The sequence below is a fragment of the Triturus cristatus genome, chromosome 5_2, assembly GCF_964204655.1.
Source record: "Triturus cristatus chromosome 5_2, aTriCri1.1, whole genome shotgun sequence".
Classification (NCBI taxonomy): domain Eukaryota; kingdom Metazoa; phylum Chordata; class Amphibia; order Caudata; family Salamandridae; genus Triturus; species Triturus cristatus.
Genome location: NC_140588.1, coordinates 624,231,456 through 624,375,634, shown reverse-complemented (window position 1 = coordinate 624,375,634; position 144,179 = coordinate 624,231,456). Strand labels below are relative to the sequence as shown.

At 46.5% G+C, this 144,179-nt stretch overlaps 1 long non-coding RNA gene across 1 annotated transcript; it reads right to left on the bottom strand.

The window, feature by feature from the left end:
• Nucleotides 1-28,311: 28,311 nt before the first annotated feature.
• LOC146829100 (uncharacterized) lies at nucleotides 28,312-142,884 on the bottom strand. The gene is made up of 4 exons (XR_014961908.1): nucleotides 142,755-142,884; nucleotides 86,848-86,940; nucleotides 44,137-44,280; nucleotides 28,312-29,270 (listed from the first exon to the last, which is right to left on the bottom strand). It is a non-coding gene; the product is annotated as an uncharacterized LOC146829100 (long non-coding RNA).
• Between the last annotated feature and the right edge of the window lie 1,295 nt (nucleotides 142,885-144,179).

Genomic DNA, 144,179 nt, shown 5'->3' with positions numbered 1-144,179 from the left:
TTGTCCAACGCCTCTGTTAAGTTAGAGCAGGTTATCTTGTTCCATCGCCTAAACATAATCTTAGTCGGTTTATGGGGGGCACCCGTTGACCTTATCTTTACCCCTACCCTGAAGAACACAGCACTGTGATCAGTCCAAGGGAGGGGTTCTGCCCTGCAGTAAAGTAGATCTGGGTGGCTAGAAAACAAACCATCTAGAGTGTGGCCAACACTATGAGTCGGGGCCGAAACCAGTTGTTGCAGTCCAAAAGCTTCCAGGTTGTCTAAAAGTGAACTTGTTACTTGACTTGGGGCCTGATTTAGAAATCGGTGTAAGGGTTACTTTGTCAAAACGGGGACTGATATCCCATCTGCCAAAATCTAAATCCCATAATATCCTATGGGATTTAAAATTCAGTGGTGATATATCCATCTCCGGTTGTGATGGAGTAACCCATCTGCTAATATCTAAATTAGGCCCTAAATCTATTGGCCTATAATTTAGATACTCTCTTGTAGTCTAAATTCAACCGACTAATTGATCTATAAGAGTTTACATCTTCTGGGTCTTTATTATTTTTAAGAAAACTTACAACAATCCCTGTATTCAAAGATGAAGGAATGCTTCATCTCCGTGAAACATGGCTCACTAGTCTCACACAGGTCTGGATTTAATATTCTTGCAAATCTTTACAAAGCTTGATGGGAAAGCCATCTTCTCCACATGCCTTTTCATTTGATAAAGATTTGATCATGTAATTCACTTCCTCTCGCATGACCATTTTAACCCAAATTGTGGTGTCACTGGCAAAGTCTGAAAACAACTCCGGCATGACACTCAGAACTTGCATGAGCAATGTTAGTAAGTGGATGGATTACAACTACCTCAAATTAAATGCCACTAAAACTGAGGTCATCCTTTTTGGTATCAACCCTTCACTCTGGATGCCACCCGAACTGGACTCACTTCCTGAACCCGTAAAAAATCTAGGCGTCCTGATAGATAAAGAACTGAAGTTTAGGGACCAAGTTAATAAAATTAAATTTGCCCCTGATCTTCTGAGAACGGCTATCAGTGCATTGGTTCTTACTAAGATAGATTATTGTAACAGCCTCTATCTCACTCTCACAGTGGGTCTTGAAAAGAGGCTCCAGGCTTTGCAAAACGCTGCTGTCCGGTTCCTCTTCAAAATTCCCAAACATGAATCGACAAGAGGAGCCATCAGGAAACTGCACTGGTTGCCGGTTAAACAACTCTGCTGGTTTAGGGCTCTCTGCCTAGCCTATAAAGCACTGCATAGACTAGAGCCAGCCCATTTCAGAGAGAAACTCAAGTGGTACATGCCAGTTAGGACACTACGTTCAGGCTCAGCCATGAACCTGATTGTTCCTTCTTTCAGGAGAACCAACTGGGGTGGAAAGAGCTTCTTCAGGGCCACAGCAGTGCTCTGGAACAGCCTCCCAGTGACACTGAAAGCTGCTCCCTCCCTACTACCTTTCAGAAAAGCCTTAAAGACCTGGTTGTTCCCATAGGAGACATAAAGGCACCCGGCCCTGGCCTAACTCGCTGCAGACATCTAATTCAGCAACTTTATCTGTTCCTACAGCGCCAAGACGCCTATCGGCAGTAGCTGCACTTTATAAATTATATAAAATAAATAAATAAACTGAGGCATCCACTGCATGTCGACCTATCACTGTAAGAGAAATATTTGTTTTAAACGTAGAATTTATTATGATAGAAGAAAAGGACGGTGCACCAGAATAAAGTCAGGTTGCTTCATATGTAATCCAAAATAGACTCTTTAATGTTTTTTCTCAATTTAAAATCTTGGACATCAGCCAACGCGTTTCGTTCCTAATGGAACTTCGTAAGGGCGAATATATCTTTACGTGTCCGAGAGTCAAGTGGTCGCATGGATAGGACAAGATTGTAAAAGGCCAGGGTTCCGGAACTAAAGATTAATAATAAAATTTCACAGTATTCCACGGTCAATCAATTTGTAATAATTGTAAGGCCCAGGTCCTTAGCAGGGGCCTAAGTAATGGCCAATATTCCTTAAAGCATATTGAATATCGCGGTCCAAGTACCAATGCCTTATTCCGGCGTGTGGTTTAGCTTTTGTCAATTATCATAAATATTTTTATAAAGTTGGAATACTCTATCCTCAATGTACTTGGTATCAGTAATCTGCATATTGGTCTCCCTATCAAAAAGTACTCAATTATATTTTAAGATGCTCTTTCACACTTTTGCCAGGCTAAAAACTGGCCGAAATATTCACTTTCTTCATATGCCTTGTGCATATAGCCTCTGGTGTTTTAATTAACTCACTTAGAATGATAATCTTACATTTCTCCTTTCGCCCACTTGAGATGCTGCTGGTTGGCACTGTTTGTATGCTGCAAGTAATTATCCTGGGTCTGAATTAATTAATCTCCCAGATTCTTCCTGTCCTCTCAGGACTTTTTCTTCTTTCCAATGTCTTTAGATATTACAATAGCCATGATGTTTGCCCTAAATTCATCTCATACTATATCTAGGCTAGCTGAGTGCTCACTCTTGAGAAAGTACTGAGTAATTTCTGCTTCCATTCCTACAAGCCAGACTTTCTTCTCCAGATATGGTGGATCAATTGCCCACCTTTAAAGAGCCAGATGCTTTCAGATGCCGGTAGTATGCATATCTGGCAAAGAATGATCAAAGAAACCATCTGAATGAAGCATGTAGTGTTTGAGAGCAAAATCAGCAGATACCAGAAAAAAATTGAGACTCGTAGCAGGCTTAAATCTGGCGAAAAGGCATGTATCCTCCCCTTGACAAGAAAATGTAGTTCTCCAGGAGTCGACTAAATTGAACGTTTTCTGATATTGTGCCAATACCTCCACAGTGTTGCCATTATATTGTTTACAATTCATAGTAGAGTAATCTAAAGTCGGTACTAGAGGAAATTAAAGTCCCCTCCTAATATCATTGTCCCTAGGAAAACCATCATTGACTGAAACAGTTTAATGAATGGTTCAGGTTGGTCTTTTTATAGATGCATTAATTGTAGCTAACTTGAGAGGTGAACCATCTACAGAGCCATTTATCCAAGCCCATCTACCCTCTTTCTCCACTTGGGTGACTTGGATCGTCATCTGTAAATGCTTATTGTTAAATATTCCCACACCCCCTATGGGCTGAGATGAAGGAAGAAATACAATCATATCCTGTCCCTTTCTGAAACATATACGAAAATCTGATTATTTAGAATCCTTAATGCAAGTCTCTCGAATGAAAATTATATCAGGAACATATCCCAAGAGTGACTTTTCTATGGCTTGTCTTTTGCATTTATTATTCAAACGGTTAGCATTGCATAGGAGGACCTTCAATTTGTCCCTCCCTATACTCATCTGAATTCAGAAGGTGCTGCCCGGCTCGACTGGGATAGAAATCACATTACAATTGGCCATATAAACCTCTTATCAGTATTTAGAACAAAAAACGCATACATAACTACTGCTCCGCCGGATTGAGTACGAAGGTGACAAATACAACAAAACACTAAAGTACCTGTGCGATAAAGTGCAAAATGTGACAAAGTACTTACTTCATCTTGGTCTCTAAATAGAAATGCTAAATTTAAAAGACAAGTTATAGTTCCATTTCAGCGGTACCACACCTCCAGCAGCCCCCCTCAATTTCATCCCTCCTTTGCAATGCAAGGTTAGGGTTGTGGGGCAGAATCGTAACCTTTCTGACTGATACCTTGTAAACAGTTTATCTAATATCTTGCCTAAAGTGCAAACATGCATGAAAATACTGAAGTGCATGTTATCCCCTTGTCAATAAACAGAGAGCTGATTGGGTGCTCACGATCTCACTGTAGTCAATCCAAAAAGAAAAGACTCCACTTTGAGACTATGATTGATCTCTCCTTTTTCCCATCAGCAATTTCCCACCGCCCTGCCTCTCCTCCCTCCCCCACTGCCTCCCAGGAGCCCAGCCCCAATCCCTTCACCCACCCCCATACTTCCCCCATTACTGAAACTCTTCCAGGTGTAGTGCCTGCTCTTCCTCCTAGGGGCTATGAGGCCTTCCTTTCTAGTTTGAGAACCTGCACCCAAGCATTCATTGGTGAGAGGCAGGCCCATCACCTCTTAAAAGGGATTCATAAATAAGGATAAAGAGTGTAGAGGGAATGTAAAGAGGAAGATCTCTGTTAATACATAGTCCACACAGGGACACTAGCTGAAATGACACTACTAATTTTGACCAAATGAAGAACTGCTTAATGATTTTAAGACAGACTGTGCCTGCTCAACCACAGTAAAGACCTGGAAACAACCCTTACATAAGACTTTCAGTTTAGACTGCTGAAGAAGAAAGCCTGCACACCAGCAGCTATAAAAGGGTCCAATATGCTTATAAAGTATTTCCTTTTCCTGGCCACTGCCAGTATCATATCTGAGAAAACATTCTTCTGAAGAACTGAATGACTTCTGTTGGATTACCTTGGACAATAGGTGTTCTTTTATTCATAATCTGGACAGTTCAGCAGAACTGTTAATGGACATTTCAAGTGCAGGTAACAAAGTTGCCCAGGAACCCATGGGCTTTCATAATTACGAGATCAGCTGTGAAATTGGTTATATTATTGTTTTCTATAAGTCTTTCAATTAGCAGAATCATCACACTTGAACTTTCGTCACTCTCTGTAATCTCAGTAAACCTCAGATTGGCACAGCAAGAATGATTTTCCATTTCTCCTTGCTTTTTCTTGAGGACACTGATTTGCTTCTTAAACTGTTCAGAACATTTCTGAAGCACTCACTGCTGATTCTTAAGATCCAATATACTTCACTCCACCTCACCCAGTCTTTCAGTAATGAGTGAGAGTTTGTGATCAATACTAGATGACTGGATTTGCAAAAGTGACATTTATTGATTCTGCAAGCACTTAAATACTTGGACCTCCTGCGAGATAGACGCAAATCACTGATGGACTGGTGATGAAACAGGACTGGAATTCTTGAGGAGCTGGGATCATACTGATGGCTCCCGGAGGCTAATGAGATTCATCCAGAACCCGATAGGGACAGAGGTAGCTTGGGAAGTTTGACAAACTGGAAGCTGGGATGGTTCCACATTAGCCATCTCAGAAGTTGCTACATGTAAGGTAGTGGCAAGGGATTTAAGTGTATCCTGGATCTCAGCGTTCTTGAGCTTCTCAAAGAGAGGATATGCTTGAGAATTCTCTGACAGTGCTTCCTGGCTGTCTTGATAGCCCCACTCTAATTCTTGAGCTCCTTCAATATGAGGACAGTCCTTAGTATATTGTAAATTGCAAAAGTTTGGGGATGTCTCCCTGCATTTGCAAATAATATACATTGGCAGAGTTTACCTGATCTGGTGATTATGTGTTTTGCCACAGAAGGCTTTTGGGTAAGTTCTTAGCAGCCATGGTCTTAGGAGCCATATTTGGACAAGCTTCCACCCAGCTAGGCAACCCTGCAGCCCTCCCAGTATCAGTATTAGGAGGTGATTGCTTGATTTTCCATGGTGAGCTATGCCAGCTGTGAGTTTTCATTGCTTACAACAATGGCTTGAGTTGTCAATAACTGCACTTGTATTGTTGCTCCCAGAAAAATGCACTAATGATGCTTAATAATGCCTGCAACAGGAAGGCGAATGGCGCAGGGATGTATTACCCTGAGTGCTCAGTAAAGGTCCCTGAAAACAGTAAAGCTAGTGGAGGGCATCATTTCTTGCTGGTAAGCAAACAAACCCTAGCAATGTACCCCCAACCACAGCCCGCACCCACTGCCAGCCTCCAGAAAAAAACTGAAACATCAGAGTCTCACCACATCCAACAGCAGTGTAAAAAGACAACAGAATCTCACATATATACCAGAGCATGTCAACCATCAGCACCAGAGCTATGGCTTTTCCAGATACTGCCCCTGCCTCCACCATGGATCCAGGATCCACGTCTTTGAAGTCCTCAAGTTCTTGCATTGTGAGGACATTACAAGCAATCACTCGGCCAATATGAACCAATATGAGGTAACGCCACGAAAAAAGTGCCTCCCTGACTGATCTTCTACTACCTTCCAATAATGAAGATGTACAGAAGGAAATCAATAATTTGTCATAGGAATAGTGTGGTGCATGTTAGGATATCTGTTCCTTCTTGGTTACCCTTTATCTATTTAGATCAAGCTTAGTTTATGTGGTTGTGGTGCTAGAATTTAGGACGCACTCCCAGGTAAATTTATGAACTTGCATTATATACAATTAATCTTCACACCACTATAGCTTACTCAACTTCTTTTTAGTTATTGGACTTGCTTGAGTTTAATGAATCTTGTAACCTGACAATATAGTCAGAGTATAGTTCTTGAAAGCAGAATGTATTATTGGGTATGATTCATTAAGTACTTTGTGTTCCACAAATGCACTGATCGCACATGTTTATGCACATACATGCACAGGCATGCACACATGTGCGCACATACACAAACACAGCAATTGGTAACAACAGTTTCATATTGGTGCATTTCAAACTAGAATACATATGGAGGTTTCTTGCATTGTGAATAATACTGATGTGTCACCAGTGTGCAATGTACATCCTCGTCAGCTACTGGGTAGAATTCGTAAGTACGTGATCTATTTATATCTGTAATATATTTACCTAAAATGAGTTGAATTTTGCTTGTTTTTATACCAATAAATAAACATAAAACACAGACTGTCCTCAAATATCTGGGTGTGACTTTTAATTACTTGACTACATGCACTATTATCAGGGGGTTGGCTCTAGCGTGCATTTATTCTTGGACTACCCCATGCCTAGGCATGTTTACCTTTCCTCCCAGAAATGCGGGGACGCCGATATGTGTGAGACACTCTTCTGTTTGTAGCTTGGTATCATCATGGTCATAGGAGGCAAATCCTCACCGAGTTGAGAGAGTTAATCCTCAGTTTCCTACCCACCATATTCGATATTTTATGTAAGGAAATCTTCCCAAGAAGGTCATAAAGGCAATGCAAACGCTAAATAATTAACGATATTACAATTACTTTTGCTTGAGAACCTTATATTTCTAATGCACAGCCCTCCTCCTAAGGTAATCTCCATTGTGGGGGAGATTCAATCGCATCTTATTGGGTTTTGCAAACTATGCATGAAAAAGAAATTAGAAGACGGATCGTTAAAAAAGGTCATGTTCAAATCACATATTTGTGTCTATTAGCGATGAAACCTATTTCTTTTTATGGCTAAAGCTAATGAAGAAAAATACATTTTAAAGTATGTTTCTTATGGATTTACATACTTGAGTACTTGCCCTGGATGCTGCCTTTGACACTCTACTGGAAATAGGTTATGTCAATGAACCTAAAGCATCATAGTCAGAGAACATTGATCAATAACAACGATTCAAATGGCACTGCAGAAAAGAACATTGTTGCATAGACCCCCTCAACAATTTATAAAGATGAGCATTGCTCAGGAAGGTAGGAGGAAGAGTGGAACATAATACTGACGGTTCATCAGTATTTTGGTATGAATGCAAAGGAGCATTACGTGGTGGCACCGGAGAGGGCAAAGAGGCAGTGGGTACCTGACGAAAGTGCGGGGAGCGAAAGAGAACCAAGAGAAGGAGAGATAGACATGTGAGCAGAGGGAGGGTATGGAGTGACCTTCCTGACCTCTGTATGGCTTAAAACTTCTATAAAACAAAATGATTCTCCAGTACATAAAAAATTGTGATTTTACAAGTTAATGTGACTGAATTATTAATGATTAGGTTGTCATTTGGTGCAGTAAGGGACACCTTCCTGCACAAAAACAATCCTGGGAGGCATATTCCACTATCTATGGTTGCTGAATATTGCAGCACACATAGAAAGAGGAAGAACTAGAAGAAAATAGAGATATTTCTTCTCTTTATGCCTTCCCTGGGAAGGTGTAAGATTTGGACTCATTCCCAAGTTTACAACGCCCATCAAATTCCCTTCCAGGGCAGAGTAACGCAATGCAGCGATTTGTGCTGCATTGAGTTACTCATCACCACGCAAAGTGGCTTTGCACGGCTTTAAAAATCTTTCTTAAGGTTTATGTCACACTTGCACCACGTTGTATGGTGCAAAATTGATGCAAACGGACTCATAAAGAGGCCCCTAAATCCATTTATGGGCAGGACAAACTGGGAAACAATCTGTAGACTGCGGGGATGTGACTGCATCTCAGCTTCAAAACTCATTTTAAATCCCTTTCAATATGGGATAATATTGATGCATACATGCCAACATTTTAGAGTAGGCAAGTGGGAAATTTTAAAAAATAGCTGGGAGAATGTATTTTCCCCATTGACTTAAATTGAAGCAGAGATGATCTGCCTGAATCGGGTTTATTGGCATGTATGATGACAGACAATCAGCATTTAATATTTGGCAGTTCAATGACATAATTCGAGCAAAAATGGAGTTCTAAAACCTGGTTTTGTACGCACTACGTAAAATTGCCGCAATTAAAATGTCCAGACCTGTCACACGTTCTAATCTCTCCCTCCAAGAATTAAGGAAAAAGCGTTAAACTTTGATTTCGGAGGTAATTCTTGGCAGGGTAGTTGGGAGCATGCGTGACTTGCATCAACATTTCACTTTTGCCTTGTTTCCAGCAGATCATGATTCAGAAGTCTGAATTGGGTTTCTGCATGCAGGAATCAGGAGGTGGAAGACTAGCCTTGAAATCTGAAACGGGAAAGTTGGCATGTATATTGATGCCACACTGAACGCGGTGTCACCATGTAAGAATCAGTAACTTGTTTTTTTCTGTAATCATAGTTCTATTACTCAGGTATATTTCATTGTAAGCATTGTTCCATACATATGTGGTCAGATATGAACACTGTACTGTCCTGGATACTGCCAGCTCTGTACACTGGATGCCCTGCACACGGACCTCTTCATGCCTTAGCTTCCTGAATGAATGTCAGCCATCCTGTCAATATGAGGGGTTCTGAAGTCCTTGGAGATGGCCAGAATTAAGGGGGTGATTACGATGGCAGAAGGCCCACCACCACCAGCCGTGCGGTGGCGGGCTCTCCGCCATCGTACAGCAATTCCCCTCCCCAAATTAGGATGGTGGGGGAATCGGACAGCAACCCATCACTGATCCGCCACAGGCAATTGTTCCAATTGCCTGGCGGAGTGGTCAGCATCTGTAAAATGGTGGCGGTGCCTAGCAGGCACCGTCTGCCAAATTACAATGCTGGTCGCAGCCAGCCTTTCTGTGGCGGGTAAACCTCCATTGAAAATCTGGCAGAGAATACATTTGGGGCCCGTTGCAGTCCCCCCGTGTGTTGGGGGCATGGTGCACTGTGGGGGTACCAATGGTCCCTCCCTAACTTCATATAAAGTGCCAGCGCTATCTTCAGGAGTAGTCCCTCATTTGCATGGGAGTGTGCATGGGGGTGTGCCCATTCAAATGATGGAATCCCTGTGCCTCTGCACTGTGCCATATTACAAACGTGGGCACAGAGGCAAAGAAGCTATCAGGGGGCACTGACAGTGTGCTAAGTGCACCCCATGATGGCAGCCCTCGGCGGCGGAAAGGAGGTCCCATGGACCCCCCCAGACATCCCCTTGCAGGTGGATGCAGTCACCGACAGCACCCGCCTGCAAGGGTATTCCTAATCCCCTTTAAAAGTGCAGGCAGGTCGCCGTCTGCACAGTGAAAACACAGGGCAGCTTTAAACCAGCTGTTCCATTTTTCACCTAAATGCACTGCCCCGAAAGCAGCGTGAATTCGCAGCTGCCCTGGGGGCAGTGGATTCACCATAATGCGGTACACTTTCCTGGATTGCGGTGGATGCACTTTTTGAAAGGTGCGCCCAGTGCAATCCAGGAAAAAGAGCTGCAAATATAATATGGCCCTGACAGACAAGGACTGTCAAAAAATGATAAACCTCTAATATGACCCCGGAAGAATGATAGAGTAAAGCCCAAAAGGACACAAAGGGGTATAGTTGCTTAAAAAGCATCTGACCCAACAGTATAGGCATCAAATCTATCACATGATAATCAAACATCTAGGTGAAGGGTGGGTCTTTAGTGAATATAGGCATGTCAAAAATAACGTTAACAGGAATTTCGAAGGTAAAATATTATCTTAAGGGGTGTTTTTTAATATTGTTGTAAAAAGTATCGATATAGAAATATTGTTGTATGTAATATTGTTTGTAAGTGCCATTTTGTATGTAATATGTTGCACTGTTTAATTGACATGTTTATGACATTTTCCTTATTTGTGCTCTAAGTAAGTTCATTGATTAATTATGAAATTGTTGAAATTTGTGTTTTTAGTTTCATGTATACAAATAATGGATGTATCACTGTTTTTAGCAGAAAAATATTGGGTGTTTCGGGGATAAGGGTGGGTGAATTTTTAAAATGAGGATATTTTAATGCATATATAGGTGCCGATTCCGATCCTGTAAAACCCGGGTGCGATTTGTCGTACGGAGCGTATTCTCCATACGACTCGTACCCGGGAAATCCACCGTACAATCCAGCAAGTACGATTCGTACAGAAATACCATTTCCGTACGAATCGTACAAAACACCGTACGGCAAAAAAATACCTACGAGTCTGATCCTGGACAGCACGTACGCGACGTCCGTACGGAGTCAGGCAGCGTTTTACGGACCAGCAAGTACGATTCGTCTCTACGTCACTCCGCACAGCTATTTTTTTACGGCAGCCAAAAAAAGCCGGAAAACTGAATCCGACGCGAAAACAGAGCCCCAGTACGCGACGGACAGCCATGGACCCCATCGTACGTGTCATCATAGCCCTCTTAGCCTACGACCTGGTGCACCGAACCCGACGCACACGCCGCAGAAGGTGAGAACAACACCCAGGGGCCAAGGGGGGGTGAGGGGCAGGAAACATACCCCCTACCCAAATTAAAACCTACAATATTGAGGACATACATTACCTCAAGGGTCTGGTCACTCCGGGTGGTGTGTCCACCAATCCCTGCGTCACGCAACAACGGAAGTGGACGTGTATGCCTACCCCTACGACAACACTACAATAGTGATACGCACCGTACTCACACATACATAGCGTGGGTACGGTCTGTAGCACTATATCAGTGGTGCCGCGGGGGTATGCGTGGTACGGACCGTACACACGCCCCCAGAGCGGTGTACGGTCCATATCACCATTGTAGTGGTGCCATAGGGGTACGCGTGGTACGGACCGTACACACGCCCTCAGAGCGTGTGTACGGTCCGTATCACAATTGCAGTGGTGCCGTAGGGGTACGCGTGGTACGGACCGTACACACGCCCTCAGAGCGTGTGTACGGTCCATATCACCATTGTAGTGGTGCCGTAGGGGTACGCGTGGTACGGACCATACACACGCCCTCAGAGCGTGTGTACGGTCCATGACACCATTGGAGTGGTGCCGTAGGGGTACGCGTGGAACAGACCGTACACACGCTCACATGGCGTGTGTACAGGCCGTACCACGCGTACCCCTACGGCACCACTACTATAGTGATACGGACCGCACCCACGCATACATAGCGTGGGTACGGGCCGTATCACCATTGTATTTGTGCCGTAGGGGTACGGGTGGTACGGACCGTACACACCCCATGAATGCGGGGGTACGGTCCGTATCACACGTACCCCTACGGCACCAGTACATTTGGGATACAAGGTGTACACACGACACGAATGTTGGCCTACGGCCTGGTGCAGCATATTACCACTATATTGGTGTGTGTGTAGGCCCAGGACAGCAGTGTACTGCAGCAAGGGGGTGGGTGGCTGCATAGGATTCCCAGCAGTGGACAGACATGTGAGGGGTGGGTACAGAGGACTCCCAGCAGTGGACAGAGACATGGGGGTGGGTGCATATCACTCTCAGCAGTGGGCAGACATGTGAGGGGTGGGTGCAGAGGACTCCCAGCAGTGGCCTGCAACATGAGGGGTGGGTGCATATCACTCCCAGCAGTGGACAGACATGTGAGGGGTGGGTGCAGAGGACTCCCAGCGTGGACAGAGACATGGGGGTGGGTGCATATCACTCTCGGCAGTGATAATAATAATAATAATATGAAATTTATAATGCGCTCAGCTTACCCGGGGGCATCCCGGCGCAAAAGATCAGAAGGAGAGACACAGCTAATCACTGCTAAGGAAACAAGTGGGTCTTAAGGAGTTTCCTAAAAGGTAGGATCTCAGGCTCTGAGCGAATCTTGAGGGGCAGAGAGTTCCAAAGGGAGGCCACTTGCACAGAGAAGCGCCTGCCCCCAGAACGAGCTCTTCTTACTCTCGCTGACTGCAGAAGGTGTTTTTGGTCCGAGCGTAGCAGACGTGGGGGTTTGTAAGGACGGGCCATATTAGCAAGGATGGGGGGGCCTTTGCCATGTAGAATTTTGTGGGCTGTACATAGCGCTTTAAATCTCACCCGCTCCTTCACGGGGAGCCAGTGAAGCGCTTTGAGGGACGGGGCAGCAGACTGCCTTCTGGAAACATCCATAAGGACTCTCGCAGCTGCGTTTTGCACCTGTTGGAGGATTTTGAAGGTCGCTTCAGGAGCACCGAGAAACAGCGCATTCCCATAATCGAGCCTCGATAGAATCAGGCCACGTATCAATAGCTTCCTTGCTGAATCAGGAAGCAGAGGTAGCACCTTTCGGGCTGATCTCAATAAGCCAAAGCAAACCCCTGCGGTCTTCCTGGCATGAGTCCTGAAGGACAGGTCTTCTTCCAACCATACTCCCAAGGACTTGATCTCCTTCTTGGGGGATGGTGGGTCGCCAAGAGACCGGGGCCAGCAGCTAGCAATAATGGAGGGGCTGGAATTACCCAGGAGCATCAGCTCGGTTTTACCTCCATTAAGCTTAAGAGCGGAGATAGACATCCAACGAAAAACATTGGCAAGGCAGTCGTGTAACACCTCAGGTTGTTCCGCCAGCTGAGTGAGGCCCACCACCAGCTGAGTATCATCAGCGTAGCTTCTGATCTTCACCCCCGAAGGGGCGACCATTCTTTCAAGTGGAGTCATATATATATTAAATAGGGTAGGGCTCAGCGATGAGCCCTGCGGGACTCCACATTGAAGAGGGATTAGGGCAGATTGCTCTGACCCTTCCCAGACTTGGTAGAAACAGTCAGAAAGAAAGGATTCCAACCATTTCAGGGCCGTCCCTGAGACACCTACCTCTGACAGACGTTGGAGGAGCACCTGATGACTCACGGTGTCAAAGGCAGCACTCAAGTCCAAGAGGATCACTGCCACTGACCCTCCTGTATCTAGAGTGCTCCTTGCCTCCTCCACTACTGCCAGCAGGGCAGTGTCTGTTCCATGGCCGGGGCGGAAACCAGTCTGGGAGTCTCCTAGCAGGTGGTTAGACTCAAGATGGTGAGAGAGCTGACGGTTGACCAACTTTTCTGCAATTTTCGAAAATCCAGGCAGAAGTGAAATAGGCCTGAAGTTGGTCAAATTGGATGGATCCAGTCCTGGTTTTTTCAATAGGGCTTTCACCACAGCCTTTTTCCAGACAGACATGTGAGGGGTGTGTGCAGAGGACTCACAGCAGTGGCCTGCAATATGAGGGGTGGGTGCATATCAATCCCAGCAGTGGACAGACATGTAAGGGGTTGGTGCAGAGGACTTCCCAACAGTGGACAGACATGTGAGGGGTGGGTGCAGATGACTCCCAGCAGTGGACAGACATGTGAGGGGTGGATGCAGAGGACTCCCAGCAGTGGCCTGCAACATGAGGGGTGGGTGCAGAGGACTCCCAGCAGTGGACAGACATGTGAGGGGTGGGTGCAGAGGACTCCCAGCAGTGGCCTGCAACATGAGTGGTGGGTGCATATCACTCCCAGCAGTGGACAGACATGTGAGGGGTGGGTGCATAGGACTCCCAGCAGTGGCCTGCAACATGAGGGGTGGGCGCATATCACTCCCATTAGTGGATAGACATGTGAGGGGTGGGTGCAGAGGACTCACTGCAGTGGACAGACATGTGAGGGGTGGGTGCAGAGGACTCCCAGCAGTGGGCTGCAACATGAGGGGTGGGTACATACCACTCCCAGCAGTGGACAGACATGTGAGGGGTGGGTGCAGAGGACTCCCAGCAGTGGCCTGCAACATGAGGGGTGGGTGCATATCACTCCCAGCAGTGGACAAACATATGAGGGGTGGGTGCAGAGGACTCTCAGCAGTGGGCAGAGACATGGGGGTGGGTGCATATCACTCAGCAGTGGACAGACATGTGAGGGGTGGGTGCAGAGGACTCCCAGCAGTGGCCTGCAATATGAGGGGTGGGTGCATATCACTCCCAGCAGTGGACAGACATATGAGGGGTGGGTGCAGAGGACTCCCAGCAGTGGACAGACATGTGAGGGGTGGGTGCAGAGGACTCCCAGCAGTGGACAGAGACATGGGGGTGGGTGCATATCACTCTCAGCAGTGGACAGACATGTGAGGGGTGGGTGCAGAGAACTCCCAGCAGTGGACAGACATGTGAGGGGTGGGTGCAGAGAACTCCCAGCAGTGGACAGACATGTGAGGGGTGGGTGCAGAGGACTCCCATTAGTGGACAGACATATGTGGGTGGATGCAGAGGACACCCAGCATTGGACAGACATGGTGGTGAGTGCAGAGGACTCCCAGCAGTGGCCTGCAATATGAGGGGTGGGTGCATATCACTCCCAGCAGTGGACAGACATGTGAGGGGTGGGTACAGAGGACTACCAGCAGTGGCCTGCAACATGAGGGGTGGGTGCATATCACTCCCAGCAGTGGACAGACATGTGAGGGTGGGTGCAGAGGACTCCCAGCAGTGGACAGAGACATGGGGGGGTGTACATCATTATCAGATGACCACAACTCCATGGATGTATGTACGCATCCCTAACTGTGGACAATGATGATAGTGCCATAACAACACATCACTGACAGCAGTGTCCCACTCCCAGGAGGATGGATGTCACTCCCCCACTGCATGATACACCACATGTGGGTGTGAGGACAAATAACACATGCATACCCACCCCTGGCGGATGCAGCACAATACACACACTGAGATCATGCCACAAGACTGTATAGTCATGTCACTGCTTACTAAACTAAGAGAGCCAAAGGGAACACACACTGTCACGCACATCTCAGGACTGATAGGAATGTTCAGGTGCTGGGCCAGCCACCAAGATGTTGTCTCTCATGGAAGGACTAGGGTGGACTTCCCACAGATACAATGCCCACAATTGTGAGTCAGGTGCCCAAATACCCGGCAGAAAAAGTACCATATGTGTGCTAGGCCGGGAGTACACACATGCATAGTGCTGAAAAGGGAGAATTTCTCCATGAAGGCATTTCAACATACTCAATACACAAGTACAGTGACTAGCAAGGATGGCACAGACGATGCAGCCGGAGACATTGCTGAGCAGGCATGGCCATAGTTGAAGGGATCCGTCACCAACAAAGGAAATGTAGACACAGGTCAGCACAACAATTGTGCAACTCTTTGCAGGGAAGATGTCAGGTGCCACAGAGGAAGGAACACTCCTTGGGACAATGTCTCAAAACCAAAATAACACACACTAACAATGATTCTTTGCAGAGACCTTGTGATGGCACGCAGAAACCATGGTCCACCTCATGACCATCAGAGTAGAACATTTCTCAGAACCATAACACATTACCACTACACCAACTCCAGGAGCCTCAGCACCAACATCAATACCTGAAATACAATAGTGTGCAAAGTAAAAATAAATGCTTTATTCAGCATAAAAAAAACATGAAATGACACTATATACAAAGGCCAATGGCCAGTCCACAATAGAACTCCTTGGGGGGACACATGGGCACGTGTCTCCCCTAGCTTGCCTGCACATTGGAACCCTCAGGTCCGTCGACCGGGGGGGGGGGCATTATGTGGGGAAGGACAAGGCACCGCAGGGACAGGAGGGGGAAGGGCAGGTGTGGTGGGTGAAGGGGTGGACGTCTCCAACGCAGGGGGTGGGGCAGCATCAAAGGTGGATGTTTGCACATCGCTGCACACTGCTGCCAGGGCGTCCAGGGTAAGACCTGCACTGGAAGAAACCCCAGGGCCAACGGAGGGGGGAGTTGCTGAGGGATGGGGTGTAGCGCTCGTGGGGGAGGGGGTGGACAGGTGGGGGACTTGACTACCCTGGCCGGGGACTTCCTCACCCGCTTGCGGGGTGGTGTCACAGTGTGGGTAATGGCCAGCTCTTCGGGTGTCAGTTTGGCAGGGGAGCCAAGGGGAGTGCTTTTGGAGGGACTGGGTTGTGAGGCCTGCGGACTCAGACTGTGGCTGTGTGTATGTCTTTTTGCCCCAGACCCAGTGGGTGTGCCTACATCCCCCTCAGTGTGCGTGACAGGAGGTGTGCGCTTGCCCTTACTTGGTGGTGTGCTGCCTGTGTCTGGTGGGGTGCGTGCTTGGGAATGTCTGGGTGTGCATGGGACAGGTATGGGAGAGGGAAGTGTGGATGGGGCTGAGGTAGGGGGGACGAAGCGCTGCAGGAGACTCACTGCTGCCATCAGTGAAGAGTCCATGGACCGCAGAAATCTGCGTTGTTCAGACTTCGATGCTGACATGCCCTCCATGAACTACACCATCTGTGTTGGCAGTGTGGTGTGGCCATGAAGGACAGTCAGCACCGATGCCTGCCCAACATGCAACTGCCGCAGTATGTCCACAGACTCTGCACTGAGGGCAGCAGGGGTGATAGGGGCAGGTGGTGTGGTGCCTGTCCCGAAGGAGACATGGTGGTGCCCTGAATGGACAGAAGGGACCGGAGCAACTGGGAGGGCGGTGCTGGGAATGGAGGAGGCGGGGACAGATGTTGGGCTGCTGCCAGGTGTTGTAGCAGCCTCCACCCTCTCGATGAGGTCAGCCTCGGACCCATCTGGGTCGTAGTTGGATTCGCCACCAGACAGGTCCTCTGACTGACTCCCCTCGCCCTCCGTGCCACTGGCTCCCGCAGACTCGCCAGCACTGGTGGCACTGGTGCTGGGTCCCTCATCCAGTTCCGTGCCGGTGTCTCCCTCGGTTTCCAATGATGATGCTGTGGGCAAGGTGAAGATACAGAAAAACATCAGTCACCTGTATACATTTGACACATGAGTACAAAAACAATAGGTCACAGTGCATATCAGGCAATGCATCATGAGTAACAGCTAGATTACTCGGCACATATGTAAGCCCTGTACTCCCCAGTTGGTAGACCCACCATGCCACTTGGACACAAGGAACAATAGGACACACCAGCCCAAAACTTGAATGAGAAAACACTGAGGAGCTACTGTCTGAGAACAGGTGAGCACAGCAATACAATGAAGTCATGCCATCTCTTGTTTACCCTGAAAGAAACAGTAGTGGTGCCCCCAAGGCAAAGTAACACACCTCAATACCAAAGGTGTCCCCACACTCAGAGACCTGTAAGTACTTTGGAACACAAAATGAAAAAAAGTTGGTCCCTTGGGAATCACAATAATTGACACAATCGACATGGTCAGAATGTGGGAATGTGCCATTTTGTGAACAGAACACACATGTGCCTTCATAAGAGATGGCTCCCAAGGAGGTGCACACAACTACATTTACCCAGTCATTGAAGAAGCTGGCAGCCTTCTTTAAAGAAGCCACTGTTAGAAAGAAATGTAGTCGCAGAAAGTACATATACATGGGCCCACGGAGGGCTTGATGAATTGACACTCGTAAGTTGGTATCACCAACAACCAAGGACCTACCCAATTTCCACAACACTGGGGGAACATGTATATGTATAATCAGAAAAACAGTCTTATTAGAGCAGTGCCTTCTTTAAAATTGTGCCAGTGTGTTCCCTGAAAGTGTAAAGGTGGTTTGGTGTGCACTTCCTTGGGAGACATCTGTCATACAGGCACATTATTGTTCTTAACAACAAAACATCAAACTAAAGCATAGAAAACATGAAGACATGTTGACAAGAGTTGTGAGTGCCAAGGTACAACACCTTGTGACTAACAACTTGAATTATGTCAGTTGTCACATGGCCATCCGTTACCTGATGACACAGTTGCCAACACATCTGACCCACTGCCTGACATGTGGAGTGGCACACATGTCCAAACCCAGGACAATGCATGAGCTAATGGGCCTGCTATTGTGTTGTAAAAAGGCATACCTGCACTGACGAGTCACCCCCATGGCAAGCCAGAATGTCCACACAGATGTCAGTACACAAAGACCAAACTACGTAGCATCTTGCACACACACTGGTGCAAAAAATGAATGAGCAGGAATCATGTATCTAAACAATTGTCACATGCTGCAAAGCACAAACATTAAACCCTGCACAACATCACTGGGACACTGCACGTTGAGTCTCTGTCCAGCCAATTATCACACACAGGTCAGACCTGGCAAGGAGACATAAGGTCTGGCCATGTAGGCCTCGCCCGCACAAATCCCCCATACCTGAGACAATGTGATAGAGACAGATCAAGAAGTGACACCTCTTAATCAGGCTTTACTAAAATGTGCAGCAAGACTTCCCAAATGTACTCCACATCACCTTGTGAGGCTGCCAACACATATTTGTGACAAACAACCATCGACAGATAGTTGTGAATAGACACACAGGCACTGCCCAGTGTGAGTATGCACAAGCCAAATGGGGTCTCCCTGTCCATTCGACACATGTAGCACACTTTGGATAAATACAAATGAGGCCAGGGAACAATGCCACAGAGGCAAGCATATGCTGAATACACTGAGAATGGACACAGTGTTGGATGACACACATGATTACGAGGCAAGGGTGTCTTAGGGGACTGTAGTGGGCACACTGCTCCTTGTTCCTTTAATGATCTGACTGTAACATGAGCAACCGTCCTGGCACTATGCATATCTCCCACTCATGCACATCATGTCTGAGGCCACAACATTGGTCATGCATGCTGCAAGGGTGTTCATTTGAAACCTCACACTCCCATGTTGAGACTCATCATCAGTGCCAACAAATATGTACCCCCAACAGAGTGAACAGGACAGGGCACAGGCAAGGTAACAACACATGTCACAGACCACCCTCCCACATGATGCTGAAAGCAATGTGCACTGTGCTAGATGACCATGTGCAATTGTGATTACACACAGACCAGGTGGCACATGTCAAGCTGGGGAAGGGACGAATAAGAGCACCGGTTGACTTTGGGGAACAGAATATGCACTGCACATATAAACCCTGGCAGTGTATCCAGGCTACAGAGCACTTCCAAAAGCTGGGGACACACAACACAACAAGCAGACAGGTACCTACCCCCTCCTTGCTGCTGTCCCTCCTGTAACTGCCTATCCAGGTCAGGGAACACCACCGCCAGGACACGCATCACGTTGGTGGTCAGGCGTCGGCGCCCGCTGTGGGGACGTGGAGGTGAGAGCCCCAGCTGGACCCGGGCGATTCGCCCGGTCCAGCACCGGATGTCCTGCCACCGTTTTCGGACTTGGGCTAGGCGCCGACTGCGACCACCTGCCACTCTCACAGCCCTGACGATCTGCTTCCAGATTCCCCCCTTCTCGTAGGCAGTTACCTGTGAGGATGACAAAGTGAGACAACATCACTACACCTGCTCCATGTCACAGAGACATACATTTGAACATCGACGATATGTTGAACAGGGCATAGGATGCTGCCAAGGAATCCCATCTTACTCTTATCGATATTGGCCTCTGTGGAAGCCCCAATGCACTACATGGCATTGAAACTACACAGGTGGCAGGAGTGGTGCGACACACTCCCTGATCATGGCACACACTGTGCATCACATGCAACACCAGGCTGATGGACAGCACCTCAAAGCAGTTACATGCCCCAGCCCACTGACGCAACCTCAGCAGAGTACACAGACACACACAGGCACAGATCAATCACCTGCCATTGGCAACAGCGGATATATACCTCACTCTGCACATGTGCCACTTGCCTATGGGGTGTCACAGGTGTTGGGCTAGCCCAGCAAGTCAGACACACAGCACGGCTTACTCCTCACATCAGATGGGTAGAGCTGTTGCCTCCTTCATGCAGCTGTGGTGCAACACTTCACATAGACACTCACCCACATGACAAGGAACCTTCACACACATCAATGTCCAGGATGGTGTACACATCACTTGGACACTCTCACCACAGCTCCCCTCAACTCATACACATCTGTGGGTACAGTCACCTGTCACACCGGGGGGACCACTGAATCACCTCAGGACAATAGCCAAAAAATGCCACCAAGGATTTGCCAGGCTGAATTGTGTCATGCACTATGCAGGGAATGTCACAGTAAGCACAATGCAAGTGAGGAGTACCCACAGGAATTACTTCATGCTCTGCATGACAGACATAAGACTTTCCCCCCCGGGACCCACTCTAAACCTCATTGCATGTCTGTCACACCTGGACACAATGCCAGAAGTGACAGCCACGAAACAGGTGCACAGTCAAAGGTAGTGGGGTCAGCACTCACCTGCTCCCCTGGTCTCCCATACAGGCTGGGGTACTGTGGGAGGAGGACATTCAGCAAGGCCTCATTCTCCTCCATGGTGAATGGCTGGGCCCTCTTCACAGTCCGCGACATGGTGCCAGAGGAAACACAGACAGCAGTAGTGTGGTCGACAGGAAAGTTGTGCAGGCAAGTGCCCTCTTATGGGTTCTGGCTGACTTATATCTGTCTTGCTTGGGGCTTTCTTTTACAGGAGTAGAGTGATTGGTCAGACTCATTTGCATCCTACGTTTCCTCCAATCCCTTTAAACATACACCAATGACACAAATTTGCATGGTTCAAATTTTGAGCATCATAGCAAGGCAAACACCACTTTGCAATATTGTAATTTTTGGGCCAACTGACTTTTCATGCCCACATGATGGCCACATTGCAACTGAAATCTCTGTATCCATGACAACCAGCATGCATTTTGGGCCTAATACTTGTCCCCTATGTAATTTTTTATTCAAAAAAACATGTACGGTGCGTTTCACACGTACCCGTACACGTACGGCACCACTACAATAGTGATACGGACCGTACACACGCTCTGAGAGCATGTGTACGGTCCGTATCACTATAGTAGTGGTGCCGTAGGAGTACGCGTGTGTGTACGGTCCGTACCACGCGTACTCCTACGGCACCACTACTATAGTGATACAGACCGTACATACGTTCTCAGAGCATGTGTATGGTCCATACCACGCGTACTCCTACAGCACCACTACTATAGTGATACGGACCGTACATACGCTCTGAGAGCGTGTTTACGGTCTGTAACACATGTACTCCTACAGCACCACTACTATAGTGATACAGACCGTATATACGCTCTAAAAGCGTGTGCATGGTCCGTATCACCATAGTAGTGGTGCCGTAGGAGTACGCATGTGTGTACGGTCCGTAACACGCGTACTCCTACGGCACCACTACAATAGTGATAAGGACCGTACATGCGCTCTGAGAGCGTGTGTACGGTCCGTACCACGCGTACTCCTACAGCACCACTACTATAGTGATAAGGATAGTACATACGCTCTGAGAGCGTGTGTACGGTCCATACCACGCGTACTCGTACGGCACCACTACTATAGTGATACGGACCGTACACACAACGTGTGTACAGTCCGTAACACGCGTATTCCTACGGCACCACTACTATAGTGATACGGACCGTACACATGACGTGTGTACGGTCCGTACCATGCGTACTCCTACAGCACCACTACTATAGTGATGCGGACCGTACATACGCTCTGAGAGCGTGTGTACGGTCCGTACCACGCGTACTCCTACGGCACCACTACAATAGAGATACGGACCATGCACACGCTCTCAGAGCGTGTGTATGGTGCGTTTCACAGGCTTACACTGGTGATAGGAGGCGCACACGAAAGGAATGGAGGTCTCCGACTCGCACAAGGCTGTACATCAAGTCTTTGTCATTGCAGACTTTCATGTGCAGGGCCTAGGTGTGTCAGGCAGTGATATTGCACATGTCTCCTCATGTAGTTGCACAATTGATGTGTGATGACCTGTGTACACATGTCATGTGTGATGGGGCACTATGTGGCACACTCACCTTTCACACTTTGCACATGTGTGCCTGTAGTACAAACGTGTCAAGCACAGCATCACTATTATGGCACAGTCACCACCACCCGCAACTGTCCCCTGATGCCAGGGACAGGGACACTAACAACTGACATTTCACAATCAGCGTGCCCCGATGTGACTATTTCATGTGTGTGTCATGTGTTCCCATGAGCTTGCTGTTACTGTTCTGTCAACTACATCTGCTGTTGCTGCATCCAACATGTGTCTGTGTAGAGATGGGCATGGCACACATCTACGCACACAATGCCACATGTGGATTCCCACATAAGCAGGGTCTGTATGCATCAGACATGATATTTTCACATGAGGACATATCTGCCTCATCTCAATGTCTGTGTTTTCTGTTTTCACGTGTACCCCTTCATGGCTATGTGAGTGATCTGTACATTTGACATTCCATGTGACCTGTGCGTCTAGCTTGCCGTCAGCTGTCTGTATGGGATGACATCCTTTAAATGCAGCTATGTGGATGTATGTCACTCCTGTGATGTCTCTGGCTGTTCACTCAGACTGGCCCCAAGCTCATTTCAGGGCATGTCATGTAGACTTGCCAATCAACGGGTGTATCTGGCTTTTCGTAGGAGTATCACCAAGCTAGCATACGTGTCCTGGATGTATTGCACACACCAGACTCTGTATTTAGCAGATGTGTAGTAGCAGTTGAGCATGTGCTCTGTTCATTGACATTGATGTTGTTATGCTCTCAATCTTCGTCTTTCATCACAATTTTCTGCAGGGCACCGCCTGTCCCCCGACCAATGCCAGACTTGGGTACCATGAGGGAACGTGCCTGCATCCGATGTTACAGATTCACTCAACATTTGATTGAGGACTTGACCGCCAAGGTGGCACCACACCTCCAACCGCGACACAGGTATCCCACTGCGCTGACCCCCAAGATGAAGGTGATGGCAGCCCTACATTTTTTTGCCACAGGTACGTTTCAATTCACCATAGCTGATGTTGGTGGCATGTCACAGACAATGTTCAGCCGTGTCCTGCGTGATGTTTTGGCAGCCATGTTGGAGCACCTTGATGAATTCATCCATTTTCCGACTCCTGAGGAGTTGACAGGTGTCGAGGGTGATTTCTATGCCCTGGGAGGGATGCCCCATGTCATTGGGTCCATTGATGTGACACATGTGGCTTCGGTACCACCACAGGCACAGGAGGTAGCCTATCGCAACCGTAAACATTACCACTCTATAAATGCCCTTGTGGTCTCTGCACGTTTTCCAGGGTCAGCACACGATGCCTACATCATGAGGCGTAGCAGGGTGCCACAAATGATGCTGCGGCTGCACAACGAACGAGCATGTCTTGTTGGTGGGTAAACTCTGTTTGTCCTGTGTGTCGCGGTATCTCTGGCTCTTACGGCATCTCCTGACCCACTTATTTACATGATGTTTCCATGTAGGGGACTCTGGCTATCCCAACATGCCATGGCTGATGACGCCTCTCCGCAACCCAAGATCAGCTGCAGATCACCGGTACAACAATGCACACGGGCAGACCAGGCGAGTGATTGAGAGGACGTTTGGCCTCCTGAAGAGCCGATTCCGGTGCCTTCACAAGACAGGCGGGTCCCTCCCATATGCACCGGCGAAGGTCTGCAAAATCTTCATTGTGTGCTGCATGCTGCACAACATGGCAGTGGAGAAGGCAGTGCCACTCATCCTGGAGCAGGATGAGCAGGAACATCCACCCGTGGAGGATGAAGGGCTTGGTCACGAGGCAAGTGATGAGGAGGAGGAGGAGGAGGAGGAGGATATCCGGAGTCAGCTCATACGCAACTTCTTCTCATAATGGTGAGTCACTGGGTCTGAGTGTGCACGCTTGGAGCCTTGGGTGGCATGTGTTGCAATGTGTGTGTCCAGCTGACTGTATGCTAAGTGACTTAGATGTGTGTTCTGATGTGTCACTCGAGTGATGATGTAATTCCACACATTTTAGCAGGGACACTTTCTTTTAAATTAGCATAGGGACAACATTGTTCCTGTTTAGTAAATGACCATGTATGCGGAGAAGAATCTTTTAGCTGACTTCTTGTGTTTCTGTCATTCCCAGGTTCTTGCGCATGTTGTCTGCTCGTGTCATCGTTGTCCTCCTGCTATTCCTCATGAGTATTGCAACGTGTGCTGAATCAGCGTTCCATGCACGGACATGGGGAAATTTCATTTTGGGTAAGGATTGCAGCAAGGCATTTTGGGGGTGGTACGTGTTTGGAATGTGTGGGGACTGCCTCTGTTCATGTTGTGTTACCATGCATACATGTTGACTCACCATGGGGCACATAACATGTAGCATGACTCCCATGAATTGACAGTCACCCTTCGTGACAGTCATCTGTAATGGTTTTTGGATTCTGATGAAGGCATCAATGTGTGTAACAATTCCCTCTAAAACATACGGGATGCTACGGGTGGACATAGTGTGGGACATCCCCATAACAGGCTCAATGGGGAATTGCAGCCTCTCCGTGTGCAGCAGGAGGTGTTTGGCTCATCCCCTTAACTTGTGTGCCAGTTCATTTGGATTTACAACATCCGTGTTGTGAAGGGGGTGTCCAGCATAGGTCCCACATGTTCAGTCAAATGACCTGTGAGTCTGTTCATATTGATGCATTTCCCTCAGTGTGAGCTTGAGTAATAAAGGTGTTCCTCACCCTCCGAAGTGCCTCATCTCTGTCAATGCAGGACTCTTGTCACTTTGCATGCGTCGTCTCTGGCATAGTTGTCAAAGATTGTGCATATGAGTGTATGTGTAGTTCGGCAACATGCATGCAGTTCGGCAACATGCATGCAGTTCTTCATGGATAATAATCTCTATTGTGCATGAAGTCCATGGTTGTGTATGTATTTGTGTAGGTTGCTCCCACCAACGGGCCGTCAACGCCTGCTGAGGGTGTGTCTCCTGTGCGCAGCTCGGCCTTCTGTTTCCTGATCCTGTGTCAGTCATCTTTGGTGATTGTTCATCCATTTTCTCTGGGTGAGCCATGAGTAACCTGACACTCCTTCCTTTACATGCACCTGTTGCAGTTGTCCTTTCTGACATCCTTGTCTTTGTGTGCTACTTTTGGCCTAGTTTACAGTACATGCCGCCTGCTGCTGCGGGCCCTGCGGCAAGGGCCCACCAAGTTTCCGGATTCTGCAACCCACACGCCTCCAAGATGCTCCTCCCTTCCTCCCTCCACCCATTCATTAGGCTGTCATCAGCTTGTCTGTGCCACTGTTGCGGCCAGGCGGTGCCAAAGGAAGGACCGTCAGCGCATGCAACATGCACATTGCACGACCCTCATGTCCTTGCATGACCCACATCACACAACAGTCTCATGTTGCAGCCACCCTCCAAGCAATGTCCAAGCGAAAATCAACCGCCTGCTCTCAGGCATACCCTAAGCGCACACACCACACCTTTGCCTGCTGAGTGTGCAACTCCAACTGCCTACACAGCGCTGCCCCGCCTTCCAGGCCCTGTCACACCAACCAGGTCATGTCCCTCCTACTCCACACCGGCTCCGTCCAACAGCACGCCATTGGACTCTGTTACCTCCTCAACACAACAGGCCCACACATCACCATCATGACAGTAACCTGGATGAAAGCATCCTCAGCACACAACTTCTTCATTGCCATCTCAGACGGATACAAGAGCACCCGCAGGGACGGCACTAACAATCCCGGAGTATGAATTGATATCTGTTCCCAAGTACGCACTCAGGGTCACAAATCCGGTTTGGCACAAACCCCCTGCAAACCCTCAGAGTAACACTCATCTACAGATCTCCAGGCCTACATCCACAATTCCGCAAAGCCATCAACACGTCCATCGTCAAGCACGCCCTCACATCCACAGGACACATGTGGCTGTGGGCCAGGAACTTCTGGCTGGATGAGAACCACACCAGCATCCATCATTGGTCCATCCACATTAGCATCCATGTCTCCGACGGGCAACACACTGCCACACACCCCGCTACCAATCCCCCAAAGATGCTTGATGTAAGTCAACACAGACATGCTGTGTGGGACACTGGAACCAACACCACCGCCACACCCTGCAACCTCACACACTGGATCAGCAACTGATCCAACAATCCAGCCACGTTGACGGACTTTCCTGTGACGCACATCAACAATTAAGCCACCTGGGACAAGGCAGACCTACTGGACTCATACACGTCTAGCAGGACTCTTGTGCACAGCTTGCAACACTAATTACCATCAGTGGCCTTACAACCCTGGAAAATGGCACACACAGCCATCACCATATCATCAGCAAGGACAATTAGAGATCCTTCAGATGGGGACGAGGCCAAAAAACAGCACGACATCAAGGAGCTCATCAGCATCGTGAGTGCACTGACATCAGCTCTCCATCCAAAAGACACCCCACCCTTGCAAGGCTGAGCCAATACCTTGCAACTTTCTACCACTGCAAGCTCATGGACATACACGCAAGCCTTGGCACACAGAGGCAGAATGCACTATTATACGCGAGACCAACCACCCTCAGGTTTTGGACTTCCATCATCAGCAGATACAACACCCGGCTCATATGCAACATCCCCTGGGGATCTCCATCAGGACCCTTCCCACACAACATCTCAACCACATCATTCCCCATCCTTGTGACCCCCGTCCAGCACGTCATGTATGTATCTTTGGAGTTAGCCACATTCCATGGTAGATAGAGGCATGCAGTGACCCAGGCCCTTCTTAGACAATGGACGGCAGGTACGCTGGCTCTCAAGGAACCTCAACGTGCTTTACTAGCCACCAAATGTAATCAGGAATACAGTCAACGAGCAACTGACAAACTTCCTCCACGCAAAGAGCTCCAGGCAACCTGCACAAGACCGTCTTACACAGTAATCACCCCACTGCAACCGTCATCATTACCACCAACACCAACAACTTTGCCCTGCTCAACAATGGTGAGGCCACCCCCCTTGAACTCTCCACAGCATTATGCACGATGTGGTCACACATTGTCAGCTCACACATCTCCAACACTGGTATCCAGGGGATGGACCAGGATGAAATCACCAAGTGGCTCACCAGCAAGGCCATGGGAACAACCTCATCATCATCTCGTATGCCATTGACAGCCAGCTGCTCCTCACCCTCACCAAAGACACAGCCATTGCCAGTTCCAACATTCAAGAAGGCATGAGGTCCGTTGATGAATGGCAGAACATCAGCCACCTGAGGCTGGACTTGTACAGGACTGAGGTAATCATCTGAGGATTGTCCCCTTACAGCTGGGTCAACTCCTTGTGTCCCACCCGCCAGGGCACTGCACCAGCACCCAGTGGTCACGCACACAAGATGGTGTGCATCATGGACTTGTCGCTCACAATTGCCATGCAACTCACCAGCATCTGCATGCTGCAGCACCCTCCGCATGATGCACATGACCCACAGATAGATCCACTCCAAGGAAAGACAGACCGTCCCCCAGGTCCACAACAACAGCCGTGTCAGCTACAGCCCCACCCTCCACGGAGCAAGTACAGCCAAACTCCCGAAAAACTTGTCCACATCAAGGGTGCATCTGCACACCTCAGCTTCAACATCCCGCGCCTCAGCCACATCACTGTCCACCTGAGATAGCTGCAATGGATCACTGTCTGCTGCAGGATGACCTTCAGACTCCTCACCCACACTCAGGAGGCAGTCCACAACCCCAGACCCCAAACCAACCTTGGACGTCTGTCATCCAAGACCCCGTTGGGCCAACTCCGTGCATCCAACCTTGCCCTGGCCAACATTCTTCACATCCACCGAAGTCCAGCATGCAGGACATAGTTCTCCCACCTGGCTAAACATACCTGGGACTCCCTCCCAGGGCACCTTTACCTCCACATGAGCCATGTCCTCTACACTTTAATGATGCTCTTCCAAATTGGCCTGTCCGCACAGTATTGCAAGCCCCCCCTCAGCAGCTTGAGGCCATCACGGGTGAGTATTGTGCTCCATGTCTGTATTGGATGATACATTGTGACCCATGTGTGTCCTGTACCGGACTCACATCCCAGGGTATGGATGGCTGGAGTTAGTTCAACACTCAGGCATAGTTTGACATTTCCCCACACATATGTTGTGGACTCATGCAAAATGACTGCAACATCTAATTAAAGAAATGTAGTTTTATTCTCGGTGGGGGGTGTCTATTGTGGGTAAAAATAGGTGCTATACAGTGTGCCTAGAATCCAAAGTTCACAGGGGGGAGATGGGATCCAGAGAATGTCAGTGAATAAGGTGCTGCTGTTGCGCATGAAGGCCAGGCCAGGTGACCTGGGAGATGTGGATGGCCCGCTGCCTCTCACTGTCTTTTCCGTGGACGACCCACCTTCCTCACGGGACCCTCAGATGCAGGCCTTGACGATCCTTGATGATCCCTCCCTGTGGCTGGTGTTGGTCTTCGCCTGGTGGCACAGGGAGGGTTTCCCATGTTGTCGGCGATCCGACGGAGTGAACGGCTTATGTCAGTTTGCACCGCCAGGAGCTCAGTCAGTCTTGCCTCCATCCGTCCTTGGTGTTGTTGTTGACTGGCGTGTTGCTCGACCTGCTGGTTCTTAATCTCTGTGAGGGTCTCCACTACCTGGCTGATGGCCCTGGTGTCACGCAGATACGTCCATGATGTTGCGTATGTGTGACATACCGGTCCCTTCAGCTGGCTGGTCAGGTTCTCACCTCCGCCTGCCTCCACTCCCACCACCCCTGCCCACATGAGCCTGGCCTGCCGTTGTGGGCACATCGGGTCTACGGGACCCCTGAGGGATGGCAGTTGCGGGGTTGTCTGCCTCCTCCTGGGTGCCCGGCGAACCTTCTCCCTCCAGGTCAGACTGGCTCAGTTGTTCAATGCGGGCAGGGCTCCTGGGTGTCTCCTGGGATGTGGCAGGAATGGGGGTGGTGGTTGGCACAGATGTACCTGAAGCAGGTGCTGCAGGGGCTTGGACACTAGAGGGTCCAGGTGGGTTGGGGTCATCCGCGGAGTGTTGAGAGGTGTCGCTGCCGGTGGGTTCAGGTTCCTCCCGAGCCTGGGACTGTGGTTCTTCCCCCCCATTGTTGGGGGGAGATCCATGACGTTGCCCTGTGTGTGAGAGAGAGACAATGTTAATGCTGTTTCATGTGACATCCATGTTTCATACATATTCAAGTTGGCACATGTTGGAGGGAGGCCCACCGGGTAGTCGGGGAGACTATTCCGGCACCTTCCTACCGCAAAGTTATAGCCGAGCGCCGCTGAGAAGCCTCCTCGGGGAGGTCTTTCTCCTATGATCGTACTAGGCCCAGTAACACCACCACACAGGACTCAATAGCAGTTGCGAGATTAGATTCTTTATCGGCAGTAATACGTGCAATATTTACAGAGGGATCGAGGGATCCTGTCAGAGTCTCAGTGTTCGTTCAAGAGGATAGGGTAGCGGGACAGTCTTAGTGCCAGCCAGGCATGGGAGGGCTCTGCGCCAGACCTTGGATGCTGGTCTCAGAGCGGCTCGGACATGGAGAGCCGCGATGTCGTCTGCAGGGCTCGGATGGTAGTTCCGCTGAGGTCGAGCCGCGACGAGGTCAGCTGGGCTCTGATGGTAAGGTTCAACAAGGTCGGGCCGCGACAGCGTCAGCAGGGCCCCAAAGGTTTGTGAAGGTCTTTAAGTACGGTGGAGCCGCGACGTCGTCAGCAGGGCTCAAAGGGTGGTTCAGGGTGAGTCTTCTTCGTAGGGTCAGCCGCGATCCGATCAGCAGGGCTCTCGACTCCAGGATACAACTACTGCCCTGTTGTCGGGTCGCCCCAGATATAGGACGAGAGCCCTTTGATGTCCGGACCCGTGCGCCCGGAGGGGGCGGAGAGGACGGGTAGGGGGCGGCCAGACGCCCAGCAGGAGAGGCGCCAGGCCCCAGAGAGCTGTGGGGTGATCACACCCAGGTGTGGAGAGACGGTAGGGGGTCCCATCGATACTGCCCTCTGCCGAGAGTGGGAAGGGCTCACGTGGTATCCCCCGAGCCAGGGGTTGGCGTCTCGATGTCGGGCCTTGCTGGGACCGAGGCCGGGTAGAGCAGGGTCATACAGGTGGTCACGTGGAGGGACGTGCAATCCAAGATGGAGGAGCCCCGATGTGCATGGGACCTCGTGCGGCTTAGCGCGGGGAAACAGGACCACGCCACGAGGCCGGCTCCCACACGCGTCCCCCCCCAGCTGAAGGCAGGGAGAGTCACCCATCTTCTTGGGGGTTCTCCTCGCTGAGGCGGAAGAATCGGGACAGGCCGTCAGCATTGGCGTGGTCGTTGCCGGGCCGGTGTTCAACAGTGAAGTCCATCCCTTGTAGCGAGATGGACCAGCGTAACAGCTTGGGGTTCTCGCTCCGCATTTGCATGAGCCACCGCAAGGGCCGGTGGTCAGTCTGGACCCTGAAGTGGGTACCGAAAAGGTAGGGCCGGAGCTTCTTGAGAGCCCATACCACAGCGAAGGCCTCCCGCTCGATGGTGCTCCACCTCTGTTCTCGCGGCAGCAGTCGGCGGCTGATAAAGGCCACCGGTCGGTCGAGGCCCTTGGCGTCCAGCTGGGAGAGGACTGCCCCGACCCCGTACTCCGAGGCATCGGTCTGGACTACAAATTCCTTGCTGTAGTCGGGGGCCTTTAGCACAGGGGCAGCGCAATTGGCTGCTTTGAGAGTATCAAACGCGGTCTGGCAGCGGGGCGTCCAGTGCACCGCCTTGGGTTGTTTCTTTGAAGTGAGTTCCGTAAGGGGGCCCACAATGCTGCCATAATCCTTTATGAAGCGTCGGTAGTAGCCTGTGAGGCCCAGGAATGCCCGGACAGCGTTTTGGGTGGCGGGGGGCTCCCACGCCTGGATGGTGTCCACTTTTAACCGGAGGGGGGCCACCTGGCCACTCCCCACCTGATGGCCCAGATAGATCACAGATCCTTGACCGATCTGGCACTTGCTGGCCTTAATTGTGAGGCCGGCTCTTTGGAGAGCGGCCAGGACTTCCCCAAGGTGTCCTAGGTGCGCGGCCAAGTGGTCGCTGAAGACAGCAATGTCATCGAGGTAGGCCGCGCTGAAGGCTTCGAGACCGGCCAGGACCCTATTTACCAGCCTCTGAAAGGTCGCTGGGGCGTTCTTCATGCCGAAGGGCATCACCCGGAAGTGGTAGTGGCCGTCGGGGATAGAGAAAGCTGATCGTTCTTGTGCGCTGGGAGTGAGCTTGATCTGCCAGTACCCAGCAGTGAGATCAAAGGTGCTTAGGTAGCGGGCGGCCCCTAAGCGATCAATCAGCTCATCGGCTCGTGGCAAAGGGTGGGCATCGGTCTTGGTAACTGCGTTCAGGCCCCGGTAGTCGACACAGAATCTGAGTTTGGGGGCCGTGCCGGGGGCGGCGGCCTTCGGCACCAAGACTACCGGGCTGGCCCACGGGCTGTCGGAAGGCTCGATGACTCCGAGGGCGAGCATCTTGGTGACCTCGGTCTTTATGCAGGCCCGGACTCGGTCAGGCACTCTATAAGCGCGGTGTCGTACAGGGGGGCTATCCCCCGTGTCCACATCGTGGACGCACCAGGGGGTTACCCCGGGCGTGAGAGAAAAGAGGGCAGCGAAGGGTTGCAGTAGCTTCTGGCAATCATGGCGCTGTTCTGGTGTCAGGGTGGCGGAGAGGTGGACGCCCTCCAAGGAGCCGTCTTGGCTCGAGGACCCCAGGAGGTCTGGTAGGGGCTCGGAGTCACTTTCACCCCCATCGTCGGTAGCCAGTAGTAAGCTTAGTTCAGTTCGGGCAAAATGGGGCTTGAGCCGGTTGGCGTGCAGGACCCTGAGGGGGTTCCCGGAGACTCCATATCGACCAGGTACGTGACGGGGCTCTTCCTTTCAACTATCTTGAAGGGCCCGATCCACTTGTCCTGCAGGGCGCAGGGGTCCACGGGTGACATGACCCAGACTTGCTGGCCCGGCTCAAACTCGACGGCTGAGGCATTCTCGTCATACCAGCGTTTCGTATCTTCTTGGCTGGCTTCAAGGTTGGCTTCTGCCAGGGCACGGAACTTTCGAGTCTGGTTCCACAAGGTCAGGAGGTACCGGTAGATGTCGGGCGGGGCACTCTGGACGTTCGCCTCCCAACCCTCCTTGACCAGGCTGAGGGGCCCTCGGACGGGGTGCCCATACAACAGTTCGAAGGGGCTGAAGCCCAGGGACTTCTGTGGTACCTCCCGGTAGGCGAACAGGAGTCAGGGCAACAGGACATCCCATCTCCTCCTGAGGGGCTCTTCCAGGCCCTTGATCATCCCCTTCAGGGTTCGGTTGAACCGCTCGACCAGTCCGTTTCCCTGGGGGTGGTAAGGGGTGGTGAATTTATAGGTGACCCCACATTGTTGCCAGAGGGATCTCATGTACTTCGAGATAAAGTTCGTCCCCCTGTCGCTCACCACTTCTCGGGGGAACCCCACCCTGGAGAAGATGCCCATCAGGGCCCGGCCCACCACTGGAGCGGTCACAGTTCGGAGGGGAACAGCTTCTGGGTACCGGGTGGCGTGGTCGACCAGTACCAGGATGAAGCGGTGGCCCAGGGCGGTCCAGGGGTCGAGGGGCCCCACGATGTCTATCCCCACTTGTTCGAACGGGGTGTGGGCGGCTGGAAATGGTTGCAGGGGGGCTTTCACGCGTCCCCCAGTCTTCCCGCTAGCTTGGCACGTCGGGCAGGACCGGCAGTGCTGGTCCACGTCTCGTCTCATTCGGGGCCAATAGAAATGGGTCACGAGGCGGCTGTACGTCTTGTCCTGCCCGAGATGTCCGGCGAGGGGCACGTCATGTGCCAGGTTCAAGAGGAATTCTCGAAATCGGAGGGGGACCACCAGCACCCGGCTGGCCCCTAGTTCGGCGACTTTCTGCTCGATATACAATAAGTCATTGTCCCAATAGACCCAGTGGGTTCCCGAGGGGTCCCCCGCAGCCTGGGCGGCCGCCTGCTGTCGGGCTCCCTCGAGGGACGGGCAGCCCTTCTGTTCTTGCTGGAATTGTTCACGGGTGGGGCCCCCGTCGTGGCGCCACTGGGCCAGCTCGGGGATCTCGCTGAGGGGAGCGGCCTCGTTGGAAGAAAGTTCGGAGGGCCCGGCCTCCTCGTCAGGATCCTCCGGGCTGGAGGAGGTGGATGGTTCGGGGCCCGCCGGTTTGTCGGGGGCCGGGGCCGCAGCTGGCTGGGCGGTCATGGACCGAGTGGTGGCGCAGGCCCACTCGGGTAGTCCTAGCATCCCCAGATGCTCTCGGCGCTCCACCTGGGCCCAGGGGGAGCTCTCTAGGTCGTTCCCCAGGAGGCAGTCCACCGGGGCGTCGTCGCGGACAGTCACTTTTAGGGTGCCGGACACTCCTCCCCACTCTAAGGGGATTCGGGCCATCCGGCACATGCTCTCGGTGTTGTCGGCGGTCCGGACAGGGCAGAGGACATGTGGTAGGATCTGTTCGGGGGTCACCAGATGGCAGCGGACAGCGGTCACACTGGCCCCAGTGTCCCGGAGGGCCTCGGCCCGTCGCCCATTGATGGTGAACCACTGTTGGTACTTCTGGATGTTGCTTGGGATGGTGGCGCGGGGCACCATTTCTCGGGAGCCTAGGCATACAAGCGACATGGCGGCTGGTTCCCACTCGGGGGACCCGTCGTCGTGGTTCTCCTCCTCGTCCTCTCCCTCCCCCAGGGCTGCGGCGGCAATTTGTCGGGGAGGTGGCCCCGTGGTCCCGTTCCGTCGGTTCACGGGGCAAGCCGGGTCACTTGCATAATGGCCGGTCTGTTGGCATCCAAAGCAGGTTACTGTCGGTCGTGGTCCAGACCGGGCGATAGGGGTCCCTCTTCGGCCCTGGGTCGGGGAAGCGGGGTTGGTTGTTTGCCCTCGTGGCGGACTTCTGGGCGGTCCAGCTGGGAATTCTCGACTGCAGTGGGACCCCCCACCTCCGCCGCGCTGGCGGGGAGGTCCCGTGGTGCTCCGTTGGTAGTCCCCCACGGGGTTCCGGGGGACCCGGGCGTTGACCCATCGGTCCGCTTCGGCGGCGAGCTTCCGGGGCTCGGTCAGTTTACTGTCCAGGAGGTGTTGCCTTAGTTCCACAAAGCAGTTGTTGGCGAGGTGCTCCCAGACAATGAGGTCGAATAGTTCGCTATATGAGGTGACCTTGCTCCCTTTGATCCATCCCTCCAACGCTCGGCTGAAGAAGTCCACGTATTCGACCCATGTGGTACCGGGTATCTTCTTGCAGTCCCGGAAGCGTTGCCGGTACATCTCGGCCGACAGTCCGTAGCGTGTGAGTAGGGCTTCCTTCATGTGGTCGTACGAGGTCATCACTGCATCGGGGAGTTGCAGCAGGGTATCCCGTCCCTCGCTGAGGAACCTCCCCCATAGGCCGGCGCCCCAATCCTTCCGGGGTACCCGATGGGAGGTCATGGCGACTTCGTACGCTCGGAACCATTGCTGGATGTCGTTATTTTTATAGTACTCCTTGACGACATCCTTGGGGATGTGAACCTTTGGCTCGGTCGGGGGCAGAGCGTCCCGGGCTCCGGGGTTGCTGGTCTCCCCAGCTTTAGCTTTTAGTTCAAGTTCTTTAAGGCTCCTCTCATGCTCGAGGGTTAGCCGTCTCTCCTCTAGCTCCCGATGCCTTTTCTTCTCCTCGATTTCTTCTTGTAGTCGTAGTTGCTCCAGGGCTATCTTTTTCTCCGCCAGTAGGAGCTCACCGTCCAGCCGGAGTCGGGCAAGATCCATTTCGTGTGTCCGGGCCCTTTCCCGTTCTCGTATCTCTTCGGGGGAAAGGCTGGTGTCTGGGATGGTTCGCTCCCCGTTTGTCGGGGCCGTGGTCGGCAGATTTCCGTCCCGGTCCGAGGTCCCTTCGGCTCGGGGTGGAGGGGTCTCGGGTTCTGCCCAGGCTTTCAGGGCTTTCTGCATTTCCTCCTTGGTGCCCAATCCTGTGGTTGGGATCCCTTTGTCTTTGCAGAATTGTTTGAGTTCCTTGTGGGTGTATTCCTCCAGTTTCTCCAACTGGAAGGTTGCGGCCATGGTTGCTTCTTGGCCATCCATGGTTCCCTTTTTCTCTTCTCGTCTGGTCAGGTAGTGGTTGCGTTACTTGCTTGTACGATTGCGTTTGCTCGGATCCCGCCGCTGGCCACCAAATGTTGGAGGGAGGCCCACCGGGTAGTCGGGGAGACTATTCCGGCACCTTCCTACCGCAAAGTTATAGCCGAGCGCCGCTGTGAAGCCTCCTCGGGGAGGTCTTTCTCCTATGATCGTACTAGGCCCAGTAACACCACCACACAGGACTCAATAGCAGTTGCGAGATTAGATTCTTTATCGGCAGTAATACGTGCAATATTTACAGAGGGATCGAGGGATCCTGTCAGAGTCTCAGTGTTCGTTCAAGAGGATAGGGTAGCGGGACAGTCTTAGTGCCAGCCAGGCACGGGAGGGCTCTGCGCCAGACCTTGGATGCTGGTCTCAGAGCGGCTCGGACGTGGAGAGCCGCGACGTCGTCTGCAGGCCTCGGATGGTAGTTCCGCTTAGGTCGAGCCGCGACGAGGTCAGCTGGGCTCTGGTGGTAAGGTTCAACAAGGTCGGGCCGCGACAGCGTCAGCAGGGCCCCAAAGGTTCGTGAAGGTCTTTAAGCACGGTGGAGCCGCGACGTCGTCAGCAGGGCTCAAGGGGTGGTTCAGGGTGAGTCTTCTTCGTAGGGTCAGCCGCGATCCGATCAGCAGGGCTCTCGACTCCAGGATACAACTACTGCCCTGTTGTCGGGTCGCCCCAGATATAGGACGAGAGCCCTTTGATGTCCGGACCCGTGCGCCCGGAGGGGGCGGAGAGGACGGGCAGGGGGCGGCCAGACGCCCAGCAGGAGAGGCGCCAGGCCCCAGAGAGCTGTGGGGTGATCACACCCAGGTGTGGAGAGACGGTAGGGGGTCCCATCGATACTGCCCTCTGCCGAGAGTGGGAAGGGCTCACGTGGTATCCCCCGAGCCAGGGGTTGGCGTCTCGATGTCGGGCCTTGCTGGGACCGAGGCCGGGTAGAGCAGGGTCATACAGGTGGTCACGTGGAGTGACGTGCAATCCAAGATGGAGGAGCCCCGATGTGCATGGGACCTCGTGCGGCTTAGCGCGGGGAAACAGGACCATGCCACGAGGCCGGCTCCCACAGCACAGTTCCTCCAGGTAGTTGTATGTGCCTTGCATTCCCCTCACTGTTCACTTGTGGATGGGTATGTTGCAGGGGACAGATTGATATGTTCTCCTGAGTGTTTGCCATGTAGATTTTTGGCTTGGATGCTTCTTTGGCTATGGATTGATCTTGTTGTGTCACATGTCCATTGTGAGAGTGGGTAAATCCATTGCCTGCCCCAGGGGTGTGTACTTGTGTAAGGGGTGTGTGTGACAGGGCCTGCTGGTGGGTGTAGTGTGATTTGGCTGTGGGTCTCCCAGGTGATGTATCTGTCCCCTCATGGTGCATGCTGGCATGACAGTGAGTGTGAGTTCCTGTCATAGATATCTGAGCTTGTGGTGTTGGTGTTTGAGTTTACAGTAGTCACAGGAGGGCCTTATGCTGGCTACAGCAGGGCCAAGTGTCAGCTACCTTGTCAGTACTTTGCCAGTCCCTGTGCATTGAGCATGGTGCATGGGTATGTCCCTGGGCCATATTGGCTGAGGGCAATGATGTCTGATTCAGAGTTGAACAATGTGTTTTGTGAGCCCCACCCTCCCAGCATCCCGGACATCCAGTCTTGGGTTTGTGCTTCGTGTAGCCTGGGATATGGCATGGCCTTGCTTTATGGATGGGGCATACACATGTTAGTGGAATGAGCGTTGTTTTTGAGTGTGATGGTGTCCGATGAGGGCTTGGGGGTAGTTGCGAGCATTTGGTGTAGTTGGGGTGTGGATGCCATTACCCCCATGTTACGTAAGTTGTTTGTGTACTCACCAGGCTCTGCAACTCCTTCGACTCCGTGTACTCCCACCGGCGGAAGCTGGGCCATCACCTTCTCCTCCCAGGGATGGTAATGTACCGGTCTGAGGGGCAGCCCACCTCCAGTGATGTTGCTCTGGGCGTAGTCCTCGTTCGTTTTGCGCTTGACTGCCCTCTGCAGATCGTACCACCTGGCTTGGCATTCATTCCTCTTCCTTCTGATGGGCGCAACAGCATTCACCCTATCGACGATCCTCTGCCACAGACGTGATTTTTCGGCTATGCTGGTCTGTCTAACCAATGTTCCAAAGAGCTGTGGCTCGACTCTGATGACTTCGTTGACAAGGATGTCCAGCTCCTCCCTTGTGAACTTTGGATTCTTGTCTGTGAGCATGGTGTGGGGTGAGGGTGTGGATGGTTGTGGGTGTGTGGGTGTGAATGTGAATGTGAAGGTGTGTGTGGGAATGTGGAGAGGGGGTTTGTGTGAAGGAGTGTGTGTGAAGGTGTATATGTTAAGGTGTATGGGTGCCGTTGTTTGGGTGTGCTCTGTAGCTGCAGTGAGTCTGTTGCAAAGGCTCATGGTTTGTGTGTGTGGGCCCTTTTTATTGGTCCATTTGTGGGTGGGTCTGAGTTTGAATTTTTGGTGGGTGTGTTATAAGAGGTGGTTTTGAGTTTGGGCCTCTGTTTACCTGTTTGGATGTGCCAGGTCAGTCATTTTGATGTTTTTTGTACTGTAGACATGTTTTGTGGTGTTGTGCGAGTCGAATTGACCCTCCTTGTGCTGTTTAACAGTGTCCTGGTTCAGTACGAGTCGTTTTCGCGTATGTAAGGTGCGTCCATACGCGATGTTGTTGTACCGTGCTCGCATAAGCAATGTTGTTGTAAGGTCCGTACATATGAGATGTTGGGGACGGTGCTGGGGTATGGTGCATCCAAGTAAGGGGCTGGGGTACGGTGCTGGGGTATGGTGTGTACAAGTACGGGGCTGGGGTACAGTGCTGGGGTGCGGTGCATACAAGTACGGAGCTGGGGTACGGTGCGCCCAAGTATGGTGCTGGGGTACGGTGCTGGGGTACGGTGCGTCCAAGTACGGGGCTGGGGTACGGTGCTGGGGTACAGTGCGTCCATGTATGGGGCTGGGGTACAGTGCGTCCAAGTACGGGGCTGGGGTACAGTGCTGGGGTACGGTGTGTACAAGTATAGGGCTGGGGTACGGTGCTGGGGTGTGGTGCGTACAAGTACGGGGCTGGGGTACGGTGTGCCCAAGTATCGTGCTGGGGTACGGTGCTGGGGTACAGTGCGTCGAAGTACGGGGCTGGGGTACGGGGCTGGGGTATGGTGCGTCCAAGTACGGGGCTGGGGTATGGTGCTGGGGTACGGTGCGTACAACTACGGGGCTGAGGTATGGTGCTGGGGTATGGTGCGTCCATGTATGGGGCTGGGGTATGGTGCGTCCAAGTACGGGGCTGGGGTACGGTGCTGGGGCACGGTGCGTCCAAGTACGGGGCTTGGGTACGGTGCTGGGGTACGGTGCGTACAAGTACGGGGCTGGGGTACGGTGCGTCCAAGTACGGGGCTGGGGTACGGTGCTGGGGTACGGTGCGTCCAAGTACGGGGCTTGGGTACGGTGCTGGGGTACGGTGCGTACAAGTACGGGGCTGGGGTACGGTGCTGGAGTACGGTGCGTACAAGTATGGTGCGTACAAATATGGGGCTGGGGTACGGTGCGTCCATGTACGGGGCTGGGGTATGGTACGTACAAGTACGGGGCTGGGGTAGGGTGCTGGGGTACGGTGTGTACAAGTAAGGGGTATGGGTTACGTTGCGGACATGGGGGGTACGGTGCTGAGATACGGGGGTACGGTGCTGACATACGGGGGGACGTGCAGACATACGCGGGGGGCTGTACGACTCATATCCCGGGCACAAGTTTACCCAGGATACGAGTGGTACAGAGTTTGCTTCGTACGGGACGTTTTACATACGCTTGTATATTTGGAAGGGGCGTTACGGATCGTACTTGTGCGCTCGGACTGCAGTTTTACGATTTGTATGTAAAACTGTCCGGGTACGTCTCGTAGACCTTTTCCCGAAGCGATTCATATGAATTTTTCACATACGGATCGTACTTCACCGGTGGGACGGGACTTGTACGTAAAAATATACGGATACGAGTCATACGGGAATTTTTTTTACCCGATCGGAATCAGCACCATAATGTTAATTATTTTAGTGATGCACAAAAAAATATTGTAAACATTCATATTTTTCATAAATAATGATTCATAATTAAAGAATCTGTGTATATTAATTATATTATATTTTAACAAATAACATATTTATTGTAAATATTTAAATAAACATTTTAAAAAAGTAAAATGTAAAATGTATAAATTTGTGATAAAGTAAATTAATTTTACATTTGTTTAATTAACAAAATTACATTTTATAATTTTTGGGAAATTATTATTTTTAATTTGAAAATTGGTTTCATTTTTATTGAATTCAGTATCGTTAATTATGAGTATGTTATTATTTCCTATTTTATGGAATGGTAGTAAGTATCTTTTTCATATATTAATTATTAATAGTGCTCAAATTAATATTTTATATGATAAAGTTTAAATATGACTATATAGGTTTGTAGTTTTGGTTAGTGTCTTTTTTATGTAATTTGTAGTTTATTTGATAGACGGAAAATTAAGTCTATATAATAATGATTGTGTGTATACATTTTTTAGTCTGCAATACCCTGCACAAAATGTTTTAGATTGTAGTGGAGTGGAAATATAGTAATTTTCACCGCTTTTGTGTACAACACCTTCACCAAATTGGTATATATTGGAATGGAAATAGTAAATGCCATCCCTTCAGTGTTCAACACTTTTCCAAAATTGGTATAGATTGGAGTAGGAAGAGTAAATGCCACTCTTTTAGTGTCCAACAACTTTGCCAACTTGGCATATATTCGAGTGGGAATAGGAAATGTCGCCCCTTTAAGTATCCAACACCTTCCCCAAATTGGTGCATATTGGAGTCGGAATCATAAGTGTCACCCCTTTAGTGTCCAACACCTTCTCCAAATTGGTATAAATTGGAGCTGGACAAGTAAAAGTCTCCCTTTTGGGGCCTGATTACGAGTCTGGCGGTCCAAGGACCACCAGACTCATGGTGGCTTGGTAGTGGCGGTCTCCCAACCTCCTGGTTATGACTCGGACGATGAGACTGCCATGGGACCACTGACACCTCCAGGGAACTGCCGTTCCGTGGAGGTGGCACGGTGCCTCACACCCTGTGTAAGCACCCAGTGGGGCATAACATGTACCCCAATGTGTGCATGCACACCAGTTCCTGCTTGGCATGGACTTTTGAGTCCATGCTGTGCAGGAACTGCTTTTGCCGTTCCCATTATGGTGCCTATTTTTAAAGGCACCGCCGTGGAAATGCCATAAAAGGCCCGCCAAACACGAATTTAACTCGTAATCTGGCGGGCAGCCCAACCAGAGGTTTGGCGGGGTGGACCCCCCGTCGCACCGTTAAATTCGTAATCGGGCCCTTAGTGCCCAACAGTTTCTTAAACATAGTTTATTTTGGAGGATAATTATTCAATTTTTAAAGTTTTGTGTGAAATCCTTTGTTTAAATTGTAGTTGTATAAAGTAGAAAGAGTTTGTGTTATTGTTGGTGTTTCAAAATGGAAAAAAGTAGTTATATGCTTGTAATAAAAATATTATGAATTACATATTTTTATGGAATAAAGCGTGTAACACATTTTTCTACTTCTATGTTTTCAAAGTTTATTTAATGTAAATAGTGTTTTATGTTGTACATTTTCCACTTTTTTCTATTGTTCAAAATATTTCTTAAATTGCTTGTATACATAGTTTTAACATTATTTATTCAGTATATATTAAATAATTGTATATATTTTAGACTACTATTTAATGTATACTTTGCAATTTCTTAAATTGTTTACAACTTTTTTTGACATGTTTAGTATTTTTTAACATTTTTAATACATTTATTAAACATTTTTACATTCATTCCCATTCAATTATATGAGGAGATAGACTTTTTTAGTTTCATTTAGCGGCCATTTTTTTTTTACTGCCACGTTCTATTTTGGAGTGAATTTGTGTCATGTTGTAGTCCATTTTCTAGGATCCAGGGCACAGTATGGTGCGGCTGTTCTCCAGAACAAGTACGTCCCTTTTTAAGGGTTTTGAGGGTAGGTGGTGCAGGGAGGCAGTCTACAGGTTAATCATGCCATTGTTTGTGGGATTATTGAAGGTTTAGGTGCATTATTAGTAGTGTTTTTCACTAGTGTATAGTACGGGGTTTTGGGACACTGTTTAACTAATGTATCATTGGTGCAGTGCCAAAATATCGATGTAAAAATATCGATTTGCACAAATAATAAGGTAAAAGAATTGTGGGTCAGAAATATCGACAGAAAAAATATCGTAGTCAAGAATATCAATTTTTAGGTAAGTAATATCGATTGAAAAAACATCGAAGTGTTAAATATCATTTGTAAGAATATAGTTGTTAAAAATATCGATTTTTTTAATTAATGTTATGTATTTTAGTATATATTTTATGTGTGTTATGTTTTTTGTGTGAGAATTGTTTGTATTTTTATTATATGTGTTAAAATTTTAGTAGGTAATATATTTTTTTTATTGAATTTAGCATTTTTAGTTCCATAGCGGGTTGTGGGTTTATAGGGGAATAGGGTGGGAAGTAATTTAATTATATAAATTGTATTTATTATTTATAGTAGTTAATAATTTCCTTTAATTGATCTTTGCGTTTTTAGTTCCGTAGCGGGTTGTGGGTTTATAGAGGAATAGGGTGGGAAGTAATTTAATTTTATGAAATCTGTTGAATAATTTATATTTATTCATATTTGTATAATTGTGATGTTATAGAGTTAAATGTGTAAATTATGTTATTAATAATTGTTTGATAATTAGTTGTTAATTAATTTAAATTATTTCATTATTAAATAATTATGGTAATTGTTTGATTAATTTTAGGTGTGTTTTGTGGTGTTTATAGGTGTAAATGGTGGGAAGGGAGGAAAGTAATTTATTTTGTATTGATGAATTATTAATTATTTGTAAATTAATTTAAATTAATTCATTAGTAATTATTAATTGTAATTGTGTAATTAATTTCAGGTGTGTGTTGTAGATATTATAGTGTTAAAGAATGTGTAATGAATGCATGTTTATTATTTTTTTAATAACAATATATTTTAAATGTAAAATTAATTATGTTAATTATGGATATAACATTTAATAAAAATGTTGATGTCTTTTTTTATTGGTGTAGTATCCAACCCTTTCCATACTGCTGCACTCACTGGAGTGGGAAGTGTAATTTTTACCCCTCCGCTATCCAACACTTTCCCCTCTGTTGCACTCACTGGAGTGGGAATAGTAATTTTTACCCCTCCGCTATCCAACACGTTCCCTGCTGTTGCACTCACTGGAGTGGAAATAGTAATTTTTACCCCTCCGCTATCCAACACTTTCCCTTTTGTTGCACTCACTGGAGTGGGAATAGTAATTTTTACCCCTCCGCTATCCAGCACTTTCCCTGCTGTTGCACTCACTGGAGTGGGAATAGTAATTTTTACCCCTCCACTCCATTATCCAACACTTTCCCTACTGTTGCACTCACTGGAGTGGGAATAGTAATGTGTACCCCTCCCCTGTCCAACACTTTCCCTGCTGTTGCACTCACTGGAGTGGGAATAATAATTTTTACCCCTCCACTATCCAACATTTTCCCTACTGTTGTATTTATTGTGTTGCAAGATGTATGTTTTATTTTTGTTTTAATGGTTTAATGTTTTAATTAAATATAGAATGTACTATTTTATTTTAAATTATTGATGTATGTATATCTTTTATTTTTATATATTTTAAAAAGTTTATAAATTAAATAAAGATAATAGTTATTAAATTATATTTAAGTAAATATATGTATATGTATATATTTTTATGCATGTGTGTTTATATTTTTTTTATTAAGTTTATTTGTTATATTTATTTAAAATATATATTAAATGTAAAAGGGCCTCTGCTGTGTTGCTAGCCAGGGTCTGGACATGTGCAATCACTGGCAGACACAGAGTCTGGGGCACCCTACAGTTAATTGCCCTGTGGAGAGGTAGCTGGGCTGCCAGACAAAGAACAGCCCAATAGGTCATCCCTGACTCACTCTTCGATCCTAGCTTGCTGGGAAGGACACCTCAAGCAGACCTACTGCCCCTTCTCCTAGGTCCGGAGCTTCACTGACGCCAAGAAGCATGGCAGCTATGCAGGGGGAAAAGGACCGCAGTTTTAAAGACATGCTTAAAAAACGACGGGGGCCAAGACTGGCGAACGTTTGCCACCTCCTTGCTCAGATAGTGAAGAGGTGAATGGCCCAGTGACTCACTCCTTCTTAGAAGCTCTTTTTGTCTCCCTCCACGATGACCTCTAAACATTCACGAAAGACCTCTCTAATGACCTCAGGGTGGTCTGCCGCAAACCCGATGGCCTAGGCAACAGAGTCTCGACACTGGAACACAATAAAACAGGCTGGGTAGAAGAAATCGAGCAGCTGCAACAGAAGGTAATCAGGCTTAGAGACTAATAGCTCAAGCTACAAGCACACATTGAAGATTTATAAAATCAATAGAGGTGCTACAATGTACACATCAAAGGAGTCCCTATGGATGCTGAGAACGCTGACATTTAAATGTTCATAAAGTAATTCTTTAGATGTATCTTACAAGCATCACAGAAGACTGACATTCAGATTGACCGAGCACATAGAGCAAGCTCCACGAGACCGAATGGTAGTAGATATATTGGTATTTATCTGACATTCAACTAAAAGAATGGATTGTTTGTGCAGCCAGAGACTGCCATCCAGTGCAGTTCAAAAGTCACAAACCAATGCTATACCAAGACCTAGCAGTTTTTCCACTACAGAAATGCTAAGAATACTGCCCTGTTACTGCCCATCTTTGGATAAAGGGATACCATACTTGTGGGGGTATCCCTCGCAGATCATCTTCCACCTGATAGGCAAGCTTCACCAACTCTGTTCTCCTGAGGAAGGCTTTCCAGCATATTGGCATTGACGACTCGTCTCTCGCTGACTCCCAGCTCAGCCAGCACGAACGAGGGACCTGTAGAGGACAACGACAGTGAGGAACCAGAGCTACACCCACAAGGCTGAGACCATATCCAGCAACTATTGCCCTCCAGCGGAGGGCGGTACTAAAGAAGCTTGCCAGTGACTCCACTAGTGCAGACAGTATGTGAATATGGCTGAGATGGCTTTATCATTTATCATTTGTGATGGGTGGATTGGGCCAGGTACGGGGGGACAGGAACCCTGGGCCACTATTCACACCAAAACGCTTTATTCCCTTTGGGACTTTTGATCTTTTGGGTCATTTCTTTCGGACTATGTTGTTCTTATTGTTATTTCTTGTTTTTCAGGGTTGTTTTGGGGGGGTAACTGCAGAAGGTAGCTTTATATTGTCTTTTTAGCTCACCTTTACTTTGGCCACCCATAGGCAGAGTCGGCTGCAACATAAAATGGCTTGGGCCTTCATACACAGAATATTTCACAACGGGATCACCACACCTTTACCATGAGCTTTCCGACAGCAATTCTTTTCATCTACTCCCTCTAAAACTGAGTGAGTGGCCATATTGGTATCCCTCTCCTTTTGCAGCAAGATAGGTCCCAAACAGGTTGAAATCAAAGGCAGGCTATTGGCCCACTCAGTGACCCTAGGCAACTACACCTCTACCCTAGGGACCATATACTTTCCTAATAATGGACAAGAGCATTTCATGCACCACACTGTGGCTGAAGTGATGTCCAGCCAAGATTGACTAGTGCTCTTTGGGGGAGACCTCAACATAATATTCAATAATGATTTCGACAGATAGGTGTGCTCTGGTTTCAAGAGATGGGTCTGGGAGACATATGGTGTAATCTGCACCCACACATGTGGGACTACATGTTTTTTTCCCATGCACATAAAACATACTCCCATATAGATCACTTCTCGGGTATGAAAGGACTCCAGTCTTTAGTTACAATCGTTTGTGCTGGCTGAGCTGGAAGTCAGCGAGAGAGTGTACAGGTGGGTTCCAGCCCTGCGCATTGCGTGAGTGTTTCTTCCAAAGATCATGTGCGCATAGACCCCAGCCCTGTGCACCAGAGCAGAGTGTCTTCCAGGGTTAAAACTGCTCCTGTCAGGTTCGAGGATTACTGCAGATTCTAACTTTTGTTTGCCCTGCATCGTAATTATCTATTATGTTTATTGTTGTTTTCTTGCTTTGGTTATTTGTAATATAATTAATTTCTCTTGTTTTGTAAAGGAAGGGGGTGTGTTGGGTTGTGCGGAATGTGAGTGTGGAATGCGGGGGCGTGGGAGTTCCCTGCGTGGAACTGGGGTGCGGGGCTGGATGGCAGTTGCTGCTGGACGTGGATCGAGAAAGACGAAATAAAGAGAAGCACTTACCTGCACAACGAGTCTGCTTCTTCTCAGTAACCTAACACGATCACTTTCCCACTCAAATCCCATGGGGGATGGCAGATCAGATTAAGTTTAGGTGCAGCTCTGCAGAACATTCAACCACTCTGGGGCACAGACCTGGTTCCCAAGCATCAAGGATGGCTACACTGCCTTTGCTACATACTAGGGATGGAGAGGCTGACCCTGACCCTCTCTGCACAGGGCAATTCATATTCTGAGCTTTGCCATCCATATATTGTCTCTCTCTCTGCTGAGTTCCGGGAACACACCTGCCCTAATTATCTCCATCTACTTCATCTGACGGATACTGCAGCTGACTCCCACCCTGAGGGTTCTGACTAGGATGACACATCTTGACATGCCGGGGGAGGGGGGGCGGGGGTGTCACACTGCCCACCATATTTTTAAATCTGCGGTTCCAGTGGAGGAGGATGGGGGTGTTTATAGGAGGTTGTTGTGTTATTTCACATATGTGCCATTGCAGATGAGCAAATGATGCTCATAGTTTTGCTGAGTTTCTATTTGTACTTAGAAAACTAATATACATATTTGAACCATAAAGTGCTCTCATGCTCCTGCTGACACGTTTCAGCTCCCCTGCAGTCTTGCTCACAAACAGAGGCTCCATATTAGTTTCAACATTTAAAGTGCACAATGCTTTCGTAATCATGGACAGAGCAAACAGACCTCATTGTATATTTCAGTGAATGACACTATATCGACTTCAGTGCTTTGTAGGAAAACATCACCAATCTTTGTGTGTTACTTTCAAATTAGAGCAGAGACATGAATGTACATTCAGATATTTTGAAAGAAGAATGATTTAAAAATTAGAACAGTGGCTTTCACATTGTTATACAAGAGCATTCCATCGAGTTTCTCAAGCCATGAATGACCAGTAATTTAGCCCAAGTGGACATACTGTATGGTATAAGCCTGAAAACACTGGTCAAATGCAGGTTAAATCTTATGTCATTTCTACTCCTATTGTTCAATTTCTTTTTTCCTGACTCCTATTAATTAAAACCCCATGGTTCAGCTACACGTGGCGCTTCACATGAAGTTGAATTGGGATTGTGCAATTGAAAAATGAGGCACAAAGTAAGAAAAGTCCATTAGTAAAGCATTTGTGAAGATTTTAATAGTAAGGTATGCCCACAGGGGGTGAATCACAGATTTACTTAAATGAAGTGGGAATGATCAAAATCCTCCATGTGAAGTTGAACCATGGGGTTTTAATTCTTCGACTGCTCTAGACATTTGCAGCTCTCACTGATTTTAAGGTACAAATACAGGACACGTGATTCATTCTTCCTCTCAACATGTCATTTCTTACAATTGCTGCAGTGCAACTGCAATGGAGTTTTTCGGGACAAACAAGCCAAAATGTTAATGAGGGGTCCAATCAGAGACAGGGTTTACTGTGTCTATCTTGGAGATGGTCTCTTTTATCTCTTTATGTGGGATCCGGAACGGTTCTTTACTCATACTACCCATACTATCCAGAATTGGACTGGGGAAATGATGGTATGTTATTCTCGCCTTTTTACCTTCAACCTGTTCTCCCAAATGAGATCATCCTGTTTAGACTGGGACTCAACAAAGGAGGTGAGATTCAGCTTCATTAATCACTCCATCATACAAATGAGGTCCCCCCACCATAACGGATCTCCAGCAGTGATTGGCAATGTAAGAGATGGGTATGTGAATTTTTTACCTGAACACTAAGGGGCTCATTACGATGGCAGGTGGACTTTGACCGCCTGCTACCGTACCGGTAAACGGGACTGACCGCCAGTGGTGTGGCGGTCCCACAAAACAAATTAGGATGTGACCGCCACCCTGGCGGTCGCATCCCGGATATTCAACATTGTGGCGGGCGGTGCTTTAAGCAGCACCCACCACAATGTTGAATATGCACATTGTGCATTGGCATGCACTGTGTGACAGGCACCGTGCGGTGCCTGCCACCTTGAGTATGCCAACGCAGGGGGTACCATAGGCACCCCCCATCCCCCCAACACCCAGGGGGCCTGTAAAGGGCCCCCACAGCCAAAGCCTGCATGCCTTTCCATGGAGGCATCACCGCCATGGAAAGGCAAAAATCCGCACATATTCTAATATGGCAGGCGGCGCCTACTAGGCACCGCCACCATATTAAGGCCCAGGACCGCACGGCAGGCAATTGTAACGATTGCCTGCCTGCGGTAAAGTGGCCGTCCACCGCTGTACCCCCGCCATTGTAATCTGGCGGGGGGTAATTGAAGTGCGGGCGGGCAAAGATGTTGGGCGGATCGCTACTGCCGTTCGGGCGGTGGTGATCTGCCCGACATCATATTGGGCCCCTTACTGTCACCTCCCAATGCTCCACCATCGGAGACTTGATTTTCACCAAGTGGTGCAATAGTATCGTTTAAGTAATAGGTCCCAAAGTTCTCCATGTTTTCTCTCACGTTCAGATTGCTGGTGACCGTTTTGAAGCACTGAGTAGTGGTGTATCTTGGGTAGCATAAGGCTTGAACTGTTTCTGTTTACCACTTTTTAACCCGTGGAAACATTTTTTTCTTTTTAAAGAAAATACTATCTTGTTTATTCTAAATGAGTTTATATTTTTGCCCCCACTCCTATAACTCAATGCATCTTAAAATAAAAATGCATATTTCTAGGTGGCTGCAATAGTCTTAAATTACAGTTTATTAGTATTTTAGGAAGTAACACCAAACCTCCATTTCCTATGATTTACAGTAATCCCCATGCCTAGAGCTGTGACCGAGTTAGCAAACTATTGAAGGCATCTTGCTTTTTGAATATACTGCAACTGTCCTAAAGCCAGATTACTTTATTTCTTTTTAAACAATGTTCTGGTTTCTGCAGCCACTTTAAGCTATGCAATTTTAAAGATGATAGAAAGATATCAGTTTGCATATTGAGTAGGGCCTTGAATATAATTATAAACTAATAGAAACGAGAACAGTTGGATATCACGGATAGCGCAAACAGAGCATTACATCTGATCTCAAGTTTGCACATGGCTGGCTAAGGTACCCTTCTCAGCATCAGGGGAGTGCATCCTGCGCGGCAGCTGTAATATTTCCGAGCTTTCTAGTCATATGAAAGACACTAGTGCAAACGGGCACTGAAGCAGCCCCATGGCCTTTCATCGCATGGCAGCTTGTTAGAATGCAAATTGCAAACCTCTTGCAACCTCAAACACACACTGTGGTCCTTGATGGGGCTCACGCAGGTTTCTCTCCTGATGAGACCCCAATCTGTTCAGTTATTTGGTATGAATTATCGTAAAACATATTCAGGCCACTGGAGGGCACACACAGTGGCATCCTGTCTTAGTTATTAATTTATATCGTAATAACACATTTAGGTGTGAATTTATGTCCCTCTTTTGGTACAGCATAAATACACTAATAGCCATCTATAGAGATTTACACAGAAGATGTGTGACCCCCTCCATGTAATAGTTCTTTACTGTGAATGTTTCTAAGTTAGATTCTTCCAGACCGCTACATATTTCTGAGCGTAAGATAGATTTGTAATGACTTGTGCAGAACACAATTCATACATTGTCAGTAATTGCAGTGAAAATTAACATTTCTGTGGCATTCCATTGCAATGGCACACAGCAACGGTAGACTCTTTTCAACAATGAAAATCTAAACAATTTAATTTGAAGTCTGATCGTAGAAAGTGGAACATTGGAGCCTGGGAGCAAGGCTGAGTTAGAATTAATACTCCACTGAGTTCGGACAGAGTTATCTCAGCTGTGACAGCAAGCCCTTTGTTTGTTTCACCAGCTCTTCTACGTGGAAGCGTAGACCGAGCTGCATATCCGACCAGTGTCCTGGCAGATTGGTCAGCTAACTTCGTGTGCAACATTAACCAAACACTAAGGAGTGAATCATGCACAAAAACATTTACAAAAGATAACAAAAGGTGGTATAATAAAAAACAGTAATTGTGCAAAGTGGGCATCAGTTCCACAGTGTCCCATATTAGGTCAAAAAGGGGAAAATAAAAATACAGTAAGAGCATTAATACTGTGGAGTTTTGAAAAAGTATATATTAAAAAAGCAGTTCAGCCAAGAAAAAAGAAGCATGTGAAGACAAAGTTGATGCCTTAATGCTCAAATGAAGTGTAGTGAGTTTGTAAAGACGGGACCATTGTGGCTTCTGATGGACCCTGTTTAGAATGTTGAGTTTGCAGTTAAACACAGAAGAATAAAGACATACTATATTAAGCTCCGTTTGTGGCATAGTCAGTGGCAAGTACCTGGGCTGGGGAGGACGCCACAACTGGTGACGAGATAACGGATAAGCAACCCAAAGATCAATAGTGCTCTCCCAGAAAAATTGCTGTGGTCCACCAAATTGCTTGTGTGCCTCCGACAAAGCGCAGAATCAACATCTGGTATATGTGAAGTCAAAGCGTAGCCCCAGTTCCATATAAAAATATTCAAAGTTAATTAAAGCTTCCCTCAGAAGTCTACACAGTTTCCGAGAACCTGCTGGGAAGGCTGCACAAAGAGGTACTGAGCTACAACACAACTCAAAGCCATACATTTATACGCAGTGACAACGCTATAGGTGGATGCAACCAGGTTTTGAAAGAGCAGCAAAGTGCAAGAGAATACTGCAAACAGAAGTGCTGGGAGGCAGAGATCAACCAGATGTCATACAGCACAAATTTACGCTTACAAGCACCAAAATGTAAATACTAAAATAATCATCTACTTACCAGAGCTGAGCAGAGGGAATCATTGTGCCTCTGCGCTGAGAAAACAACCCCAGAGAAAGCACTTGGGGTTGTGCTTACAGAGCTGTCCATACCTGAAGCGACCCACCACCAAAGCTGCCTGTTGGTGGCTCGGAACTACTCCCAAGGTCTCCTAAAAGCAAAGAGCTCCTATGGAGACCAAGAGGCAGGTCAAGGTTTCGCAGGCTGTCCAAGATGACCCAGAGGCCAGAACAGGACATTAGAGATGGTATGGATGGAGCAGGTTCTAGCAGAGAGCAGACGGCGTTGTCGGGAACTTCACCCTCAGTCAATATTCTAAATGGTTAAAATGCTGCCACCTTCTTGAAACCACAGCCACCATTCGATCCCACCAAAAATGTAATATTGGTGACAGATGGACTACCTGGATAGATTATTTCATTAATGCGATCGAAGAAGCTGATAACAAAAAGATAGCCAAGTACCTTAAGAATCTTGCAGCCGAAGGTGTAAAAGAAGTCATAAAGAAAAAAACGCGAGCTGAACAAATTGCATGCAGTAAAATCAAAGCAGCCTTGAATCTCAAGTTCAATCCAATGCAAAATGTAGATAACGAAAGGTACATCATCAGTCAAGAACGACAGAAAGCTGGTGAGACCATCAAAAAATGTGTTGAGAGAATGGATACATTCATCAAACAATTAATTTAAATATAAGAAATCTATATGCCTGAGAGGGATTGACAGATGCTTGTCAGATTTGTTCAGACGAAGAATGCTGAGAGAAACTCTGAGTCTGGACCCTGTTCTCAAGGATGCTAGAGCTGAAGAGTGTGTTGATTGATAAGCTGCTGACATCGAAGCAGAAGGTGCCCAGAGGGAGTCAGTCATGAATGTGAGAAATAAGCCTAGGCACAAGGCCGAGATACCCAAAGTGAATGCTCCACAGAAAAATGAGTTGTGTTTCGGGAGTGGATTTTCATTTACAAACAAAGATAAACGTCCCACCATTGGACAGGTCAGCAAAGGCTGTGGAAAGGAGAACCATTTTGTGATGGTGTGCAATGAACAGGAAAAAGTAAGTGCGTCACAGTGTGAAGACAAAATGGCTGCCAGAATGTTGCAAAAGTGATGTTCAACACACGATCATAAGGCCAAGCAACCACACCCGCTGAGGCACATCGACACAAAACAAAGTTGATCGACATCTGAATCTTCATCAAACAGTTCTTCCATGTCAGTATCATGTGAAAGTGAAGAAGATGGTTGTGCCATGTCTATGTTTACCTAAGGGAAGCATTCGCATGTTGGATAGACCGCCTGTGCGGAAAATCACCATTACAGGAGAAATCGGCATGACAAAGCTCCAAAGTCATTCAAACATTGCCCGAAGATCACACTAAACAAAGGTTGTTCAGTAACTTTCATTATCAATATTGGTGTGTGAATAAATATTATGCAGAAATATAATGAGCTGTCTCCATTGCCTTGAGTTACACCATCAAAAACTAAACTGTATACATGGAATCCATTGATGCCACTGAAAAAACAAGGTTTGTAGCAACAATCAAGCAAAAGAAAACAAAAGCACAAGAACCCATTCATGTACTTCAAGGTTCGGCGTCAAGCTTCTGTTTACTCAGCTTCAGCACAGCATCTGATGTTGGGACTGATATCCGTGAACTATAACATGAATGCTCATCACGAAATAGTAAGTCAATGAAAGTCCAATTACACCATAAGGACACCCATCCTATTGCTCAAAGACACACTTATAAATTGCCTTTTACTTCCCTACTCAAACTCGATATCATTGAGCGTTCCACTGGTCCAACTCCATGCGTTTCTCCCAAAGTGGTGGTACACAAAATGAACAGTGAAGATGCTGTATGCATCTGCATGAATATGTGTCAAGCGAACAAGGCAATTGAAAGAAAATGACATCCAGGTCCCACACATTGCTGACATGGTAACTCAATTGAATGTTGCTAAGGTATTCTATCGTCTGGTTCTGAATAAAGGATATCATCATTGTAACTCAATGAGAATTGCAGGTACATTGCAAACCTTTTTACACATGTTGGTCTGTTCCGTTACAAGAGACTACGTTTTGGGGTGTCATCATCAGCAGAGCTATCCCAAGATGTCATTCAACATATCATACAGCCTGTAAAGAATGCTTTCAATTAAAGTGATGACATTTTGGTCTTTGGAGATACACAGAAGTAGCATGACAAAGCTCTTGTGAAAGTGTGCCAGCTGCTCGCTGATACCGGTTTAACTTTGGATGCTGAGAAATGTGAGTTCCAGAAGACAAAGTTCAAATTCTTTGACTATATCTTTTGGGATGAGGCATGACACCCGATCCAGCTAAAGTGCAAGCACTGTTAACTGACTATCCCCCACAAGATGTTTCCATGTTAGGTTCATTCCTTGGCATGGCCAGCTATTGCTCTAGATGCATACAAGACTTTGTCACTGTCAATATGCCATAAAGAGGCTTGACGAAAAAGAATGTTTCTTTTCTTTGGTCACATGAATGCAAGCAAAGCTTCCAGAAATTCAAACAAGCTATTGAGAATGCTAATTAAATGGCATATTTGGATCCAAATCTTCATACTGAGGTTGCTGTTAACGCTAGCCCTTTTGGGTTGGGTGCCGTCAGCACAGCGCAGCGGACACCCAAATGCTTAAAGTATTGTGGCGTACACAAGCCAAAGTTTGTCCTAAACTGAACATGTGATTCACAAACTGAAAAAGAAAGCTTATCAGTGGTGTGGGCTTGCAAACATTTCCATGTATTCTTGTATGGGAAGCCCATCATGCTCCTCACATTCAATGTTGTGGTTGGTGATTACAAGAATATTATACCATCGTGCATCGTCCATGGAAAGATCAGATCAATGACAACTACTCCTCACGAGTGCCTCTATCATTCCCTGGCACCCCTTCTAAGACAGTTGCAGCTTATAGATTTCATACTGAAATCAAGCACCCCAGCTGCCATTTCATGGGACCAAATTGTCACTACCACAAGTCAAGATAGTGAAAGACATTATTATACATCAGTCTTGGTAACAGATCCCTCGACCTCTTACCAGTGACAGTGAATATCAAAAGTTTAAGAATATCAATGATGAACATCTGTTACTCAGGAACGGCATTATTCTAAGCGGTTAGAGAATTGTCATCTATGAGAATCTGCGACAACAGAAGTGGCCCATGAAGAATATCGTGGGATTATGGCCAAAAAACGAGGTCTCCAAGACAGAGTCTGGTTTCCACATCTTGACAAGAGAGTTGAAAGAGAATTAAAGGCCTGTCATCTGTGCAACTGCCTGTCATCAAAAACTGCTCAACACTTGTTAAACATGTCAGTTACCAATGCATACATGGGCAAGAATTGCAGTGGACTTCTGTGATCTTCTTGACAATGCACATCACTTGATGGTGATCGTTGATGCATATTCCCATTTTCCTTTGATCAAAGATCTCTCATCTATCACTCAAGAACATGTCATTGAGTGATTGGACAGCATCTTCACAACCTAGGGTGTTCCTGTGATCTTAAAGTATGCCAATGGACCACCTTTCAACAGTCAAGAATTCAGAGACTTTCTCAACCATCTTAATGTGAAGCTTCAGAAGAGCACTCCTCTTTGGCCGCAGGCCAATGGCCTTGTTGAACGGTTCAGGACTACTCTAAAGAAAGCCTTCCAGCGTGCTGTTCTAGAAAAGCTTGACCTTAAACATTAAAGCTGTCTTAAATTCTACTCTTCAAGTTTACCGCTGGACCCCTCATTCAACTACAGGCAAGAGCCCTGCAACCTTGATGTTCGGGAGAGCTATGATGACCAAGTTACCGCAATGGACCAACAGAAGATCAAATACCAAGAAGAAACATACATGAAAGACTTGGATTGTAAGAGGAAAATGAAGGCCGATGCAGACAAGCTTCGGCATGCAGAAGATGTCACGTTCATTAGCGGAGATTGAATCTTTGTTTGTCAGCATAGAAATCAAAAGTCTGATTCTCCTTTCAATGCTGAACCATTTCATGTTGTGACCAGTTGGGCTGGACTGTTTCCATGGGGGGCAGGATCAAGAATGATTTGCATATGGCTAGGTCCAAATTGGAATGGCATGGTGAGCAAAAAAATGATGGATTTAGGTTCAGATCTCTGCACTGGGGTTGCATGTTTGACATTGTTCAGCATCCCATCCATCATTTGTTGTTTTTGCATTTGACACCCTCAGTAGGACTGAAATGCCCAGAAGTGGTTCCCGTGCTCAAGATACCTGGCTGATGATGGGTGATACCCCGAAACCGGCCCTAGGATGCCTGTTTCCAGTCTGGAGAGGACCTGGCCTGGCAGTTTGGGCTGGACTTTTCCTATGGGGGGCTGGGTCAAGACTGATTTGCATATGGCTGGGTCCAAACCAGAATGGCGTGGTGAGCAAATGAACAATGGATTTAGGCCCAGATCTCTTTTTTAGGGATGAATGTTTGACATTGTTCAGCATTCCTTCCATCATTTGTGTTTTTTGCATTTGTGACTAGCAAAGGACAAATGGTGACTGTCCAACGTTCAGGGAAGTCCATTACAGCGAGACTCCTAGCATTTCAGACATGTGGGTTGTCTCTCCTCAGGCACTGTTGACATTGTAGAATGCATCTGAAAGGACAAGTGAAGAACCCCTGACTGCTGCTGTTTCTCCATCACCAATACCAGTCATGGATATTTCTACTGCCTGTCCCCATTTCGGAAGAAATGGTTGTGATGTGTGATTCAAGCACCATGAAGGCTCATTGAAGAGCTCGAATTATATATATTTGTAAAAAATGTAATTGTTTTTATTTAACAGAGGGGGAGATGTAGTGTTGTGTGAGTTTTTAATGATGGAACCATTGTGTCTCCTGATGGACTCCATAGACCTGTGACGTAAGCATTAAACAGTAGTGAAGTGAATGCAGGTTTAGAATGTTGAGTTTGTCGTTGCACGCATAAAAATAAAAATGTGCTATACTAAGTTCCGTGTGTGGCGTAGTCATTGGTGAGTACCCGGGCTAGGGTGGACACTACAATGATCAGGGCAGGCTTTAGCCTTAATGGTGACAGGGTGCCACAGCCTTCTCCATGGGAAACAACATTTACCACGCAGACTTTATCACGTATTGCCTTTACTATGCAGCAATTACCACGCATAGTAAATAAGTAAGTATATCATGTAAATGCATATGTGTGTGTGTGTATATATATATATAATATGTACACATATATATAATATGTACACATATATAATATGTATCTCTCTCTCTCTCTCTATGTAGATATATATATATAATTTAGGGTTTAGGGGTGGGTAGTAGTTAAGGGTGGGACGTGGTTTAGGGTAACAGGGTAATTTTTGCATTATGGGATAGGTAGTGGTACAGATTTGTAAGGGTAATTTTATAGTTTAGGGGTGGGTAATAGTGTCATACATCCCTCCTGTCATACATCCCTCCTGTCATACATCCCTTCTTCATTGATTATCTGACGACCACTCTCCAATGGAGTCAACGGTGCACCTCATCTCTGCATATTAAAGACACTTAATCAAACATATGGAAATTAATGCATTTCACTCAGAGTGTTGTAAACAACCACCCAGTAGGCATCATCAGTACTGTGGCCTATCTTACACTGCTTGCAGCTTATCTTATACTGCGTACAATACAGTGTTTAAAGTAATGGCTTACACTTTCACAGTGCTTTTGTCATAGGCTGGGCACTGCACTATAACTACCACCCAGAGTTCAAATCAGTGACCCTCTGGTATGATCTGGTATGATCACATTGAACAACTGAGGTTTCCAAGCAGAACAATACATTCCCACATGTATGTTTTACGTACATTTAATTTTCACTTTAGATGTATGCATTACATGTTACACGAAGCTACCTGTAGGTGAAAGGCCACAAGAACAGTTACAGAATATTTTGATCTTTTTAGCTAAGTGTCTGACCATGTCCCAATACCCACTGACCCCATCCTCATTCTTCTCTTGATCATAGTTTCCATACTTTTCTATGCACTTAAACTGCTGCTCATAGGTCAGTAAACTGCTCCAGCAGGAAGTGCAAAGCGAATTTAAGAAAATTATACCCATTTCTTTAATCTTGCAGCGTTTTCCAGTGAGTCACAGATATGGTGCACAGATATAATGGGACAAGCCCTGCGTCCTCATGCTCTCCTCACTGAACATTTAACAAGGACCTGGGGGGGCGGGGGGTTGGTGGCTGGCAAATGCTCTCCGAGTAAAATGCATTGGTGAAGATGTAGTGAAAATCAAAATCGTTTGGCAGAATTTGGGATCCACGCACCTGCTTGGAGCTTAAGGACCTCCTTACAATGGCAGTCGGACGTGCGTCAGACTTCCATCGTAGTGGGATGGAGACTGTCCTACAAGTAGTTGTCGGCTCCATCCACCATATTGTGATATGACCACTGTGTAGGTGGTCAGAAACATGCCTTTTACTAAGACGCACTAGTAAAAGGCATGCTTTTAAACATCCATGCACCATGTACCAGGCCAGGCACACAGTGAAAGCATGTTTGGGGGGCACCACATGTGACCCCCTGGCCACACAGCGGAGGCCCACGGGTGCCCTACTAGGGGCCCCCAAAGTCCCTTTCCAGCAGCTTTCCATGGTGGTAAGCCAGCCTTGAATAGGCTGTGGAAAATGGACATCATAATCCCCGTGGCAGTGCCTGCACAGGCACCGCCGTCATTGCAGGGATTACTGTCCGAGCACTGAGGTGACAGTCTTTGCCCCCGCCTGCTGCACTCCAAATGCTAGTATGTTAATCTGGAGGTCAGACCTTTTCTCTGGATGTCGGACAGACTGCTACCTGCTGCCTGTCAGTGGCCATCTCCACAACATCCTAATGAGGCCCTTAATGCATCACTTGGGTAAAAATAACATTGGCAAGAATTAGTAATGCATCCTCCTCTAAACCACGGGTATCAGACATATGTCTACCAGCATCAGAACCATGCCAGATGTTCAGTACAGTCACATACGTTTAATATGGCTTTCCATTAAATATAAATAAAGTACATCTAAATAGTCAGTGGTTATCCAGAAAGTCAGACATGTATCTAGCTATTTCAGATCTACACTTTAGCACCCTATTTTAAAGCATTTGATTGTGAGAACAAGGCGACCAAGCACTTTACTTCCAATACTTTTTGATGGGCCAGAGGCCTGTGTGGTTTCAGTCTACAAAGTGTTGTGGATGGATGTTAGGGTATGCCTACTATCCCAAGGAACAAGAGTGGTATTGCACTGTTGGTAGCTGACGGTCATAGAAATAAACAACATTAAATGTGAGTGGTCAGTAGGCCTGGGATCAAACAACACAATTTCTGAATATTAGCTGACGCCTTTGAGCGAGTCATTTTGTAGACTGCTGTACACTGCTGTGCAGTATTATAAACAGGCAACTTTGTCTGCCCCCCCAAACATCTAGGAAATATGCTCCAGGGTTGAGCAAAATAATGTGGCACTACTGTAATCTGAAGAAAAGGAGGTAGGCTGCCTGGCATGTAGTCCCTTATTAAACCCAGGGTTTTATCCCAGGTATTCAGGAATGTGTCGTTAGGACTTCTGTATCTCTGAAGGTATTCAATAGAGTTGAAAGGCAATCTAGACAGAGGATTAGGATCAACCACCAGTGTATCCAAGGACACAAAGGTCACCACTACTGTCTCTTTTGTCTTTTATGGGTCACTCTTTAGTCCTAACTCTACACTATTTGGGTGAATTACCTACAATTAAGAAGCTTGTTTGTGTACTTTGCTTCCCTTCTACGGTAATCTGGCATAAAGTAATCAAAGCAAAACTCACTAAGAAGGGGGCCTTTTTTCCTGAGTTCTCATTGGAACGCCACCTTACCCAATTTTTAGAGACATTTTAATAACTTCAGCCCTTGTTCTCACCTCTACCTGGTCTATCCGATGTTGGTTTGATCACATTTGTTGAAATCTCTTTCTTGGACATTCTGGATTCTGGTATGCTAATTCACTGGTCAAAATTCCTTGCTCACTCTCAAGGATAAGTGAGGTCTGAACCCACCAAATGCTGGTATAACTGTACAAAACAATTATTCAAAATAGTCGCCTTCATGGTACGAAAATGCATTGCAATAGTGCACTACATTATTAATTTTAAACCACACAGTTAAGCTTTCATTAAGGCATCCACCCTATTTAGACTGCTTGTTTGATACTGACCCTAAAGTCTCAAAACATACTTTTCAAGGGGCTGTCTAAACCTCCTTAACAAACTTTAAGTGCTGATAATTTGGTTGCTGTGTCGGCTTCAACATAAGTGTGGCATCTTGATGGCATCTTGACCTACCACAGGTAATCTCCCCATGTTCCTCACACATCTGATGCAAGGAGCAACTCAATTTAAAGGCCTCTAGCAAGTAATCTGTATCACCATAAGAAGGATAACTATCTACCATTTCTGTTGGAGAGTGGGGTTAAGGTTTTCTCTAGCCTGGTGGTCCACTCAGCACTTGGTTGTTATCGCCTTGAGAGTTGGGTCCTGGGGACTTTCTGTTTTGAGGTTCATTCCTTCAAGGTTTTCTCATTAACCGTAGTCCCTTCTTCCAGATCTAAGGGTGCATTTCTTTCCTCAGTGATGAACCAATCTCTGGTTGGTTGAAATGTCCTTTCTTTATTTCGGCTTTCATCTCCTTTCGTCTAACTCTTTGGAAGAAAGGATTCTGGAGCCAATTCCTGAGGTATCCTGTTACGGGGAATTTTAGACCGCGTTTTTGCACATGTTCTCTACATTAGTACATAATGTGTATTTCCATTGTATCGGGTCATCCGTAAATCTTGGTACTGGATTCCATATTATTTTCATTTATGGTTGCTGCTACCTCTTTTGTTGATGCTGGTGTGAGGGCTCTGTAATATAGACATTGTTAACTTTCATCGAGTCTGTATTTACCACATTTCTTCTACTGTCTCTGGAGGATCAACTGATTTTTCTGGAAACTATAGGTTAAGTGATACAGTCCGCACTGTTGATCACTATACTCTCTGTTGATCAGGATACTCTCTGTCTTGGTTTTCTTTCTTCTAAGACCTTTAAGTTGTTCCCATTTCTGCCTTCCAAGTGTTTTTGTGGGGAAAGATACTTCTCCTGTGACAGATTTCCTTCATGACTGAGCCTGTCGAGTTTAGGTAAGTCTCTACTTTTACAAAAATCTTAGATGAGGAATCTTATCTCTTTACTGATAAATCTGCTTTATAGTTGGTGAAGGCAGATGTACTACAACACCTCTGCCACATGGTCACACAATTGGTATTAACTGTGAATTTCTTCCTACATGGCTCATAAACATGACACAGAGTGATCCTGGGTGCTTCGGTGGTCAACAAGACATCCCTAAAAGAAAGTATATACACTGTGTTTGCAACAATTACCTTGGAAGCACAGCTAAGATATGAAGATCTTAAAGGTGAAAACTAAGTAAGTTAAAAAAAATATGAAAATGTAATAAAGTCCAGCCATGCCCAAAGAAACATGGTTAACATGATGAAAAAGGATTGTTGTCAATAACGTAAAATCGAACAGAATTACAAATGTAACAAAGTTACTCTACATATGAATTCAGATTGCATATTTGGTGAACATCAAATCAGTGGCTCAGCATAACTGTCTCACCTACTGAAGAGCGTCGAACAACCCATCTTTATGGCTCAAAAACTCAGGATAAGGCACAAAGGAAAAGCTGAATGAGGAGGTCCCAAAACCATGTGCAAGTAGCGCAGAATCTGAAATGCTGCCTAAAAGTCTTGTGACTGGTACTAGATACATCTTGAAGCCACGACAAATTCCCTATTCAACAGGCTTGACTGGGCTTAAACAGCGGAGAGGGGCGGCTGTTCAAAGATTCAAATCGAAAGATGGATTGAAAAAATCTCCATTACAGTCACAGATGTTTTTGAGGGATAGTTCACAGAAGGACCAGTCCTCTTTATTAGACTCTAGTTCTGCAGCTTCCTCTAGGTACAGGGCTTTCTCAGGGTTCTCGGTATCATGTTTTGCATGGCAAGGGCTTTAATGGCATGACAACAACTTTCAGTAGACATTCTTTTATCAACTCCTAGCATCCTGGTTTCTTGGAAAAGAGTGGATACGTGTGCTACAGACAGGTGTCAAGGATGCAGGAAATCTTCGTTATAAGAAATCAGGGAGGTATTTTATTCTTATTTGTTTCAATCAAGTTCTCCCCTTGCCCCCTTGCCATGATTTGGCATGGTTTTATTGCATGTGACATCATTGCCTTTGATAAAATCTGAATGCACCCTCAAAGGGGCATGCACTTGCATACATTCCCTTACCACCTCCTCCTCCTCCTCTTCTCCTTATCTGTCTGCATAATTTGTGTTAGACCTGGCACCTTGGCGTGAGTCTCCCTTCCACTTTTTGTCGCTGTGCCTCATGTATTTTTATGGTGTTGGCCGCTCAGTGCACTGTGCCACTGCCAACCAGTGCCACAGTGCAAGTGCTCCCTATGTAAAATGTCTATGTTGGTTGGATTCCATGATTGGCTTATTTGGTTTACTGTCAGACCCCAGTAAAGTGCACCAGGAGTGCCAGGGCGTGTAAATACAAATGCCGCTGGTGGGCTTGCAGCACTGGTTGTGCAACCCCCAGAAGCGGCCTGGTAAAATGTGTCTAGGGTCTGCCATTGCAGAACCTGCATGCAGTCTGGTACTGACATGCTGACTGGCAAGTGCACACACTTGCCAGTCCCTAAACCTTCCCTTAACTTCATGTTAGTCACCCCTATGGTAGGCCCAAGGGCAGGGTGCATTGTAAGCATAAGGTAGGACAAGCCCTGATGTGTGGGGCATGTCCTAATAGTGAATTACAGCCATTTTCGTTTTTCACTATTGTAAGGCTACCCTGTTCTCATAGGCCAGAATGGGCGGTTAGGATTGTTACATCCTATGATCCTAATCGACCCAGGGAACATGGTAGAAGATCGAGTTTAGTATGCCTGAACTCGGAATAATAAGGTACATCTTTTCGTAAGGTTTATTTTAATATTCTGCGTTTGCAAATGCCACTTTTAGAAAGTTGGCCTTTGCTTGCCTAACCATTTCAGCCCGCCTCTGCGTGATGTGTATCTGCTGTCTGGCTTGTGTGAGTGACAGGGCTGGGGAAACCCAGATGGGCAGGGCAAGGTAGCCTGGTGGTGAGTAGAGAGATTGACAGGTAGATGGGTCGGAGAAATACACCTGGACACTGAATAGGACTGTGCTCTGCCACCACAATGCCGGCTCCGCCCCCTGTGGAGCGTCTGATCACTCTGCCCTGCACTCTGAAAGAAGAAGCCTGCATCACGTCAACAAAGTGCTCCAGAACTGGACTGAACTAGGCAAGGGCCCCCCTGGCCTGGGAGAACAAAAGAAATGTAGTATAAATGTAGGAGCCCTGCTCATAAGAAATCAGATCCGCTTTGACCCAAGAAGAATCTCTGCCTGAGGAGGAGGCGCCAGGAAAGCTGTAAGGAGGAAGACTGTCCCTATCCTGGGGGACTGGCCTGCAGTGGTGACCTTGCTGCCAAAGGAGAGAAGAGGAACCATTTGCTAGAGACTTTGCTTTATTTTTACTTTCAAGAAACTTGTGCTTTTCAAAACGATCTCCAAGGGCTTGGAAGCGAGCTTGCCCCCTGAACTGAGCCCCAGGACCATTGGGCTCAACCTGACCTTCACTCGCCCACCGCTGGACTGTGGTGTTCCTTCGCTCGCCGGAGCCGCGACTCTCGTGCCCCCCAGACCCTCCTTGAGCCGTGACCCGACTGCTTAGCCGCCCCTGCCTTGGGAAGAGCCTCGCTCGATCTGAGCCGCTCCCCCGACGCCGTGCTGGGCTGCCCCCGTCACCTCGCTCTCCGGAGGCTCGCTGCGCACCTTCACCCCTCCCGCCGGAATCGGCGTTGTGAGCATCTTCAAGCCTCGGACGGCCCGGACGTAGACAGCGTGCCCGGCTGCCCCGCTTTGTTCACTTGCCACCTGTAACACCCCGCTCTTGCTGTGAGCCTGAAGGACCAGACCCCCCTCGTGAAGTGTGGGAGCCCCGGATGCCGCCTCGCCCTTCTAAAAAGAGCCGCTGAAGTCCCGCACCCGCCTTCACGAAAAGAGACAAGGTACTTTACTTACGAACTCGACCGCGAGCTCGCATCGGATCAAGGGTCCGCAACGTTCTGTTTTCCCTGTCATCTGACGCGTGCTTCCCGGTTGCCGCCTCAGCGCGAAGTGCTCTGAGGCCCACAGTTCACCTTGTTGCCCGCATAAGAACTTTCCATATAAAGAGAACTTTCCGTATTTATAGAAATTGTGGCCCCACCGTTTCACCGTTACTGGGCCTTGTACTAAATCTGCTGAAACTATATAAAAGCCATATTTTTGTATACAACCTGATTGGTGTCCGTTTGTGGTGCATGCAAGGGGTTTACTGTGTGTATATTGGCAAATGCTTAACCGTGTACGCCCTGAAGTTTAGCCTTGACTGCTCGCACCACGCACCTAGAGGGTGAGCAGGGGTTATTCTAAGGAGTCATCCTTCGCCCTGACTAGAAGTAAAGGGTTCCTGCTTGTCGCTGGTACTTGCCTGCGCCAACCAGAGTCTCCTCATTTCTAACAATTTGCATTACAGACACTGCCTAACCTGCAGGTGGCAGATATTGCCTTCTCTGGTGAAAGACCTCTTAGCCACCGAAAATAGTTTTCACCGTGCTACTATAATTGGGAGTTAGGGGAGCATCAAATCACTAAGCATCATGTGAAGTGCGAAAAGGGCTGCTTTATTGAGACAGGTACACATTAAAAATTGAAACCTGGGCAAAACACCTTACAAAACTACCACCTAGCTAAACAGCCAATTGACTAACCAATGTCCTACCCACAATACCCCACCACTCAAGTATCTCATTACTATTAAAGAGCATTTGAACATTTTCAACTTTATCTTTCCCCTACAGCCCAAACTGCAATTATTAACCCCTTCCATGCCCATGACGGAACGGTTCCGTCATGAGCATCGGTTGCGCTGTGCTCATGACGGAACCGTTCCGTCATGGGCCCGCCCGCGCTCGAACCCTTCAGCACCGCGGGGGAATTCCCGCAGCGCTGAAGGGGTTAAACTCTAAGCGACTAAACTTCTGAACTTGGAATTTCCTACATAACCTCCCTTTCCCTTATGTTTCACCAATGGCAACGCCACTCCAACTTCTATAACCCCCTGGAAAATATTCCAGGCCACCGCTATGCACCTGCCTCAAGTGACAATATTTACAAACATGACTAACCCCGGTCCACCTGTTCCAGCAACGGGAACCGGGATATAATAGAATACCAAAACCTGCCACCTCCAAAGCATTTTTAGAATTAATGGACTGATGGGCGGGGAAAAAGACTACAAGGACTCCCTCCCACTAGTCTCTTCCACCAGCATTCCATGCAAACACCTGATCAAATTGTGCTATCTCATGTCCCCCTTCCCATGCCAAGTAACAGGAAACAGGTACATATAGGGTAAACCCAATGGTACTGGGACGTGGGTATTGTGCAGTACAGTAAGGGATGGTCCCAGTAAACAATACTATAAACAAGGAATTACGATAAACAATTACTCACAATACTTAAAAAACAATACATACAATCAATACCTGAGCGTGTTATTTAATCACACCCTCATATTTACAAAGATATATAGAACACATTTAGGTTATATTGACATTGTGCCCGGAAGAATAGAAAGGCTGATGGGGAAAGTGGGTGATTTTTTTGAGGATTGAGTGTTATAGACAGGTAAGAAAATTGGTGCAATCAACCGATTCACATTAAGCGTCCAATATGGCTTATTATTTCGCCACTATACACACAAGTTTGTACAGTTGTTACTAGCCAAGCCACATAGTAAAACACAGTAAGAAATATCCGTTGTTTGTAGGCTGGTTTTAAACAGAAGTGTCGACGTTTCGACCCCAGAAAAACGTAGGTTATTGTCCACCTTACATAGGGGTCTTCCTCAGGACTGTGAAGGGGGAAAGGGCACCTAGGGTAAAGTGAAATAGTATTAAAAAATCGAAGGTTGTTTCGTAGGAGACATTAAAACATAAATTAAAGGCCAAAGGTCCTCAAAATACCATATAAAGCCCTACACGGAGGGCTGAAGCATGAAAAAATAGGGCACGTGGGCTCTGAAAAAGAGAGAGCGCGGCAACTGCATCTGTAAAATTAAGGTGTAGTTTACATGTACGCCCGTTCATAAATGACATATGGGCAAATGGCAAACGTCCATGGTTAACCAATTAATACAAGCGGTATTAACTGCTTAAACACTCACATTCCCCGGATGTAATCCGGCATGTCCCAACAAGGCCATATAAATCAGATCAGCCATATTCATCAGCTTAGGCCACTAGTTAAAAATCTAAACAAGCGGAGAGGAGATTGGAAAATATTAACCAAAAGAAAGGTGGGGAGAAACCTCGCAACATCTAAACTGATTCAGAAACATGGACCACCGACTAAAGCGTTCACCAGTTTACCTGCTCTGCTCCCAGAAGTGCATCGTACGAGGGCACTCAATCTAGGGAGAGAGGGAAATGGTGCGTAAACATTAGTGGCAACATCCACCTCAGCGTGGGAAATGTGACCGGGACAGCCTCTAAAAAACTAGGAACTTACCGCTCCTATGTGGTCCCGTCTCAGTCAATGGCGACGTTGTGCACAAATCTAAGGTTGAAAAGGGCCAGAATTAGGTTGGGATGCGGACGCCACATGGATGATTACAGAAAGAAGGTGCCACAAAGGAAACAAGCATTTACAATGCAACAGGTCTCGCATTTGTAAATTTTAGAGCTATCGTACACTAAAACTACGGACCCAAATCACTCCATTCCAATGCTCGCAAGACTCCAAGATTACATCAGGTGTGATAATGTAATGTCAGCACGTATTTGTTATCTTAGCTCATCCTGCTATCCTTACACACTTGGAATATAATGTGACATTTATTCAGAATTAATAAGGGCAGAAGTTACAACTAAAAAAACTGCCTGCAGCACTGAGCCCATATACACTATAAGACGAGCATATTTTCAAATACAAATGCTGAGTTTTAAGCACGACGGCGTGCTTGTCTACAAAATCAGGAATTTTCACGCTCGCTGCTAACATCAGCTGCAATAGTAATTACGACCCAAATCACTCCATTCCAATGCTCGCAAAACTCGCAGATTACATCAGGTGTGATAATATAATGTCAGCACGTAATTGTTATCTCAGCTCATCCTGCTATCCTTACACACTTGGAATATAATGTGACATTTATTGAGAATTAATAAGGGCAGAAGTTACAATTAAAAAAACTGCCTGCAGCACTGAGCCCATATACACTATAAGACAAACATATTTTCAAATACAAATGCTGAGTTTTAAGCACGACGGCCTGCTTGTCTACAAAATCAGAAATGTTCACGCTCGCTGCTAACATCAGCTGCGATAGTAATTACGAGCCAAATCACTCCATTCCAATGCCGCAAAATAAAGACAGCTAAACCCTTCTAGTAAAATAAATACAACGACCTAAATAGCAGTACAACTCTTCCCGAAAAATAAATTAAAACAAAATAAATAGCAGAAATGGACCATCGTACACTAAAACTACGGACCGAAATCACTCCATTGCAATGCTCGCAAAACTCCAAGATTACACCAGGTGTGATAGTGTAATGTCAGCACGTATTTGTTATCTCAGCTCATCCTGCTATACTTACACACTTGGAATATAATGTGACATTTATTCAGAATTATTACGGGCAGAAGTTACAACAAAAAAAACTGCCTGCAGCACTGAGCCCATATACACTATAAGACGAGCATATTTTCAAATACAAATGCTGAGATTTAAGCACGACGCCGTGCTTGTCTACAAAATCAGGAATTTTCATGCTCGCTGCTAACATCAGCTGCGATAGTAATTACGACCCAAATCACTCCATTCCAATGCTCGCAAATCTCGCAGATTACATCAGGTGTGATAGTATAATGTCAGCACGTAATTGTTATCTCAGCTCATCCTGCTATCCTTACACACTTGGAATATAATGTGACATTTATTGAGAATTAATAAGGGCAGAAGTTACAACTAAAAAAACTGCCTGCAGCACTGAGCCCATATACACTATAAGACGAGCATATTTGCAAATACAAATGCTGAGTTTTAAGCACGACGCCGTGCTTGTCTACAAAATCAGGAATTTTCACGCTCGCTGCTAACATCAGCTGCAATAGTAATTACGACCCAAATAACTCTATTCCAATGCTCGCAAAACTCGCAGATTACATCAGGTGTGATAGTATAATGTCAGCACGTAATTGTTATCTCAGCTCATCCTGCTATCCTTACACACTTGGAATATAATGTGACATTTATTGAGAATTAATAAGGGCAGAAGTTACAACTAAAAAAACTGCCTGCAGCACTGAGCCCATATACACTATAAGACGAGCATATTTTCAAATACAAATACTGAGTTTTAAGCACGACGGCGTGCTTGCCTACAAAATCATGAATTTTCCCGCTCGCTGCTAACATCAGGTGCGATAGTAATTACGACCCAAATCACTCCATTCCAATGCTCGCAAAACTCGCAGATTACATCAGGTGTGATAGTATAATGTCAGCACGTAATTGTTATCTCAGCTCATCCTGCTATCCTTACACACTTGGAATATAATGTGACATTTATTGAGAATTAATAAGGGCAGAAGTTACAACTAAAAAAAATGCCTGCAGCACTGAGCCCATATACACTATAAGACAAGCATAGTTTCAAATACAAATGTTTAGTTTTATGCACGACGGCGTGCTTGTCTACAAAATGATGAATTTTCACGCTCACTGCTAACATCAGCTGCGATAGTATAGTTACAGCACGAAATTGTAACATGAAATCATCCTGCCGTCTTTACATACTTAGAACATGGGATGAGATTCGAGAGGGATTAATAAAGTTAGAGCTTGCAAGTATAAAACACCCGAAAACAGTGAGCCCATGTGGTTACAACAACAAAACAGCACCAAAGGCTAAAGTGATGTTCCTTATAACACGAGCACAGTTGTAAATAAGAAACGTTTGTTTTGGGCAAATGTATACCATTTTACACATCAACACGCTTCATGCTCGCTGCTGATATCAAGTATGGTCGTATATTTACGGGACTTCATTCACACATCAAATCATCCTGTTATCCTTACGAAGTCAGTACATGGTGTGCCATTTGTTATATATTCATAAAGGCACAAGGCACAACTATAAAAGAGCCTGAAGCATTGCGCCCATGTACACTATTATTCAAGGGTTTCCTACCCGCATCCACGCTAGGCGCACACAGCCACTTCGCAGTGCCCTTCAATTGGGAATAAAGTGTGAAAAGGGTAAAAAATCGGAAGACAGAAAGTCTGGTATGGTGTCAAGCGTCAACTTGTTTGTGACAGCTGAGAACCGAAACCAGGCCAAGATAATGAAGTACATTAAGATGGGCAGTATAGATTGTAATCTCTTCGTTCCCAGCTTCAAAGACATGCAAATGAAGACACAGAGTGATGCGAAAGGTATTTTCCATTCCAATGCCGCAAAGTGAAGACAGCCAAACTCCCGGGAAAATAAATAAAAATAAACCCAAAAGCAGAAACGGACCATCGTACACTAAAATTACGACCCAAATCACTCCATTCCAATGCCGCAAAATAAAGACAGCTAAACCCTTCCAGTAAAATAAATACAACGACCTGAATAGCAGTACAACTCTTCCGGAAAAATAAATTAAAACAAAATAAATAGCAGAAACGGACCATCGCACACTAAAACTACGGACCCAAATCACTCCATTCCAATGCTCGCAAGACTCGCAGATTACAGCAGGTGTGATAGTGTAATGTCAGCACGTAATTGTGATCTCAGCTCATCCTGCTATCCTTACACACTTGGAATATAATGTGACATTTATTTCAAATTAATAAGAGCACAAGTTACAACTAAAAAAACTGCCTGCAGCATTGAGCCCATATACACTATAAGACGAGCATATTTTCAAATACAAATGCTGCGTTTTAAGCACGACGGCGTGCTTGTCTACAAAATCAGGAATTTTCACGCTCGCTGCTAACATCAGCTGCGATAGTAATTACGACCCAAATCACTCCATTCCAATGCTCGCAAATCTCGCAGATTACATCAGGTGTGATAGTATAATGTCAGCTCGTAATTGTTATCTCAGCTCATCCTGCTATCCTTACACACTTGGAATATAATGTGACATTTATTGAGAATTAATAAGGGCACAAGTTACAACTAAAAAAAACTGCCTGCAGCACTGAGCCCATATACACTATAAGACGAGCATATTCCCAAATACAAATGCTGAGTTTTAAGCACGACGCCGTGCTTGTCTACAAAATCAGGAATTTTCACGCTCGCTGCTAACATCAGCTGCAATAGTAATTACGACCCAAATAACTCTATTCCAATGCTCGCAAAACTCGCAGATTACATCAGGTGTGATAGTATAATGTCAGCACGTAATTGTTATCTCAGCTCATCCTGCTATCCTTACACACTTGGAATATAATGTGACATTTATTGAGAATTAATAAGGGCAGAAGTTACAACTAAAAAAACTGCCTGCAGCACTGAGCCCATATACACTATAAGACGAGCATATTTTCAAATACAAATGCTGAGTTTTAAGCACGACGGCGTGCTTGTCTACAAAATCAGAAATTTTCACGCTCGCTGCTAACATCAGCTGCAATAGTAATTACGAGCCAAATCACTCCATTCCAATGCTCGCAAAACTCGCAGATTACATCAGGTGTGATAGTATAATGTCAGCACGTAATTGTTATCTCAGCTCATCCTGCTATCCTTACACACTTGGAATATAATGTGACATTTATTGAGAATTAATAAGGGCAGAAGTTACAACTAAAAAAAATGCCTGCAGCACTGAGCCCATATACACTATAAGACAAGCATAGTTTCAAATACAAATGTTTAGTTTTATGCACGACGGCGTGCTTGTCTACAAAATGATGAATTTTCACGCTCACTGCTAACATCAGCTGCGATAGTATAGTTACAGCACGAAATTGTAACATGAAATCATCCTGCCGTCTTTACATACTTAGAACATGGGATGAGATTCGAGAGGGATTAATAAAGTTAGAGCTTGCAAGTATAAAACACCCGAAAACAGTGAGCCCATGTGGTTACAACAACAAAACAGCACCAAAGGCTAAAGTGATGTTCCTTATAACACGAGCACAGTTGTAAATAAGAAACGTTTGTTTTGGGCAAATGTATACCATTTTACACATCAACACGCTTCATGCTCGCTGCTGATATCAAGTATGGTCGTATATTTACGGGACTTCATTCACACATCAAATCATCCTGTTATCCTTACGAAGTCAGTACATGGTGTGCCATTTGTTATATATTCATAAAGGCACAAGGCACAACTATAAAAGAGCCTGAAGCATTGCGCCCATGTACACTATTATTCAAGGGTTTCCTACCCGCATCCACGCTAGGCGCACACAGCCACTTCGCAGTGCCCTTCAATTGGGAATAAAGTGTGAAAAGGGTAAAAAAATCGGAAGACAGAAAGTCTGGTATGGTGTCAAGCGTCAACTTGTTTGTGACAGCTGAGAACCGAAACCAGGCCAAGATAATGAAGTACATTAAGATGGGCAGTATAGATTGTAATCTCTTCGTTCCCAGCTTCAAAGACATGCAAATGAAGACACAGAGTGATGCGAAAGGTATTTTCCATTCCAATGCCGCAAAGTGAAGACAGCCAAACTCCCGGGAAAATAAATAAAAATAAACCCAAAAGCAGAAACGGACCATCGTACACTAAAATTACGACCCAAATCACTCCATTCCAATGCCGCAAAATAAAGACAGCTAAACCCTTCCAGTAAAATAAATACAACGACCTGAATAGCAGTACAACTCTTCCGGAAAAATAAATTAAAACAAAATAAATAGCAGAAACGGACCATCGCACACTAAAACTACGGACCCAAATCACTCCATTCCAATGCTCGCAAGACTCGCAGATTACAGCAGGTGTGATAGTGTAATGTCAGCACGTAATTGTGATCTCAGCTCATCCTGCTATCCTTACACACTTGGAATATAATGTGACATTTATTTCAAATTAATAAGAGCACAAGTTACAACTAAAAAAACTGCCTGCAGCATTGAGCCCATATACACTATAAGACGAGCATATTTTCAAATACAAATGCTGCGTTTTAAGCACGACGGCGTGCTTGTCTACAAAATCAGGAATTTTCACGCTCGCTGCTAACATCAGCTGCGATAGTAATTACGACCCAAATCACTCCATTCCAATGCTCGCAAATCTCGCAGATTACATCAGGTGTGATAGTATAATGTCAGCTCGTAATTGTTATCTCAGCTCATCCTGCTATCCTTACACACTTGGAATATAATGTGACATTTATTGAGAATTAATAAGGGCACAAGTTACAACTAAAAAAAACTGCCTGCAGCACTGAGCCCATATACACTATAAGACGAGCATATTCCCAAATACAAATGCTGAGTTTTAAGCACGACGCCGTGCTTGTCTACAAAATCAGGAATTTTCACGCTCGCTGCTAACATCAGCTGCAATAGTAATTACGACCCAAATAACTCTATTCCAATGCTCGCAAAACTCGCAGATTACATCAGGTGTGATAGTATAATGTCAGCACGTAATTGTTATCTCAGCTCATCCTGCTATCCTTACACACTTGGAATATAATGTGACATTTATTGAGAATTAATAAGGGCAGAAGTTACAATTAAAAAAACTGCCTGCAGCACTGAGCCCATATACACTATAAGACAAACATATTTTCAAATACAAATGCTGAGTTTTAAGCACGACGGCGTGCTTGTCTACAAAATCACGAATTTTCACGCTCGCTGCTAACATCAGCTGCGATAGTAATTACGACCCAAATCACTCCATTCCAATGCTCGCAAAACTCGCAGATTACATCAGGTGTGATAGTATAATGTCAGCACGTAATTGTTATCTCAGCTCATCCTGCTATCCTTACACACTTTGAATATAATGTGACATTTATTGAGAATTAATAAGGGCAGAAGTTACAACTAAAAAAAATGCCTGCAGCACTGAGCCCATATACACTATAAGACAAGCATAGTTTCAAATACAAATGTTTAGTTTTATGCACGACGGCGTGCTTGTCTACAAAATGATAAATTTTCACGCTCACTGCTAACATCAGCTGCGATAGTATAGTTACAGCACGAAATTGTAACATGAAATCATCCTGCCGTCTTTACATACTTAGAACATGGGATGAGATTCGAGAGGGATTAATAAAGTTAGAGCTTGCAAGTATAAAACACCCGAAAACAGTGAGCCCATGTGGTTACAACAACAAAACAGCACCAAAGGCTAAACTGATGTTCCTTATAACACGAGAACAGTTGTAAATAAGAAACGTTTGTTTTGGGCAAATGTATACCATTTTACACATCAACACGCTTCAGGCTCGCTGCTGATATCAAGTATGATCGTATATTTACGGGACTTCATTCACACATCAAATCATCCTGCTATCCTTACGAAGTCAGTACATGGTGTGCCATTTGTTATATATTCATAAAGGCACAAGGCACAACTATAAAAGAGCCTGAAGCATTGCGCCCATGTACACTATTATTCAAGGGTTTCCTACCCGCATCCACGCTACGCGCACACAGCCACTTCGCAGTGCCCTTCAATTGGGAATAATGTGTGAAAAGGGTAAAAAAATCGGAAGACAGAAAGTCTGGTATGGTGTCAAGCGTCAACTTGTTTGTGACAGCTGAGAACCGAAACCAGGCCAAGATAATGAAGTACATTAAGATGGGCAGTATAGATTGTAATCTCTTCGTTCCCAGCCTCAAAGAGATGCAAATGAAGACACAGAGTGATGCGAAAGGTCTTTTCCATTCCAATGCCACAAAGTAAAAAAACAGCCAAACTCCCGGGAAAATAAATCAAAACGCTCTAAATAGCAATGCAACTCTCCCGGGAAAATAAATAAAAATAAGCAAAAAAGCAGAAAAAGGAACATCGTACACTAAAAGTACGAGCCAAATCACTCCATTCCAATGCAGCAAAATAACACAGCTAAACCCTTCTAGTTACATAAGTAAAACGCGCTAAATAACAGTGCAACTGTTCTGAAAAAAAAAATGAAAACAAAATAAATAGCAGAAACGGACCATCGTACACTAAAAGTACGGAGCCAATTCACTCCATTCCAATGCCTGAAAGAAAACACAGCTAATAAAACACGCTATGGACCCAATTCAAAGTAAACACAGCTATAATAATAAAACACGCTACTGACCCAATTCACTTCATTCCAATGCCTCAAACTAAACACAGCTAAACTCTTTCAGCAATAGCCACGAAAAGAAACAAAAGAGTTCCAACTGGAACACTTCATGCCACATAAAGCATGTTTACTGTAGTTAGGCGGTGCTGTGTGGGCGTTCTTAAAAAAGTAAAGGCTGATCGACAAAGGGCATTAGCCTGTCAGAAACCAACACACTAAAACAGACAAGCTCAGGAACCAATTACTGACAAAGAGCTGCAGTAGGCGGAGATTCAACACATTTACAAATTACTTAATGCCTCGGAGAGGCAGCGCATGCGCTGCCCTATGCGAGACCTAAAAACGGAGTGTGTTGCTCAGATGCGTTTACCGTCAGTACGCTGCCAGCTAGCTCAAAGGAAACAAGGGAACCGAGCCGGTCTCCCGATTATACTTATAAATGCGTACGTGTCCCCTATCATGGACCGCACGTACTGCTCGCTGGCGCTGGATGCTGTACAAGCAGCATCACTGCGTTACCGTCCTTGGCATGGAAAGGGACAATAGACTCAGCCACGTTTAAGAAGGGGCTCGTGCTCGTATATTTAAAAAGAGGAATTAATGATAACAAAGAAGAGTGTATCAAAGTACCATTATTTTCTAGAAAGGGAACCCCTAATTAAATGGAAAGTATATCCATTATTGCTGCATAGGAAGGACATTTCCAATACTAGTGTAATAAATTAAGCATGTGATGTCACAGACAGATTTCAATACATTGGGACAATGAAGATACATTGTACTGGGTAGGCCACATATTGAGCCAACAAAGTATAAGCTACATTTCTACACGTTGGGGTTATTGTCTTACCCACACAGTTAAGAATATATAACCATACAGATTAACCTTGGTATTAAGCAAAATACATTTCATCAAGGGAAGTGTAACACATTAAAGTCATGGCGACAGACCCATTGCATATGTAACCGTACAGATTAACCTTGGTATTAAGCAAAATACATTTCATCAAGGAAAGTGTAACACATTAAAGTCATGGCGACAGACCCATTGCGGGATATACTCGGTGAGTAAATTAGTAAGGGGCCACAACCTCATTCTGAAATGGGGAACAACATATACCGGTATCCTCCCTGCGTCGCAGACCCGTCGTCACACACACTCATTCATGCATGCATTCATTGGTGGGGCCCATAACACCAACACTCACACAACCTATTCAAGAGTCTGCACACAGGAGGGATGAGTGATTCAAGCACCGGACATGTGCGGGAAACACCTTATAACCTATAGGGAAGGAAAAGTCATTTACAAAATATACATTAATGCCCTTTCGCCTATAGATCCTTAATCCTAAACATCAAGGCACTCCTCCCACTTCGGTCAAATGGACCAAATTAGTTGGATTGGTTGATGGTGATTTAGAACCAGCTAAAACACATTTAAGACTTCAGAATCAGGGAGGAGCCTAGCGCGCAACCAAGATGGCCGCTAGGCTTACGGCTCTCGAGGGCCTCCGCAACCTCCCACGTCTATCCTGACTAAATCCTGGTAAACTTGATGGGCTTTTGCTGATGCATCCGCGCTGAGGTGCCACCCGTTTTCCAAATTCAGATCGGACGCCGGGAGCCCGAATGGTCGCCCTCCGAAGATTGCGGCCTGCTGTTGCCTAGGTCCCGATCTCGAGTTGGTGGGTGCCCGGGTACGAAGTGAACAACAGCGGCATGCTGAGCCTGACTCGCCGCGTACCCCGCACTTTCACTTTCGTTTTCGAGTCTGTCCTTTTGAGATCGGCTGAGGGACCTCGGTGTTTCAGAGAAGAGCGGACGGCGGAGTGTCTGGCCTGACTTTCGGGCTACACACGGATTTCCTGCCCGCGACTGCAGTGTTCGACTGACTTGGCCAACTGGTTCCTGTCCCCGGCTTCGACGAGTGCCAACTTTGGTGGCCTCCGGACGACGGCGACTAGACTAGACGGTGACAAGTCGAAACCCAAGTCAACCCGGAGGGGATCCTATGCACAGGCCAACAATGTGGATCGGTATGCGCAACCGAAGGGGTCCCCCAGTGGCTTGCATAAATTGCCTGAGAGGGCTAAAGAGGTTTCGGGCCCATCGTCAGAATTGACCCTGCAGGACGTTATGGGCGCCATTGAGGAGATGAAGGCTGCGGTGGGTCAGCGGTTTGATACCCTGGCGCATAAATTGGACGCGGTCCTTATTGATGTGAATTTGGTCAGGGCAGACCTGTCCAAAACCAACGATCGGGTTGACTCTTTGTCTCAAGCGGCGTCGAGCCTAACTGTGGATGTGGCAGCCCTGCAGACGGAGGTCCGCCGGCTGCGGCAGGCCAGTGACCAGACGGATCGTCGACTTGAGGACTCTGAAAGCAGGGCTAGACGCAATAACGTTCGTATCATCGGAGTGCCGGAAAGATCGGAGGAATCTGCCGCGGATCTATTTGTGGAGGATCTGGTGATCAATCATCTCGCGCCCAAGGGATTGAGCAAGTTCTTTGCGGTGGAGCGGGCCCATAGGATTCCGGGTGGTGCGCCCAAAGTGGGTGCTCCCCCGAGGCCTATAATTGCCCGCCTTTTCAACTTTCGAGATAGAGATGCTATCCTTCAGGCATCGAGGGTGGCAGGGCCGCTGAAGTTTGAGAACTCCAATGTCAGCTTCTATCCGGACTTCACGCAAGCGGTCCAGAAACAGCGGCTGGGATTTTTGGGTGTGAAACGGCGCTTGAGAGATATGGAGTTGAAATACGCGATGCTATTCCCGGCGAGGTTGCGGGTTGAGTTCCAGGGTCGTTCCCACTTTTTTGACCGGCCGGAGGCAGCTGGAGACTGGTTGGATGCTCTGCCGCGGGGACGGGACCGAGACAGTCGGACGGCGGAAAACGAACGGGATGTGGTGGAGCGGGACTAGAACTTGGTTCCTGGCGATTGACTAGACTGGCGAGGTTTTGTACCTTGGCTCAATTGTACTTTAATCTGGTACATCATGCCCTTCAAGTGCCTGGGGGTTGTGGGGAGCTTATTGGGGTCCTTTCCTCCTTCTGGGGTTCTTTTTGTGGTATAGGTTAGGGCGACAGGCACACTGCAAGTTGGGGGGGCTGTTTGGGCTCAAGCAGGGGTGCAGGGAGGGGGGAGTTGTTGTTTTGGGATTGTGGGGGAGGGGGGTTGTTGGGGATGGTTGTATTCTTGTTTTGCAAGGCAATGTGAAGTTTTCTGCTGAACTCTCTGGGTTGTGCTCTCCGGGATGTGGGTATCATGTGCGGGAGTGTAATGGGGGGTAGGGGATTGAGAATCCTTTCGTGGAATGTGAACGGTCTGGGGGACAGGATCAAGCGCGGGGTGGTGTTGCAGTTCTTGAAACGAGCCTCGCCCGACATTGTTTTCCTGCAGGAGACACATTTGATTGGGAACTCTTTCCAGGCTCTGAATAGGAGGGGCTATCGCCTTGCCGCTCACTCTGGTTTTACTTCTGGCTCTAGGGGAGTGGGCATTCTGGTTAGGGCCTCTCTCCCATTGGAAGTGGACGAGGTGCTTCACGATGATAGGGGGCGATATGTGGCGCTGGTGGGGAGATGGGAGGGCAGGACTGTGTCGCTCGTGGCTGTGTATGTACCTCCGGGGTTACAAACGGCTACGTTTGCTGATTTGGGGCGTTTGGTCCTGGGACTCCCTGGGGGGGTTTGGTGTTGGGTGGTGATTTTAATGCCGTTGTCTCCGGATTGGAGGACCGCCACCCTCCCAGGGATCTCCCTAGGGCTCAGGCCTGGTTGGGGTTTTTTTTGGACACTCTGGGACTTGTAGATTGCTGGAGATTGATGCATCCGGGACAGGCGCAATACACCTTTCACTCGGGGGCCCATGGGAGTCTCTCGAGACTTGATTATATGCTTATGCCGGCGACCCAAGCTGGAATGATTGGGGAAGTGCGTCATTTAGCCCGAGGTATCTCTGACCATTCCCCTCTATGGTTGCAGCTGAGGGTAGTCTCTGGGGCAGAGGGGAGAGTGGCACCCATTAACACCTGGTATCTTCGTAACCCTAAGATCCGCGCGGAGTTGGTCAAGTCCACTGATCACTACTTCACTGATAACGTGGGGTCGGTGTCGTCGGCCGTCTCCCTATGGGAGGCTTATAAGGTAGTGGTCAGGGGGCAGGCCTTGTCCCTTATCTCCCATACTAAGAAGTGCGAGAGAGCGGAGGTGGTCCGCCTGGAAGCGGAAATAGCTGTAATGGAGGAGGACTTAGAGAGTGGGGTTACTGAGGAGAAATTGCATGTTCTCAGCCTCAAACAGTCAGATTACAGAGCGTTAGTCACGGAAGCGGCTAAAGAGATGAGCAGAGAGCAGCAAGGGCGGTTGTATGATGTGGGGGATAAGGCCGGAAAACTGATCACTTGGTTGGATAGGAAAGAGAGAGCTAGCAGGGTGGTGCCCGTTGTGGAGAGGAGTGATGGAGTGCGTGTGACTGACCCGGTTGAGATCGTTGACTGCTTCGCAGTTCATTTCCGCGGAGTATACTCTCCGGTCTCGTTGCGCTCGGAGGAGGATTCCCATAGCCTGCTTAGAGACATCACATTGCCAACCCTATCGGAGGCAGACGCGGTGTTGATGGAGGCGAAGTTGTCATCAGATGAGATCGCTTTGGCCACTCGTTCGATTGCTTCGGGTAAAGCGGTGGGTCCCAATGGTCTTCCCATCGAACTCTACAAGTTGCGTCCCGATAAGATAGCACCATATCTTCGAGACATGTTTTTGGCGGCCCGTGCGGCGGGCTTCCTCCCCCCTGACCAACGCCTCGCCAGCATAGTTGTGATACACAAAGAGGGGAAGCCGCGAGATCGCTGCGCCTCCTATAGGCCCATTTCTCTGTTGAACGCAGAACCCAAAATTCTGGCTAAAGTGTTGGCTAACCGACTGGTTCGGGTCGTGGGCGATTCATCAGGATCAGTCTGGTTTTATACCCCATCGGAATACCGCTCTAAATCTGAGGCGGTTACACGGCGTGCTTGCTAGAGCGGAATTCATACGTGAGCCGGCCATCTTGGCATCTTTGGATGCTACTATGGCATTCAACACTTTGGAGTGGCCATATATTTGGGCCGTGTTGGCGAAATTTGGGTTCGGCCCGGAGTTTATTGGTTGGGTAAAATTACTATACGCTGACCCACTGGCTCAGGTGGTAGTGAATGGTAGGGCGTCGGCTCCCTTCGCACTGGGGAGAGGTACGCGGCAGGGGTGTCCGCTATCACCCCTTCTCTTTGCACTTTCTTTGGAGCCTCTCGCCACCTGGTTGCGTTGGGAGCCGTCGTTGCGAGGCATTAGATGGACGCCGGAATTCGAAGACCGTGTCTCCCTTTACGCGGATGATATCCTTCTGTATCTCACGTCTCCCCGGCAGTCGCTAATTGTATTGGTGGACGTGCTGAATTCTTTTGGCCGCAACTCTGGCCTGGTCATCAACTGGGCCAAGTCGTGCATCTACGTCCTCTCGGGGGATGCCCCCCTGCTGCCGCGGGGTTGCCCAGCTCAGATTGTTACCCTGGGGTTCAAATATTTGGGAATCTTTATCTCACTGGACCCCGCGGTTCGCTATGAGCGAAACCTTCTGCCTCCCCTCCAGCGGTTGAAGGCCGACGTAGCGAGATGGCGGCGACTTCCGCTCTCGCCGCTCGGACGGGCGGCATTGTTTAAAATGATGTCGCTGCCTCGTTTCTTGTATGCCTTGCAAAATACCCTTGATGTCGTGCCGGCCCGTTATTTCCGGGAGGTGGAGGGTCTTCAGCGCCAACTGTTTTGGGACGGGCGGCCGCGGATTGCTCTCGCTAAGTTGACGCTCCCTTGGTATGATGGGGGGGTCGCCCTTCCCGATATTAAACGATACTATTGGGCGTCTCATTTGGCGGCGGTGAACCACGGGATATATGGTCCTGCTTTAAACCCGGCCTTTGAGATGGATAAACTCCTGCTTCCGGGTGGAGACTATAATAGGGCGCTGTACTCGGTGACCCAGGACATGCGGTTGACGGGACCCACGCAGGTGGCGGTGCACGTGTGGCACACGGCGAATGCTGCGATGGGGTGGAGGGATCGCTTGACTCGGGCGACGCCGTTGTATGCTTCTGGGCGGTTGGGCTGTTTGTGGAGATCGAAAGGCTTTGAGAAATGGGATATGATTGGTATATGTAAGGTGGGTGATCTGTGGGCGAAGGGAGCTTTCAAAACGTTCGAAATGCTTAAAATTGAATATAAATTAAACGATAGAGAGTACCTCCGGTATGCTCAAGTCTACCATGCACTTTGTTCGGTCTTTCCGGATGCTACTGCTATCCCTGAGTATTCCCCACTGGAGGATAGAGTGTTGGATGGCTATGTGCCCGACAGCACTATTTCCCTGATTTATAAGAAACTCATTAACAATCGTGCGGACTTGCTACTCCGTTTGAGGGAGGCGTGGACGGGCGATGGCTTGGAATTGGATGATGAGGACTGGGTATCGGCGGTGGCCTCCCCGAAAGAGGTGGCGATCCCGGCCCGCCTACGGTTTGTACAGCTGAAGATCCTCCATAGAGTGTATGTCACAGGGCCCGGTTTGCTGCGTATGGGTTATTCGATGGATGGATTGTGTAAGCGTGGATGTGGCCTGCCGGGCACGTTTCTTCATATCTTGTGGGAATGTTCGGAGGTTGTGCGATTCTGGAACGGTATCCACACAGTACTGGAGGGGGTCACGCATGTGGCCCTGTTGCCAGAGGCTAGGAGGTGTTTGTTGAATGTCTGGGAACCGAATGATTGTAATGCGGCACAGACGCAGTGGGTGACCTTGGGGTACATGGTGGCTAAGCGTAACATTGCACAGCTATGGGGCTCCCCGAGGCCGCCCACGATTGACGTATGGAAGGAGAATATGGACTGGTGTATGTTTAGGGAAAAGACGGCGTATGTGGCGAGAGGTAAGCCAGGGAAATGGACTAGGGTATGGGGTCCGTGGAATCTATATCGGGGACGTATCTGCACCCCGCCTCTGCCATTAGAGGTCGATATTGCTCTGACCCCCTTGCCGCGCGTTCCGCGGGAGGGCTTGAGGTGTGCTTCATGCTTTGTTTTCCCATTGCCCCCCTCTACAGCTTCCGGACAGGAACTGCTTTGGACACTATATGTTATTCCCCGTCCCGGGTAGAGCACGCTGCTACTTCGGACTCTCATTGCCTTGAGTGTGTTTTATATTTAATACAAAATGAAACTGTTGTTTTCAATTGCTCCTGGCCTGCGGCCACGGCCTGTTACATGTGCTTACGAACTGCCGGGCGCCTTGCCTATGGTTCGACGGACTGTGTGGCGTTATATTGCGGGCCCTCTGGCTCTATAGCGGCCGGCCCTGGTGGTTGTAGGCCCTTGTTTGTATTTTATTGTGTGCTAACGGTTTCGAATAAAAAAATAAATAAAAAAAAGACTTCAGAATCTATCTTTTAAATGAAACTCATGACTCATGAATTCTCGTTAATCAATAATTATTTATCTAAATTTCATAAGGATTTTAGTACGCATTTGTTTCGTCAAAGTTTAGAAAGTTTTATATCAAATTTTCAGTAAATCGCAGAACTTCATATTTACCTAATCTGGCTATTTGGAGTCCTCTAATTCATTGGCTCTGCATAATTTTGATGTAAATTGTCCGAAAGCAAGCCAAAGCTCAATAGTTCTTAGCTCGGCATGTTACAGTCCCAAACATCAGCGCCAGCATCAGCCTGAACGTCAGCATCAGCGTCAGTGTCAGCCAAAGCGTCTGTAAGAAGAAAATGAAGATGGAGGAGGTATCCCTCTCTATTCTACTACTTCTTTTATAATAAAATGTAGTACAGAAGATACAATATAATAATTTTGGACAGTCGTGATTGGCTGGTTGAGATCGTCCGATGTCAAGTTTTAGTTTTCATTTCAGTTCAAGGGGCGATGTCATGAGATTGTCCAAAGTCAGCTTTTTCTGGTTTTATGGTAAGGTTGATTGTTCTCTAGGCTTGGCTGGTTGCCCACTCTGTCCTTGCTCTGGTACATGTCGAACCAAAGGTAGTGACAAGGTTTAGGAGAATTCTTGCTCATGCGTAGCTCATGCCGCGCCTCATGGGACAGTGGCCACTTCGTCGTGTGGTGTCAACGGCCATCTTGAATTTAGGCCCAAATGCTAACTTAAGCGAAACAAACACAAAAGAGTAATTAATAGATGGAAGTAATAAATCTAATGTTAACCCCTTACTAATCCCTTTATGTGCTTGTATTTATCTAGCATATAGCAACATTTAAAGCCATTATATTCACCTTTTCGGTCCTCCTCTTGGGCAACATTACAAAAGCAACATATATCATGCTATATTCTAATTACCACTTATACAACTGTTAATATGCGTACAGATGTTAATCATAAAGGTTATTTTGGCCATGCAAATGCAAATCCCACGTGTAATTCGAATGTTAATAATGTTGATTAATAAACATGCAAACTCGTTTAATAATATTATAGTTAATAGATTATCTAATTAGTATTTTCATGCAGAATAGGGGAGGTATACAAAATGTTGTACTACCCGCTCCATCAATAGGCACGCTAACTGAGCATGGCTTGAGTCTTGTTCATTAAGTCCATTACTTAATGAGTCAAAGCGGGTCATCCACTTCCCCTCCCTGATATTGAGGACTGACCCCATGTTTCCTCCTCTCGGGCCAAGGGTCACCTTCTCAAGAACAATCCATTGGAGTTCCCCCGGTCCATGTGTCGCAGTTTTGAAATGTTCCACCAATGGTGCCCCCTGGACATCACACCTTACTTTGCTGCAATGTTGAAGTATCCGTGCTTTGATTTTTTGCTGGGTGTGACCTACATAGATAAGCCCGCAGGGGCATGTGATGCAGTAAATCACGTTACTGGTGTTGCAGTTTGTAAGTTACTTCAAATCAATGGTATGGTGTTTGTACGTAAATCGCTTGGTTGAATGGTCATTTTGCAAGCATTGCACTGTCCACATATGAAGTGTCCTAGTGTTACCGGTAGATTCCAAAAGGTTTGTAAGGATGGTGTTTCTGGACTCTCCAGAAAAGAGTGAACCACATGGTCCCTGACGCTCTTCGCTTTCCTGAAAGAATGCATCGGTGGGGTGGGTTGTTCAATATCGTCCGATATGCTCCTGATGGCATTGCTCTGGGTGCAGTATGTGGTCACACAGATCGGCCTTTGGAGGCTGTTGTCACTCCTGTCCTTCACAGTGAGTAAGACTTCACGAGGGCTATACCAAGCCCTCTTTTGTGCTCTCTTTATCAACCGTTTGGGATAGCCTCTCTCCAGTAGTCGTTTACTCAAATCTTCAGACTCTATCATGTAGTCGTCTTTTCTCGAGCAATTCCTGTGGATATGCAAAAATTGGCCCACTGGCAAGTTGTCGCTTAATCCGCTGGGGTGGTGGCTATTGTATCGTAAGAGTGAGTTCCGCTGTGCTGGTTTTCGGTACAAGGTGGTAGATAGTCTGTTCTCTTCATTAAAAATTGTAATATCAAGAAAATCAATCCGGTTGGTGTCAGACTGCATCGTAAATTGAATATCCTGACTTTGTTGATTGAGCCAGTTATGAAAGGAGCCCAGTTTCCCTCTGGTACCTGACCACAGTATCAACACTTCGTCGATGTATCTTCTCCACATCGTGACCTGGTTGTGATAAGGGTTAATTGCATTGAGAACATATCTTCGTTCGAAGTCATCCATGAAAATGATAGCTAAGTCTGGTGCGAATGCTGCCCCCATCGCCACTACCTTGGTCTGTAGGTAGAAACTCCCTTGAAAGAGAAAGAAATTCTTCTTCATGGCGATTGAGAGTAGGGCGACAATTAAATTAGTTTGTGCACGACGTCGCCATTGACTGAGACGGGACCACCGAGGAGCGGTGAGTTCCTAGTTTTTTTAGAGGCTGTCCCGGTCACATTTCCCATGCTGAAGTGGATGTTGCCACTAATGTTTATGCACCGTTTCCCTCTCTCCCTAGGTCGAGTGCCCTCGTATGATGCACTTCTGGGAGCAGAGCAGGTAAATTGGTGAACGCTTTGGGCGGTGGTCCATGTTTCTGAATCAGTTTAGATGTTGCGAGGTCTCCCCCCTCCTTTCTTTCGGTTAATATTTTCCAATCTCCTCTCCGCTTGTTTAGATTTTTAACTAGTGACCTAAGTTGATGAATACAGCTGATCTGATTTATATGGCCTTGTTCCCCCTTCACAGTCCTGAGGAAGACCCCTATGTAAGGTGGACAATAACCTACGTTTTTCTTGGGTCGAAACTTCAACACTTCTGTTTAAAACCAGCCTTCAAACTACGGATATTTCTTACTGTGTTTCACTGTGTGGCTTGGCTAGTAACAGCTGTGCAAACTTGTGTGTAATAGTGGCGAAATAATAAGCCATATTAGACGCTTAATGTGAATCGGTTGATTGCACCAATTTTCTTACCTGTCTATAACACTCAATCCTCGCAAAAATCACCCACTTTCCCCATCCGCCTTTCTCTTCTTCCGGGCACAATGTCAATATAACCTAAATGTGTTCTATATATATTTGTAAATATGAGGGTGTGATTAAATAACACTGCTCAGTTATTGATTGTATGTATTGTTTTTTACGTATTGTGAGGACTTGTTTATCGTAATTCCTTGTTTATAGTATTGTTTACTGAGACCATCCCTTACTGTACTAAGTAACAGGAAACAAGCGTCGGTCTAATCCCAATTTAGTACCATGTCCCACCTGAGCAACCTGCCGCTCCGCCCATTGGATGAAGGAATGTCCTACTAACCAGATTGATACTTTCTTCATCACTGGTTCCGCAACCGTACCTGTAACAAAAACAACAGTAAATATTCACACACAGAGCACTGTCACACTGCCCTTTGCCCAAGGGGTGGACACATATCTCTTAAAGGAATTGGAACACTAGAGGCCCAACAGCATGATGTCCTCCTTGTGGTCAGGAGATGGCACCTTGGGGCTACAATTCTGGAGCTGCTGCACCACTGCAGCAGTGGTTCACCAGAGTACTGAAGTTCTTAGTCGGGTACTGGCTGGCTACAAACTTGTAGTCCTCCTGGACTCGGCTTTGTCATCTTTTGCAGAAAGGGGTCCTAAACTCTGAGTGTTTGTGCCATGCAGCTCAGGTGGGTCCTGGGGCTTCAGGACTTAGTGCAGTGTCCGAGTTGACCCTACAGAGCAAGTGAACTTTCAGATGGCACTTGAAGACGCCGGTCGGGCTGGAGAGCTGGACAACGTTAACTGGACTTTGCTGTTTTGGAGACCTGAATTTGCAGGGAAATAGTACCTCTACCCCGAGGGAGTTCTTCAGTGATCTGCGAAGTGGTGGGGGGCCTCTGGGGTTTGTGGGGGCCATACAGTGATGAGAGGAGCTGGAGAATGGTGATTGTCGAGTTCTATGGCAGCAGGCAGGAGTTTGCGCCCATAGTCAACCACGAGGCATGCAATTCTCAGTCAAACTGCGTTTCTTTAATCATCTTCTCCTTGTGTTCCTGGAATCTAAATTCAGGGTCTGGGGATGCCACCTAAATACTACATTTAGGGGAGTGACAGGTAGTGGCCAAAGGGCCTCTTACCTTGGGTGTCAACACCCTCTAATGTGCCTATCTCCTGTGGGAGGGGACATAGCCCTAGCTCTGATTGGGGAAGTCCAACCATCTTCAGGACAGTGGGCACTGAAAAATGTGCCTCGCCTTGCCACCTAAACCTGAGGGGTGGAGTTGGCGGGGGTATCCCGCCTATTCTTTTGAAGTTTTCCCACCTGTCTCCTCCTATCAGGAGAGGCAGGGGTCACGTTCCGAAGGTGGCAAGGCCTTTAAAGCTTCCTACTAAGGATAGTTCTTACTGACAGGGGGAAGGTGCGAACACCTCCGCCCAGGACAGGCTTTGTTCTGAACTTCAGAGCGCACTGGTGCTCACCCCATTAGGTCAAAACTCTGTCTGGTGGTGACAGGCTAGCATAGACCAGTCGCCAACCACACTAAGGAACAATGCAAACATTCACCCTCAGTCACAGATCTGGGTTTAATCCATCAATTGTTTACTCACCACACCACCTCAGTTTGGACCCAGCTATATGCAAATCAGTCTTGACCCTGCTCCTCATGGCAACAGTCTAGCCCGAACTGCCAGGGAAGGTCCTTCCTAGACAGAAAACAAGCATCCTGGGACTGGTTTCAGGGTATTACCCCTCATCAGTCAGGTTAGCTTGAATCCAGTGGCACAGTGAGCACGGGACTCATGTCTAGGTATACCCTTCCCACTTAGGGTGACAAATGCAAAAAGAACTAATGATGGACGGAATGCTGAACAATGTACCCATTCACACACAGTCACAGATATGGGTTTAGTGGCATGGCGAGCAAATAAATGATGGATTATAGCCAAATTTGTGATTGGGGGTGAATGTTTGATTTGTTCAGCATTCTGTCCGTCTACTGTTCATTTTGTGTTTGTGGGCGCGGCACACTTGGATGTGTGCCATGTTGACTCTTCAGTTTTGTCTGCAGGAAGGCACGTAGTCTGGGATGGCCTTGGTTAGGGAACCCTAGGGTGGCACAATCTACCCTGGGGGTTCCTCTTCAGTGCCAATTTCCTAGTTACGAGTGGTACCATTTTCTAGGGACTTACAAGGGGTACTAAAGTTGTGCCAATTGGGAAACAAAGGTACAGTTTACGGAAAGAGCTTCTGGCAAAGGAGACCTGATTTGCAGTTACCCTAGGCAATTCCAGACGAAAATACATCATTTTCAAAACAAAAAACTGTGGCTAACCATGTCTAAAAGGGGCACTTTCCAACACCTACTGACCACAGCTCTACTGGTCCAGGTGTCTTGCATCTCTCTGCTCCCCTGGCCAGTCCACAGAATCTCTCCCACTGGAAACAAGACTAAGCATCAGCAATGTCTTTGTCTATCCCTGGCACATGCTGTGCCCTGAAAGAGATTTCATGCTGCAAGGAACCCAGCATAAAGACAGACAACAAATTTAGCACCTTTATATTACTTTCTGACTGTCTGTTCACCACTTGTACTACAGCCATGTTGCCTGACTCTTTTTAACATAATGTACGACTCCCCACCAAATGGAAATAGGCATCAGTCCTCCCGCTGCTGAAAAAAAAAACTTAGATGCTACAAACCCAAATAACTACAAGCCTTTTATACAGACTGCCCTTCCCCGCCAAAAGGGTGGAAAAGGGGATGAACATGAAAATTAACACCCTCATAGAGACCCATGGTGTCCGAATTCCTGGCACAGCTCACCTATCTTGACTAGAACAGTATACCAACATGACTCATATCATTCCTCCCAACACTTATGAATGAACAATGTCTTCTACATTGACTTTTGACCATATTACATACTGTTGGTAATAGCTAGCTGCAGCTGGTGTTCCTCGGTTTGTTTGAAAAGGCTTAATAGCTTTTACAAATGTTTTACCATGCATGTACAAGATCAGGTTTCAAGCACCATGGAAACATCCAGAAAATCCACCAGAAAAAGCATTAAGAAACAAACATAGATGACCTCAGAGTGAATCTTCCGTAAGACAACTCTCATCAAATGAATCCGCTGCAGCTGTTCCTTGCTATAGGCAATTAGAATGCGACCTTTGTGAACATTCTAAAATACCTTCTAGAAGACAGCCTTATCAAATTAATCATCTGCACCTGTTCCTTGCTAAAGCAATTAGAACGCGACCTTTGTGAACATTTTAGAGCACCTTTTAGAAGACAGCCTCATCAAGTTAATTATCTGCACCTGTTACTTGTTACAAACAATTAGAATGTGACCTTTATGAACATTCTAAAGTAGTCATATTTAAAGACAGTCAACACTCCTCCCCTTCGCTTAGCCTCTTTGCCTGCCACGTACCTCTTTCCTGGCTCCCAGGACTCTGTCTTGCCAGATCCCTTGATCCTTCCTCTTCAACCTCACCACAAAGACCGTCCTGCATTAGTCTTGCACCTGGATGGAGAAAAGAACATGAAGAAAAGGAGAGAGTTTTGTTAAACTTGTACATACTGTTGGCAGGGCTCTGCTTGAGAGGACTTGGGTGGAGCTAACCCCATCCAAATTTGCTTGTGGGTTTGATGCTGAAATCATGCTCACTACGGTTTCGAATATTTTGATAAAGGAGCCTCTATGGTCAATACTAGAATAAAACCTTATTATTTGTTTGTTTATAGGTACCATATCTGCCAGTACCATTCTTCAGACTGGTGTGAATGGCTGCTGCAAAGTTGCTCCCCAGGGACTCGCCACCGGAACAGTGTGTCCTGTAAACCAAGGGCAGGTTTCAGGAGGATTCGGGAACTAGCGTTGCCGCGACATTGGAATCATTTAGGTTCCAGGTAAGTGGCTTATGACACATGGACATCTTGACCCAACCCAGTTCTCTTTCACGAGCCATCATAGTACCAAACTTGCCTTGATCACTGCTTCAGAACAGGTCAGACAAACAGTAGATGCTAGAGGCAATGCTGCTTTGGCACTTTTAGATCTCTCCACTGCATTCAACACTGTCAATCACATCATGCTACTTGACCACCTTGCTTCGATCGGGATCCAAGGCCGAGCACTATCATTGCTAAAATCCTTTCTTAGTGATAGAGAAAAATGTGTGGCTCTGGAGAACTTAAATTCACCATCCTTCACTCTTCCCTGTGGGGTTCCCCATGGCTCGTCATTGACCCCTATACATTTCTGTGTGTATGTGGCACCGTTGGCGAAATCGATTCAATCCCTTGGGTTCTTAGTGGTGTTTTACGCTGAAACACCCAAATCATGATATCCGTGACCAGCAACCCTACCTTTACTGCCATGCGCTTCCACAACTGCCTGCTTGAGGTCGGAAATTGGATGGCATCAAACTGCTTAAATCTTAATACTAACAAAACAGAGGTTCTACTCTTTGGAAGCAATATCTAATTTTGGTCACCTTCACGTGGCCACAAGCACTAGGATCTCTCCCCACACCTGTAAGTAAGGTGAAGAATTTGAGAGTTACCTTTGATAGTCATCTCTTGTGGGACAGCCTCATCAATACCATCACCTCTGCATCCTTATTCATGCTCAAACTTCTTAAAAAGATCTTCCCCTACTTACCGAAACACCTAAAAAATAAATGGTGACTTCAGCCAATATTCTATCTGAGGTTGACTATTGTAATGCCCTGTTCGTTAATATCGGAAAAATATGCTTGAGCAAATACAAGTCATTCAGAATGCGGCGGCTCGATTGCTTTTAGGCATCCCTAAGCAAGAATCTGCCTCTCCTCCCCTAAAATGCCTACACTGGCTATCGAACCTGAAAGCACATTATTTTCAAGGCTTTGTGTTCAAAGAACTCCACGGAACTGGCCTGGAGTTCCTTAGGCAGAGTTTCCAATGGTATACTCCTGTTAGATCACAGACCACTGTAGTCTGCTTCAGCAAATAATCTGGTAGGACCCAAATACAAAAAGGCCAGTTGGGGAGGTAGACGCTTCTTGGTATGCAAAACCAGACTTTATAATTCCCTTCCCCTGAAACTGAAATACTAAACTGATTTGTTAGTGTTCAGGAAGGCACCCAAAACGTTGCTTTCCAACTATAATTCTTTTCTCAATGCAGTTCTTCAGTTTTTCTTTCTCAGCTAGCGTCTTGACACCCTCGGGTAGCAGTTGTGCTTCATCAATTTTGTTTTCATTCAATTTCATTTCTACACAAAACAGCACCCTCCAGTGTGCCAACTCTGCTCACCACCGTGTAATTGCTACCACTAGTGGAAATAGTTCCAAGAACTCAATGCTTCTTCCTCCTGCCTTCCACTGGGCAGGCCATTCCTCTGTGTACCAGCGACCCTGCCAAAACAAGCCGAAGCCCAGACCTCTAGCTGCGTCCGAGAATATCTGTACATCCCAGTCAAGATCGACCTGCCGGGCCAATGGAATTCCATTGAAGGAATTAAAAAAAAATCCCAATGTCCTGAGGTCCTCTTTGACCCCGGCCCATAGGTGTACGTGATGGTGTGGCAGGAATTCCCCTGTGAGAGCTAAGCCTAGCCTCCTACAGAATGTCCTCCCTGCCCTGACCACCCTACAGGCAAAGTTGATGTGACCCAATCAAAAGTATGGCATGTTGACCTTCCCCCACCTTCATCTTTTGTCTAGCCAACATGTTGGTCAACAATGATCACATAACTTCTTTTTTGTCCAGTGGCAGCCATGCCTCCATTTTTTTCAAATCTAGCTCAATCCCATGAAAAGACAAAACTGTGCTCGGGCCCACTGTCTTTTCAGGGGCAAGTGGAACACCCAGGTCACCTATGAGCTTCTGGAATCTTACCAAAGTATGCTGGCAGCCCGCTGAGCCAGGTGCCCCCACGAGGAAAAAGTCATCAAGGTAGTGTGTCACCAGCCCATGCCCCATATGTCACATAAAAGTCATTGCAGAAAGCTACTGAAGCACTCAAACAGTGCACACAAGATGGAACAACCAATCGGCCAAGCTTTATCCACATACCATTGCCCTTCAAAATGCATGCCCAACAGTTGATAGTAATCCGGGTGATCTGAAAGCATCTGAAAAGCTGACTGCCTTTTGCCATCTCTGCCCCTTTCCCTGCTGACTCCAAAAGGGACATGGCCACGTCCACTGACGAATGAAATCATTCACTAAACCTTTTGGCAGGCCCAAACTTTCCTTTATAATTCACATAAGACACCGCTAAAGTAGGCCCTAGAAAGCCCCAAGGGCAGGGTGCATTCTATTTCAAAAGTTAGACTTAAGCTTTTAAGTTATACATGTGTTGGTAGTGAGAAGCTCTTAGAATTTATTTTTCACTACTGCAAGGCCTATCTCTCCCATAGGATAACATTGGGATTACCGTATTACATTTTACAAGTGTAATTTCCAAATAGTAAGATGTAACTTTTTCCAGTTAGGAATTTCTGGAATCCTAATTTTTAAAATACTAATTTACAGTGCAGTCGGATATTAAATTACAATTCTGAAAACGCCACTTTGATAAAGTTGGTATTTTCTTGCCTTATTCATTTGGTGCCTGCAGTCTGTCTCATGGTTGCATGACTGAGTGTGGGTGACAGTTGGGTTTTGTGTATTATTCCTTGACAGCCAAACACAATGGGTGCTTAGGTATGACTGGATGGGCCATGACCGGCAGGATGGGCGGGAGGAGCTGGGTCCAGCCTTACGTACACCTGAGTAGGCTGTTTCCTTCTTCCACAAAAAGAGCTGCACATCCCCTGTAGTTAATCTGGAGCCAGGGCAGGCAAGACAGGACATCTGTGCACTTCCAAGGCATGCCTCTAGTAGGTTCTCCCAATTTCAAAAGTACAACTTCTGAACCTCTAGATACTCTGCCAGCAAGAAGGACTGCTTTGCTGCTGAAGGACAGCCACTCCGCTGGACTGCACACTACTGGACTCCTGCTTTGCTGTGCTGACCTGCCACCTACCGCTCTCTTGACTGGGTGAAAAGGACTGGGCCTGCATCACTTGTACCCAGAACCCAGAGTGACTCCAAGGGCTTATGGACATACCCGGCTCCCAGTCATCTTGCACCTTGACTCTGCCATCTGTGAGTCTACCCTGCCACGTGGTGCCACTTCAGTACTAGATCCTTGGAAGTGGACTTTAGGTGCTTGCTAGAGTAACCAACGCATCTTCTTTGCTGAATGGTGCATCCTCCATCAGAACCGATGCATCCCTGGTGCTGCATGGATTGGACCCGTCGCAAAGACGCACATCACCCTCGCATCTCCTTGGAACTGATACATAGCCCCGAATGCAAGGCACATCCACAGCCCAGGTCCTCGCATCTCTCATCTACTGCAGCCTCTATGCCAGACTCTGCATCACAGCTTCGCAGCTCCTTGGAAGCAATGCATCTCCAGCTGCACACCGCATCACTGACATTGGACTTCACATTACAAGCCTTGTTTAATGGATCCTCAATGATGACGCAACAGGGCCTCACACCGCAGCCTTGTCCCATCTCAGAACCGGCACATCGCTTCAGCTGTGCAGTGCATCTTCGACATGGATCTACGCAATACTCTGCAATCCGGATTAAAGATACTTTGTTCATCAGGCCTAACTCGTTCCCTGTAGCAGGTCTGTGCTCCATTGCAGTAGGCCTGAATTTGTGGCTTTGACCCAGTCCGTCGCAACCAGATATCCCCATTAGTCCTTTGTGCTTTTTGGTACTATTTTCATTTAAAACTTTAAAATTCAATATCTCCAGTTCTACTAATGGGCATTTTATCATTTATTATTTATTTATTTATAAAGTTTTATATAGCGTGAACATGACCCAAGCGGGTATCAGAGCGCTTCACATAGGAGCAAGGATAACAGAGAGGGACAGAAGTAAGTAAGACAACAATCTGACAGTGCAGGATAAACGAGTTAACAAGAGTACTGATATATCGGAACACCGCATAAATACAGTAAATGAACTTACGTGTGAGGAGGGAATTTATGGAATTAAGCTCTAGTTTTCTAATCTGGTGTGAAATCCTTTTTGTGTGGTGTTTTCACTGTTTTACGGTTTGAAATGTTGCACAAATTCTTAAAACATTGCCAAGGTAAGCCTAACTGCTCTATCCCAAGCGACCAGGGGTTAGCACAGGTTAATTTGAGGTTTGCTTGGGCAATACCATGACTATGATTGTGGTTGCTGTTTGACCAAGGCTCACATCCAGTAACCCAATTCCCAACAATCACCCTTTGTACAGAATAACTAAATAACTTCAAACACTGTAATGCATTCTTATTTGCATCTTTCCCTACCAAATTCTCTGTTGGTTATGTTCCCATGAGTTTGAGGGAAGATGGTGCTATCAAGTGAGGGACACAAAGATATTCCAAAGGAAGGGTTAACCTTTCTCTATAGAGATCTTGCACGTGAGATTCAGAGTTCTTTAATGGATAGTGGTAGCTCAGAAATGTTGACTTCCGTGCTAGTTTTATGTCAAAGACTCCTACCACTGTTGCCTTTGTAAAGCCTATGAACTCAGTAATCAATCTCACACATCTTCACACACCAATATACCCCCCTCACTAGACCTCGGCTTTGTTCCCTTCACTGCTATGCACTTGCATTCCTTTATATAACTAAGGAAGAGAAAGTTGCCGGAGAAGTGGATGGGGGAGGAGTTAGAGGTAGAGTTCGAGCAATCTTTGTACCATGTGCAAGAGTGGAGATTTTTGTATGTCAAACGTCAGGTAAAATCATCATATAAGTCCACCATTGGTTGTATTGGTGCTTTGTTAGTCGACAAGGAGATTGAAAAAGGAACTATCATTTACCAAAAACAGTGAAGACAAACTAAGTCTCCAAAGGAAACGACAATGAGAGCTGTAATCAGGTAAAGGATTTACTAACAAATTAGTTTAAACCAAATGTTTGTAATCACTATAACAGATTCAAATAATCTAAAAGTCGATATATCAGAATAAGGTAAAATAGTACATTGGTAAGAATGCCAAGTAGAATGCAGAATATGTAGCAAGTGCGTTCCATAAAGAAAAAGCCCTAATCTGAATTAAAGAAGTTTGGGTGTTTTGCCAATAACTTTGGCGACGCTTGATGAATCTCTACAACATTTTAACAAAACTTTCCTTTTTTGGTTCAATTGCTGTGTTGAAAGTTTCGAGGTGATGCATCAAGCAGGAACCGAGAAAAAAGGCGGGGGCCAAAACACAATTTCCCCATGTTATGTCTATGGGGATTTTTCTGTTTTTGAACGCCACTACAACCTGAACTGCTGAACGGAATTAGACCGGAATTAGACCATATTTGGCAGAAATTAGACTTTTGCCCAGAAATCATGCTTTTTGTGATTTGGTGTAATCCGTTCAGTAGTTTCAGGAAAATTAAAGTTTAAAAAATATAGATATCTGAGGACACAACTCCCTGCAGTGGACTCGCAGATCCTACTAAAATTTGATTGGCTGACAAAACTTCAACTAGGAAGCGTTGGCAGCCATCTAGGGACTCAGCTTGAAGCTGAGTCCCAGTAAAAAAGTAAAAAATAAAGAAAAGGGGCAGGGTAGGAATACCCTGTCCCCCCCCAGATAAGGTGGGGAGAGTCCCACAGGGGTTACACTGCGTTTTGAAAGTATTGTTTTTCAATTTTGCAGCAGACTTGTGGGTGGACACACAAATCCGTGGCATCCGTGACACCATTTTTTTAAAAATGTGTGGGCTGCCGTACATCTTTTTTTAAAGCCACCGGGCTGGTCAAATCCCAAGGACATGAAGGAGGGGGGCTCATAGGGGCCCCCCTCTTGGGCTTAAGCAAAGCCCTTGGGACTGCCACGTGTCCGGGGTTGTAAACAATGGAAAAGCAGGGGGCCCTCAGCCCCCAGCAACCCAGGGGACTGTTACCTCCCTGAGGCAATGAATTGTATGAATGCAGGGAGCTCGCTCAGCCCCCATGCAGCCCCGGGGGCCACCACCTCCCCAGCGCACAAATACAATAATGAAGGGGGACCGTTGTGGACCCTGGCCCCGGGACCACCACCTCCCTGAGGCTTACATAACAAAGGAGGGGGTCCGCACAGCCCTCTCCTGGAACCCTAGAGGGACCTGGGGACTGCCACCCCTGAGGGCCGGCTCCAACAATGTCCCGGGGTGCCCACCCCTGGGACATTGTAGTTTGCTATGGCTTGGCAGGAGCGCCGCTCTCGCCAAGCAATAGCAAAAAAGTGCTCTGCTTTCAGCAAGTGAGAGCAGAAAATGCTCTTGCATCCTGAAAGCATAGCCTGTGTCTGTTTCCCTGCCCGCTGCAATGCGGGTGGGGGAAACAGACATTGCTTCTGGATCCAGAGAGCTGCATGTTAGCATCTCCCTGGATCTAAAAGTATTGCCGGCTCCCGCAGGAGGTGGGAAGCCCACAGGGACCGTGGAGGACTTGAAGTTCTGCCTGCGGTCCCCAGCATTTTAAATGTGGGTACCCTGAGTGGGACCTGGGCACCCACACTACAGGCCGGGACCCAGCAAATGGGGTCCCGGGGCCAAAAATGGCCCAAAAAGGAGGCCCCCTTCCCTTTCAAATATAAAACAAAATAAAAGGCCCGGTCCCAGGGAATGGGATTTGTGGGGCGGAAATCGGCCCAGCACTGGGGCCACGTGTTCCCCTCCCTTTTTTATAATAAAAAAATTAACAAAGGGGCAGGCCCCGGGTAATGGGTGTCCCCGGACTCGTAAATGGCCCAGGACGGAGGCCGCTCCTGGCCCCTCCCTTTCGAATATAAAAAAATAAAAGGCTTGGCCCTGGGGATGGGATCCCTGGGGCCGATATCGGACATGCGGCCCCCTCCCTTATTTTAAATAAAAAAATATAAACAAAAGGGGCAGGCCCCGGGATATGGTCCACAGGGCTCAAAACAGTCCAGGGAAGGGGGGCCATGCAACCCCTTGGTAAAAAGTAGAAATTAAAAAAAGCTAGCAACTCACTGGAGGCCGCGCCCTTACTCCACCACTCTGCAAACACACCTCCTTTCGCACTGCTTGCTGGTTGGGGTTGAAGTCCCCTTGGCTGCTGAGGATCCTTAGGGGCGAACAAGACTTCCTGTTACCTCCAGTAAGCCCCACACAGTGGGATTGCTGAGAGGCCATGCCCCTTTCCTTCACCTCTCTGTGCACTGCTGGTGGGGGGTTGTGGTATCTTTGCCTTCTGAGGGCCTCAGGACTAAAGTGTACTTTTCCCCCCAAGCAGCAGTGCACCAGGAGGAGCGTTTGTAAACCCCATCTTCAAATCATAATTCAGACCCCTTAAGAACTACTGACCAAAAGCCAATATTCCATTTCTAGGCAAACTGATTGAACATGCATCCATTAAACAAATATCATCATTAATCAAAGGAAATCAATTTTCTCAGATTACCAAAACGGAATACTTCAGTTTGTGGGGACTGAGGCATCATTGACTACAGTATGAGACCTCAAAGTAGCAACGGAAACGAATTGATGAGCAGCTCTATTTTTACTTTATTTTTCATATGCTTTCAACACTGTCATTTACCCTATCGTCCTTCAAAAACATTGGTATCATATAATGCAGGGAACAATGCACAAGGTGATTCTATCCTACCACAGCGAAAGACCAATATCCACACCCCTCCCCCTTTCTGCTTTTAGCCTTTGAACTTACAACTAATATACCTCAATGCTCAACGATTGCCTTCTATTATTTAACTTTTACCTTAGATTTTTAATGGCACTTATGTTCTCCCTTAACATCATCTACTAGAACTATGCTGAAAAAACCCAGATAATACTAATGCTATAAGTCCCACTGACCTCAGCTAATGCCCCGTGTGAAAAAACTCCAAGGTTGTAGATAACTGAATGTCTACTGACCACCTCAACACCTCAGAAACAGAGATGCATGAATGCACAATTGAACCAGTCATCGCCCCTTGACAATTTGGACTCATGAATTAGGATCCCCGCCAGCTTACTCAGCTAATTAAGGAATCTATGGGTCACTATAGGCACAACCTTAATTTTGTCATACCTCAAGCCCATCAAGTAGTCAAAAGAAACTTCCTAATAATGAAATGTCTTTCATGAACCTTCCAAATTCTTAGACTCCTACAAATGGTCAAAGTACCACTTTGAAAACCACAAGAAATCTAAAATGCCGCTCCAGACAGCTCCCTAATCTACCAATGCATTCTCACATCACACCTGGTATTTTATCCCTTTGTTGCTGGTAAACAAAAAAGCATGGACCGAGAAGAAACATACCAGGCATGCCTCTAGCTATTGACTACATCAGCGACATCCCCTGTGAATATCTCGTAGCTCCATGAAACAAGGTCTGACCGTCCACTTGATTTTTGCCTGTACCGGAAAACACTAATATCTTCAAGACTAAAGTACCTTTACCCTGCAATAAATTGGCCAGACGAGTTGAAATTCTATTTAAGATTGATTCTTTGTTTCTTGAACACACAGTGGTAGATCAATAACTGGCTTTGATAAGCAAAATTAAGTTGAAAATAGTTTTAAACATTTCTTGCCGTGGCCAGAGTGCACCAGGCAACAGTAAGTGGGCTCAGGGTCTGCTCTGGGGGTAATAACCAGCGTATCTGGTGTGGTGGTGGTTGCATCGGTTGATATTGTGGGGTGGCCTCCTCCTCCCCATGTTAGTGAGGAGGGGATTGTACTTCCTGCATACCCAGTGAATGAAGAACCTCTGTGTTGTCAGCCATTGCAGAGGTGCACCTCAAATACAGCGCTTCACCAGGCACTATATGTCCTGCCGTCACATTTTTTGGGGACCAGGCTGTTGTGTCTTTAGTGTCACCATGCGCGCTACACCACAACAGCTGGCTGGAAGATTAGTGTGCATGTGCTGTGTTGATGTCTGAAGACGGACATGTTTTCCTTGCCAGTCACTCTGTATATAGCTGCATGTGTGTGTGGGCTACTCCAAAATGTGTAGGGCAGTTCAAACAAGCAATGGTTTAAAGATGTAGACCCATAGAGACAAATGGATGACGGGGGTTTAAAAAAGCCCACTCTCCGTTTATTGTTCATCACAAAATGTTCTTGGCTGTCCCAGACCTAAAAACCTGTCTGATTGTCAAGAAATTAAAAATACATACGGCTTTAACAGCAAGTTACACTGCATTGTATGGTGTGATTTGCATGCATGGCCAACAATGTATTTCATAATATTTTCCAATAAACTGTTTCTTTAATTTCCACACACGTCCAGTGGGTTTAAACACATCTCGAGGTTAAATACACCTCTTCGTGGGCGAGGGAAAGTGTCCAATTAAGTAGACTTTTTGGGTAGATTTACGAATATGCACAGGATGCGCCACACATTTATGATGTGTTTTATCTTTAGAAATGTGCGGGGCTGACGTGCGCTCGTTCAAGGTTGCCACGACTGCCTTGGCTGTATTTTCCATCTGGCTGCTGTGTCAGGCAGTGAGTCAAGCTGATTCAGACGTGGAGGGAGGGCGGGGGGGGGGGGGGGCGGGTGCATACCTGCGCACAGCGAGAGGCAATCACGGCTTGTTCGCGCGCGCATTTTATAATTAACAGTCATTCATTTGATGCATTTCCTGAACAACACAGCTGGAAATGTTACAGTGGGCCTTCTGGCAGCACAATGGCACAATCATTTTAATTTCACTTCCAAATCTTTCCAATGAATAGCTCCCACCTCTATTCAAATAGTGTACCGGAATGTGTCAATGTGTTGGTTTTCGTTGCCGCGCGTTATCTCCGGGTGATCCTGCTACTTGTATGTAAAGCACGCGCGTGCATTTGAACTTTTGAGGTTCCCTTCTCGTTGCCGTTGTTCTAGAGTCTGTTTTGAGCTCCGAGGGTCACGTTCACTTTGCACCTAGCAAAGCTTTTAACCGGTAGCGCAATGTGACCCTTGTACAAGCACATGCCAATTTACATCAGGGCTGTAGGCAGCATTTCATAAACCACCGAGGCATAACATTTATTGTTCTTATTTTAACTTACTGATGCAATTGTACATCACTGTTATTTGCATGCAACATAGTAAATTAAGCTTTTACTCCACCGGGAAGTTGTACTTATAACCAAGATATTTTTCACAGTCGCACGTAATGCAGTGGGTTGCGTTCACCCCAGTAATTTTCAGGAACACTGATTGAAAAGGGAACGTGCACATATTTTTTATGAATTAATTTGAAATAGTGTGACTTAGCACTCTCAGATCCCCCAAACTGATGTTCAGTGCTATTTTTTGGTCTTTTAGCTGTCATTTGTCGAAGACCTGCTAAGGACAGTGTCAATACTTACCATAGACTTTTGGTCAGCTCATTGTTTACCACTGATTGACTTTCTAGTCAATATAATTTTCATGCGTCTTATTTTAGAATTTCCCTACCTCTTCTCGTGTGTGGCCCTACCCTGGGTATAGCTTCCTTGCAGTCCTTTTTATTGGATGGCTTGTATCCTTCCACAGTGCTTCACCAAGGAACTATTTTCTTTTGCTACTAGCACTCCATGGAAGTGCATATCTTTTCTTGCTCTCTCCTAATCATGTGCTGATTCCTACTCCACGCTTACCGTTTTGGTCCCCCAACCAAAGCTCATCCAGGGTATTTCCCCTGTAGTGTTGGCTTTCCAGCTTATTCACTGCTGTCATCATTTGGAATGTGATTGTTCATGATGACATATTAGAACGTTGGGTTCTGAGCTTGGAAAGCAAACACTACATCCCCAACCATCCGGCTTGGGATTTTGTGTTGTTTTTACACACCCCACCCAACTCCTCCTTTGCCCCATAATGCTTTTATTGCCAATGCTATTCTGGAAAAACGTTAAAAAAGCCAATAATGTGAGTAACACTATTGAAAGTAAGACCTATTGGCTTTGCCAATGCTTGTTGACTTTGTGTCCTCTGTGATTCTGTATAATACAGTGCACAGTGTTGTGCTAGATATCTTGCAAATGTTATCTGGTAATCAGTCGTTTAAAGAGGTGACAGTGTTTCGCAAGTAGTGTAAACTTCCTCCAACTCATGGACTTTAGCAGGATAACTAAACCTTAAATAATAAAATACAATTAATGTGGATAGAATGACTTCTTCCTATTTATGTTTCTTTCACTATTAGCAAAAGTTCATGTTCATATCACAGACACTATAGGTTTTTATTTACACAGGACAATGACTTTAGAAGAACCACAAATATTATACTTTGAATGTTAATGTCAAATGTCTTGGATCCTATGTTTCCTCCAAGTAAGACACATAAATAATATACATGAATTTTACTATATTGTTCTGTAGAGTTTTTAATGGGAAAAGTTGCCAAATACCTGCTGCATAATTACCTATTCTTGCCACATAAGTTTGTCAAACCTGCCTCATAATGTGGTCCTCGACTGCAGCATAATTCCGGTGGCACTTTATTTGACATAAACAGCATAGGTAATGCTCACAAGAGTTCAAAAAGATAAACTAATGAAGTTTTAATTAATTAATGAATAACGGTAAAGGTTATCAGGGTCCTAAAATCTGGATTATCTAGAAACAATGGGGCATATTTACAAAGAATTGGCGTAGGGCAGCGCCACAAGTCATTTTGCTGCACTGTCCTACGCCAATTCGAAAGGGCAGGAATGCACCGTATTTACAAGTTACAGTGCATTTCTGTCCTTTCTGCCAGCGCCGGTGCACAACTAGCAGCCGTGCACCAGTGCAGGCACGCTTCCACCATAGTGCAAGCGTGTCTGTGCTGTTGGCAGGATTGTTTTTGTGCAGGAAGGGACAGGTTAAAACAATAATAGGAGACGTTTTCCTCAATCCATGTGTGCTGCAGAATGCAGCAAGCGTGGAAAGAGTAAGAAATTAGTAGAAACGTAAATCATTATGCCTGCTCTAGGGAAGTGCAAGTTTGTGGCGCTGCCCCAGTTTACGAGATATTGTGAATCTGGGGCAGCGTCAAAGTCCATAGGTGTTGTGTGGGAACACCCTCAACAACACCCATGGAACCCCTCTATGACGCAGAGTAAGGCAAGACAGTAACTTGGGCTACTTTGCCTTACTCCATATCTACAAGGGCATGAAATATCACTCAGGGTGGCTTTACGAGTTTATGTGGCCTTGTAGATATGGCTTAGCCCTGTGCGCCACTGGAACGTCACAAAAAGTGACATTTTGGCAGAGGACAAGGCTTTTAAATAAGCCCCTAAATCTTGGCTTGGAGTGGAGGTGCAAGCAAGCTCCATCTCCCAGGGGTCCTACAGACATATGTAAAGTTGGTCTTTGAGAAGAGTTTGTCTTGCTCTGGATAGTCGGGGGAAAATAGTAAATGCTACTTACTTTGATGGGGGAACCCCCGAACCAATATCTCTTGTAGACTCGACTTCTTGGGGAAGTGCCTAAGCAGGACCGTCATTTTTGGCAGTTCAAGTGAAGAATACAATACATTCATCCAAAGGGTGAGCAATTGGATATTACCTGAGCCCTCTGCCTTCTTTTCTGTATACAGTCTGACTCTCACTGGATGCAAACCAAATAACAGTATTGCTCGACTGTGTAACTGGAGGGCCCAAAACTGTCCTTTAATTCATGATGCTTGTAAGTTTAGCTAGGGTTAGCAGGAGATCTGCAAATATCATCTTGGATTTACTTGTTTATGTCAGAAGCCAGGCCTAGTATAAAGTCATAAGAGAGTTGTAGTAGCCTTCCACTATGTCATCCAGATGTGCATGCACTGCCTGAGAAACCTACTCTACCAGTGAGCAGCCCCAGACCATGTCATGTGAGCAAATCCCACTTGTTCTGCACTGCAGAAGGAGGAGCTAGGTGAGGCCTTCAGAAAGGCCCTACCCAGATAAATATGATTAATATATTGGAGTCTAGCATTGTAGGATACCTTCTGTGGATATTCCAACATCTTATAATGAAATTCCCTCTCAAAGTCTGTCTCCCATTTGTTCTTTAAAGATTCCAGGGATATTCCCTCTATCCCTATCAGGAACTAATATATAGGCAAGTAACCGGCCTCCTACCACAATATATCATACAAATAGCCAGGAGATATACATGCCCTGGTGGATCTGAGTATGTGATCCCCTATAATGTGTGTAGTTTCATAGTGAGACCTATGCTGAAGAAACTGACCTGTTGGGAGTCCTATTTCTTCCATCAAGGATTCAAACATATTTTAGGGACACCTTTTCGAACAGATTGCATATCATGTCCTTTTTTAGGTCGAGCCTATTGCATGACCTTTTGTAATTAATTCAGTTTTTGCCCTATAAATGTGCAGGCGTTGCACTGCCTTCAATGGCAACGTGTGCACGCTTGGCGATTCCCTTGCGGGAGCGAGCTTTGACACCATATGTTTGTAATTAACTTGCAAACACATGGTGCCCCTGGCTCGCTCCCGCAAGGGAAACGCTTTGTGTGCTCTCAGCGCACTCCCCTCAACCCTCCCACTTTTAGCGCGAGGCGCGCGCGCAGGCTCAAATTCCAGAAGAGTGATACTGCTTTTCGACCAAATGAGCTGATACAATAAATTCATGTGAGAAACAAACTTTGAAGCATATGTGATTAGTTAAATTCCCTATTCCTTTCCAACAGCGGGTTGGAAGGATTTGGCAGAATTATGCCAAAAGTTTGTCCCTAACAAAAACTATGGTAACACATACTTTGTTTTGTAAAGCTCGTCCATTCAGATTGCTTTGACTTGTACGTATTATGCTCCCCCAGTGTTAGAAAGTCATAACTGTTCCCTTTTCCCCCCATTATTTGCTGCAAGTCTGGGGTATCCTCCACAGTATACAGATAGGCGCCTCTGAGGTTTGAACAGAAACTACAGCAGTCAGTTATCCCACTGAGCTGTCCTATGAGAAGTGGGGAATAAACACCGAACCCAGACAATAGGGGGCGTGTAGTCTCCGATAGGGGACTGCACGTACCAAATGGCCCCTTGGGGATCAGTGGCCTTTGATGTTAGTGTTTCTTTGAAATTTCAGCAGAAACTCTAAGTGTGCAATTTGGTCTGACCCATTACACTGTCATTTACGAGCACTCACGATTATGGCAGGTGAGGAAACTAAGGCACAGGGAAATAGGGTGATTTGCCCAGGGTCACTCAGTTTGGTGAAGTCTAGAAGTGGGGCTGAGAACCCATGTACAGTGCTTTGCGCATGTAAAGTGCTCAACAACCTTCTAGTCAGTGCGTGCTATATAAAAACTCCACAAAAAAAACATTTAGAAATTAACCAGTCTCTTCTGGTTCCACAGGCCCGGATGTAGGCACTGCACCATCTCATATGCCTTGTAGGCTCTATACCATCTCATATGCCCAGGCTTACTCAGCTCCGTGAAGTCTTGAAACAGGGCTGATAACTCGAGTCACCTGGTTCCACAGACCCAGATGTAGGCACTATGCCATCTCATATGCCATGTAGGCACTATACCCTCTCATATGCCAAGGCTCACTAAGGTTGCTGAAGTGTTGAAGCGGGGCTGAGAACCCCCGTCTCCTGGGTCCACAGGTCTGGATGTAGGCACTATACCATCTCATATGCCTTGTAGGTGCTGGACCCTCTCATATGCCCAGGCTCACTAAGGCTGGTGAAGTATTGAAGCGGGCTGAGACCCCGAGTCTCCTGGTTCCCCAGGTCTGGATGTAAGCACTATACATCTCATATGCCTTGTAGGCGCTATGCCATCTCTTATGCCCAGGCTCACTTTAGCTTGGTGAATTCTTGAAGCGAGCTGAGATCCTGAGTCTCTTGTTTCCCCAGGTCCAGATGTAGGCACTATACCCTCTCATATGCTTTTTAGGGACTGTACCATCTCAAATGCCTTGTAGGGACAGTACCATCTCATATGCCTTGTAGGCACTATACCATCTCATATGCCTTGTAGGAGCTCGTATGTCCATGCTCACTAAGGCTGATGAAGCCTTGAAACGGGGCTAATAACCCAAGTCTCCCGGTTCAACAGGTTCTGATGTAGGCACTGTACCCTCTCATATGCCGAGGCTCACTCAGCTTGGTGATGTCTTGAATCGGGGCTGAGATCCCGAGTCCGCTATACCATTGAATATGGCTTGTAGGCACTATACCATCTGATATGCCTTGTAGGCGCTATACCATCTCATATGCCCAGGCTCAGTCAGCTGGCTCCCCAGGTCTGGATTTAGGCACTATACCATCTCATATGCCTTGTAGGCGCTGTACCATCTCAAATGCCTCCTAGGCACTATACCATCTCATTTGCGAGGTTAACAAAGATGAATGGATCCTCAGAGCCCAGGCAGGAAGAGGCCATAGCTGCCCTCACTATCAGGGGCTCAGCTCCATTCCATCGGCTCACCACCACTTCCTTAGTGCCCGGCACCGCCATGAAGGTGCCAAGACTGACAGGGTGCGAAGCCAGAGATTGCATCTCTGCTGGCCTCTTGACAGAGCGCAGCACAAGGCACTGGGTGCTCGGCCAGCCACAGATCTGCAGCTGTCTTTTCGAATACGCGTCAGCCTACAGTAGAGCTTTACAATCTGGGGGGAGGGGGGAAGATTCAGCATAATTCACTGGATAGACACACAAGATGAATGTAAACACAGAATCTAGAAGACAGTAATTCAGTCAATGCCTTTCCTGAATATCTCACATGGGCCTCTGCCTGCTGGGCCCACGCTGGACACGTTTTGACAGGGGAAGCCGTGGTGTCACCGAAACAAATCGCTGTTCGCCTGTCCTTGGCACAAGGCTGTCTGGTGCTGACGTATTAGCCATCTCTGGCCCTGCGCCCAGCTGCCTTCGGGTAGGGTGGTCAGCGCTCTGGAGAATGTGCACTCCTGTCTCTAGGGCCACTCGTGGGAAGAAGTTCATCCTAGTCTATGGGTGACTTACTTGTGGCAACCCACGGACTGATCCCAGCTGCCCTGCACACTTTCGTAGTCCTCTGTTCGCATGCTGACCCAGTGCCTGGACGCCCTCTTTGCGACACGGCGCTATGTACACACACACACACAATGGAATTGACGGGTGATGGTGAAACGCTAGACAAGCCATGCAGAAGAATTGTTTTGCAGTGAATAACCTCATGGTGCAGTGCTGGACACAACATATAACACCGAAGGCACGTGCCACCTCCACACACTGCCCCTTTAAGGAACAATGCGGTTAACTCTTTTGTCAGTGTATGTGGAGAAGCCGTCCATAGCGTCACAGTGCATGTGGAGGCAAAATCTGTCCTGTCACCAGTGCACGGAGAACCAAAATATGCACTATCACTGGTGCACCTGGAGGCAAAATCTCCAGTATCAACAGTGCGGACTGTCACCAGTGCAAGAGAAGACGCAATCTGCATTGTCAGCAGTGTAAGTGGGGAAAGGGGTTGGCCTAACGGCTAGAGCGGAATGCGGGGAACTGGATTCGAGTCCCAGCAACGACACTGAACATCCTGTGTTTCTGGGCAAATCACGTAATCTCCCCGTGCCTAATAAAACAAGCAGTGGCATAGCCGATAGGTCTTGCTTTTGGGACCTTATAAGTATTTAGTTATGCAGCACAATGTTCTTGGTGCAACAATATCAACTGTTGCATGGCTAAACACTTATAAGGTCCTAAAAGCGAGACCTATTGGCTATGCCAATGCTTGTGTACAAGACTGTGGCTCTGCAATTCTCTGGTGGACTGCAGTCCCATGCAACTACCCAGTGGGTTCCATGGGGCACAGGGTAATCTGTCTTGGAGCATGTATAACACCTGTTTATGGATATGTTGGGCAGCCAATTCAGACTGCTTTAGTGAATGCCACAACCTAGAAGTGAGAAGTAATTGGCTGTGCAATGAGAGACTATTAGTTGCCAACAAATCAATAAAGAATTCACTTAGGTGGGCACCCTGCTGCCCGTTGCGCAATCCACTGGGTCTGCGCTGCAATATAATGCAGTTCAAAATCAGGGACTCCCAAGCCTCGCTGTTACACTGTTTGCTTCAGCTTCCTGAGTGCGACCCTGCAGCTGAATACACATTTATGTAGCGCATGGCTACCCATGGGCATCCCAGCGCTTAATGTGGCACCTATTAAACTAAGAGCAGATCAAGCGGAAAACATTTTTTTAAGCTGCTTTCTGAAATTAAGATGATTAAATTCCAGACGTATATGATCGGGGAGCCGGTTCCAAAACTTAGCTGCATTGTATGAAAAACGCCGATCTCCAGTTCATGATCGCTTGATCCTAGGAACTGCGAGTAAACCTTTATTGTTGGATCTCAAAGTCCTATTAGGGCGATAGAGTTGCACAACCTAGAATGAATCATTGGGGAACCTTTCCCCGAAATAGCTTTATGGGCAATACACATTGCCTTGAATTTAATTCTTTCCTGGATGGGGAGCCAGTGCAAAATAGTAAGGTCTGGTTTGGCTGAACTACATTTGGAAATGTTCATTAGAAGGCGGCCTGCACAGTTCTGAACAGTTTGCAGTCTCTTAGTGGTGCCCTGTGGCACTCCCAGATATACTGCGTTTGCATAATCCAACCGTGAGAGTATCAGTGCCTGGACTAATAATCGTCTGGCAACAAAAGGAAGAAGAGGAAGAATCTTCCTTATCATCCTAAGGAGTCCGTAGCAATTGGCTGCAACTTTGCAGTCTTGTTCTTTGAAGTCCAGATTGCAGTCAAGCCAGACTCACAAGCTCTTGATCTGTTTTTTCGGAGCGGGTGGAGGGCCTAGGGCAGCTTGGCCACAAAGAATCTATATTAGCGGGAGAAGAGAGACCAAGGAGCATGAGTTCTGTCTTTGCTCCATTCAATTTTAAAAATGACTTGTCCATCCATTCAGAAATCTTCCCAAGACATAAAGTTACACCAGAGTCAGATTTGTCCTGCTGGCAGAGGGATACCACCAGTTGGGTGTCGTCAGCATAAGTGACGATCTGTATCCCCCATGGACGCACCATTTCTGCCAGAGAACTCATATAGATGTTAAACATGGTAGGACTTAAGGAAGATCCCTGGGGGACTCCACACATCAGAGGAATCTGCTTTGAAGCAGCATCATCTTCATAAACTGTAAAGTCTATTTTCAAGAAAAGACTGAAGCCAGTTCAAGGCGATTCCAGGCACACCCACCTCTATGAGTCACTTTGGTGATTCAAAGTATCGAAAGCTGCGCTAAGATCAAACAAGATAAGGGCAGCGCAGCCTCCATCATCAAGAATTTTCCTAGACTCCTCTATCACGGTAATGAGAGCAGTCTCCATGCCCTGTTGGCATCTGAAACCTGTCTTAATGGAGTGAAAGCAATTGTTATTTTCCAGAAATGCTGACAATAGGGAGTTGACATGCTTTTCAGCTAATTTGCTGATTCCTGGCAACAGAGAGATGGGCCGATAATTAGCGCATGCCTCGGGGTCAAGATTTGTCTTTTTCAAAAGCGCTTTGACCCTTGCCTGTTTCCAGAGAGGAGGCACCATTCCTGATTGGAGAGAGGTGTTTATCACATCACGAATAACCGGTGATACTATTTCAGTGATCTGATTTAAGATGCAGCTCCCAGCATTTCAAAAAAGGTCGCTTAGCTGGTAGAACATCTAGTTCTTTAAAGACCACTTTGGGACTAATGACAGGCAGACAAGCAAATTAATACAAGATACGCGGGAGCATTGCAATCTTTGTGAGGGGAATTCTTGCCTTTACTGAAAACTGCAATGTCTGCAAAAAAGGCTATTTGGGATCTCAGGGCCCAGATGGCTCCACCTACATTACCACTTTAAAAGATCCACATCTGAGCAATATATTTGCACCCCTAAGAGTCTAAAGTCAGCGCCTTTCCACCTCACATTCTCGCCACCTCGTCCCAAATCTCTGAAGGACAAAAGTGGGATTTTGTCCAATAAATGCATAGCCAAGAGATGCACCCAAATTCATTCCAGACTTCCTTAATAGAAAGTAAATCAGCTACCACATCACAGACGTACAGCAGCAGTTAGTGGGTATAAAGTGATACTACGTTGACTGCCCCATCAATTGGAATTCCTCTCCGATCCCTCGGCCCTAATGTTTGCCTCAAAAGGTTCAACTGCCAATCTGAACAACAGACATCAGACAACCCTGCTTAATCCCTTACTTGATGCAGTATTGCACTGAGGTCACCTTTGTTACTGGGACTGCAAACATCAGGGAAATTTACTTGCACATGTTGCTTCCTAATCCATACTCCATAAGTGCCCACTGCAAGAATTGTCAGTTCAGATAACCAAAGACATTTGCCATGCCAATTGTCACTTCCACTGCACTTGGCCTTCCCTGGGAGCAGCCTCCATTACTTTAAAAAAAGCTACATGATAATGTTGCTTGTACTGGGCAGAGAGATAAGCCCATTCTAATCTTTGTGTAGAAGCATACTCATGTGTGAGTGCACCTTTTTCAAGGATCTTATAATACACATTTAAAATGAGATCGAGTCATAAGAGGAAATGTTCACTGGATGCTTTCTCGGCTTATGTAGGGATATGTTAGGGCTTCACACATCATTGTGTGCAGGTGTTCCACCTTGAATGGCACAGTTTCCAGTGCTATCAACCTACAGGGCAAGTGGTATGTGGCATAGAACTCCTAAAGGTGATCATCTGTAGTGGTCACATCTCCATGAGCTAGATCCACCAGGGTGGCATTTATCCTGTGTAATAATATAGGCTAATGTAGGGCACCACCAAGTTGAGGGAGTGAGATGCCCTCCAGAAAGCCATCAATCTCATCCCAGGTACTGTTTCCTCATATAATCTGGCTCTGTGTTCATTAAATGCCCAGTTTTAGTAGTGTACCACCCCCTGAGAGTCTCTAATGTCAGCCAATGGGGCCCACTAATGTCTGGCTTTTATAACCAAGCTAAATGTTTTTACGCATTTTTCACCATCAACATCTTGCCGTGCTTTGTATGCTTAATAGTCTAAAAACATTTACTTCTCGACTCAGGTGGCAAACTCTTCATTAGCCTTACTGGAGGCATCAAATTTGGTATTTCTTGTTGCCCCCTAACATTCCAAGGTCTTCAGCGTTATGTCAAGGTTTGTCAATGTCTGGTCTATCCATTTCCTGACTGTTGGAAAGTGGGTTATTGGTAGGGGCAAATGTAGGTCTGCCACTGGCAATAAGGCCACTAACACATGATAGGATTCAGCATAAGTCTTGGAAAATGATTCCTATGCTCAACCCTTGGTAACGTGGCTGCGAGCAGAGAGGCTTAACTTCAAAGACAGGTATGTAAAGCAATTAAAAACACAATTTCAGTAAATAATTGAGACACAACACATAATAAAAATCCAACACCAATTTATAAAAATAGGAAATATTTTCCTCTTTAAAATGACACCAAAACGACAAAAATACAATGTAGGGAACCGGAGATATGAATTATCAAAGATTTAATAAAATATAGCACTTAGAAGATTATAACACCATATTGTGATACCTGCTCGGGATAGACCAGGGCAAAGTCAAAGTTTCAGGCCGACCGCGATGGAGCCCTGAGTGGCTACAGCTTGCGGCAGGTCCCGGTCTCAGTTTCTACCTTCACACTTATAAACTTTTCTGGAGCTTTTCTTCTCGTGGGTCCTCAAAGCTCCCAGCCAGTTTGGATCCTGTGAGGGTTCGCCGGCTTGACTTGTGATGAGGTCCCGGTCAACTTCCCTGGAGCGGACTTATAAAATATTTCAAGTTTGCTTCAGTGGGGCAACCCAGGAATCCAGCCCAACACGCAATGGAAGGCAGGCGTCTTGGCTCTCACAGTTGATCCCGGTAACCTTTTCTACGAGCGGACTTAGAAACTTTTCTGGAGCTTTTTCTCACGGGGTCTCTTGATGCTCTTCATGTAGCCGGACCCGGTGAGGGTTCGCCAGCTTTAGAGTTTCTCTAGTCCCGGTCAATCTCTGGAAGTTGATGCGATGATGCTTTTAGCGGGACAAACCTGGATGGTTTGGCCGGCTCGCGGTTAAGGGCAGGCGGCCTGGCTGGCCAGGTTGAGTTGGTCCCTCTATGGAGCTTTTTTTCAAAGTTTCTCCAAAGTTCTCCAAACTTCTTGAACTTCTTCCTGAAGTTCCTCAAAGGGTCCCAAAGTGTCTCAAACTCACTCCAAGGGTCTGGAAATTTGAAGATGGTCCTTGAAAGTTGTGGACTTCAGTTCCCACAATCCACTGGTGAAAAACCCTTACAAATCCACTGGTGGTCTCATAGTTGCGGAATTAGTTGGTGGTGTTCCAGTTAAGCTCTTTTCACCTGTAGCTTTCAGGGAGTCCACTCTTTACTTCTTTTCCAGCAAGGTAATCCACAGGGCTGCAGTTTCAGATGGTGCAGTCTTCAGAGGTCAGGCCTTAGAATTCTTTGCACAGCAAAATCTTCTCAGCAGGGCACTTCTTGCTTCAGTAAGTTTCAAGCAGCAGATCTGGAGGGATCTGCCCCTCTCAGATACTTATTCCAAGTTCTCTGGGTCATTCAGGAGGTCGCTTCTGACCAATTGGAGCAGAGTAACTCCTCAAAGGTATGACCACAACCTGTAGAGTGTGGCATTATTTTGTCCCAGAGTGCATCAAATCTTCCAAATCCATAATGGCTGATTTTCCAGCAAGGAGCTAAGAGCTGGGTAAACACACCCCCTAGGATGGCTTATTTCCATAGACTCTCCCCCTATCATCTGCACATACCTTCCCTAATCCTGGGTCTGGTGGGGGTCAAAAGTGTAAAGTGGAAACTGACACTGTGGCCATCCCTCTGCCTTTGAAGTCCATGGTTTACGACTCCTCCCCTGGCCTGGCATTCCTATGGAACAGCACACTGCCCTCCCAGCAGAGCTGGTTAACCCCCAGGGGCTCTTTATCACCTCTTCAAGGCAGCCTGGCTAATCCACTTAACTCTGAAAAATCAGGGCAGACCACTGGAAGGCTGAATTTGGACTTTCAAACAGGGAAGTCTTATAATTTCTTGTATGTACACTTTAGGAGAAATTCAACAATATGATATTGTTGGATTTGTTAATACCATTTTGAGAAGTCTTTGAAAAGCATTTCTAGTCCTCTCCTATAAATAGTTATTAATCAATGATTTCCTACCATGTTAACCTATGTAAAAAAGGGATTTGCAATGGGCAAAATGACTTTGGCCATTTTTCCAGCACCAGGACTTACAAAAACAAATTTTATAAGTACTTGCCTTATATTTACAGGAACCCCACCCCATGTGCAACTAGGGGAGACTTTAGGGTTTCTGAATCTGTAGAAAGATTGCAGATTTTCCCTTTACAGTGCTCCTAGCATCAAAGTCGAATTTGAGTAGCACTGTACCACAATATGGGGAGTGAAATATGAAATTTCACTTTGCCCAGGCATATAAAAACACATTTTATAAGGGTGTACCTTATAAATACCTGACCCCACACCCCTGGGATACCTAGGGGAGACCGTGGGGGTCCCTAATATGCCCAAAACATTGTAGGGTATCCATTGTTAAGTGCCCCAAACACCAAAATCGAGTTTGGGCACAATTTACTTTTTAAAATCAGTCCTGGCACCCAGGGCTGATTTTAAACTGACCTCAGTCCTTAGCAGTGCACACATGCAAGTGCAGAAAAAGACTGCTGGCCTCTAAACTGCCATGCCCCATGCTACTGGGGACTTCTAGGTAGTTTCAATCCCCTGCCCTATTATATATTAGGGGCTTATAGGGTAGGTCATGCCAATCACAGGGGTACCCCACCATACCATTGTGTACCCTAGTGTATGTAGGTGTTTAACTGTATTCTAATGTGTCTCTTTCAGCTTAGCACTGGCCCTGGGCCTGGTTAGGCAGAGCCCAGAGTCAGTCAGAGTCAATTACCACCAGCATCAGTCAGCAAAATATTGGGGGGTGCCCAGGGCACAGGATGACTTTGCAACACTGACCCATGATATAATCCTGATACAGTGACTATGCACAATCACAGAATCCTACAGCATTGTGCCCTGGAGGTGCCAAGTTGAGATAGATGCCACCTGTCTCCCCACTTAATGATACATAGCTGTAGGTTATGGTCACTTTTGGAAGGGTGGTTATTAGTGGGTGTAGGTAGGTACCAACCACCAGTAATAAGGCCACAATCACAAAATAAGGCCCAGTCAAGGTCTCAATAAATGATTCCCATGCTCAACCCTTGGTAGCTGGCTGCAAGCAGGCAGGCTTAACTTAGGAGACAGGTGTGTAAAGCATTTAAAACAGCAATATATTAAAACAGTAAGACACAACACACAACGAAAATCCAACACCAATTTATAAAAATTGGATTTTTTAAAATTAAAATGACACCAAAACGACAAAAATTCAATGTAGGGAACCAGTGATATGGATTTTTAAAGGTTAATGTTTTCTAGTGTTTAAAAGCCAAAAGCACCAACGTTGGACAACAGGTCACTCTAGACCTAGACAAAGTCAAAGTTTCATGCCGACTGTGAAAGAGTGAGGGTCGGATACAATAAACAGTAGGCTCTGGTCACCTTTTTACCATCTGATATAGTCACTTTTTTGGAGCTTTTTCTTTTGACATTGAGTGGTTCTCCTCGGCGGGCCGGGTATAGGTTCGACTACAGCGGCATGCTTCCATAGGATACCTCAATCGATTCTTGGAAGTCTAGCACGCGATAAAATGCATGGTAGCTTCAGCAGGAAAAACCTGAATTTCAGACTCTGTTGCGTTTCAACGTCACTAGCTTGACTCTCGACGATGGGTCGGTCAACTCATTGAGCTTTTTGGTCAAAGTGCTCCAAATGATCTCAAACTTCTGGAGATGCCTCCAGAAGGTCTCTTGAGTTCTTGATGAGTCCACAATACTAGTGAAGGTTCAGAAACTCTGAGTTGCTCCTTGGACAGTTGGGACTACAGTTCCCACAATGCACCTGGCCAAATCCTCTAAAGTCCAACTGGAGGTGGTCAGCAGGTTTCTTCTTGGTGGAAATGATGCAGGTGGAGCTCTTTTAACCTGTTGCTTTTAGGGAGTACACCCCTTCAAAGTTTAATACAAGGAAATATCCTTCTTTTGCTGTAGTTCTTAGAGTGCCAATGCAAACAGAACAATTGATGGACACAATGCTGAACAAAGTCAAACATTTACCCCAGTACAGAGACCAGGGCCTAAATACATCGTTTTTGTTCCCCAAGCCATTCTAGTTTAAACACAGCCATATGAATTATTAATCTTTATTCAATTATATAAAGCATAAAGGATAAAACTATATACATAAAACCACGTTAAAAAACTTTAAAAAGCCTTATTAAGCACAATACAGTACAAATCATTCCAAAGAACAATGTGTGAGCCTTAAGAACCTTGTAAATTTAGCAACCCAGCCTAACCTAGACGTCAATAATTACTAGGAACACATTATTTTATTCCAATGTAAGGCACCTTTTACAATAACCAGTGACCATCAACATCACCACCTGATCAGGCAATAACTGTAAATATAAAAAGGCAGGGCGAAAGTGAGTAAAACCCCTCACCTTTAAAAGTGGTAGTAAGTACCTTTTGCGCAAAAATCCACAATATTTACAGAGTAAAACCAGATGTATCAAGGTCTGGGGTGAACTGTCATCACAAGGGCAAGTTAAAAGAGCATGGTGATTGAACTGACCCAGAGGGAAATGGATCATTGTACCGATAGAATCCAGACAAAATTTAGTGAGCAGTGATCTGTCCCTGGGATGCTTAACTACTGTGAGATAAGGTTCAATGCAAACAACGGATTTCAGCAATAAATAGGATCTGTTGGAGTTTTTCTCCAACGCCCAGGCCTCCCTGTCATCTTTGAACTTATTTAAAATGTGTTCCTTAAAAAGACCACACTCGCCCTTTTTAAGGCGATGTGGCCAGTTAAAAATATCCATGCAATCGAGGGAACGGGCAACTGATTTTATATAATTGATCCATGGTATCTTTTGGGCATACGTGCATTCCATGCAGTCCTAAATCACACTCCTGTTGGACCACATCCTCCCGTCTACCCAAACAGATATCCAAAGTAACAGTGGAGCCAGTCTCACCTGATCCTCCACATAGTTCAAACCCAGTTCCTCGTGAGTTGCAAACAAGGAACTGTTAGGGCCCAGCCCCAGAAGTTTTCTACAGAACCGATCCTCTTCAAGCTGGATCGCCCTACACTTATGGTACCCACAAAGAGCTGCACCGTATGTCAGGACTGGGAGACATTTTATTCTGTAGATTTGCAGCAGAGGCAAGAAGCGCGTGTGACCCACCGAAAGTGAAAATCTAAACAGGACACAACTGGTTTGTGTGAACTTGGAGCAGCGACTGGAAATGCAAGAAAGCCAGTCGTTCTGTTGATCAAATGATACCCCCAAATAGGGAAAGGTGGAAACCCTAGTAAATTTGTGTCCTTTGATGTTAATGGGTCATGTTCTAGCTTTCTTCCTCCGGCAGACCATATAATGGGTCTTTGAGATGTTTGTATCTAGGTTCAAGTCATCTAAACTTGTCAACCAGGAGTTTTAACCCATTAGCCGTTCGGGCCATCAATATGGCGTCAGCTGTGTATAGCAGAGTAGGCACGCTGACAGACTTTACCCTGGGCAGAGCAACCCCATTTTCACTCAAGTAATTGTTCAGGCTATTAATATATAATAAAAATAATATTGGAGCCAACACACATCCCTGCCTAACACCTCGTGGGAGGCTAAAAGATTCAGTTGTTTCCCCCTCTGTACCATATCTAATGCAGGCATTTACGTCCACGTGAAGAGCTCTAAGAAAAACTATCAACTGAGCTGGCAATCCCATTACCCCAAGAATATGCCAAAGCTTGGACACATTCACCAGATCAAAGGCACTACTGAGGTCCATAAATGCAAGAAAAATGGACCCCTGCTTTGCCACAGCATACTTCCTTCTAATTAGATTGAGGTTGAGGCATTGTTCCAGTGTGCCCATCTCTTCCCTGAATCCATATAGGACAGGGCAGATAATATCGTTTGCCTGGGCCCAAGATTCTACTCGCTCATGGACAATACGCCCAACCACCTTTACCACTGAATTTAACAGGGAGATAGGTCTGTAGAAGGTACGGTCCTTCCTATTCCCCTTCTTGAATACTGGGACTATGGTAGCAGATTTCCAAGTCAGCGATAGGCCTAACTGGGTCACAACATTAAGGACGTTAGTCAGAACTGAAGCCCAGAGGTGTGGTTCAGCCTTGTATAGATCCATGGGTATCCCATCTGGCCCAGGTGCTTTATTGGATGGGCTACCCATGATGGCCTCGTAGACCTCCTTATACTGAAACCGAATCTCAAGTGGGTACAGTTTATCAGCATCACCCTGGTGAGTGGGGAGTTCTTTGCTCAGTACGAATACCTTATGATAGTGGGAAACCCGAAGGGCTGAGGGATAGAACAGCCTATATCATCTTGCACGGACACATTGGGCTGCCTACCATTTACCACTGCCCAAAAACCCTTGGAATCTCTAGAAGAGCAAGTGAACACCAGCCGGCACCAAGATGCTTCTTTATATTCAACCTATCGCTTCCCTAAGGCTATTTTGTACACCATCCTGGCATCCTTAATAATGTCCTGATTACGGAGTTTAGTGTTGAGGGCCTCTAGCAAATAATTACTAGCCAACCTGCAGGCTTTGTCAAGCCAGCCCAGCTTTGCACCCCGTGGTTTGCTCTCCACATCCCTTATGATATTAACGGTAGATTCATTTAACTGGTTAAATGCATCCAAACCTAAGGCCGGTGATGTTTCCAGGGCTAACAGGGGCTCCATAATGATAGCAATATTAAGGCTGACTACTGATTTAATCACTTTAGGCATTGGGAGGTTGCGCCACTTTACCCTTAGACCCCCGTCTTTCGTGGTTAAGCCAGTCATACCTGGGTCATGATTTTCAGCAGTACCAGCATTCACTCCAGAAACAGTTTCTATTGGGTTGTGGTGGCTAAAATTAGTTTCATGTACCACTCCAGGGCTAATATAACCATCAAGAGACCTCAAAACCAAAATATAATCAATAATGGCTTCTTTACCCCAACCCACAAAAGTGTGCAATTGTCTAGACGAACGTGGGCCCACAGGCATTACATTTATTAAACCAGCTTGCCCAAGCGCCTCAGATAGTTTACGTCCCCTCTGGTCAGACCCGTACTCACCAGGCACTAGGTCCTCTAACACAAAGGGTTATCATTGATGCAATTTTTTCCTAACTTAGCGTTAAAGTCCCTCCCTATTATAATATTGAACATTTTTAAATAGGCATATGATCTGATCTCTAGGCGTGACACTACTTCAAAAAGCGTCTCAATATGACACCCAGTGTCGCTGATAGAGTTGTAAAAGTTCGCTAGGAAAAAAAAAATCTTTAGAGCTGAGCACCCAAAGAATCTGGATTCCTCTATGTTTAAGGAGACTTGTAAATATCATCAGATTAGTTGAGAATCAGACCAAAATAATAAGTCCCCCTCGTGTCCAGGGATGGGAGTTGCTGCCACACAAAAACTTTCATACCCATCCCGGCCAAACGAATTAAGAGCCCAGGTCTCCTCATGCAAAATGACGTAAAAATCAGAAATACAATTATGCCATTTAGGGTACACCAGCTTATCCCTAATCCCAGCTCAGAATTTTAGAGAGCGCCCTGAAGCACTTGAAAGTATAGACTCAGCAGGAAGATTACTTGAATAACAGATGTCTATGTGGCGGGGGGGGGCGAACACTAGATATACAAGGAGAAGTACCCAGTGGTCAATCATTTTGGTCCAAAGCAAAGGATCCAATCTATTACTCACAGGGATAGCTATTTGATCAGAAGATATAGCTGGTTGCCTAAAAGTGTGAAGAATTACACTGATCCCCTAAAGGAGAATGGGGCTGTAAGCTACGGTAGAAAACTCCAACATGCCCTACCCTTCTAACAAACAAAAGGTATTCAAAGTCCTTACAGTCAAAATTTGTATTATTTGCCAGCCAATGACATACTTTGTTTTTGATTTGGCCGGTAGTTTCTAAAGTGTTTACGACAATACTTGGACCCCCTGACAAAATATCTACATAAGGACAACAATCCGGAAGTAAATTTAGGCAAGGGTGCCGTGCATCCGCCTGTCTTCTGTTGCAGGGCCTGTCCTCTATTGAAAGATTCCTTACTACGGGCAGAGGGGACCAAGGGCTGAGAGCACAGCTAGGTTGACTGGGGGTTAGGGATGCAAATATCACCTCCATTCACGGCTTGACTACTGGACGGAGTAACTTGCCCAGGTGTATTGAGCCGATCATGCCCCCTACTCCTTCTGCCCAAAGAACAAATTGAGTTTATGGCATCTTTAAGTGGATCAAACCCTACATCCAGTTTAGTTATGGCTGACTCCAGGGCAAATAATCTTTCCATCAAGGGAGCAATACCAAGCAAGATCGCATCTTTAAATTTGCCAATCTTATCAGACCAGTCCATGGCAGCAAGATTCACTGAGCCCAAATAATTTGCGCAAGGCCGGTTTGTAGATGAAATTCAAGGTCCTTTCTTGCCCCTTACTTTGAGAGGTTGTTTGGTTTGCCTCTTCATTTTAGGCAGGCGAGAGCAAGTACTATTGTCGGTGATTTCAGTGACTGGGTTGTCAAAAGAATGAACCTCAGGGGAAATGCAGGTAAGACTATGATTGGTCTTGGACGCTAGGTGTACTTGGAGGGCAGACTGTGAGGCCTGAATGGCCGACCCCCTATTAAAGATTTAGATACCCCCAATCCAGGCACCCCCGAATCCATCGATAACCTGCATTCAGCCAGGTCGATTTCAGTGGTAATAACCCCCATTGCTCTAGCCAGGAAAGAGTCCAGGGTGGTACTGTTTGTAAATTTAATACTCAGCTCAAGGGGGACCAGGGCTTTGCGTTTCCCCATTTTTAGCCCAAAACCACCTTAGCCTAGAAAACCGGGTAGCTGGGGCCAACCTTCCAGAGAGCAGTTTGCAGGTATGGATAAATGAGGTAAATGAAACTCATTAAATACCAAAGGAGGGAGTGGAGAGTTGGTGTCCTACACGAACATCTAGGGTGGATTCGACCTCCCCTTACAATTATTTATAAACAAAAGGATCCAGATCAAGAGATTGCGATGGATGATGTTTGATCATGGGTCAAGTGTGCTTCCTACAATGGTGGGAAGCAAATCGTATTTCTTAAATACCCCTCACACACCAAAAGGGTCCTTAGTGTCATGCTTCATTATAGGGGTCTTCGCGTCCCTCTACGGAACGCGGCGTGCTACTACCAGCGAATGCGCGGGCGCACTGATGTTTTCACTATGTGTAGTGTGAGAGAGGGTGAGTGGTAGGGTCAGTAGTGACTGATAAGTGAATGTTAAAAAATACCTAGCACCTGTGGAGTAGAACAATTTAATATGCCTTGGTGCCGGTATTAATAGAAGGTGTGAGGCAGAGGTGTGTTGTGTTAATGTACCAGACCTCCTGTGTGTGTCAACATGTTTCGAAGCGTGCTGCTTCTTCTTCAGGACGGATACACAGATCCCTACCCTACTCACATGAAATGTGTGACAATGTCAACAATGATTAGATGCTCAGTGTAGACATATAGTAAATGCTACAAATACGACACAATGGTCTCAATCTGATTTGCGAAAAGTTAATTCCTTAAGGACAATCGGAAAAAGAAACCCAATATATAAAAATCATCAGGTATGCAAAATTACTCCGGATGTAGCAATCGTGATCTGCAAAAGTGATATATACAGTGCCTATTTATAGAGTAAACCGTGAAATACTCGTGCAGGTGCAGTGTCCTGTAAAAAAGAGACTAATACAAGACGCACAGACATATAACAAAAAATATACACACTATACGAAATATGTCCCAAGGTAGTCCTTGCTGTGACTGACGAGTTAAGTAATTGGAAATGTATTGCCAAGAAAGGAATCTGATTACATACTTGCTGTATTGAAGGCAGTGGCGTTATTGGTTAGTTTTAATTATAAAGACAGCCACTCGACTAGCGCAAGAACTGAAAATAGACATCCAAAAACTGGAGGTACAACTAAAGACCTATCAATCACCCACCGTACTGAAGAAACACGTGGAGGAACTGAACCAGCAAATGACTGAATTTGAGGTCACACTCAAACAAAGCAAGTTTAACAAACTAAAGAAGGATAAAGAACGCTTCAGCCACGAGAGAGCCTACCCATACACAAGAGATGACTATGTACCCAAGGACATTAACAGTGACCAGGGGAGCAATGCCTCTGACACAAGTACCAACAGTTCCCATTCTGCAGGAAGAACTCATACAGGAATCAGAGAGGAGGGCAACAATACCTAGGACCTTATAATCCCAGACAGAGAGGATGGGACAACTATCAAGGGCGCCCTGCCTACCCGCAATATCCTTATGGACCACCCCCAATGGGGGGCTCGTACGAACAATGGGCACCCGATTACGACTATAATTACTACAGACCACCGCCTTTTTTAGGATCACGCCCTGGACCCCGATGGGGCAGGAACAGGAGAGGCAACAATGTACACTGGACAACGGAAGAAGTAGAGAACCCACATGTCTCGACGAGGAGCATGACGAGCTCACTCAACAACCAAGTGTCCACCACCAAGAGGGGCAACTAGTGGTGAACATAACAGAATGTGAACTCACAGGGATTCAGAAAAGAGCCCTAGAAAAAGGATTGGGTTTTGTACCAACAAATAGGATGGACAAATTTAAGATTCATGCAGAAATGCAAGAATTCATACGGAAATTGAAGCTACGGGCATTCTTCAAGGAGAAGGATACCACCACAGCAGAATCATCCGACACTGGCTTACGGTTAAAATCAACCTTCACCCCACCAGATTCTACACTACCTGTTGAACTACTGACGTTTGAGAAAGCAGTCATGGAAGATCTGGGATAGATGGCCACAGACGGCCAGACCTATTTCCAGAACACCACCAGAGTGGAGAATGAAACAATACAACAATTATCAACTAACAAAGAGATCACTATCAAACCAGCTGACAAAGGTGGGGCGATAGTGATCCAGACAACAACGGCCTACAACAATGAATGTAGGAGACTACTGGGAGACTGGAGAAACTAAGAAATTCTACGAGAGGACCCCACAGAATCCTTACGGATCCGGATCTCGGGGATGGTAGAAGAAGCTTTGGCAAATAACTGGGTGTCTAAAAATGAGGCAGAATTTTTGATCCAAAAATCACTGAGGACTCCCTATTTCTACACCATCCCCAAGATACACAAGAACCTGGAACAACCACCAGGCTGCCCAATAGTTTTGGACATAGGCTCTATATTAGAGCCCCTGTCGAAATTTGCTGACACCTTCCTCCGCCCACTAAATCAAAAAAACGATACCTATTTAAAAGACACAAAAGCAGTACTCCAGTTGCTGCAAAACTTAACTTTTGACCATGAGAAACAACTACTACAAGGGCTCGACGTGGAGAGTTTATACACGAGTTTACTCCACAATGAGACACTCAACATCATTGAGGAGATTCTTTTCTCAACCACCTGGGATTACCAAACACCACGGAATCTAGTAATGCAGTGCATCTCCCTGGCCCTGACTAAGAATTTCTTCTTATATGAGGACACACTCTACCTGCAGAAGAATGGGACCAGCATGGGGATCACCTTTGCTCCCAGTCTGTCTGGTCTCTACGTACACCATCTGGAGACCTGCAGGATCCTACATCATGCAACCCTTTCAGGCATAACATCAAGACCTGGAAGAGGTATATTGACGATTTGCTGGTCACCTGGGAGGAGACGTTCCATCGACCGAGGATGAGATGGCTCAACCAGCAAAATACTTTTCTAAAGTTCACCAACACTATGTCACGCGATAATCTAGTATTTCTAGATTTAAACATATACCCGAATGGGGGCACACTGAAAACCACCACATTTCAAGCCAACTGCTAAGAACTGTCTGTTACTGTACAACAGTTTTCATCTGCGTCACCTACGTGATAACCTCCCCTACGGGCAGTTCCTCCGTCTTCGGAGGAACTGCACCGAACTAACGGACTACAAAGCACAAGCTTCTGATTTGAAGACAAAGCTCTCCAACCGGAACTATCCCGTCTGAATTATTGACAGACCAATGAAGAGGGCCCGGAATAATGACAGGGAGGCCCTGTTGGAAGATAAGGTGCATAAGGATCAAGAGGCCAGACCCATCTGTGTGACAACCTACAACACTCATTCCAAACGAAATATCAAAAATTGTCAACAAACATTGAAGGATCCTCAATTGCGGCAAACTGAATCTTAAAAAACCATTGTTTGCACACAAAAGAGGCAGAAACCTGAAAGACATGCTCGTTCACACACGACCATGCTCAAGCACAGTCACAACCAGTGAAAACCCTACTCTTCAACTCATCCAAGGCCACCACCCATGTGGCAACTGCAGCACTTGTCATCTCACCAAGAAGAGCAGATGGATTAAGTTTAGGAATGGCAGTGAGTGGGAGCAAAACAAATGTACAAACTGTAGTAGCCGGAATGTCATTTACATGATCACATGCTCCTGCAGATTAGAGTATGTTGGAATGACCTAACGACCGGTCAAAATTCGCATTGGGGAACATAAAAGTAATATCCGATGTAAGAAAAGCACAACTAAAATGGCGACACACTATCTATCTGAAACACATACAGTGAGCGACTCACAATGGACAGTCATTGAGCAAATACAATCTGAAAACGGTCTGCTGGAAAAAAAACAACGTCTGGGCACCCATATAACGGGCCTCAATGATAATACACCATGGAGCCATTTTTCTTGAATAAAATTAGTATCCGATGCAACCCTGGACAAACATATACTAAGTGTCCCTCATTAACGATCTAGTAATCACAACTTGGCAATCCAGTATCCAGACAATGACACTTGTAATACTAACACCTACCCACGGAATACACCTGCCATTATCGTTAGTGATCGCCTAGGTATTGCGGTCCCCTCATTTAATACAACATCGGGTGTTTACCTTCCCCTCACCTTTCCCCCCCCTTTTTTGTGGGCTCATACTGTACCATTGTAAAACATGGTTGTAAGAATCACGAACAATAGTTTTGTTCCACTATTAATATCTCCAGTATGTATTTTCCTTTATACCCTTGATCAGTGAACACCACCTACCACTGTCATGAGGGCCCGCCTAGACACTATGGTACCCTCATCTACTGATGTGACACGTGACTGTTTTTAATTTCACACCCTTCCCTGTAAATAGTTTCCTCAGCACTAATGTCCCGTTTTCGATTAAGTCTGGCAGGACTTCTTTAGCCTTTAACACGAGCGCCTCCGTATGAATCAATCAGAGTTGCGCTGTTCCATAAAGTCTAAAGTGAACGCTCTAGTTGAAACGCATCGCGTCCATCTACTTCCAGGTTGATTAAGGAACCCGGTCCCTGGCAGCCGCTCGACCGGAACCACATCCGGGGCATATTAGTTGCTGAAACGTAACCGGCAAATCTAATGAGAGAAACGCTTCCGGAGCGCACGTATACACCGCTAGTGGTGGGAAAACAGAGGCAATTAAGTATAATATAAACAAGAGTTCCTCCCGGCCTGACCACATCCACTGAGCCGCGAGGGGGGACGACAATACAAGGTAGTACCCTGGTACATGTAAGTACGGTATAGCCGCATCAAAGAAGCCACTTCTGTTCTTATCTTAAAGGACTTCCGACACCTACCTAATGCACTAATCTTTATCTACAGAGTGCAAATAGCACCTGGTCTCCATCGTTTTTAAGGCTCATGACGCCACTGCCTTCAATACAGCAAGTATGTAATCAGATTCCTTTCTTGGCAATACTTTTCCAATTACTTAACTCCTCAGTCACAGCAAGGACTACCTTGGGACATATTTCGTATAGTGTTTTTGTTATATGTCTGTGCGTCTTGTGTTAGTCTCTTTTTTACAGGACACTGCACTGGCACAAGTATTTCACGTTTTACTCTATAAATAGGCACTGTATGTATCACTTTTGCAGGTCACGATTGCTACATCCGGAGTAATTTTGCATACCTGGTGATTTTTATATATTGTGTTTCTTTTTCAGATTGTACTTAAGGAATTACCTTTTCGCAAATCAGATTGAGACCATTGTGTCGTATTTGTAGCATTTACTATCTGTCTACACTGAGCATCTAATCATTGTTGACATTGTCACACATTTCATGTGAGTAGGGTAGGGATCTGAGTACCCGTCCTGAAGAAGAAGCAGCACGCTTCGAAACATGTTGACATACACAGGGGGTCTTGTACATTAAAACAACACACCTCCGCCTCACACCCTTTAATAATATCGGCACCAAGGCATATTAAATGTTTCTACTCCACAGGTGCTAGGTATTTTTTAACATTCACTTATCACTCACTTTTGACCCTACCACTCACCCTCTCTCACACGACACATAGTGAAAATATCAGTGCACCCGCGCATTTGCTGGTAGTAGCACGCCGTGTTCCGTAGAGGGATGCGAAGACCCCTACGATGATGCATGACACCAAGGGCCCTTTTGGTGTGTGAGGGGTATTTAAGAAACACGATGTGCTTCCCACCAATGTAGGAAACACACTTGACCCATGAACAAACATCATCCATCCCAATCTCTCATGGGTCGATCCTTTTGTTTATAAGTAAATGAAACTCAACCACTGGCCCCCAAAGCTCCAGGCTATCACTGCTGCACAAGGGGGGGCGCAGCCCAGCTCCACCCAACCTTCTCCAGGCAATGACGGGGGAAGACGGGCCCACTCTTGGCCCGGTCTTTGACCGGGCACGCCCTGAGCAGCGGGAGCCCCACAGACTTTTAAGGGCGCCTCCGGGAGCGAGGATTGGTGCCTCTGAGCGCGATCAAGGTGATGTGCTGTGGCCTCTGGAATCTGTAGTTTTTTAAAAATAATAGCCCTCAACGATGTGGCAAGGTGACAGGCTTCCCGTGCAGCTGGAGCCCCGCAGACTCTTAAGGGTGCCTCGGGGAGCAAGGAATGCTGTTGCCTCAGGGCGCAGGCAAGGTGACGTGCTGGGGCCTCTGGGACCTGTAGTTTTTTAAAATAACGTCCCCCAATGATGTGGCAAGGTGACATGCAAACCAAAAAGAACATTATGGACAGAATGTTGAACAATGTCAAACATTCACCCCAGTACAGAGATCTGGGCCTAAATCTATTGTTCTTTGCTCCCCCTGAAATATATTGTTCTTTGCTCCCCATGAAATTCCAGTTTAAACCCAGCCATATGCAAACCAGTCTTGACCCTGCTCCCCATGTGAACATTCCAGCTAAAACTGCCAGGCCAGGTCCTCCTTGGACAGGAAACAAGCACCTTGGGACTGTTTTCAGGGTATTACCCCTCATCAGCCAGACTAACATGACTCCAGTGGCGTAGAGAGCACATGACCCACGTCTGGGAATATCCGCCCCACTCCAGGTGACACATGAAAACAGAAACAATTGATGGACAGAATGCTTAACTCCTTCGATGCGTGTGGTGGAGCGGTTCCGTCATGCGCGTCGGTCACGCTGTGCGGATGACGAAACCGCTCCGTCACGGCCCCGCCCGCGCACGAACCCTTCAGCACAGCGCGGTAATCCGCGCCGCGCTGAAGGGGTTAACAATGAATGTGAAATATTCCCTCCAGTACAGTCATCTGGGCCTAACTTCATTGTTTTTTGCTTCCCATGCCATTTCAGTTGAAACCCAGCCAGTTTCAATGGGTGCAGCAGGTGCAGTCAATCAGAGCGCAGTCCTCTTGGTGCAAAGCAGTCTTTCTTCTTCTTGTTTCTTCATCAGTTGCTGGGCAGCCCTCCCCTATTTTTCCAGGCTTCTGGGCTGGCAAGCAGGGGGCACCCCTGACCAATTGGTGCAGGGTGCCACCCTCAAAGATGACCACTTCTCCTGAAGTGTGGCAAATTATTGTCCCAGAAAGCACTGATCTTTAAAAACCAAAATTGAGTAAATCTCTCCTGTAGCTTAAGGTCTGCCTATCCCAACCTACAGGGGTGGCTAACTTTCTCTAACACTCCCCTTCCAGCCCTTCTGCTTATTCAACTACAGGGGCTCTCATATGACTAGGAGTGGAGAAAGTGGGGGTGGGCCTGGCTCCTGTTCTAAGTGTCTTTCCCTCTTTGAAAACCAGTTTGGAAGCCCAGCCCCCTTCCTACATTTTGCTCTGCATCCCACCAGATGTCTCTTTGTTTCCTTTCAGGCCACTTCACACCTCATCCAAGCATCTTGGCTCAGCCTGTCAGAGGCTGGCCAATCAAGAGACGCTACTCTAGAGCTAGTATTAGGCACATCAGAAAAGCAAGTTCTATAACTTATTTTCTGTCATAGTTATAATAAATGTAACCATGGCAAGGTGTTGGTTTTATTCCAACTATTATTAGGCACTTATCATTTTAGATCACTCCTGTCAATAGTTAGGCTTTACTAAAGTTTAATAAAGCTGTCCCATGTTAGCCTAAGGACCTAATATTCTACAATGGGGAAAAACTAAATTGGCAGTATTTCCCACACCAGGGCATATAAAGCATTGATTATAATGTCCCTGCTTATTGTTACAAGGCACCCACAAATAGGGGAGACCTTTTGGAAAAAGAAGGTATTTAAAGACTAGGCTTGGGCATAAAACTCCACTCCACGTGCGGAGTTTGTGGAATTTGGGCACTCCGCGCTCCACGAAGGAAGGCTCAGTTCCTGAATTCCACCTTCCCAGGTGCAAATTGGAATTTTTTTCAATGCGCTCACTCAAGATTTATTTTGACGCTCGCTCGTGAGCATCACAAGAATCTCAGGCTGCTAGTAAGCTCACGCCATACTTTTCTCTTGCTTGCACAGATTCCGGCTCCAACGGCGCCATTATAGAGCCAATTGTAACCGCAAACGTACCGCTCAAATGGCTTTTGTGCCTGAGAAGCAGCTGAGAGGCTTTTAGAGTGGATTTTCTTCTCGAATAGACCTTTTTTTCTTTACTTTTTTTCCATCAGAAAGGAAGTGTCCCTGTCAGGTGGCGAGAACCGGTAGCACGCCGCTCGCATCACCACCACGCGGGGGAACTACGTTTCCCAGGACGCCCGGCAGAACATGCCCCACGTGTCCTGCGCCGAGCGCGACAGCGGTTAAAACCGCCAACAAACAACGAGCGGTGCCGATGATTCCTGCCAGTCCAGTTCGCACTCTTGTTCCGGAAGCAACGTTCAAGCCCCGCGTCCTCGGCCCCACCCTCGTCCTTGTATCCAGACTCTCCGACTCCAGCGGTGTTCCCTCGCCGCCTTCTCTGACGCGAGGAAGACCGCGGGGAGCTCCCAAGCCTCAACATTCCAGACTCCCGGGAAACTCCATCGGCGCTCCTCTGCCCAAGGATTACCGGGTCCAGAGTAGTAGTGCGAAGGTGAAAACCTCTCCGGTGAGCCCCGACGCTGGTACGCGTCTGAAAAAACCTTCCACGTTCCTGTTTTCTTCCCGCCTCCATCTCACGCGCTCCTCTGCCCACGGAGTTCCGGGTAGAGAGTAGCAGCGCGGACTGGTGCGCTCCTCTGCCCACGGAGAACCGGGTCCAGAGTGGAAGCGCGAACTGGGGCGCTCCTCGGCCCATGGAGTTCCGGGTTTAGAGTAGCAGCGCCCGCTCCTTTTTCAGCACTGCACAATTGTGAGTACTGTTCTTTCCTTTAGCCTTCAGGGAGGCGATTTCTTCGTTCTTTTGGGAGTGACCCTGATCCGGGACGCGCTCTGGGGGGCATCAAGCACTGCCGTCCAAGTGCTGGTTTTTGCTCCCAGTAGGCAGCGCCCCTCTGCCCTACCGAACCCATCCCAAGGGTCCGCCCTGGTTCTGCAGTGGTGCATCAGTGCTAACCTCAACTGAGCTTCACGCAGGCCAGGCCAGAGAACCCTCAGTATCACGGGTTGGAAGGTAACAGGTGAGGAATCACTGCGAAGTAGGGGGGAGGCAACGAGTGGGTCACTACTGACGGGTGTCTTACGGTGTGCTTGTTTCGTTTCAGGTCCATCTCCCAGCTGCTCCTTCCCTTCCTTCCCTCGCCCACCTGTCTCCATAGTCCGCGTGTGTTACACGTTCTCCGGACTGGGGACGGATGGGAGGTGGACCCCATTAAGCATCAGCGTCATCCTGAGGAGAGAATTCCCCGGCCATCGTGACAGTCCCAGAGACTCCAACTTCCTCCAGTGCTAAGTTCAAAAACTGTTGTATAAGGGTATTGTTTGTTTGAATGGGGACAGGCACCAGTATTTATGTTGTCCTTTTATTCATTTTTTTTTGCATGTAACTTTTCTTCTTTTATAAAGGAAAAATTATGCACAGCTCACTACATTTTCTTCATGTTTTTTAATACATTTGCAGTATTCATTTAATTCACTATGAGGTCTAGTCTGCCACTGGGCCTTCCAGCCGGTTGACCCAGAAGTAGTTATGGTTGCATGAAACAATTGTTTCTGTCATGTTTAGGCCTTGGATGGCATTGGATTGAATTGAATTTTGGGTGGCATTTCAAATTTTTTGTGTGTAAAAAGTTTATAGGTGGGGTAATATATTAGATGCCTTTGGAGGATGTGTGTTGTTGATATTTTTTTTGTAGCCCAGTTAGTTTTTGTTTTTGGCATTGCTTAGTTAATGCTGTTTATTCCTGTGTTACCAATGTCGCCTTTGTCTGGCCAGTGTGAGAAGGTGCTTGCCATAGGCCACCATTTGTCTTCATTCCCCATGCCATGTGGCCAGGGGCCATTTTGTATAGTCAGTGCCTATAGGCCTACATATGTTCTTTGCTTTCCTTGTTTCCTGGTTGTTGCTGTTGTAGCCATGTGGCCATTTTGTGTAGCCAACTAGTGTGCTTTTGCCAGAGGCCTGCATGTGTTCTTTGTGGTGGCCATGCCTGCTTCTTGTTGTTGTGACCATGTGGCTGGTGGCCACTTTGTGTAGCCAGACAGTGTGCTTTTGCCACAGGCCTGAATGTGTTCTTTGTGGTGGCCATGCCTCCTTGCTAGTTGTTGTTGTGACCATGTGGATGGTGACTGTTTTGCATACCCAGCCAGTGTGATTTTGCCATAGGCCTGCATGTGCTCTTTGTGTGGCCGTGCTTCCTTCTCGTTGCTGTCCCCATGTAGCAGGTGGCTATTTTGTGTGGCCAGCCAGTGTGCTTTTGTTTTAGGCTTGCATGTGTTCTTTGTTCCCCATGCTTTCTTGCTCAGGCGTCAATTACGATGGAGGTCGTAAAAAAAGGCTCCGACCTTCAACCGGAGGCTTTCCAACCCCCATTGTTGGTTTCAATTCCGACCGGCTGATTATGTATCAGCCGGTCGTAATAGAAACCGGCTGGTCATTCTTGCTGGATTTTGACAGGCTCAAGGAGCCCGTCGGCCGTCCGGAACTGGCTCATAATCCGTAATTTCGGATCTAGATATTGACCTTCCCTTTCATCTGAGATTTTGATCGGGATTGTGAAATTGTTTAAGACTTCTGTACATTTATGAATAAAAGTGTATGGATTCACACCAATAAAATATATTAGAGGTGTGGCGGACCAATAAAACACACACTCTGTATGTGATTACAATCCTAGGCCCTGAGGAAGTCGACGGGCAACTTACCCGAGACAAAACACGTGTTGGCTACTGTTCTTATCCTGGTGCTTTTAATGAAAACAAAGAAGATTAAAGGAATAAAAGAAGAAAACCAGTTTGTTTGAATTATTGGACTCTAAATTGTTTTAAGGATTGTTGCCTACAGGCTCAACTGCCTTGTCTTTGCTCGGGAATGTCTATTTGTTTTTTCAGTCTTTCCTTTTGTCACCTCTGTGACGGAGGAATATTGGGGCATAGGTGGCTGCTCCCCTTGATGTTTCCTAGAGCATTCTTCTAATATTGAGTTATACTATTGACAGGAATTTGGATGTGCGCAAGGTTGTAACCCTGCCATGGTTCGAAGTTATATCGTAATCCCAAAGGGCAGGCCTTTCCGCCCTTGGGATTACAATGCACACTTTCTGCCATGGTTTCCATGCCGGCCTGTCCGACATGGAAACCATGTCAGAAAGTGTGTTTGGGAGCCCCCAGCAGGGCCCCCTTGTGTGTGTGGCCTCCAGTTGTGGGGACGAGGGGGCACCTTGAGGTGCCTGCCACGGGGTGCAGGTATCATCAGCACCTCCCATCTCTCTATGGGAGCATGTATTACGGTCATTTTACAGCCGTAAGGCATGCGCCCATAGGGAAATGTAGGAATGCGATCAAGCAGTTTTCGGTTGCATCCTAATTAGATGGTCAGAACAGGAGGTCGGTTGGTCGGTTGGTCCCAAGACTGAGACAGTGTTGGGCAGACTTAATTAGGCCATCAGTGTTGTTGTTGACCATGTGGCACTGGCTGGCAGCCATTTTGTGCGTCCAGCCAGTGTGCCTTTGCAATAGGCTTGCATGGAAGGATGAGATATCATAATATGCTTGAGGATAATTTCACATATTGTTATTTTTTTTGCATTCAAAACTTTCACACAAATTTTGTTTATTACATGTTTATGTAAATTTTTTAATGTCAATTTTTATTTATTTAATTTTTTTTTATTCCATTTAAATAGAAATCTTTTGTCATTTTTTTCCCATTTTGCCTCGGTCGATCCATCATCCGTCCATCCATCCATCAAAGGGGCACAGCGCGCCACAGCATTCAGGCTTTTAGGAATATAATACAATTTCCTACTGGTGGACACCCTGGCTGCGGTGCACTTTAGACTCCAGCATCATTCATTTTTGTAAGGATTAGCATTCTATTTACCCATTTAGTTCCCTGAGTGACACAGGTGTCTCCTTTCGAATATATTGAACATAAAGGAAAGACCTCTATCATTCTTTATATTGTGTGTTATATTCTGATGAGGAATTATGGTATGGTGACGGACGTGGTTTGCCTTTAAAGTGGTTACCTAAGTTAACAAAACAACAACACCAATATTGGCTTTGTCTGTATTATTTCAAACTGCAAACAATTACTTGTTTCACACTAAATGTTTTTCTTGATTGTTTGCTTTTAGGTGCACAAGAGAAGAGACGTCACCCACAGTACTGCCAAACAGGAGGCCTGTGCAGTCACACGTCAGTACTCCAATCCCTTCCTCATGTGCTGCTTGGTTCAACTGCCAACTGAGAGCTTTATGACGATGGCCCCAAAAGAAAATGACCAATGAGAAGAATCAACTTTTACCATTGGTGTGCTGGCTATAAACCTTTTTGGCAAACTTGTGCCTGCTGCACCGGCCCCTGGGGAGCAAGCTGGGCGGAGCATTTCTGCATCAACAGCACCATCCAAACCTAAGCTCAGGATCACGTCTGTCAGTGAGGCAGCTACTGCAATCATGTCAACAAGTAGTGACATTGAATTGGATTTGTCTCTTTTGCAAAGTAGTACACAATCATTTCAAGAAGCAGAGGAAAGTGGACAGCAGCTGCAGCCAGCAATAATACATTTCTCTGATGTTAGAGTAGAAACGGAGGTTACGCTTCCTTCTGAGCAAAAACGTCCTCTTTTAGAAACATTGGCTCCCAGATCTTGAGCAAGGAAAGGGAAGGTTACTACTCCACCATTTTGTCCCAGTACCACTACTGATGATGATGATAGGGACATAGAGTGGACCAGGAGACAACAGGAGAGGCAAGGGAAAAGAATAGTTCCTGAAAGACTTAGACTTATGGAAGGGGATGATGAGGAGGATGATGATGACGAGGCAGTCATTGTGGAAGGTGATACAGAGGAATCTGACATTGCTATTCAACCTGTTTTGAGGGATGTGGCATAGGTAGCATCGCCCCCAGCTCTCATATTTGCAAAGTCCCAGCTGAGACCTGAACCACCCCCTTCCTCAGGAGAAGCAGAGAGGCAATTGATGACATGCCCAGCTACCTTCACCAGTTCTTCAAGCATTGGTAGTGGCACAGTAATAGAGTACTTCTCCCCAGTTTTGGACTTTTTTATGGTTAGCAAAGAAGGGGAGCACAGTGCAGTATGCAGCATCTGTAAGACACACGTTCATTGAGATAAGCGTGGTACAAATTATGATACTGGAAGTCAAACCGCCCGTATGAAAAAAGACCACACAATTAAAAGGGAGGAGCAACTTCAACAAATTACTGAACGTGGTCATGGTGGTGATAATATCTGAGGAACATCAGCTACAAGTCCAATCATGGTGGAAGGGGATGATGAGTAAGAAGAGAGTGACATCTTCATGCAAAGCAGCCATGTCCCCAGCAGTGCACCAGCAGAATCACCCATCTCTGCGACTTTACAATGGTAGAAGAATCGGAGTGAGATGGAGACACAAATGCATACAGTGAGTGCCGAACCACAACACACATTGAGTCTACCGCCACCATCCATTTCTCAAAAGATGCATGTGTCGGTGGCACCAAAAAAGAAGTAATCCAGGCTACTATTATGGGCTTGCTTAGGCTGGAAGGGCCCTACGAGCGGATCCACCCAACCGCATGTTTGAACAATTAGAAGCTGCCAAAAATGTTAGTGCTGGCACAATCCATACAGGAGGACGCTGTGATCTAGTCCCTGGACAACAGAATGGCGTTTGATACCATGGAATGGCCTTTTCTTTTTTAAGTATTGGCAAAACTGGGGTTTGGTCCAAGGTTCCTTGGCTGGGTACGCCTCCTATACTCTGAGCCACTCGCACAGGTGGCTGTAAACGGAGAAACCTCCAAAATCTTTCCATTGCCGATCGGCACCTGTCAGGGTTGCCAACTCTACCCCTCCTTTTTTCCATGGTTCTGGAGCCACTCACCGCATGGATGCGGGTGGATCCTGTAATGGGGGGTCTCCGCTGGGCCCCGCAATGGGAGGACAGAATATTGGTTAATGCGGATGACATGCTCCTTTATCCTGCAAAGCCCATACGTTCTTTGGCAGAGTATCAGGATACATGATTAATTGGGGGGAAATTACTACTTCTCATACTTAGCGGAAACTCACCCACGCTACCCAAAGGACATGCAATTCGAATAACCAGAGAGGGCTTCACTCACTTGGGAACCTTTGCCACCATAGATCCTGGCCTATCATATGCCCAAAAACTCATCCCGCCGCTAGAACGGTTAAAGGCAGATGTCCAACACTGAGGTCACTCCCACTCTCGATACTTGGAAGGGCATCCTTTTTTTTTTAAATAATCTTTTTATTATTTTTTAAACACAAAACCAAACCGGCACATACAAAGTCAGAGCACTGTTTGAAATGTCCATTCTAATAACGGCATCCTTTTTTAAGATGATGGCACTGCCTCATTACCTTTATGCCATTCATAATGCACCATTGCCAGTCCGCGCAAAATATTTTAAGGCAATAAATTCTGAGCTATTCACTTTCTTGTGGGATGGAGGAGCCGCACAGATTGCACTCAAAAAGCTTACTCCGGGTTTGTATGATAGGGGAACGCCTTACCTTACATACAGAGGTATTACTGGGCCAACTAATCACTATCAACCAGTGGGTATACTTTCCTGGCAAAGGACCCTCAATCCAGATGGACCGTTGGACGATGTGTCCTGGTGGATACCTAAGAGCCCTTAATGCATCGCCCCCGCAGGCGCAGCAACAAAATCCCACACACTTTACAACCAAAATCTGGCAGGCAGTACATAGGGCGTTAGGCTGGGGCAACAAACTGATGCAATCTACCCCCTTATGGGACTCGAAGGCCCTAGGGACACTAGGGAGAGACCCGGGATTTAATAAATGGGAACTCATAGGCATATCAAAAATTGGGGATCTGTGGGCACGGAGCACAATACTCTCCTTTACAGACCTTCAGAGGGAATATGACTTGGCAGACTCAGAACTCTTCAGATATCTACAAATCAGGCATGCACTACAATCGGCAATCCCCGCGGGTGACCATCTTCCAGAGTACTCCCCACTTGAAGACCGTCTGCTTGACGGTCATATGACTTGTAAAGCAACTTCCCTCACATATAAAAGACTGACAAATAATCTACCCGACGCACTCTTACAATTACGGGAAAAGTGGGCACTAGACGTTGGTGGATTAGATGATGATGAATGGTCAGAAGCGCTAGCCTCACCTAGAGAGGTAGCCGTCAAGGCAGGATTTAGGTTGATCCAACTTAAGATACTTCACAGGGCTTACTACGCCTGCAATACACTCTTGAAAATGGGTAGGATACAAACTGAGAACTTTCGCTGTGGGTGCCATCAAAAGGGCACCTTCTTTCATAATATTTGGGAATGCCCTGCCAGACAACCCTATTGGAAGGCAGTGATAGCAAAAATAAATGAGGTATGAGAGGCGTCGACAACCCCAACGTCAAAATGGTGTCTCCTGAATATCTGGGAAGAAGTAACCATCACAACAGTAGGGGAAATTTGGATGACATTGGGTTTGATTGTGGCCAAAAGAAACATAGCTCGCAATTGGGGAACAGCACTGCCCCGAGCCTCAAAGACTGAAAAAAAGACATGGACTTCTATATGGTGGCAGAGAAGACAGGTTACACTAATAGAGGCTGCCCCGGGAAATGCACTAAGGTGTGGGGTAAGGGAAATGATGTAAAAGGTAGGCTGTGTACACCCCCTCACCCCCCAGAAGGGTGTTAAAAGACTAGCAGAGTGCCCAGAATTGAAAGGGTCCCATTATAATAATAGTGTTATGTCACTCAGCTGAACAAGTCACCTGATTTAACTGTTTAATGATGTCTCCTGGTGCTGGACTGTATTGATTTGTTGATTGTCCTTGTTTTTCTTTGTCCTTTCCCTTCCCCTCTTTTGCATCCCTCTTATGTCTTAATAAAAATATTTATACAAAAATTAAAAAATGTTAATGCTGCACCTCTTCCCTTTTTCTTTTGTGGAAGGAGTGGGATTCTAAGAACTTGTGGCAGCCATCTGCCCAAAATTGAAGGTACCAAGTCGGACCTATGGTGCCAGAGTTGCTGTTTCAGTGCTGCATCACAATGTGCTGCAGCTGGTTGGACAAGCTTTACAGCAAAGTGTTATTCACCCCATCCACCTGATGACAGACATGTGGACCAGTTGTCAGGTGACGGATTACATGTGCATCACTGCTCACTGAATCTCTTTTGTGGGGGTAAAGCAAAAGATATCTGCAGTTCTTGGACATGGAGAAAGTTTTAAGACCATTCGGCAGCATGAAACATTGGCAATATTCGCCATGGAGAAATCAAATACAGCTGTAAACGTCTTGGAGGAATTTAACAGCAAGGTGTATGAATGACTATGACCCAGAGGTCTTAGAATTGGATTTGTTGCCACGGACAATGGCAGTAACAAAGTCAAGGCCATGTCAGATGCACGCTATTTCAAGGTCCTGTGTTTGTCCCATTGCTTCAACCTGGTGGTGCAAGACCTCCTAAAAAAAAGACATAGTCAGCAAAATACTGACTACCTGAATCTGCACTCATTTCAGCCATTCTTTTAAAGCCTGGAAGCAGTTTCTGATTATTCAGGTTAATATTGGAGCACCAGTTAAATACAGGAGGTGCCAAAACGTTGGAACTCAACCTATTACATGTTGCAACATCTGTTCTAGAGTACAAACAGATCAATGATGATGTCATTCTCAGAGGAGGGGATGCAGTTCGGAAAGCTATGACCATGGATGCAAACAAATGGGGCCAAGTCAAATGCCTGACACAGATGCTACTCCCTTTTGAGGTTTTCACATGGGACATTAGCAAGGAGGACAGTACGATGGGCCAAGTTATCACATTGTTGCATCTCCTACACGACCAGGTTAAAAAGGTATGTGAAGGGGGGAAGGAGCTTGCCTTTCTTCAAGATGGCCGCGATCTAGGAGAGCTCTCTCAATCGCCACCAATGATCTTCATAATCCTTGTGCAAACCCTTTAAGCGCTGCCGCTGTGTAGGGGAATACTATTGCCGCTGTTAAACGCTAACGAACGCACCAGTCGCCATCTGAATTGAAGCAGTCAAACCGAAGGTACTGACCGTGACGCTCTACAGGCGCTGAGGTGAACGAGGCTCTCCGGCTACGTGGAGGACTACCTCGCCCCAGTCTTATACGTGATTACTGGGCGAGTGGTTCCAAGGTGCGGCGTGAAGAATCCAGCGAGAAACGGTGGTGGGGAGCCTGGCGCAACATAGCTGAGCACTGCCGGATTGAGAGAGACACACCCGGAGCAGCAAGATGCCCTCGGGAATCGAGTGCCTGGGCCGGGAACTCCCGCAGTGACATTGAAGACTGCAGTAAGCAGAATTGCAGGGAAAGGGCGCGGATCACTTAGTAAGCAGTCCGCACCTGATAAATACCGACCCGCAGAAGGAAAGCTTTCCAGCAGCGCTGAGACGGAGGGTGCCCATGCAGACATTGGGGGAGTAGGCTCAGGCTGCCTTGTTAAATACCCACTGTCGAGTCCTGTGCTGACGCGGGCCGTGTCCAATAAAGCGCAGCAACTGGGACTGCTGTTTTGGTCCCTTGAAAGTACGAAGGCTAATGTTGGACACAATCTGAACATTAGGTAGCCCAGAGAACACTCCCAGAAGAAGCAGTAGAGTGGGGACAGAATAACCCTTCGAGGTCCTGTGCGCTCATCAATCCCCCGAGTGTGGGAGACGGTTGCAGTGTGGGCAACTAAAAGAAACGAGGAAATAACCATAACCCCCCACTGTTGAACATAGGAGGCATTCGGAGGGTGACAATAAAATTGTGCAGGGGGCGGTCCCTGAGACCTGGCCTGCTCCTGATCTCCCAGCAACACTATGCCTCCGAGCAAACACTGATTCTCATTAGTAAGGCACCCTGACAGGCGCACTTGCACCTCAGCTTCCCCGACATTATGGGTAAAACAGATAAGCTCCTGCCCAAGCTGCAATTCGACCTACGCAAAACCCCTAGGTCGAAAGATTCCACACCTGTTGAACATGATTCCACCTCGGACGATCCGGAAGCGGGAGTGGATATAGACATGAAACAGGCGTTTCGTAATATTCAACAAAGTCTCTCCAAGATAGACAGCAAAACTGATGCTCTCTCGTTCTGCATGTGTCAGAGAGGCTGGAGAAGCATGGCGGCAGGCTCGTTGCGGCAGAAAAACGCATCTCAGACATAGAGGACGTTATACGAGCTGACGCGAATACAGATAAAGAGAGGGACAAAATCTTGCAAGCTCTACAAGCCAAGGCTGAAGATCTCGAAGCGAGATCTAGACGGAACAACGTCCGCATTTTGGGAGTCGCTGAATCAACCAATATCGGCAATATGGAGCAGTATGTAGAGAAGCTACTTGTCGAATTACTGGGCCGGAACACGTTCTCGGACATACTAGTTGTAGAACATGAGTATCGTTCCTTTTTGGCTCCCAGGACAATACCAGGAGCTGCCCCTTGGCCTACAATAGCGAGCTTATTAGAGGGATCGGGATGCGGCTTTGCGAAAGGCTCTAGAACTGGGAACACTTCGCCATGAGGCTACAGAAATCTCTCTGTTGCCCGACTTCAACATGCAAGTGGAAGAAGCGCGAAGACTCTTCATTCTGGCGAAAAAGAAACTTCGGGACCAAAACCTGGAGTACAGCATGCTGTACCCAGCAAAGTTGAGGTTCAAAATAGACGGTAAAATGCAGTTCTTCACTGACCCTAAGCTGTGCTACGCTTCATCAAAGACAAAGAACAGCACTTGGTTCACCAAGGTTCACCAGGCTTCTCTCAATCAGGTATGGAGGGCTCCCCAAGGGTTTTGGAAGAGCAAGATTCGGAAGAGTGACTGTCCGGGCAGAACATACGGTATAGAAAAAGACTATGAGGGTAACATGGGTATACAATAACATGGTGATGGGGGACTTTCGTGAGCTCAGCCCCGACTTGAATGCATGGGCTGGGGATGCCTAGGAAAATATTATAGAGTAACATGTTGGACTGCTTGATATATAAAAATGGGCTCGCTGGACGCACAAAACACAGGGTGTAGCCCCTCACAATGACACTTGCCTACAGTTAAATGCTACTGTAAATATAATAAGGGTGGTATAGGGAGTTGGGCAGGATGGCAACATATGCCCCCAAGTGTATCACACCATTAGCGCTGTTCTTTTTGGGGTTCTTTTTTTGTTTTCAGGGATTGGGGAGAGGTGAGGTAGATCTGATAGCCACGACTGTTGGGGATTCTTGTGGCGTGGGTGGGAATGTTCGTTATATTAGAAGGGGTGCGTGTACTGATGTAAAAATGCAACAACAGTTACACACAGTACATACTACAGTCAAGGGGAGTTTGTTCATTGAAATGTTCCGTTATCACAAATGACTGCGGTAGGTGAGACTGCGCAGGTCCTCCAACTCATGACCTGGAATGTGTTTGGATTAAATGATAATAGAAAGGTTAGAAGATTGTGCACCTATTTAAAACAACACTTCGTGGCTATCGCAATTCTGTAGGAGACACATCTCACCCCAGAGCGCAGTGGGGCAGTACATCGCAAATTACAGGGGATGTGTTACTCTGCGGACTACACTTCCCATGCCAGAGGGGTCTTGATATGGATTGACAAGAAAACGGGGGTAGAGATGACAGGCTTGCTTTGGGATACGCAGGTTAGGTTTGTGGGAGCCTTTTGCAAACAAGGTGACTTGAGGTTCCTCCTGGTGGGAGTGTAAGGCCCAAACTACGATGATCCCCATTTCTATACTTCATTAATGGTCAGATTAGTACAGTGGAAAGGTGTCTCGCAGGTGTGGGGAGGCGATTTCAACTGCATATTAGACCCAAACATAGACAGATCCCAGGGCCCGCCTAGGCGTCCAGCAGCTGCCGCAGTAGCCATACAAGATATAATGCACGCAGAAGGCCTCATAGATATTGGAAGACATAGGTCACCTGGTCAGAGGGGTTATATACATTACTCCTCTGTATATGACACTCACACTCTAATAGATTACTGGCTAGTGTCTGGGGGTTAGATTCCAGAGTTGTGGCATGTGAACACCTATGTAAACAACGAGAGAGAAAGGGAGTTACTTGTGGAGCCACTCTTGGTCCCCTTATAGTCAATCAATAAACAAAGGAAGAGTGATTCCAAATGAAAAGCATTACCTGAGGAGTCACAGAGTGTGTTTTAAAAAGAACCCTCACTCACCAAGCTAGTTGGTGACATGCTTCATCATAGGGTTCATTAAACACTGCCTGCTCGAAAGAGAATCTCTACAGGTATGGTGTGTGGTGGGGGGGCAAAAAATAGATTTTATACGTATTCCAGTCCTGCCTGTAGGATAGGTATCCTCCCTAGCTTCTTGTTTCTCAAAGTAAGCTTTAAATTTCAGTTTTCTAAAGAATTCCGAGACCTTGCAATGCAAATTAAATTTATCGAGGCGGGCGGTTGGTACAAAGCACAAACCTCGATTGAGTACTCTTTCTTCAGTGGGCGTGAGGGTAACAGAGGACAGGTTAGTAATCAGACTCTCTGGTTGCTTGTGCCTACCTGTTGTTCCTGTGATTTGCTGCGAGTGTTGCTCCCTACTGGGTCGTCTTCCTCCAAATGAACTTGGTTCATCCCTCTCCTCCTTCCTCTGCCTCTCCCTAAAAAAGGCGGTCTATATGTGTTCTGGGGAAAAGGAGGTGGTTGTGGGGCATGTAAGAAAGCTGGATTCTAGCCCATCAAGAGGTATTGATGGTGTAGGTGGAATTGATTAGGGAAGCCTCCTCCTCCTGGTTCAGGGTACTGGACCAATTGCTGTTGTGTGTTGTTATATCTATTCCTCCCCTTTGCCTGGATTTGAAACTACCTCCACAGACCCACTATTGTTGTAGGAATTGTCCTTAGAAACATCTGAGCTGTGAGTGCTTTTTGTGGGAGGAACAAATTCTGGACTGGCATAAGAATAAGTCTTGTAAAAGGAAAAACGTTTCAGATCCTTCTGAAACTTCTGAACTTTAGACTGTGTTAGATTCTCCTTATGCTCATTAATTTCCTTATGCAGTTTATCCAGCTTTTTTTATACGAAGTGATGGTGGTTTTAAAGTGGCTTTCAGTGAGCTGAATCTCCACTAACATCGTCTCTGAAAGCCTTAATGCAGTTTTAATAATGAGGACTAGCCAGTCGGGTGTGCAGTGCCACGTGATCTTGGCCCATTCCTTTCTGAAAGTGGGTGCATTTGTTACTAATTACTAATTAGTTACTAATAAGCCTTTCTGTGCCGTGTTATTCCGGAGGTACTCTGTCAAGATTGTGCCATGTAGAATGGTTCTGCTTTCTCTTTCTGATTTGTTTCCCTTCAGACAACACTGAAGGTCCAAAACTGTAAGTTAACGGTATACCTGGCCACAGGTGAGGGTGTACCTTAGCACGTGCATAACCCCGTGGCTTACCTGGTCCTGACAAAAACCCCGCTATTTGCATAAGGAGTCTGAAACATGTAGACCGGCCACCACTTATTCACTGTGGATCTTATTGGCTAATTAAGCCAATTTTAACATCCATATTCACCACCTTTTAATCTTACCTTACTTCTCCACTATTAAAAGTCTTTCAGATAAGTAAAGGTAATTTTAAACCTCACAGTATTATTTTTCACCCCCTGCACCATTCAAAAACCTGCTCCGCTGTAATCAGGCATCGTAGCACACCCGAGAGGCACTCAGCCCCTCGGGCGGAAACCCTATGATGAAGCATGTCACCAACTAGGTTGGTGAGTGAGGGTTCTTTTTAAAACACACTCTGTGACTCCTCGGGTAATGCTTTTCATTTGGAATCACTCTTCCTTTGTTCATTGCATGTGCACACTTCCCACAAACATATTCTGACCACTCCCCTGTCCGGCTTGTTTTATAGTACAGGGCACCAAGAAGTCCACCCTTCATATTGCGTTTCCTTATTCACTCTTGGACCCTGTATTCAAAGAGGGATTTGCAACAGCGATAGAAACCTTCTTCACTTGTAACATAGGGACGGTACAATCATTTGCCACAGTGTGGGAAACATTTAAAGTCTGCATCAGAGGGGTAGTGATCTCCACACATGTGGGTGTACTGTGCTCCATTCGTAGCAGATTAGAGACATTGGAACGGGAAATAGGTCACCTGGAACAGAATATGACAGGAGCTGGGACCGCTCAAACTACCGCAGACCTTAAACAGAAATTGGCTGAGTTCATTGCCGATGCCAACGACAAAATTAAACACATGGGGAAATATGCAACGGCACACGGCTATGGGGAACATGAATGACCAGGTGCCACTCTGGCAGGGATATTGTGACCCAAGAGGGAATTAGATAACATGGTGGGCATGATTGACGAGAGCGGGAATCCATTACGTACCCCAGAGGACATTGCTGCCCATTTTCGATCTTATTATCAAAAATTGTACACCTCTCAAATCCTTACAGACAAGTCAGCACTAGAGAAGTACTTGTCATATATTAAGATGCCGTGGCGTGTGACTGAACATAGGGAGCATCTGATGGTGCCTCTAACATCTGATGAGATACGAGACGCGTTATGGGGAATGGCAAATGTGAAGACCCCGGGGGCAGACGGTCTCACAGAAGCCTTTTACAAGGAATTTTAAGACCTATTGATTCCCTATCTTAAAAGGCTGTATGAGGAGATGGCGGAGTCCGGCATTATGCCACACTCTATGCGCGAAGCGATAATTGTCACCTGTTAAAACTGGGAAAGTCACCTAGTCCTTGCTCCTCATACAGGCCCTTATTCCTGCTCAATGTTGATGTCAAGCTCTATGCCAACATTTTGGCTAATACATTGGTGCTCCGGTTGCCGGGTATTGTTCGACCAGAACAGGCGCGGTTTGTCCCAATTCGTAACCTGTCTCAAAATCTGAGAACTTTGTTTGGTACTGTACAGAGCTTGAAACCTGACATCAAGGCAGTGGCGGTCTTTCTCGATGCCAAGAAGGCATTTGACTCCTTGGAGTGGAGTTTTATGTTCGCGGTACCTCAAAAGATAGGAGTCGGGAATATCTTCTTCCGTTTAGTGTCCGTATTATACACATTACCCACAGCTAGGGTGAGGATTGGAGATGAGGTTTCCCAATCATTTAACATTACCCAGGGAACGCGCCAGAGCTGCCCCTTCCCCTTTATTGTATGCGATAGTTGCCGAACAATTTGCTTGTGCCATCCATGATTATCAAACACACAGAGGACTGAGATTCCCCCAACTACACGTTAAATATTTCTGCCTACACAGACGACACTTTACTATACATTTACAATCCAGAGGTGAATCTGTCTCCAATGCTGTGAGAGGTGGTTAAATTTGGTGGTCACTCTGGGCTGCGTATGAATTGGGATAAATCCATCATTTTCCCTCTTACTCTCAGCACCACAAAGCCAACTATGGAGTTTCCACTACACTGGACCACAGATTTGGTTTGGTACTTGGGCATTTAATTCCACACAGACCCTGCAGTAGTGATGCAGGAAAATTATGGCAGGGCCACTCAACGGCTAACAAAAAATATAGATAAGGGGGTTAAGCTTCCACTCTCATTGATAGGCAGAATTTCTCTTGTGAAAATGGTGATCCAGCCACGATTCCTCTTTTTATTCCAAAACATACCTATTCCTCTGCTGAAACACCTATTCAAATGCTGGCGTACACAGCTAATACAGCTCGCCTGGGCTAGCAAACAGCTTCTCATACGGTGGGATTCAATCACTTTACTCTATGAATTAGGTGAGTTGGGTGCTCCTGATTTGGAGCAGTATTATAGAGCTGCGAATAGTGTATTCGCCCATTACTGGATACATGACCCACATGACACACCCTTTCTATACCTGGAAAGAAACGCAGTGGCACCTCACTCTCTACCCCAAATGCTCACCCAGACGGGCCCCGAAGACTGCGAGTCTTTGATTCCATAGCGGTTACTACACAAGCCTGGCAAACATTATTATATAGGCAGGCAGGGGCCTTTCTATATGCTCTGGAAATGCCCCTCCAGTGGTGTTTATGGTTTCCGCTGGGCCAAGATGTGAGGGCAAAATAGGCACTGCAAACTATAGGTATTAATACAATAGGAGATTTCTTCAGAGATGGCGCATTGGCGACCTGGGAAGCGTTACAACAACAAGACAGGCAGCCGATGGGCACAGCAATATTAAATTTTTTTAGGGCTAGTCACACTTGGCGCACTCTTATAGACGATGATCTACTGGAGCCGCAAACTATGGGGACACTCACCACCCTTATTAAGGTTGAGGAACCTCTTAAGCTAATCACTAAATTCTACACTAGCCTCCAAGACGCTAGCAAGTCAGAAGTTCTAGTTTGGATTGGCAACGTGACCTGGGCGCTCCTCTCAGTGACAAGGAATGGCAGTATTGCTGCGCCCGTACACGATCAGTCTCTCTTGATGGGAGGCACCGGCTTATCCACTTTAAATTCTTGCACAGGACTTACTGCACCCCGCAGCGTCAGAAGATTCCCGCTGACACAGATGCGGAGTGGAAGGTGTGGGGTTCTGGCATTTAGCTTGGCAATGCCCGGGGATTTATGACTACTGGGGTAAAGTGTTCCAGGAGTTGGGAACCATTATCAGCGCAGATTTGGAACCAGACCCCAAGATGGCGCTTCTTGGGTGGGATCTCTCTGTCAATAAGCAGGTACGTCCATTGCTGGCTATTGGACTCTTACTGGCTAAGTGCCGGGTGGCGCTCCGCTGGATGAGAGGCCCACTTCCACGAATTAAAGAATGGTATGCGGGCATGCTGTACTGCAATACGCACTCCAATGCGTATAGCTAACTACTCCCTCCCAGAAGCCATCCCAGGAATTACTGGGGGCAACACCAAACACAGCTCTTAAGTAGCTGTGATGACGCTATCTCAGGTTCGCAGACTACGACCAATGCAGCATTGTCGCAGGAGGCAGGAACTTAGTCAGATGAGGGGTTTACGGGAGGAGGCTGTACCAACCAGCAAAGTCAATGAATAAGGAGTAGACCTATGATGGGGCACCGGTCTATAGAATAACATGATGAAACCACATGGGATGCTATACTAACCAAAGAAGCAACTGTATAATTGGAACTCCCTGAATTCCTAATTCATGCTTTCGAGAATTAATGATCTTTTGTACTGTTGTGATCTGTTGTACTGATACGCCTTTCTAAAATGCAACTGTGTTCTAAGGTATATGTATTTGTTCTTTGATAAAACCAATCAAAATAAAATTGTTTTAAAAAAAAGAGGTGTATGAAAGGTTCGCCCCCGCAGGTGTGATTGAAAATACAGAAGCGCATGCCTTGGTTGAGAGCTTAATCCTTTGCTTGGCTTGTAATACAAGGCTGAAGCATGACGTCATCAAGTCCAAAGTGTACATCTGTGCCACATTACTTGATCCACAATACAAAAATGTTCTGCCCACTTTCATTCCTTTTTCTGAAGGGGATGTTTCAAAATGCAAGAGGTGGAATGTAGAGATAGCTGGAGACCTGGAATAAGAATGTCTGGAACTTAGAGTCCCACCCTGCAGTTCTGGGGTGTCGCCTTCAATTTCCAGGGAGGGCAGTTTTGTCTCACAGAAGCCAACAACACCATCAACCAGAACATCAGCAAACACAGCAACAGAAGGAACAGACCCAACCTCTGCATTGTATTGGTTTCAATCAGCAGGGCTCAAGTCCAGTGCAGAGAAGATGGCAAAACAGGTTGAACCCTTTCTACCAACCATCTTTTTGCCCATCCATCCATTCTATCAACTATCCTTGAGTTGCCCATACTAATCCTAAAATACATATTCCACATTTCCTTGTCAAAAACTACATTTAGAACTAATGCATTACAGTAAATGATCTTTGAATCTTTTCTCATTTCTCAACCCCGTTAGTGGACCAACTCAGTCTCTCTTTCTTGCAATGCATAGATACATACTACACATCACTGTGAAATAGCTTGGAAATGTATGAACTACATAAACAAAGACACAGAGAGAATGAGCTACTCACTGATATCACTGATTCACTTTAGTGACTGGAGAACAGTCTGCAATGGCTTCTAAATTAATTAGCCAAAGTGAGCACCTATTGATGAGTGTGATTAAGTAGCGCAGAGCACCTGCCTAGAAGAAACTAGAAACTGGATCACATGATAATATTCCAATGTAACTTAACTCTGAGTGTGAGCAGCATGCTCTTCAGAATTTATTTTTAGCATTGTAACACAAACACAACAAATAATTAATACTCACTGAGCATCGGAATCTCGACGCCCAGAAGGTTGAGCAGGTCCTGTTCTCAGTCCGAGATATCCGCCTAGCGGTGCGTCTGCTGCTGGACGGTGTGCCCAACCTGGTTGGTGTACCGCACGCACTGGCGCACCCTCCCCCAACACAGCTGATGCTCCAACAAGGGGTATCCACTGCCGGGTCTGCTGCCTGCTAACGTCATGGAGGGGAGGTGGTTCTGCACACAAAAAATAAATTAGTGCTAACTGCCCGCAAGGAAGCCGTCCCTCTGCCATGGCACTGGGTGAAGTAGAGAAGAAGGAAAAGGAAGGGAAAGGAAAGGAAAGAAGAAAAAACGAAGGAAGAGGAAATAAACAAAATTAAAAAAAATTCACAAAAAACACCAATTTAAAAAAAACGTGAAATATACGCACACAAAGACACACAATGATATAATAAATAAAATGAGGGGTAGATACGTTTAAATTGGGAGGATTAAAGAGTTTAAGAGGAATTCTAAAAATAGGCCCAGCATCATAACAGAGAATAGAAAAACAAGATGGTTGTGCCCATGCAAACTGCGTGGTGCCATTCACATGTGATTTCCAACTAGGGGATGCACATGAGAACCACATAGTGCTGTTTGTGCACGATTTGCAACACATTGAACATGGCAACAGGAACAGGTGCCTAGCAAACTCTGCCTGCACACGGAAATCCGCATAGTGCAGCACAATTTTCTAACCACAAACTCTGCACAGGCATAATTAGGACTTTGGAAGTACCTTGAATTCCAAAGTCGAATTTGCATCTAATTTTAATTTGAAAGCAGCGTGCAAGGCTTGACTGACGTTTAAAATGACAACAGTGCACACTTAAGTGCATTAAATCTGCTGGACCTCTAAACCTGCCTGCCCTACAATATACCGGGGGGTTACAGGTAGGCTGCCATTCCAATTGTAATTACACCTAATTACCATATGCCTTTTAATCAGAGCACGGGCCCTGGGTCTGGGCTAGCAGACCCAGGGCACAATCAGTCAGTAACCATCAGTATCAGTTAAAAGATGGGGATGATCAGGGCAAAAGGGATGACTTTCTCACACAGCCCCCCCCCCCTCAGAACAAAGGTGATGGGTAACCAACCTGCACCCTGGTATTCCATATCAGCTAAGTTGAAAAACCTGGAAAGTCCATCTGCATTGGCAGTGCCAGGTCTGTATTCCACTTCAAAGTACCTCCCATGTAGGAAAATGGACCACCTTAACAGTTTAGGATACTCCCACCTCATCGGCATTACCCATCTGAGAGGTCTGTGGGCCGTTTGAACATGGACGTGAGTGCCAAACAGGTATTGTCACAGATTCTTCAGGGACCAGACTACAGCAAATGCTTCCTTCTCAATGTCACCCCATCTTTGTTCTCTGGGGAGAGGTTGACTACTAATGA